The 144,179-nt window shown below is 41.5% G+C and overlaps 3 protein-coding genes and 1 pseudogene across 7 annotated transcripts in view; all 4 read left to right on the top strand.

Moving 5' to 3' along the window:
• LOC140189272 (leucine-rich repeat transmembrane protein FLRT1-like) overlaps positions 1-27,092 on the top strand; it is a 223,612-nt gene extending 196,520 nt beyond the window's left edge. For both annotated transcript variants that reach the window (XM_072245968.1, XM_072245967.1), the window contains exon 2: positions 23,736-27,092. In XM_072245968.1, coding sequence (XP_072102069.1) covers positions 23,789-25,708 — 1,920 coding nt within the window. In that variant the 5' untranslated portion in view covers positions 23,736-23,788 and the 3' untranslated portion in view covers positions 25,709-27,092. The remainder of the gene's footprint in view (positions 1-23,735) is intronic.
• A 43,326-nt stretch (positions 27,093-70,418) lies between these two features.
• On the top strand, positions 70,419-70,545 carry LOC140189363 (U1 spliceosomal RNA; annotated as a pseudogene).
• A 14,612-nt stretch (positions 70,546-85,157) lies between these two features.
• LOC140189275 (RILP-like protein 2) lies at positions 85,158-98,436 on the top strand. Of its 3 annotated transcripts, XM_072245973.1 has the most exons (5): positions 85,158-85,207; positions 85,357-86,652; positions 86,965-87,030; positions 89,370-89,507; positions 97,836-98,435. In XM_072245973.1, exon 2 carries the CDS (start codon positions 85,365-85,367, stop codon positions 85,941-85,943), a length of 579 nt encoding a protein of 192 aa, XP_072102074.1. In that variant the 5' UTR covers positions 85,158-85,207; positions 85,357-85,364; the 3' UTR covers positions 85,944-86,652; positions 86,965-87,030; positions 89,370-89,507; positions 97,836-98,435. The 3 variants fall into 3 exon arrangements, with proteins under 3 accessions (XP_072102074.1, XP_072102072.1, XP_072102075.1); XM_072245971.1 differs by having other exon boundaries at positions 85,357-87,030; positions 97,836-98,436; XM_072245974.1 differs by lacking the exon at positions 86,965-87,030 and having other exon boundaries at positions 97,836-98,434.
• Positions 96,190-143,288, top strand: stip1 (stress-induced phosphoprotein 1). 2 transcript variants are annotated; one of them, XM_072245969.1, is made up of 14 exons: positions 96,190-96,353; positions 111,579-111,788; positions 115,482-115,623; positions 123,004-123,145; positions 125,920-126,091; positions 126,192-126,318; positions 126,708-126,810; positions 131,809-131,929; positions 135,751-135,847; positions 137,849-137,973; positions 138,997-139,033; positions 141,233-141,336; positions 141,811-141,983; positions 142,854-143,288. In XM_072245969.1, the coding sequence occupies exons 1-14, from the start codon at positions 96,213-96,215 to the stop codon at positions 142,924-142,926; spliced, it is 1,767 nt and encodes a 588-aa protein (XP_072102070.1). In that variant the 5' UTR covers positions 96,190-96,212; the 3' UTR covers positions 142,927-143,288. The 2 variants fall into 2 exon arrangements, with proteins under 2 accessions (XP_072102070.1, XP_072102071.1); XM_072245970.1 differs by lacking the exon at positions 96,190-96,353 and adding an exon at positions 105,500-105,589.
• The last annotated feature ends 891 nt before the right edge of the window (positions 143,289-144,179 follow it).

The raw sequence follows: 144,179 nt of genomic DNA, 5'->3' as shown, positions 1-144,179 counted from the left end.
TAAGTGTGTGCCTCACTTAAAGTAAAAAAAAATGAAATACACACACATCTCCCGGCAACATGTTTTTATTTCAATTAGTTTTGTGTTTAGAGTTGGTCTTCATTACGTCAGTGCAGGAGGCCACTGCTAGATATGTCAGAGTGCAAGTGAATGAGCAGCAATAAATTCAGGGAGGCCCCTACGTTCTGAAGCAGAAACTCCTCAAAGCAGTCGCTCAATCTGGGTTTGGTTTCACCTATGTAAAAGGCTCAGGTTTTCTCTCTCCGTTGGAACATCTGTCCTGCTAGGCATAACCTACAGCCCTGCATTTTGCAGTGTTTCACACTCCTTTGATTGTATTCTTACTTTCTGACTGCCTCTGTGAATCCATCGACCAGACGATATCTGCAGGTTATTCCTATACCTCCCCTAGCCTCACCCTATCATAGATATTCCCTTTGACCACAAATGTTTGTTTTCCTTCCCATAGTGTGTCTTCCGTTTTATTTCAGGTTTGTGGCATCTGCACTTTTTAAAGATTTTCAGTCTGTGAAGACCTTACGCAAAATAAATAACAAGAAAAGCAAATTGTTTTGCATCAATAAGTTATAATATGCTTCTGCTGAATCAAAGGCTTTTATACAGTTGAGATATTGTGTGAAGTTCTCCCGACTGGCGGGATTTTCTTTCATGTGAACACTGCAGTAAGTAATACCCCATATTATTTCAATTGTTTTTAATGTTTTCTATGTAGTTGCTGTTCTTTGAAGCTTTTAGGACAAAAAAAATCTCTCATTACATTTCTCACCATAACACTTAACTGACCGTGGCACTGAATTCCCGTAATAGTTGCCGCGGGGGGTGGGGGTGGGATCATTAGCTGGGTGCTCAAATTAAATGTCACAGTCTACTAATAGAATTTACAGGGAAATGAACTTTGTCACATGTTAATTTTCTTTCGGATTACGTAAGGTGCCAGTCTTTTACTGCGCTGTATAATTTACATAATAGAATTGATGAGAATGTGTTAAACTGTGGCAAGCACTCCATGTCACAGCACTGGGAACTATTACTGAATCTTTACAAAATACATATTTTAATTCATTACAGAACCTGCTTTCAATTTTGCTCTTGATAAACATGTATATGTTGCGAGGTGTGATGGGCAGTCAAATATTTTTTGAAATGTGTTAACTTTGTAGCCAATACACGCGCAGCAAAATTCTCATAAAAGAAATGGGATAAATGACAAATGCATTAATGTGTTTTGGTGGTGTTTATTGAGAAACAAACAATAGCCACAAAAGCAAGGAAAGGTCTTTTTCTAAGAGTGTGATTGGCTCTCTTACATTAATTTGAATTGACAGGCAGTGCATCTGTTTACTGTTTTATTACTTTTCAAAATGAAGTCCAGATTAGGTATTTATGTGCTTGAGAAAGACTTAATCTGTAAGTTTCTGCATTATCATTATTACCAGCTGAACTAGACTGATACAAGTGGTAGACTGTGAGAAAGACAAATTCAAATTTAATTGCAGAGCAGTTTAACAGTTGTAATTGCATTGATTTTTTTCATATATACATAACCATATGTGATGTTTTTTGTGCAGAAGGTTCCTACAATGTTTTATTCAGATGTACAGTGAATCATTATTCACTGTCTATCAAAATATGGTTTGACATTTTGAAATTTATGTGACCAGATGTTTTAAAATTATGAGTTACTGTAAGATAGGAATTGAACAATAGGCATTGTCGGATGCCAGCATTAAAAAAAACTGAAAAATGACATATCCCTCATGACACGACTCCAACTCTTTTACTATTTCTACCCCAAAGTTCAAAGTAAAATTTATTATTGGAGTACATACATGTCACCACATACAACCCTGAGATTTTTTCCTGTAAGCAATACTTAGCAAATCTATAGAGTAGTAACTGTAAACAGTATCAATGAACAACAAACTGTGTAAATGCAAATATAAATAAATAGCAATAAATAACGAGAGCATGATCCAGGGCATTGATTGTGGGAACACCAGAAGTAGAGTGTAGTTATTCCTGATGGCTGAACCTGGTGGTGCGAGTCCTGAGGCTCTTGTACCTTCTACCTGATGGCAGCAGCAAGAAAAGAGCATAGCCTGGGTGGTGGGGATCTTTGATGATGGATGCTGCTTTTCTACAGTAATGTTTTACGTAGATGTGCTCAAAGGATGGGAGGGGTTGACCCGTGATGTTACTGAGCTGAATCCACTAACCTTTGTAGGATTTTCCACTCAAATATCTGTGCAATACAAATCACCAACTTCAATTTTAAAAATATACTTGTGGACATATAACACTGAGGCTTAGGGCACTTCGCTCACTCCCATGCACTGGGCACATCTACGTGAAATGCTGTCATAGGAAAGCGGCATCCATTATCAGAGATCCCCACCTCCCAGGTCATGCTGGCTTCTCGTTGCTGCCATTAGGGTTGAAGGTACAAGAGCCTCAGGTCTCACACCACCAGGTTCAAGGACAGTTACAACCCCTCAACCATCAGGCTTTTGAATGAAAGGGGATAACTACACTCACATGTTCTCGTTATTTATTGCTATTTATTTGCACGGTTTGCTGTCTTCTGCACTCTGGTTGATCTTTCATTGATCCTGTTATCATTACTATTCTGCAGATTTGCTGAGTGTGCCCACAGGAAGATGAATCTCATGATTGTATATGGTACTTAGATAATAAAATTTACTTTGAATTTTGAAGTGGACACTAGGGCAATATAGTGTCCTCGGCCACTCACAAGTAGAAAATTATCACTCTGAAAAGGTTGATCCTAAATCAGATGTGATGCAAGATGCATCAGAAAACTGTAAACTATTTAAACTTGCCGTGGATCTTTCCTTCCGATAAAATTTCCAGAAACTGTTTGATTCCAAAGTAACTTTAGAGGCACACTGTCATTGAGTCGCTTAACACAGTCATCAGTGAATCATTTCTTTTACTTTCCTAGTATTAAACTGATGTGAGTATTTAGCCCAATGATTTATAGGAATGAACATTTCACCAAAACATGAAACACTTACAAAAACATGGCCCCTCGAAATAGTTGCAGTGCTCACAAAGATTAAGATCAGATCATGCATTGGAAGAACCCGCCAACTGCACAGTCTTTAAATGAAAAAGAAAATAAGTGAGGTTTCAAGAAGTCTTAATTAAGCAGTGGTGGAAGAAAAGATTTTCTGCGGTTCTCAATCCAGCCATAAAATTTTTATTTATGTGACAGAAAATGCACCATTGAAATATAAAAGAAAGCCCTTTCATAGAGTGCCAGTGTGACTAAGTGAGAACATATGCGCTTTTGTTTGACCAAGTAGCGGACAGCCAGCCTAGTGGTGCCTACCACAACAAAAACCCGATACCTTTAAACAACTGTAATAACATCTTAGAGTGGCGGGGGTCCAGAGATGATGAGGCTCAATCATGCGTCACTTCTGAACTTGCACATTACTGGGTTCCTCGGGATTCCACCCCAACCCCCTTTCTCCTAATGCCTGCCACCTCTTTGCTTTCACAAAGGAATGCAAAGAAAGGCAGTAGCACACAGAATGGATAATAGAAACTACTTCTCTCTTTTCAAAGGTACTCAGCCGATAAAAGCCGCAATTAATTAAACTACACGTGGAGTTGCCAAGATCGGTAATAGTGTTGACTTTATTTTAAGTGGGACTTAAAACTGGTGTTTGAAATGTAAAACAATTCTAGGGGAATATTTACCAGCAGAGCTGGACTGACTGAGGGTACGTCCACACCACGCCGGATAGTTTTGAAAACGAAGCTTTTTCTCTTCGTTTTGACCTTCTGCCCACACTGAAACGGCGTTTTCACCCACTGAAAATGGAGATTTTCAGAAACGGTCTCCAGAGTGAATAAATCTGAAAACGCCGAATATCCGTTGTAGTGTGTATGGGGTAAATGGAGAGATTTTAAAACGCTGTCATGACAACACCACAACAACAATGCTTTTTCTGCTTCTGCTTGGTACTGCACAAGCACTGCTGTACGGCTGTTATAACACACAGTCAGTGTGAACGGCGTGAGAGTTAAATTGTAAAGTGAGCTTTTTTGACTATTTAAAAACGCTGTCATGACGTGCCAGAACAGATGGCCGCAACGCGACATTTCGTTGTTTTCTTGAACGCAATCCCCCACATAACCTAACAATTTCAGAACAGACGGCAACCAGACTGGAGCCAGAAGAGTTAGAAATGTACTCACCAAATACTTTGACCCATAGCTTACTGAATAAATAAGTGTACTCACTTTGCCCTGTTTTCTGTCCTTGCTTGTATGAAGGCGGTTTACCTATTTATGCAAGTACTTCTCTGACAATAGATGTGTAACAGCCTAATGTAACATTGTATGGAAATACAAGATAACACTGAAGCAGACATGTTTTATACATTTAACAAGGTGCTTTATTAATGCAACAGAGTTGGTCAGTTTTTCAATGCTCGTCGTCAGCCGGGTCATACTGTCCGTGAACTCCCTGTCAGTTGCCACCATACGCTCCAGTATTTGTTTTTTTTTAGTTTTAAGTCCTCCTGCGTGAGAGCCAAGAGCAATTCCTTTGCAGTTTTTCTACTCTGTAACTGGACAAACGCGCACTAAGTATACCGTTTCCTCTTCGCTTGTTTTCTGTGTGTCCTGCGCGTGCCCAGTAGAGGAAATTCACCCAAATATCCGTGTTAGTGTGGACAGAGATATTTTGAAAAACGCTCAGTGTGCACGCCTGTTGTTTTTACTCGAAACCGGCATTTTCAAAATCCGGCATAGTTTGGACGTACCCTAAGTGTATGTAAACTTCTGACTTCAACTGTATCCAGTTCCTATTCACCAAGATATTTGAAGTACTTTTTGCTTGTATAGAAATCTCAAACCTCCTACTACAATTGTATGTGCACAGGCTAAAGAGTTGCAATAAGAAGTTAATTACAAATTAAAGACTTTTGTGTTTTTAACTAACATTGATTTTCCACTGGTAAGACAGCTCCAGTCATTCACAGATATGGAGATAGTTTGATTGCTGAGAAAATGCAAAAGCGCTGCAGTTTTTCTATAATTAAACACCTCCTGGGTATAAATTGCACTGTGACATTTTTTACACTTCTGAATATTCCACTTCTCAAACTGGAATTCAGGGTACGTCCACACTACGCCGGATAATTTTGAAAACCCCGGTTTCGAGCATTGAAAAACTGACTAACTCTGTTGCATTAATAAAGCACCTTGTTAAATGTCTGCTTCAGTGTTTTCTTGTATTTCCACACAATGTTACATTAGGCTGTTACACATCTATTGTCAGAGAAGTTAGGTAAACCGCCTTCATACAAGCAAGGACAGAAAACAGGGCAAAGTGAGTATATTTATTTATTAGGTAAGCTATGGGTCAAAGTATTTGGTGAGTACATTTCTAACTCTTCTGGCTTCAGTCTCGTTGCTGTCTGTTCTGAAATTATTAGGTTATGTGGGGGATTGCGTTCAAGAAAACAACGAAATGTCACGCTGCGGCCATCTGTTCCAGCATTTCACGACAGTGTTTTTAAATAGTCAAAAAAGCTCACTTTACAATTTAACTCTCACGCCTTTCACACTGACTGTGTGTTATAACAGCCGTACAGCAGTGCTTGCGCAGTACCAAGCAAAAGCAGAAAGAGCATTGTTGTTGTGGTGTTGTCATGACAGCGTTTTAAAATCTCTCCGTTTATCCCGTACACACTGCAACGGATATTCGGCGTTTTCAGATTTATTCACTCTGGAGACCGTTTCTGAAAATCTCCATTTTCGGGGGGTGAAAACTCTGTTTCAGTGTGGACAGAAGGTCAAAACGAAGAGAAAAGGCTTCACTTTCAAAATTATCTGGCGTAGTGTGGACGTACCCTTAGGTTGAAGTCATTAAAACTCATTAACCACTCCACAGATTTCATATTAGCAAACTATAGTTTTGGCAAGACGTTGAGGACATCTACTTTGTGCATGACACCAGTAATTTTTCCAACAATTGTTTACAGACAGATTATTTCACTTTTAATTGACTATATCACAATTCCAGTGGGTCAGAAGTTTACAAACAAAATCAAAAGAAATCAGCCAGACCTCAGAAAAAAAAATTGTGGACCTCCACAAGTCTGGTTCATCCTTTGGAGCAATTTCCAAACACCTGAAGGTACCATGTTCATCTGTACAAACAATAGTACGCAAGTATAAACACCATGGGACCACGCAGCCATCATACCACTCAGGAAGGAGACGCATTCTATCTTCTAGAGATGAATGTACTTTGGTGCAAAAAGTGCAAATCAATCCCAGAACAACAGCAAAGAGTCTTGTGAAGATGCTGGATGAAACAGGTGGAAAAGTATCTATATCCACAGTAAAACGAGTCCTATATCGACATAACCTGAAAGGCTGCTCAGCAAGGAAGGAGCCACTGCTCCAACACCACCATAAAAATGCCAGACTACAGTTTGCAAGTGCACATGGGGACAAAGATCTTACTTTTTGGAGAAATGTCCTCTGGTCTGATGAAACAAAAACTGAACTGTTTGGCCATAATGACCATCGTTATGTTTGGAGGAAAAAGGGTGAGGCTTGCAAGCCAAAGAACACCATCCCAACCGTGAAGCATGGGGGTGGTAGCATCATGTTGTGGGGGTGCTTTGCTGCAGGAGGGACTGGTGCACTTCATAAAATAGATGGCATCATGACAAAGGAAAATTATGTGGGTATATTGAAGCAACTTCTCAAGACATCAGCCAGGAAGTTAAAGCGCGGTCACAAATAGGTCTTCCAAATGGACAATGACCCCAAGCATACCTCCAAAGTTCTGGCAACATTGCTTAAGGACAACAAAGTCAAGGTATTGGCGTGGCCATCACAAAGCCCTGACCTCAATCCGATAGAAAATTTGTGGGCAGAACTGAAAAAGCGTGTGCGAGCAAGGAGGCCTACAAACCTGACTCAGTTACACCAGTTCTGTCTGGAGGAATGGAACAAAATTCCAGAAACTTATTGTGAGAAGCTTGTGGAAGGCTACCCAAAATGTTTGATCCAAGTTAAACAATTTAAAGGCAATGCTACCAAATACTAACAAAGTGTATGTAAACTTCTAACCCACTGGGAATGTGATGAAAGAAATAAAAGCCGAAATAAATCATTTTCTCTACTATTATTCTGACATTTCACATTCTTAAAATAAAGTAGTGATCCTAACTGACCTAAGACAGGGAATGTTTTCTAGGATTAAATGTCAGGAATTGTGATAAACTATGAGTTTAAATGTATTTGGCTAAGGTGTATATAAACTTCTGACTTCAACTGTAGATACAACTAATTTCACTTGAATTATTTTATATTCGTGAATAACGTATTTGACATACTGTTAACTTTGATATTGTTGGCAGGAACACAACCAAAAGTGTTTTATTTTTAAATGAGGTGATATATCTGGCTTTAGGTCTAAAGTACTGGACTAAAGGTTACAAAATATAATACCGTGATTCAAATTTACAGTTTGGGTTGATATTCCATATTGGTGCTAGGAGATTGCTGCATTGTCAAATATATGGGCTGCCACGTTAACATAACAGTTAGAACATAGAACAGTACAGCACAGGAACAGGCCCTCCAGCCCACAATGTGCTCAACCAGCTTAAAAAGTAAATTTCAAAACCCTAAAAACTAATCCCTCCTACCTATACAATGTCCATATCCCTCCATCTTCCTCACATTCATGTGTCTACCTAAACGTCTCTTAAAACCCTCTCATGTACTTGCCTGTACCACCACATCACATTCTAGGCATCCACCACTCTCCAGTAAAAAAACTTGCAATGTTATTACAGCTTGGGGCATCGGTGCTCAGAGTTCAATTCCACCACTGTCTTTAAGGAGTCTGAGTGTTCTCCCCATGAACTGTGTGGGTTTCCTCCAGATACTCTGGTTTCCTCCCATGGTCTAAAGACGTTTGGGTTAGTAGGTTAATTAGTCATTGTAAGTTGTACTGCGATTAGCCTAGTGTTAAATAGGTTGCTGGGTGGCCTGGCTCATTGAGCCAGAGGGACCTGTTCGCACTGTATCTTTGAATAAATAGAGAGATAGGTATCAGTGTTCAAACTGAGACTCCATATGCTTCTTCTGATGGATGATCAGGAAACTCCATCGTGCAAGCCAGTACTTTTACATCAATTAACACAACTAGCACCATAAAATGTGTCCATTCATCAACTGCAAACTGTGACACCTTTGATCATAATATCCTTCTGTTCACTTACATAAAGGAGGCTGCAGTAGAAAAGGGCTATTTGCAAGAACGTTGCTTGAATTCTTCTAATCAAAATTGGTAAGAAATAGTTTCGCAAATCAACAAAAAGTGGCAGCCCCTCTCCTACACCTACTGTCTCTTTGCTGAATAGTTGCATTTTGTGTCCTCAATAAATATCAAGCCTTTTCATAAATGAATTACTTCTGTAGCCCCCCGGCCAGCTTCAGGGGCGCTCAGCTCGCTGTCATCTAGGGAAACAGCCCTCGGCCCTGCCAAACTGGGTAATTAGTTTGTGTGGATGCTGTGTGATATACCCCACCCCGCCCAAATAACAGACAACACACCAGATACGATTAAATGCTTTACAGTTTATAGATATTACTGGAACTATATAATTAATAGAGAATAAAATATAAAAGGAAAATAAAAGGCGCCACACTTATCAAAGTTCAATCTCTTCGTGCACAAACAGTTGGAGCTCAGAACCCTTCTTCTTCACCCTGCGGCCCCTCGAACCACCTCGACCTGCCGCCTGGGACCAACAACAGTGGTCAACCAGACACTCCACACGAGTCCGTCTCCGTTTCCTCTCCTCGCCGAACGCCCCACACGGGGTCCGACCCCATTAGCGGACTCACAGCACCTCATCCATCCTCTGTCTCTCTCTCCCACCTTCTCCCCCAAAAACCCGCGCATACAATATCTTCAGATACACCAAAAACGTAACAACTATCCCAATTGGTTCGTAACATCTTCTTATCACAGTCTAACCCAAAACAAGCTGCTAGCGCAAGAACTTTCTCAGCGTTTAACATAACAAAGAAGCCACCTACGCAGTAACATAAAAGACAAACCCCCTTACACTTCTTTCAATGCTTATTTGCAAAGGAGATAAAAATTAGCTGATCCTTTTAAGATGACCATATTGTGCTCAGGACAAATAAACAATATTTCTGTCTCGTACTCTGGGTGGGAGTACATATATATTTCAACTCCCTCAGGAGGCCAACATCCACATGCTCAGAGTTGGCCAGAAGTTCGTTATCCCAGACTCCTACCGGCACATGCATAGCAAGGTGATGCAGTCCAAAAGCCGGCCCATCTAGCCTTACAACCGTCTGCTACCACTTCACTCCAAAGCACCCAAATATTCACCAGTTGGACTGCAAACCATAGGAGGAACACTTGTGTCCAAGCAATAGGTTAGGCAGAGAAACTTGGAAGATAGGAACCAAAAGTCGATGATTATATCATCTCACTTTTGAATGAAATGGTGAGGTATGGTGAATTGCCCCTCATTATTTGTGCATTTGGCCATTAACAGAGAGAAAGCAATGTGGGAATTGTTTCACTACAGGGATATGCATTTAATCTGTGTTGTCACTCACGGATATTGGGCAACATATGGGAACCCACTGGTGTTCTTCCTTTCAGGCTGCTAGAGTGCACCTGGTGAGGGTATAGTGATATTGCTGTTCTGGAGATGCCTGTTACATAGTGTGTGTATGCAAACACACAGAAGAGAAAATTTATTTCCAGATGAGGATGTTGTGTGATTTGAAGTCTGCTCAGCCTTTTTCTGTAGTTCAGATTGATTGAGACAGTCCCTCTGTAACAGGAAGGCAGCTTTTTGTATTTCTGCCATCTAGTTGTAAAATGGATCTCAAAGGAAGCAAAGCAAAGCGATGGAAGGTGATCCAAACATAAATCAAAGAATTGAATTCTGGAAGTGAAGAGGGAGGGAGTGTTTTTGACATCGCGGTGGCATTTATTTGTTTATAAGCACGATAACAGGTCCTTCCAGCCCAACAAGCCTCCCACCCAATTACAGCCATGTGACCAATCAACCTACCAACCCATCTCTACATCTATGGAGTTTGAGAGGAAACCCACGCAGTCATGGGGAGAATGTACAGACAGCAGCAGTAGATTGAGAATGGTATCAAGAAGTCAATGGGCATCAAGGGGAAGGCATCCCGATGGTCAGAATCATACTTGGTTATAGTGGTTGATTATTCAAGGGTCAGTTATTCCTGACCCAAGATAAGCCTCCGAAAGACTCCATGGTAGTGTAGCCATTAGCACAACGCTATTATGATTCCAGGCGGAGTTTGGAGCTCAATTCCAACCTTGTCTGTAAAGAAGTTTACATGTCCTCCCCACGAACGCATGGGTTTCCTATCATATTTCCAAAGACATAGCAGTTATTGGCCATTGTAAATTGTCCTGTGATTAGGCTAGGGTTAAATAGGTGGGTTGCTGGCTCATTGGGCCAGAAGAGTCTGTTCCACTGTGTGGCTCTAAATAAAAATAAAAGATATGGATTAAGTTCCTCAAGTCTGTGTCCTGGATTCAGTCACCTGCAGCAGCTTCATTACAGAATGGACGATACATACTGGTTGAACTCCGATCTCCAGCGTTTCAAGCTGTAATAGTGTTGCACAAACCACTGCACTAGTTTAGACTGACATCACCCTCAGTTAGGTTTTACCAAACTTTGAGTTGCAGCCTCGCCATGAAACAGACTTCACAGTCAGAATCTGGCTTAATACCACGTTGTCTTGCAGCAGCAGCACAGTGCAATACATTAAAATATTATGAATTGCGATAAGATTATTAAAAATATAAATAAGTGGTGCAAAAGAGAGCAAAGAATAGTGACACACACAGGCATTTTGTGTGTGTTGCTTGAATTTCCAGCATTTGCAGATTTCCTTGTGTTTGCAAAGAATAGTGAGGTATTCACAGGTTGGTTCATCGTCCATTCGGAAATCTGATGGTGGAGGGGAAGAAGCTGTAACTAAAATGTTGAGTGTGTGTCTTCAGGCTCCTGAAACTCCTCTCTGATGGTGGTAATAAGTAAAGGAGATTATCCTGGGTGATGAGTGTCCTTCATGTTAAGATACCATTTTTCTGAAGAGAGCTGACTCACTTGCCTGTATTCCTCCTCAGCACATAGCTGGCAAAGTTTAAGTGCTCAATACATGAGCAAATCTCTGAGGATGAACACTCAAATTTCTCTGCTCCATCACAGAATTTTCACTGGATTTCTGCCATTGGAACCATTTCTTTTGTGATGGGGGCAGGGAGGAGGGTGTGGTACTTGGGAAGGAATTAAGCTCTGGAACCAAGTGTTACCAAGCAAAGAGAAGACGGTTTCTCCTTCTTGCATTACCAATCATTACAAACTGACAAGAGTTTAAATACATTTAGCATTTGTGGCAGACAAACCTAAAATAAGCCATATTGTTTCAAGAAACTTATCATTCAAAATGTTCACGCAGCATATTAAAGCCCTCCTGTCACGGTATCTCCTGAGATAGAAATGGTTGGCATCACTGTTCCCTCTAAGCTGCGTGGGTGCGCTGCTGTGCAGAACTACAATGCTCCCGTGCAGATAGTCTTTGTTGCCGCACAGCTGGAATTTTCTTTTATATAATGCTAATTTAAAGTGCTGCATAATTTTCAGGCTGTGTAAGAATTTTCTGCTCTGAGCAATGGTTGGTCCACGCAGCTGTAAAAAAATAAAGAGAAGGAGTGTTGGTTGGCATGAACTTTCAGCTATTTCTAATGGTGATCATATGGAGGTCTCATTATGCTTTTACATTCCTCATTTTACAAATGTGTATTTTAGTATCACATCTCTGTGTACACTTGCCTTTCAAAGTATACTCACTAAATACTATACTGTGAGAATCATAGCAAGTTCAAGGCCATAGAAGAACATGTTGACTTTTGATAAACAAAAAACAATTTTAACCCAAAATGAATCAAATACACACAAACCTGCCTTTCTTATTCCTGAGATTAGTTTCATTACTAATGTGGCATCCGCCTTTACCAGCAGTCACCTGTTAACATCCTTCAAGAGTTGGAGCATCCCTGCAAATCCAACTCACGCATGTATTGATCAACAACACAAAGAATTTAAATCATGCAGACTGTAACACAATTTGAGAACTGGAAAACTCCAAAATCTAGTCCCCAAGCAATATAACCATGGAGTGTCTGTCATAATCTAGACAGAAGCTGAAGAAAAGAAGCAGCAGTGAATATCTGTCTGCAGCTTAACCACATGACAGCTCTGGTTCAAATTTATGTGCTCTACAAAGCAATGTACAATGAAGCATATGATTTCATTGTTCTTGAATATATCATAGGGTGAAATTTGAAGAAGCAAGATATTTCAATAACAAATATTATGGACATTTTATAATTAAATTTTAAAATCTTGATAAACTGTATTAAGTGAAAATTAAACAATTATGAATGTCAGTTAAACATCAACATAAAGAATTAATCTTTCAGCTCCATGTTAAATAAATCTTCCAAGAGAAAGTTCAATTTTATTTGTTTTATGTTAGATACATAAGAAACATAACCGGACAGAGTTACAAAATCTTAGCAATTCAAACTCTGGATATGAGGATCAGAAATGCATGATAAATCTCAATAGGTAACCACAATTCAGTTTTTGTTCTCTACATACAAGTCAAGTCACTTTTTATTGTCATTTCGACCATAACTGCTGGCACAGTACACAGTAAAAACGAGACAACGTTTTTCAGGACCATGGTGCTACATGAACAATACAAAAACTACACTGAACTACGTAAAACAACACAAAACTACACTAGACCACAGACCTACCCAGGACTGCATAAAGTGCACAAAACCGTGCAGTGTGTCATACCCTGTGTCACGTCATCTCTTCCCATCCCACAACCAAGAAAGTACGTTAAGATCACATCCTAGGTATGAGGATCCCCTACTGAGGTCTCAGTTTATGACATCTCCAGATTCATGATTTTGTAGATGCTTTGTTTCACCTTTGCTCATTCCATCCAGTAGGGTGCTTAGAAGTCTAATGTTGCATATTAGCTTTTACAAAAGCAGCCAGGCAACATTTGGCAGGGTTTCATATGTGGGTGTCTTGTAGCTAGTTGTTATCTGGCAGTTGGCTATTTCAGAACAGTACCCTTGAAGGAGGAAATGCACCATTTTCTATTGTGCGATACATTGGTTATGCTTCAAGATCAAGGTCACCCAAACCTCAGTAGTCAAACTGTGGTATGCTGAAAGTACTTTTTTTTGTTCATTCCCAGAGGCCAGGCTCCCAGCTCATTCAGTTAAGCATATGAAGGGATAGACCTTTACTCAATAGCCGGAAAACTAAAATCTCTACCAAAGCACCTCTGCTGATAACCCCTATCCTCCGATGACAAAAGGTGAATGGGGAGACCCTGGAAATTATGGAGCAATTCCCACATCACCCGGAGGCACTCTTGGTGAAGGAAGGCATTAATAAAATTTACCAACTTGTAGATCTCAGCATAGCCTTTGGACAATCAAGGACCTCAGTCCTGACACAGAACACACTTTTATAGTGAGGAGCAGTGAGACTGACCTCCTATATGTTTATGAAGTCTACAGGATCACATTAAGGCGCTAGAAATTCATCACCAACATGGTCTCACAAAATCTTTCGACTCCACTGGAAGTGTATGAACATCGGCATGCTCTCCCAGGTTAATATCCCTGGAAATGAAGTCCTCATCATGCTCATTTCACACCACTGTATGGGCCCCATGTTTCAGATATCACTTGACACCAGCATCCAAAAATCAGACGCTCTGTCAAGGGAAGAAATTAATCAGATGGAAAGAGTAAAACAAAAATTTGTGCTCAAAATGCTAAGCCCACTGATTCTGGGAATCTCTGTTCAAAGTAAAGGAGCATTTGGGGTATTATTGAAGCACACTTAAATAGCAGAAACAGCACAACTACCTCATAAACTACCAATCTACCTGCCCCGATCTGTGGAAGATTCTGTGATTTCCCCCACACTGGCCTCAGTAGTCGTCTCAGAACACAGGAAAATGCAGGGGAAGCTACTGATCTTTGCTCCTGAGGGAATGCTAAGAGGATGACTATGATAGTAGGTACACAATGGTGAAGAGTAACGAGCTGGTCTGAAGGAAGCTTGGCACATTTGGTCTGCTCACATTGTTACTATACCTCATAAAGTCCTGGATACAAAAGCTGACAGCATCATTGAAAAGGCTGTTGTTTAACTGTGCTCAACTAATGCTGTTCAGAGGAGAAATTGAAATGCTAGACAATTAGAGACTATATTGACTGTAATATTTGGGCATTAAAATACTGTCTGTAATATCTAGGAATTAAAATATGACAAGCTCTAGCCCAAATGTGGGAAAATAATTGCCTTTTCTACTTACTTTCAAATTACAGGCTCTTAATGACAAACCAGTAACTTGAACATTTTGAACAAACATTAGGCATACATAAACTCTCAGATTAAAACACTCACTATTAAATTTATGATTTAATATAGTTGCGGAGGTTCAATGATATTCTTCTAAAGGAGTACTACCTACATTTGATGATATGGGTTTTCCAGTACTTGTTCAAGTTCCAAGTGAGAACACCAAACCTGCTTTTCCATCTTTCCCTATTTTTGTCCGACATAAGGAAGGATTAGAGGGGAGATGTGGAAAAGATTTTCATCCAGAGTTGGTTGGGGTCGTTATCTCCCTGTATAAATTACCAAACACGTTTTTCAAAATGTCTGGAATATGCAGAAGAGATATGACGGATTAAGTGCTGGAAAGTGGGATTGGGTAGGTTTTTTCTTAAACTGGCAAGAACAAATCAACTGAATACCTTTGTTCTGTGTCATAAACCTCAGAAAAAAATGCACTGCTACCAACTTAATTATTTTTTTATCAAACTGACATGGTGGCAGTTTCACATTTAACAACGGCACATATGAGGCCACGCAGCTGATGAGTTCAAAGCAATGGCAGAGACCGATACAGTTTGGTACCAACGGCGTAACCAGAGTCGCCAGTCAGTGTTGAACTCAATGTTGGACTGCCTCAGGGTCTCCAGCTCTGGATTTTTCCTCGAGGCTTACTCCTGAAGCCTTCCCATGAACAGGTATAGCCACAAGCCAGCAGAGATTTGAGACCAGAGTTTTCCTTCTCCTAGATGAGCTGCCAGCCATGGCTGACGAGCCCCATCTGCCTGATGCAGCTGGTTTTAAGGCACCAGTAACCTGTTTTTGCACCTTCTCCCGTTAGTAGAAGCTATGCCACACATGAAGGCCAGGAGCTGGACTTGGTTGTCAGAGGCTATTTGAGGCACATGCCATTGGGAGCATTTAATAGGTAGTGCGAGCTTGTCCCCATTACCACCCCTGGCTATGACAACCTCAAGGATCCAACGGCACATAATTCGATGCATAAAAATACTTTTTATAGTTTTGATCATGGACTGTTGGTTGAATAATCTGGGCTTTTTTTTGCAGGAAGATGATACTGAGGCAATAAACGAATGAGTAATGCTGACAGATCTTCACTCTAAAATGACTCTTAACTCTGCACACAATTATTCCCATTTTCTAGCACAGAACAGGTTAACCTACCTTTTAGTATCAAGGCGACTATTAAATGATGCTTCCTCAATTCAACAATAATTTGGCCAAACAAAATTGGAAGTATTTTGTCAATCTGAATAGTTAATTATAAACACAACAGATTCTGTTGATTCTGGACATCCAGGTTCTTCCAACATTTTGTGTGCCAGTCTGAACAGTTTCCTTCTTTAACCTATATTTGGTATTTATTTTTAATTAGTTAGTGATACAGCGCAGAACAGGTCCTTCTGGTCACATGGCCCAGAAACCCACAGTAGTGCAGCAGTTCGTGGGACACCTCGGAGCATCAAAGTTTGGAGTTCAATCCCGGCATCCTCTGTAACATATTTTCTGTACCTCCTCCCTGTGAAATGTATGGGTTTCCTCTGGGTGGGTGGGTTTCCTCCCAGTTCTAAGACACACCGGTTAGTTGGTTAACTGGTCATTGTAAATTGTCCCGTGATTAGGTTAGGGTTAAATCGCAGTTTGTTTATTTATTCATTTATTTATTTAGCCATACAGGGTGGAGCGGGCCTTTCTGGTCCTTCGAGCCATACTGTCCCAGCAACTCTCGACAACCCAGGTTGTCGGGATCGCCGGGCAGTGCAGATTGAAGATCTGGTAGGGCCTATTCCACGCTGTGTCTCTAAGTAAAAATAAATAAGTAACATTTAACACTGGTTTACTCATGGGACAATTTACAATGACCAATTAACCTACTAACCGGTACGTCTTTGGACTGTGGGAGGAAACTAGAGCACCCAGAAGAAACCCATGAAGTCATGGTGAGGACATACAAACTCCTTACAAATAGTGTCAGAATTGAACTCCAACCTCCATTGCCTGCACTCATCACGCTAACCGCTACACTACCATGGCTAATCATATTATTATCCCCCCTTATTCCTCTTCATCATTTCCTCCAACGTAACATAATCAAAATGTTAATAAAACCAATTGCTGAAACAACAACAATGCTGAGCCATTGGTTTGTCTACTGGATGAACATTCCAATTCATAAAAAAACATTTGAATATAATTTGGAAGCAGTAACACACACTGTCATGCAGCATCTATATTCTGCAAGGAATAGATGAATTTCTCCAAAACTATAAGACATGATAAAACCTCTCCAACTCAGTGTCCTTACTGTTTATTGGTATGCGAAGAACATTACCCTTCAACCATCAGGACCAGCATGGATAATATTACTCACCTCAACACTGAAGTGATTCCACAATCTGTTGGCTCACTTTCAAGAAGTCTACAAATCACGTTCACAATATTTATTATTTCTTACTTATTTACTTCCCGTATTTGCACAATTTTGCACATTGGTTGTTTGCCTGTCCCTGTTGTATACATGTTTTCATTGGTTCTATTGTGCTTCTTTGTACCTACTGTGAATGCCCACAAGAAAATGAATCTCAGGGTTGCAGATGATGACATAGAACATAGAAAATCTACAGCACATTACAGGCCCTTCAGCCCACATGTTGTAACATACTCTAGAAGCTGCGTAGAATTTCTCTACCTCTATTTTTCTAAGCTCCATGTACCTATCTAAGTATCTATTAACAGACCCTATTGTATCCAGCTCCAGCACTGCTGCTGGCAGTGCATTCCACGCACCCACCACTCTCTGTGTGAAAAACTTAGTTCTGACATCCCCCTGTACCTACTTCCAAGCACCTTACAACTATGCCCCCTCGTGTTAGCCATTTCAGCCCCGGGGAAAAGCCTCTGGCTATCCACACAATCAATGCCTCTCATCATCTTTAAAATCTTTATCAGGTCACCTCTCCTCCTCCGTCGCTTGAAGGAGAAAAGACCAAGTTCACTCAACTTATATGTATTTCGATAATATATTTAATTTGAATGTTGTTATACACTATATATATTATTATATACAGGTTTTAAGGTATTAATATACCTTTATATTAAAATACAGGCCAGAAAGTTTAAAAAAACAAAGTTTTATGTCCCGGTGTGAAAGAGAAACTCCAGAAAACCTGACTCAATAGAAGCAAAAAATAAACATACATAAACCTTTCAAACTTTCTTAAAGAGTTCCTTTACTGACATTGATACTCAATATCTTCAAAACAAGTGTTTAAAGCACCATTAGCACTTCATTGGTGCCTTTAAAAAGATAATGCATGGGAACAAAGATACTCAAAGTTTAAGGCCATGAAGCCAAAATAAATCTGAACCCTGTCAGACACGTTTACGGTAGAGGAGGAGAAGGATCAGAGAAAATTGCCACATAAATTTAAGCTATTGTAAAGGCCATATTTGTTTTAAAGTATTGTAATAAAATACATTCGTTACACTTCACTTTCTAAGTTACAATTCTCCATACTCCCATCCAAGGAACCATCCTTCTGAGGTTTAAAATGTGGTGGAACAAATATTACTTCTCATGGGAATAATTTAGGAGAGCAGAGAATCTTAACTTCACAGAACCAATTTAATGCCACTTCTTTGCACAAGGCTGTTTTGTCTCACAGCTGAGCCAAGAAGGCACACAGGATTCAAACTTGACCTCAACATTTGGGAATAATATTCAAATTCAAGATCAAGTTCAATTGTCATTCAACCATACATGAATACAGCCAAACATGATAGTGTTACTCTGGGGTCAAGGTGCAAAACACAGTACCTACAGTTACACACAGCACAAAGCACATGTAGCACACAAGGTGTCAATAAAATATAGTCACACAAAAGAAAAATAGTCCAAGGCAGGCCCTGAGTCCGCAAATGCTACAGCAGTCTGCAGTTGAATACAATACAGCTTGTTAAAGTTCAAAGTATATTTATTATCACAGTATGTATACATTACACAACCTTGAGATTTGTCTCTTTAAAGGCAGCCACAAAAAAAAACCCAAAACAACCCATTAAAAAAGACCGTCAAACACCCAGTGTGCAGAGGGGGAAAAAAAAACAAACCATGCAAACAATAAAAGCAAGCAAATAACATTCTGAATTGAAGTCCACGGAGACTCCGTCCACAGACTCTTAATTCAGAGCAGAATTCTGCCAAACAAGCGAATGATAAATGTTTTTAAATAGATTCTTCACATAATATCTTGAGTAAAAATTGCGATCAAATTCCAGATCCCCCAAGGGATCCTCAGCATTGATAACAGTTATATTTCTACAAAAAAATTAATTGTACATTTTCTTCATGGTATTAACCAAAGGTTAAAGGTCTAAACTGCCAAGCAAATGTCATCATAAATTCTCTTCCAGAATCACACACCTTACAATTTGTACAAGTTGTGTGAATTAAAATAAATGAAAGGCTGTTAGTATATAAAACTGAGGCCTAATCAAAGTGAAATTTTTTAATCGAAATACGTCACCATATACTATCTTGAGATTCATTTTCTTGCAGGCATTCACAGAGGAACACAGAAATGCCCAGTAGAATCAATGAAAAGCTACACACTAAGACTGACAAACAAGCAATGTGCAAATACAGAGAAACAAATAGTCAATCTATAAATAACGAGAACATGTATTGTAGTCCTTGAAAGTGAGTCTATAAGCTGTGGAATCAACTTAGTGTTGAGGTGAGTGAAATAACCCACGCTGGTTGTAGGGGATTAACTGTTCCTGAACCTGGTGGTGTGGTATCTTCTTCCTGACGGCAGCAGCAAGAGGACAGTATTGCCTGGATGGTAGAGGTCCTTGGTGATTGATGGTGGCAGAGTTCCGTGTAAATGTGCTCACTGGTGGGGAGAGCTCTGTCTGTAACAGTCTGGGCTACATCCACTACTTTTGATAGACTTTTCCATTCTTGGGCATTGGTGCTTCCATGAGGCAACCAGTCAGGATACTCCACTGTACATTTGTAGAAGTTTGTCAAAGTTTTAAATGACATGCCATCCCTAAAAAACAGTAGAAGCGCTGCCATGCAGACCTTGAAATGGCACACATGCTGGTCCTCGGACAGATCCTCTGAAGTCACTAAGCCAAGGAATTTAAAGTTACTGACCATCTCCACTTCTATCCCCGAATGGCTCATGGACCTCTCATTTCTTCCTCCTGTTGTCAATAATCAGCTTTTTGGTTTTGCTGATATTGAGTAAGATGTTGCTGTTGTGGCACCACTCCACCAGATTTCCAATCTCCCTCTCCAATCATAAAGGGAATTGATGTTACAAAGAAAGAGAAAGATTCCACGTATTAGTGCAGCAAGGAGAAATTGAATGCAAGATCGTTCATTGTTCAACACAGCAGGGAAGTAATCTATCAGGGCTTTTGCTGCAGCGACAGATAAGCATGATTGTGGCTGAGGAACAGGTATGATATAGTGGCACACCAACATAGAACAAGCTCAGGGATGAATAATAACAATAAACTCATTATTGTTGGGTGCAGTAAATTCTGAGACCTGGCAGATACCAAGTATTACTGCATGCTCAGGTGTATTGAAAACTACCTTTCAGTTGGATTGCATCCTACCACCCGCCACTCTCAGCAAATCTTGCTTCAAAGAAGATGTTTGACCATAACTCAGTGAGGCATCGATTTACAAAGAACAGTCCATAGGCACAGTAGGAAAACCTATGAGGATCCAGGTGAGGTAACACTTCATCTGCAGATCTGCTGGGGCCATCTATTATGTCTGGTGCTCCCAATGTGGCCTTCTCTACATTGGTGACACCCATTGTAAATTGGGGAACGCCTTGTAGAGCACCTCCCCTCCATCCGCCACAACGGGACTTCCTGGTGGCTAACAATTTTAATTCTGATTCCCATCCCCGTTCTGTCAGGTCAGTCCATGGTCTCCTCTTGTGCCAAGATGAGGCGACCCTCAGGGTGGAGGAGCAATACCTTATATTCTATCTGGGTAGCCTCCAACTCGATGGCATGAATATTGATTTCTCCTTCTGGTTAAAAGAAAATCCCCGCCCCCCCCCCCCACCTTTCCTTATTCCCCACACTGACCACTAACCTCTTTTCACCTGCCTATTACTTCTCCTGGGTCCCCTCCTCCTTCCCTTTCTCCTGAGATCCACTCTCCTCTCCTATCAGATTCCTTCCTCTCCAGCCCATTACCTATTCTACCCTCCTGGCTTCACCTATCACCTTCCAGCTAGCCTCCTTCCCCTTCCCACCTTCTTATTCTGGCATCTTCCCTCTTCTTTTTCTGTCCCAAAGAAGAGTCTCGGGCTGAAACATCAACTGAGTTCTGAGTTCTCTGGCATTTTGTGTGTGTTGCCCCTTTGGATTCCAATATATGCAGACTTTCTCATGTTTGTGATATGGGAATCCGTCAAGACCGTAGGACAAAATACCTCATTAATAGAACATTCAAACAAGCAATATAGAAGTACAACATTATCTTAGCTGGTATCATGGGTTAAAGGTGAAAAGTGAAAAATTTAAGGGGAATATGAGGGAAAACATCTTCATTCAGAGGGTGGTGAGATTGTAGAACGAGCTGCCAGCACAAGTAGCGCATGTGAGTTTGATTTCAATGTTTAAGAGAAGTTTGGATAGGTACATGGATGGTACCTATCCAATCTTCTCTTGTATGGAGGACTGTAGTCCCGATGCAGGTCGATGGGAGTAGGCAGTTTAAATGGTTTTGACCTGGACTAGATGGGCCAAAGGGCCTGTTTCTGTGCTGTACTTTTCTATGACTATAATAAGAAAGAAGATCGTTCTCTGGCAAATCCTTCTTGCACAGCCAGAGACTCAGCGTCACCTTATGCTGCCCATGAAGCAGTTGTGCTCGGGATGAGACATCATCTATCTACTTCTGGAATGTGCATCTGTCTGGAAAGAGATTCAGTGATTTCTTTGGAAGTTTGAAGCAGGCAGCTGTATAGCACAGAACTCTGTGCTCTTTGGATGTTTCTCAAGGGCACACTGACAGAACCATCAACTGCTGTCAAAGATGATCAGTTCTGTGAAAGATCGACATAAAACTTATTGGTTTTCCAATACAACGAGACGTCCACTATCGAATGCTGCAGACTGCCACATTCCATGGTCTATGATACATACTGGGGGGTGCACTGAAGAGTGGTGCAGCTGCCATGAACAGTTTTATGGAGCTGGAACCAATGTTTTAAAAAATCCTTAGATTGTTTCCACAGGGAATCAATGAAAAGGAAAACTGAACATAATGTAGATATAACAATATCTCTTGTGTGGCAGTGCTGAGAATCGTGAGAATGCATATACTATAAACACGAAAAACGCTGGAGGAACTCAGCAGCATCTATGGAAATGAATAAATTGTAGACGCCTCGGCCCTTGATCCTTCCTCAGGACTGGAAAGGAAGGGGGGAAGTTGCCTGAATAATAAATATACTTTATATATTTGAAATTTTTAATAAAATAATACTTTCAAATAAATAAACGGTGTTAATGAATTTTCCAGTGGAAATATAGACTTGTGTTCTAATTTTGAGGCATCATGAACTAAAACATAGGGGAATTTAAAAGCTCCCAAAACAAAGAGGATGATCAAGTTTACATAACTCTCAATCAATCGTTGTTAATTAAAACAGAGGACAATATGCATTTATGAATTCTGATATGGGATACCTGGATAATTTACACTTTTGGCATTTCATACAACTCCGTGAACCAAGTTACAAGCCTGTAACTAATTACAGGATTGTGATGAAATTTTATTAATAATTCTTCCACATTGTTCCTCCAAACTTCTCCCAAAATACAAGCAGACCAAAATTATTATATAGTTGTACACAACGAAGAAACAGTATCTTCCTTCTCACCCGGTAATAAGTGACAGAAACAGATGTTTGTAATTCACCCCACTTGTGACCTCGTCCATGAAAATCAATCAGGTCAAATCCACGCACAGACAGCTTTGAATTAGTGTCAAAAATACTCGTGAAACTACAGAAACAGTTCAAGCATGTTGTAAATGTTAATAGCACGACCAAAAACAATTCCATTTGGAATAAATATAATAATTTTTAACATCTAATCTGAAAATTAATATGTTTTGTGACCGAAACCTCCAATTTTCATGAATTTATATCTATCATTGTCAAAGTACAGGTGTGAACTGAGATGGGAATCTTTTGTAATTGACTAAGCAAGTGTTTAACTCCAAAGTGAACTCAATGTGAATACAACCTCATGAAAGGATCAGGCTCCCAGAAATAACACTTGCTGAGGAAAAACATGTGTTCTCGTTTCAGGAAAAAAAGCTTAACTTAGTAGAACAGCAAGAAGTACTCTTAATTAGAAATCCTTGATTTCGATCAAATCTTTTGTTTATATTTAACCTTAAGGAATTTTGTCATTACCTGGTAAAATTAGATCGCCACATTAATTTTCAGATGTAAATGCCAGGAATGTAAAGTTTTAATTTATGGCATTTTATACCACCGCGCAAATTTCTGGAGAGTAATAACTCTGTCTTGGCTTTGCATGATCACATACTGTTCACTTTAAGCCACTATCTGACAACAGATCAAAAGATTCGAGAAAATAATGTCTCTAATGGTGGGTAAATAAGCCCTTATACATCTTCAACAAGTTTATTGACAGAAGGAAAGCGCACTTTAGCAGGGAGCTTCACTAAAGACAGCTTCTACCCTGCTGTTAAAAGACAACTGAATCCCTAGTAGGGTTCTTGACCTTGCAGTCTACCTCATTATGATCTTGCACCTGATTGCCTACCTACACTGCACTGTATTCTGCATTCTGCTTTTGTTTTACTGAATGCACTGTGTAATGATCTGATATGTATGAAGAGTAATGCAAGACAAGTTTTTCACAGTATCTCAGTACGTGTGACACTAATAATCCACCTCCAATTACAACATTGTTCATTAGTGTAGACAGCCAATTCAGTGTACAAGGGATTTGCAACCATTAGTTATGAAAAATGAAATTACAAAACTGTCATCTTGTATGGGGAATTGTGCATGAAGAAGAAAGGGTGAGAAGAATTATTGTTCGTTAACTAACATGCATTTTCTAATTTCTCCTACCCTGCAGATTATAAGCGGACAGAAATATAAATTACCAACCTCTGAATATCGCTTCAAACAATGGATTTCAAAAATTGTTTGTTGTTCTGCGCTACCATACCAACACTACTGATGCCAAGTGTTTTATCAGCTTGTCCTTCGATGTGTCGGTGTGACAATGGATTCGTTTACTGCAATGATCGGGGATTGACATCCATTCCTGCCAAAATACCCGAAGACTCCACGACGCTTTTCCTGCAAAATAACCAGATTAACAATGCCGGGATCCCAAACAAACTGAAGTATCTATTGAACATAAAAGTGATTTATCTTTATGAAAATTCTTTAGACGAGTTTCCAATAAACCTTCCTAGATCACTCAGAGAGTTGCACCTTCAAGACAACAACATTAGGGCCATTACCCATGACGCATTGGCAAGGATTCCTCTCCTGGAAAAGTTACATTTGGATGACAACTCAGTGTCCACAGTTAGTATTGAGGAAGATGCTTTTGCTGACAGTAAGCACCTCAAACTGCTCTTTCTATCGAGGAATCACCTGAGCAGCATCCCGACTGGTCTTCCGAAAACACTGGAGGAATTGAGATTGGATGACAACCGGATTGCAACCATTCCACAATATGCTTTCAAAGGTTTAGTCAACTTGAGGCGTTTGGTATTGGATGGTAACCTTTTAGCTAATCAAAGAATTGCAGATGAAACTTTCAGCAGGCTGCAAAATCTGACCGAACTTTCACTGATCAGAAACTCCCTGAGTTTTCCACCAACAAATCTTCCCAGTTCAAATTTACAAAAGCTGTATCTTCAGGATAACCTCATTAGCTATGTTCCACCCAATGCTTTTTCTAAAATGAGGCAGATACAGAGACTAGACATATCGAACAACAACCTAACGAGTTTGCCCAAAGGAGTCTTCGACGACTTGGTCAACTTGAGTCAGCTGCTGTTACGCAACAACCCTTGGTACTGTGGCTGCAAGATGATGTGGCTGAGAGACTGGTTGCAAACAACAGCGTTTCATGTCAATGTGAGGGGGTTGATGTGCCAAGGTCCCGAAAAAGTTCGAGGAATGGCGGTCAAAGACATCAAAACAGAAATGAATGAATGTTTACGTGGTGGCAATCCAGCTCCAAAGACAACCCCAATCATACATACAGTAACTGCCACTCAAGGATTACATTTCACATATAAACCAAGGCAGCCAAACATGAAGTCACCAGATTTGACTGTAGACCATCCCTTGTCAGGAGGGTCAGGAACAAAACCAATAATCATCAATGTAATGCCTTTAACAGCTGACAGCATTCGCATAACATGGAGGGCAATGTTGCCAGTCACTTCCTTCAGGCTTAGTTGGCTGAGACTCGACCATAATCCGTCAGTTGGATCCATCACTGAAACCTTGGTACAAGGAGACCAAACTGAATATCTTCTCACAGCCCTTGAGCCCAAGTCGACTTACATCATCTGCATGGTTACAATGGAGGCCAGCAATTTCTACGTAAGAGACGAGACTCCGGTCTGTGCTAAAGCAGAGACTGCTGATCTGTATAGCCCGACCACAACATTAAACCGGGAGCAAGAAGAATCAGACCAAGTAGTCCTACCTCTGGCTGGTATTATTGGAGGCGCATCAGCTTTAGTATTCATTGTTGTTGTCCTTGCAGCATTCTGCTGTTACATCAACAACAACCGGAATGTTTTCTCACAGGATCAACCGTACAACAGAGGCTGTAGGAAAAAGGATGACTACGCAGAGGCAGGAACAAAAAAAGACAATTCCATTTTAGAAATCCGAGGGAGTGGGTTTCAGATGATACCACTCAACAACCAACAACGACCTAAGGAGGAGTATGTGATCCACACCATATTTCCATCCAATGGGACAAGTATTTACAAGAACAGTCATAGAACAGCACTTGGCAGTAACCGAGGTTACAGAGACGGTGGGATACCAGATGCTGAATACTCTTACACGTGATTGCAGAGATGCTTTACGGCATTTTTCATCTTCAATGCACTGCAAACAAAAGATATTTACAAAAAAAATCATAAAAACCATTAGGGACAAAACACAAAGTCCAGCAGAAAATGTCTGGCACAATATTTTGTACATTTGTCATATAATTTATATTTAATATGCTTAAAAGATTAAAAAAGCTGGATATTTAGAAAGAAAACACAGCTTCCTAATTGTATTCAAGCCATTCTTTCTTTTGCATTTTGGTTAGAAGTGGGATAAAGAATGAACAGCCTACTCTGGAATCATAAGGCATTTTAAAGACTCAGAAATGTTTTAGTATCAAACAAGTAAACAATGTAGAAATTCTTTTAGCAATGCGTTCTTTTCCCACCATGTTGAAGATTTACTGCATATGGTTCAGCAAAACATACGTGTATACATACATACACACATATATATATATATAGATATATATAAAAGTTCTGTTTCTCTGTGCAGGATTTAAATTTCCCCATACTTCCAGTGGTATCATCTGTTGATGTTTTGTTTCCCTCTGTTCTGCAATGGTGTTTTAAAAGAGAAAATTAGTTTTAAAATATTTAGTTCTTTATGGTGTTGCTTGTGGTGCTGTTTTAGGACATTATCATAATTGGGAAAAGAGACAGAATGTCATAGTTACTTTTGAAGACAGTTTTGCTAAAACATTTTAAAAAAAATCAAGTTAGATATTTGTGCACCTAGACCATGAATTATATGTCCTTAAATGAGAAGCCAAATGGTTATCTGACCTGTCATGACATTGATTCTCTCAACTTAATTCTAAGAACTATTGCAGGAAAAGCTGCAACTAAAACAAATTTAGACACAATAGAAAAATTTGCAATTTATTTGAATAATTTCCAAGCCTTAGTTTTGTTCTGTAGTTACATTTCCATAATACAAAGTGTAGAATAATTAACGTCACGGTGAATTCGGTTTTGACAAACTATCTGCGTTAAGTGAAATGCCCTGCCTTTTTTATAAAAGCTCCTTAATTTTGAGGAAAACAATATAATTTCTGAAGTGACTAGTAAAACTAAATGTTCAAAGGGTTAAAAACTTTCTTCATAAAATAAATTAGTCCGAATGCTGTGAAAAGAACACATTTAAACTGAAGCACACCCAAGGCTTGGTGTTAAATATGTTTCAGTGATAAAAGGTGATGCTTCTAATGGAAATATGTTTCAATATACCAGAGCTGCGCGTGTATTATCTACTGCTAACTTAAGCATTGGAGGCTCATCTTCCTCATTGTAATGTTGGATTTTTGTCCCTCTCTATGGTGATCATCCAGAAATGCATTTTTATGTACTGAGAATTCTTTCAGGAAATGTATACATCTTTACTGAAAGCACCTTCTGTTCCAAACAGTGTTAATTCTATTCCTCAAAGTTGCTGGTGAACGTAGCAGGCCAAGCAGCATCTGTAGGAGAAGAGGTGCAGTCAACGTTTCAGGCCGAGACCCTGACGAAGGGTCTCAGCCTGAAACGTCGACTGCACCTCTTCCTACAGATGCTGCCTGGCCTGCTGCGTTCACCAGCAACTTTGATGTGTGTTGCTTGAATTTCCAGCATCTGCAGAATTCCTGTTTGCGTTTAATTTTATTCCTGTTTACTAGTGACAAGATTTCCTGAACATTTGAGTTGATAGACTCAAACTTTTCTACCTAGCGGGTACAGTAATACCCTGGATTGATGATTAACAGAAATAATATGAAGATTATCTAAAAGTTTGCCAGTGAATAATTTTTAAACATGATTAGCAAGTCACAACTGACTTTTTAAAGAAATTCTCCTTAAACTGTAAAATGCTCCAATATTTTTATGACCTTAAATATTGTTATCAAGATCATATTTCCACACTAATGATGATGTGATATTGAATATTAAAAGATCTGGAGACAGTGGATGTGGAGAGGATGTTTCCTATAGTGCGGGAGTGTAGGACCAGAGGGCACAGCCTCAGAATACAAGGACGTCCCTTTAGAACAGAGATGAGGAGGAATTTGTTCATCCTGACGGCAGTGAATCTGTGCAATTTATTGACACAGATGGCTGTGGAGGCCAAGTCATTGGGTATTTTTAAACAGAGGTTGAGGGGTTCTTCATTAGTAAGGATGTTAAAGATTACAGGGAGAAGGCAGGAGAATGGGATTGAGAAAGGTGATGGAATGACAGAGCAGACTCATGGGCCAAATGGCCTAATTTTGCTCCTTATGGTCATTGTAGTTACAACATCTCACCTTTTGCAGTCATTTCACAGTTCTAATTTATATCTAAATAACCAGAAAATACTGATTTATTTTAAATTAGAGAATTTTAATGAGAATATTGATTACATTGTTTGATTGTATCTTTCCCCACTGCAACCTCCCACCAAACCCAACACTTTTAAATTACTTTCAGAAGTGGAATTTAAAAAAGATTGACAAAATATAATAGGAAGATTTTTACACTAGTAGGATATAGATTTTCATTCCAGATAGGCTGAACATTCTGCACTTTAACTACTTAAATATACACCTGATAGCTTCAGATCATCTTGACTGTCGCACCAGTCGGACAAGATGAAAGCAGAACTACTCAAATAACCTGCTTACCGCAGCAATGTTGGCATTTATGCTTTACGCCTCAGAAGAGTCAGAATTATAATAGATCCTCAAATTAAAATGTTTGTTAAAAATGCTTCACTTAAATCAAATGTTATACAAAGCATTTGTCTCAACCACTCAGAATGTAATTAAAATGCAGTGCACAGTCCATGCAGGCAGTAGAGTGCATAAAACAAAATATTGATTCTAATCCACTGCGCCATTATTCGGGAAAGATGTACATTTACAGCTTTAAAGTGAGAGCACACCTCATTGCAGAGCGATACATTTTCAAAATGAGAAAAACGAGCCACCAGCAATCTTTGCAGCATCATTCTAAAAAACAGGAAAACTGCCAATACTTCCACCAGACTGATTAACAAACTGTTCTGAGCAGACAACCGTGAATAATTATCCACTTCAATGTTACATGTAGGACTGAACATTCAGCATTCTCAACCTTGTCAATTCAGCAAAGCTGACCCTGGCGACAATATATACTCCGTGGCCACTTTATTATGTACCACCTGTACCTAATGAAGTGGCCACTGAGTGTATGTTCATGGTCTGCTGCTGTAACCCATCCGCTTCAAGGTTCAAGATGCTCTTCTGCACACCATTGTTGTAGCGTGTGGTTATTTGAGATACTGTCGCCTTCCTGCCAGCTTGAACCAGTCTGGCCATTCTCCTCAAACCTCTCTCATTAACAAGGCGTTTTCACCCTCAGAACTGCCACTCACTGGATGTCTTTTTGTTTTCCGCACCCTTCTCTATACTCTAGAGTATATGCTTAAGAATCCGAGGAGATCAGCAATTTCTGAGATACTCAAACCACTCCATCTGGCACCAAAAATCATTCCACATCAAAGCCACTTTAGTTACATTCTGATGTTTGGTCTGAACAACAACTGAACCTCACGACCATGTCTGCATGCTTTTACGCATTGTGTTTCTGCCACATGTTTGGCTGATTAGAGTAAGTGTACAGGTGTACCTAATAAAGTGGCCACTGAGTGTAAATACCAAACTACTGGCTAAGAAAAGGTGGTGTTAGTGCAAGTACTGTAGAAGAAACTATTATAATATGTCACCACTTTTGACTAATACTTTTACCTCATAACTTTTCAAGTTTAATGCCATCAAGAGAAATGGTCCGCCATCAGTTAAATATATTAAAAATACATTTTACATGCTCCAGCAAGTTACCAAGTTGGCCTTCTTAGAGAAAAGTAAATAATAAGGAACTTTTGTGATAGGTCTGTAAAATTTACTTAAAGGTATCTCTACCCTGGGATTGCAAACAAAGACCAAGAGAAGTAGCGAGCACACCATTGCTCAGTTACATAGGTAGAGGGGTCTCCCATCTGGAAAAAAAGTGAAAAAAGGTGAAGGGTTTTTTTAAATTATATTTCTTTGTTTGGGAGACCCTTGTTTGAGTCCATGTCTCAATGCAGTGCAAAACATGACTAATTTATACACGTGTTAAAATTTATTACTTTGTTTCTCCAATAGACACTTCAGTTCAAAAAGGTACAGATATTTATCTCCCAACGTGCTATGCAGCTAGGAAGGTGGTTGCTTAATTCTTTAGTTGGCCTCTCTAACCTTTCTTCCTACATCAAAACAATAATGTCTGCACTGTTAGATTATCCATTTAGTTACCATTCAGGGCAACATAAACAGCATCAGGAATTCAGCCAATGCCCGATTACATACACCAGCACAGCACCGTGGAACGTTAATCTCATGATTCAACACTTGTACAAGTTGAAGTAAGAAAAGTACTCCTTGACCCAAAATAATTAAAATTCAATTTTGCCCATGGCCTTAAATGAACTGTAGTAAAACAAGAAGTCATCACCCTAATGTCATACAAGTTAAAATGGTGTCCTCGAACAGAACTTCATTTGGAAGTCTATACAGGGCAGCACGACACTTTACAGTACAGGCAACCCAGGTTCAATTCCCACTACTGCCTGTAAGGAGCTTGTATGCTCTTGCACGTGGGTGCTCTGATTTTCTTCCACAGTCCAAAGACACATCACTTGGTAGATTAATTGGTCATTGTAAATTGTCCCAAATTACAATGACCAAGAGTTAAATTGGGGGGGTTGATGGGCGGCACAGCCCAAAGGACTAGAAGGGCCTATTCTGCACTGTATCTCCATAAATAGATAAGTAATTAATAAAACTGCAGAAGGGATTTATGTCCTATCAGAATCAACTTTTCAGGAGTAACACAGATTTTTCACATACTCAGATTTATGATTAACTGAAATCAGAATGACAAAACAAGCCCCTAAAATGTGTTTCATTCACTCATCCTTTCCTGATTATTAAGCCTTTCTTCCTAAATATCTCAGTCTCTCGAGTTCTGTATCCTCCTTTAAAATGTTCCCTAAGAGCTACTTGTTTGGCTAAACTATTTGTCACATGCTCTATCCTTGGTTGTTTGATAAGACATTGGGACATTTTACAATGTTAGTGCAGTTATTGTTGTTGAAATGCAAGTTATTGTGTTGAAAAAAAATCTCCGTCAACTCTCTGCCAGTGTTCTGCTACCGTACTGCTCTGCGCCAAAAAAACCCTTCCCCACTTCTCTCATTATTCCTTGAAAGGGTAGATAATACTGTGTTTTTCTTCAACAGGCAATCTTTTACTGTTTGATCACCATCATGGGCATTACATGTGTACTCTGAAATAGAAAAGCATTACCCATCAGAAAGCTAAATTATGGATGTTTTTCTATAACCTTCTAATCTCATCATCGAAAATGTAAAATCTCCCGTGTTCAGAGAATGCGCCATCTACCTACTCAGACATATCACCATCATTTTAGTTCAGTGCCTAACAACCTGCTAATTTGCTTTATATAAAATTCACTTCACATGAACCCAACCTTGAAGTGTCACAAAATCAATATTTAATTCATAAGTAACAATCTTTACAAATTCTAAATAATTACCTTTATTGTCTTTCTTCATTTCCAACAACATGAACAATTGTGTGCATGGTAAAACTATAATGGCAAAGATAATTATGATCAAAATATTCCTGCAAAAAATTATATTATATGACTCAGTTGGTATTCCCCATTGCACAAATTGTCCTTTTATAGCATTTGGCACTAGGATTTCACAGAAAAAAGATCTTTACTCTTTCCATACAGCAATTAACTTTGAAACAAAGTATTGAATTAATAATTGTCTTTTAAAATCCCTACCCATGCACTAAAAAGTACCAAGGAGAATCTGAAACACAAGAAACTCTGAAGATGCTGGAAATCCAAAGCAACACACACAAAATGCTGGAGGAACTCAGCAGGTCAGGCAGCATCAATGGAAAAGAGTGGACAGTCAGCGTTTCAGACCAAGACCCTTCATCACGACTGGAAAGAAAGGACAGAAATCAGAGTAGGAAGGTGGGGGGAGGGGAGGAAATACAAGGTGGTAGGTGATAGGTGAAACCGGGAGAGGGGGAGAAGTGAAGTAAAGAGCTGGGAAGTTGATTGATGAATGAGATAAAGAGCTGGAGAAAGGTGAATCTGATAGGAGAGGACGGAAGACCATAGAAGAAAGGAAAGGGGGAGGAGCACCAGAGGGATGTGATGGATAGGTGAGGAGATAAGGTGAGACAGGGAAATAGGACTGGGGAATGGTGAAGGAGAAAGGGGGGGGGGCAATTACTGGAATTTTGAGAAGTCAATGTTCATGCCATCAGGTTGGAGGCCACCCAGACAGAATCTGGGTTAGTCACCTTCCATTCTCACTACAGAAAGTCTTAATTACTTTGCAGACTATGTGGTCATTTCTGAGTTGTAGCTAAGACACCAAACTTTTATTTTAAGACTGATTATTTAATTTTTCCATGTATTTCTGTGACCAGTTATGTTGAACTAGGATTGCAACGCATGGTAATATAGTGACTGAGTAATTGGACTAATAATCCTGATATGTCCAAACCCCTGCCTTCTGTCCTATGGGCTATTTGAAAATTTGAGCCAAATTGAAAAAAAAGACTACACCAGAATTTTGAATCGGTTACCATTTTGGAAAACCCAAGGTGTTCACTAAAATCCCTTATGGAGGGTAACAGCTTTTAGGCTTTTAGTCAACTGCGCTGTCACCTCAGCATGGTTGAGTCTTAATTGCTCTCTGGCCTAGCAAAGGGAGAGGACAAATTGGGATGTGCGATAAATATTTACCTTGCCAGCAATGACCATGTTCTCAAAATTTAAACATTATGTATATATTTTTTTAAATTTTCACTTCGTGTCAACAAAGCAAATCTCAGAACACTGCTGATTTTCTATTCTTCTCCTTCCTATCTGGGTCTCACTCAATGTAAGGAAGCATGCCTTTGAGAAACAATGCTTTACTACATTTAATTTCTCGTTTTTAGCAGAATAATGGCTCCTGATAATTTGCTGCTTTTATATAAGCAACGTTATCACTGGAATGCCATTGAAAGGATCATTATAAATTAGCAAAAGTCTGTCTTGGCCAATCAAACTTGCTATTTTATCAGTACACTGTGCTACTTCAAATCAAAATTCTTTTCAGGTCCATGCCATGCATCATTCAGAATCAATTGCTCATGCAAGTGCTTTTTGCACAAATGTTTCCTTAACTCCAATAGAATTACCATTCTCTACTTCAGGCAAATTCCTGATGATGAAATTGCTTAAAACCTTAGAGCAAAAATTCCTACTTAGAGCATACATGGTTCAGGTGACGTCTTGCTTATGAAATGTCCTTTCTGTCACTGTCGCAAGATACGAGTTTGATGTTAGTAGCAGGAAAATCCAGTGAGAATATAAAATGGTGGTCACTGTTGGGAGACGCAGCCGACTGCAGAAACAGTTTGGCCTCAGATCACTTACCTACTTACCATTCTGATCAAAACACTGGCAAAGAAATGCCCCAAAATTATTCCTAAAATTAGTTAAGTGGGGGCTAGGCCACGAGTAATGAAAAAAACAAGGTGAATTATTGCCTGTATCCAGTACACTGGTCAAATCTACATACTCAGCTTAAAGATCAAAGAATGAATACATGGAAATACAGTTCAAAAGGACGTGGAGGTAAATACTGGAACTGCAGAAATATTGCCTTACTGAGAGGAGCTAACTCTCAGAAGGTGAATTAATATTCTTAGCTCTGGCATCTGCTGTACAGTGTGAATAATTATGTCCTAATCAAGACAATAAATCATAAGGAGCGGGTTAATTAGTTAAACTCAATCATAGTTATATAGAAAATGGTCACTCCTTTTTCATTCTCTGAATGTCGTATTGTTTAGGGTTGGCTTGCTGTGTTTTTGATGAGAATTGCTACAGGAGAAAAAAAGGATTTTCAGAAACAAAAAACCAAAGTGCATTGTGAAGCCCTTTGGCCTCTTTTTGTAGGTGCCTTGAAATTTCAATGTTAATGTGTGTTCAAGCTGAAACATGCTGACCTTTTACTTGTACATACAAATGTGAAAATTTCCTTGTTCTCTTCAAAATAAAATTTTTGAAAATACAGACGGTGTCTATCAGTGGTAACTTAGCTTTGTCAGTTATATTTTTTCCCCATATCACAATACCTTGTTTTGGCAGCAATATCGGAGCACTGCTGCCAAATTTTGTAGATAATCAGAGTAAAATGAGGTATCTTCCACTTACATTAAAAAGTTGTTAAATCAATGTAGGTTTGTGGTCGTGGTTTCTCTTGTTCTGCAAGAAATCTCTGCACATTATCACCCAACTCCCCAAAAAAGCCACATTCAGTTCCTGTCATTCATTCACTGACCCGTCTCCAACCTTACTTTCCTCTCCAACAACATTAAACTTTGAGTGCTTTCTAAATCTCACTCCTCCTACTTCATGTTTAAATTCCCCTGCTTTCTAACCTGTCTGTTCGGCTGGTGGTGAAGTGGCGTCCGCACCGGACTTCAGGGCGAGTGGTCCCGGGTTCGAATCCAGCCGGCTCCTTGCACACCTTCCATCTGTGCTGGGTTGAGCGTCAAGCTAGCAACTCTGCCTCATAAAACAGAAAAACGCTAAAGAAACAGCGGGGTTGCCACCTGATGTGCCAAACAAGGCACAGGGAGGAACTTTACCTTTTTACTACTTTCTAACCTGGGTACAGAATAAATTATTTTCTCTGTGAATATAGTGCACAATATCCTTATTCTGCAGATGTTGGAAGCCTTGAGCACCACATGCAAAATGCTGGAGGAACTCAAAGGGTCAAGCAGCATCTGTGTAGAGGAAATAAACAATCAATGTTTTGGGCTGAGATCCTTCTTCAGGACTGGAAAGGAAGGGGGCAGAAGCCAGGATAAGAAGGTGAGAGGACGGGAAGGAGTACAAACTGGTAGGTGATAGGTGAAACCAGTTCAAGTGGAAGGTGGGTGGGTAGGGGAGAGGGGAATGAAGTAAGAAGCTGGAAGGTGTAGGTGAAAGCAGTAAAGGGCTGAAGGAGGAGGCATCTGATCGGAGAGAAGGGAAGGAGGAGGGGCACCAGTGGGAAGCTATGGGCAGGTGAGAAGACATGGCATAAGTAGGAAACAAGAATGGGGATGGAAAAAGTGAAAAGGAGGAAGGGGGAAGAAATTACTGGAAGTTAGAGAAATCAATTTTCATGCCATCAAGTTGGAGGCTATCCAAATGGAATATGAGGTATTGCTCCTCCAACCTGAGATTGGCCTCATTATGGCACAAATCAGATTGGGAATGGGAATAGGAAATCAAGTTGAAATGGCTGGCCACCAGAATATCCCACCTTTTGTGGTGGATGGAGTAAAGGTGCTCGATGAAGCAGTTCCCCAATACAGAGGAGGCCACACCAGGAGCTCTGGATTCAGTGGATGACCCCGGCAGATTTGCAGGTGAAGTGTTGCCTCCCTTGCAGGGATAGGTGACTAGAGGGATATCAGTGGGGAGGGACGAGTAGACAAGGGAGTGAAGTAGACATCAATCCCTACGGAAAGCAGAGAGTAAGGATGATTGGGAAAATGTGCTATTGTTGAAAATATCCTTTTTTAAACCATCTGTAGCCTTTGACATATCTGGCAATGCTTCTCTCTGTTCTTTTCATATCGATCCAGCCGTAACCAGAAAGTGTACCATCTAAGACATCATGGGCCCAAGAGCCCGTTCCTGCGCTGTGCTGCTCCATGTTCTAAATTTTGCCCAGTCAACATCTACGCTCTGTCCCATTAATTTCATCCAAAAACACATCTTCATACTCCATATAATGTCAAGTTCTGCCTGACCTACACCTCTCCAAATACCTCCACTATTGCAATGGGTGGCACAGTGGTACAGCGGTTAGCGTAACACTTCACAGTACCAGCGACCTGGGTTCCATTTCCGCTGCTGCCTCTAAGGAATTTGTACATCCTCCGCATGCTCTGGTTTCCTCCCACAGTCCAGTTGGTAGGTTAAATGGTGATTGTAAATTGTCCCAGGATGAAGCTAGGATTAAAATCAGGGGATCGCGCAGCTCAAAGGGCTGAAAGGGCCTATTTTGCAAATAACACAAATACTAGAAACATGAAATAAAATAGAAAATGTTCAGCAGGTCAGGCAGCGTTAGTGGAAAGGAAACAGATTTCACCAACCGGAAAAATTAACTACTTTCTATAGCTGTCATTCACCTGTCACCCCAAAAGTTCTTGCTTTTCTATTTCAGTTCCCTCCATAAGCCTGCCACCATTCAGCCCCTCCAACCACACCTCTCTAGCCTTTAATGTCTCTCCAATTTCCAAGACATTAATTTTGTCCTGAGGTGCATGATCACTTCTCCTTCAGCTATCCGTGCCATAAACTTCCCAAGCCTCTTATGTTTCATAAAAATTTTATCTTTGATCAAGTTATCTCAATAACTTCTCCTATGGTTCTTAATATCTTTTTCCATGGTTTTTGTTTCAGATTTTGTCTATAAAAGTCTTGTTATGTTTTTCCATGTTAAAGTTGGCATAACAATTCAAGCTATGATTGCATTTTTGAAGGCACCAGAACCCCTGATGCTGTCTGATACAGTCACCGATCCCCCAGCATTTGCTCCTTGGTCAGTAGAATACGTTGTCTGTTGCTCCTTTTCAGTTCTTCATGCTTCCCCACTGGAAATGTCTGTCTCAACCAGGGAGAACATTCAGATGACCCAGACACCTGAGTCTCCAGCAAATGTCTGTGTCCAAGCAGTCACAAGAAACACAGTATAATTTTGATAAGTAATTGCTAATTTATTTGTTATTCTCACTTGTTCTGAGGACAGTGGTCTCAGCCCGCAACAATAGCTGCTAACTTCCCTCGATAGACATTGCCCAAACTGCTGAGTCCCTCCAACATGTTGTGTGCTCCGCTGGGTGAAAAGAATTGTTTGCATGCCAACCACACAGACTATTCCATACATTAATGCATTGAGGTCGTACAAAAGGAGAACAGTTAGTCCTGACGAAGGGTCTCAGCCCGAAACATCAACTGTACCTCTTCCTATCGATGCTGCCTGGCCTGCTGCATTCACCAATATTTTTTGTGTGTGTTGACAGAATATATTCTATCAGTTACAGACAACGTGCAGTACCAGTAGATAAATGCAAAGACCACAATGAGGTAGATTGAGAGATCAAGAGTTCATTCCTTCAACCTTTGAAAGGGGACTTCAAAGTTCAAAGTAAATTTGTCATCAGAGTATATATATGTCACCATATGCAACTCTGAGATTCATTTTCCTGCGGGCATACTCAGCAAATCTAGAGAATAGTAACTATAACAGGATCAATGAAAGATCAACCAGGGTGCAAAAGGCAACAAACTGTGCAAATGCAAATGTAAATAAACAGCAATAAATAACGAGAACATGAGATGAAGAGTCCTTAAAGTGAGATCATTGGTTGTGGGAGCTTCTCAATGGATGGGCAAGTGAGTGTAGTTATTCCCTTTTATTCAAGAGCCTGATGGTTGAGGGGCAGGAACTGTTCTTGAACCTGTTCTTCAACCTCTTCCTCAACTGTTTTGTACTTTACCCAACTCGACATGAGCGCGCATAGACACACACATAACAAGCCGGAGCCAATTCACTCACCAGAGGCACATATAAACCAATTTCATTGCTCCACGTATGGGTCAGGTGATAATCAGCTAACTCAGAACAGAAACAGGGATTTTACTGATTATCTTAATCAGTGGAACCTTTATCTACATAGTCACTGAAATAGCATTTTCTGGTGAAACTCCTGCTTTTCATTTTTCATCCACAATAAGCGCCAGAACCTGGATTAAAACCAAAGAATTGGACAGAGTTTCTAAGATCTACCAAGGAAATTAATCTCTGCCGCAGCTCAAACTAAGTCAATGCAGGGTACATTTCTAAGTGCAGTTGATAGCAAGAGAACCACACAATGCTCTTGGCTTGCAGTATGAAAGTGCATTAGAAGGCTTGGCAATATTTCAGAACTGAACAGATCAGTAAGTTAAATTATGACAGAGGGCTACATCCCTGTTAATCCCACAACTCCTAAGTAATATAACATAACCTTCAACTAAACTGCTTAAAATTCCTTCATAAATCTAAAATAATTATGTCATAGACAACTTTAAAAGACCATTTACAACTACACCATTCTTGGCCTATCCACTTAGCACAAAAATTATTAAAAGCACAGTAGAGCAAATACTGCAGTAGCTAAAAGAAGATTATCATTGTGATATGATTCTTTTTAATGCTAATGGCTTATTACTGGAGAAAGGTTGGTTGGGTGGGTTGGAGGGGAAACTATGTCTTTATGGAAAGAGAAGCAAGAGTGGTCAACACTCTCTGTTCTGACATGGAAGGTCATTCATGTCAGGTAATTTATCTTTGATGTTATATCTGCAGAATTAATTCAGGACTCATAAAATATTGTGTGCAGTTCTACTCATCATCGGAGAAAAACGTGATTGCACTGGAGAGGATGCACAGGATGTAGCCTGAGATAAAATGTTCCAGTTATGAGGAGAGACTAGACAAGCGAGACATTGTTCATCTTGAAGCAGAAATAGCCAAAGGGAGATTGAGAGAGGGAGACAAAATTCTTTGAGGCATAGACACAGGAGATAATAGGAAACTTTTCCCCATTCTGTTATCTACAATTAGGGGAATAGGGGGTTTGAGGTAAAGAATAACAAGATTAGAGGGTAAAAAGGAAGAAATATTTTTCACAACGAAGGAATGTACCACCGTCAACTAACTGCTTGAAATTCCTTCATAAATCTGAAATAATTATATCACAGACAATTTTAAAAGACGATTTACAACAACACAGTCTTGGCCTAGCCATTTAGCTGACAATGTGGTCCAGGCAGATGCTCTCCCAACATTTAAGCAACATCTGCGAAAAACACTTGAATTACCCAGGCATGGTAGGTTAAAGACCTAGTAGTGGTAAATGGGATTATTATAGATTGGTATTTGATGGTCAGCATGAACATGATGGGCTGAAGGGCCTTACTAAACAGGAATATGTCAATGTTGAGAGGACAACCAATATTGTTTTAATCAGGGGCTGTTTTTACTTAGAAATAAATTCCAAGATTTTTCCAAATTCTTTAACCTCTTTTTGTGGGAAGTATCCAACCTCCAATCAGTCCACAGCCACTATCGCGGATATCAGATTGGCTTTCCTGAAACTGTACCATCAGAAAGCAACAGTCCCGGATGGAGTTTCCAATCACGTCCTCAGATCCTGCATGGACCAGCTTGCAGGAGTATTCATAAACAACTTTAACCTCCCCCCTACTTCAGTCTGAGGCTCCCCAATTCTTTAAGACCACTATCACCACACTGCCAAAGAAAAACAAGGCAAGGTAAATTAATGACTACTGCTCAGCGGCTCTGACACCTGTCATCCTGAAGTGCTTTGAAAGGCTAGTCATGAGCACATCAACTCCAGCCTCCCAGGCAACCTCAAGCCACTGCAATTCACCAACTGCCAAAACTGGTAAATTAGTTTATTAGCGTCAGATTTATCGAGCAACAGTGAAAAACTTGTCTTGGATACCATCTATAGAGATGATAATCCCCACCCCCTCACGAGTACAGTGAAAAACTTGTCCATACCATTCATACAGACAATAGCCCCTTCCCCACCTGATCACGCAGTTTCTTCCTCCTCCTCCTCCACCTTCTTCATCTAGCCATCACCCACACACTTGTTACCATCCGCCCATTCCACCTCCATTTTAATTCTTGCTCCTCTTTCCTTTCCTATCAGATTCCATCATAGACAGCCCTTTATTGCCTCCACCTCCCACCTTCCAGCCTCTGTCACTATATGCACACTTCCTTCTGCCAACCTCCTTTTCTAACCTGGATCCACCAATTGCTAATCAGCTCTTGCCCACCCATTCCCCTTACCTCTTAACTCCCCTCTCCTCGTTCTGTCCAGATGAAGGATCTTGACCCAAATATCGACTTGTCTATTCCCCTTAACAAATGCTGCCTGACCTGCTCAGTCCTGCCACCAATTTTTGTCATATATTGCGAACCCAATCCTGTATGTAATTTTTCAGACCATCCCAGAGGCAAAGCTGACAATTTCTATACTAATATCAAAAAAAAGTAAGAGACTTTTTGTTCAATAGAACTAACGCTCAATATTAAAGAATCTCTCAAACCCAAGCCCTCTTCTGTGTTCCCATTTCAACAGTGGCCTTCCTGAAAGCCAGACATCTCTATAAATGAAAGACAGTGGCTGCTGAAACATGTGAAGCTCTGCCTCAGCTGATTCCCGGAATTTATTCAGCATTCAAAGACCCATGAGATCAATGAATACAACTTTCACTTCAAAAGAATCCTTAAATAAATGGAGCACTTCAATAGGCTTTTGCATAAATTCCTATCCTCTCACAGATTAGCAGTGGAAACCTAAATTAAACCCATTATTTTATCTCAAGCCTACATTACTGACAATGAGTGCTTAAGGAATACATGTCCACAGCTGGCTGTACACCTATAGGGCAAAGCTCCACAAATAACCTGAACAGGAAATAGGTATGTGCTTCTTGGTCTGTACACAATTTGACATTGCAGACACGCACAGCAGGATTTCTGGGGAAGAGCTAAATTTAAAGAAGTCTGCAAAACCTTTCGGTATGAAGTGACTTCTTACCTGTCGAAAAATTAAAAAGAAACAAGATAATATATAAATTGAATTATTCATCAACAACTACGCTCTGGAATTCATTTTATCTGAGAGGTAGCATTTTTATTGCACAAATTATGTAGCAACACCAGAGCCCCCAATAGTTTCCCTGGGATTTCTGACCTCCCTCTTCTGTGATTCCAATCATCCCCCACTAAAGACATTGGAAGTTCAACTGAGGTTCCACCATGTTTTCAAACATCATCAGTTTTGTGCAATACATACAAAGTACTGGAGGAACTAAGCAGGCGAGGCAGCATCTATGGAAAAGAGTAAACAGTAAGGGACCGAGACCTTTCATCAGGACTGAGAAAAAAAATAGATGAGAAGTCAGAGAAAGACAGTGGGGGGGGGGGGTGGAGAGGAAGAAGTACAAGGTGGTAGGTGATAGGTGAAACCTAGTGGGGGGGTGAAGTAATTAGCTGGGAAGTCGATTGGTGAAAGAGATAAAGGGCTGGAGAAGGGGGAATCTGATAGCAGAGGACAGAAGGCCATGGAAGAGAGAGAATGGGGAGGAGCACCAGTGGGAGGTAACGGGCAGGTAAGGAAATAAGGTGAAAGGGAAGAAAAGGGAATGGGGAATGGTGAAGTAGAATCTGAGTTGTGAGAGATAGAGGATTATAATTTTCAAGTCGTGTTTTTTAATGGAATAGTCATCAGTGCAGTGAAGGCCATGGAAGAGAGCGAACGGAGAGGAGCACCAGGGAGAGGTGATGGGCAGGTAAGTAGATAAGGTGAGGGGGGAAAATGGTAATGAAGAATGGTGAAGGAGAATTTTTGGGTTGTGAGAGATAGAGGATTATAATATACGAGTCGGTTTTTTAATGGAATAGTCGTCAGTGCAGTGATAGAGAGGAGCATTGCCTGGAGAGCTTACTGAAATCCAGACATGGTTGTAAAAGAGCCAGTGTCTGTTGATAATCCCATCATTCTCAGAATGTTATGTAAGTCTAACTGGAGTGAAAATATTCTAAGTGGCATGGTTAAATTGTTGCCTGCACAGAAACACAGTTAGGTATACCACTTTGATCTGGTGCTGAATTTATTCTGCAGAATGAGCACAGCAATTCTGCTATCTGGAAATTTTTTTTAAGATGTTGGTTATCGAGAGAGACTCCGAGGATAGTTATTTGTACAAAATTATGAAAATGAAACAAATCACATCCTTGGCTCCTTTACAATGGTGATCATGTTTCGGGAAGGTCGCTGTTTCAAAGGAAACAAAATTTCTGAGCGACCTTCTTTCCTAATACTGCATCAATTCTCCTCTTCTGGGAAGCCAACATGAATATTCCACTCTATCCCTCTCAACTCAAATCAAATGCTATTTGAAAGTAGACTGGCACATAAATAGAAGAACCTTCTTGGGTTCAAGTGTGAGCCATTTGGAAATACTGAAGAGGGAGATATAAAAATCCCACCACTGTCTGTAAGGAGTTTCTATATTCTCCCCACGGTTTCGTCTGGGTGCTCCAGTTTCCTCCCACATTCCAAAGATGAGCTTGTTTGTAGGGTTATTGGTCAAATAGATGTAATTGGGCCAGAAGGGCTATATCTCTACATAAAATAAAAATCATTGGGGAAGCTACTAGGATTGCAGTGATAATTCCAGAGATCTGGCAGCAAAGAAAAGTATCTGAAAGTGTGGAGGTAGCTCTAAAATCTGGGAATGGAAAAATATGGACTAAGTTGAGGATTTCAGCAAGATTGGGAAAAGAAGCTTTTAGGACTGTGATACCTGCCCAATCCATAACAATTCAATTAAAACTGCATTTATTTCCAACTCTTAACCTCTGGGTAACACTGTTCCTTCCACTCAGCATGTCTCTTCTATTTAAAAATTATACGCTACCTCACTACTTTTTTTTATGACTATGTATTGCATTGTACTGCTACTGCAAAGACAAAAACAATTCACGATATATGCCTGCTTCAGATTCTAATTCTACTCGTCCTTACTCATTTTGCAGTTTTTGAACATTTTTGAGCATATTGATATCATGCAAATGCCAAAGAGAAATACAGATACTGAAAAAAGATTTACCATTTCTGAATCGCTTTGATTAAAAATGGTTTCACTTCCCTGATAAAATCAGAATCACAGATGGCTCACAGGACAAGCGGAAGGAGATCCATTCGCCAATGGAGTCTTTTTCTGAGAGTGGAGAAGTCAAATAATAGAGGACATAGATCAAATTAGAGAGGCGGAAGGCTTAAAGAAGAATTTTTTTTTGCACAGAATGTTAAGTACCTGGAGTACAGTGCAAGAGGAGGTGGTGAAAACGGAAACAATGGTAATGGTTAAGAGGCACAGGAACATTCTGTACTTGGATTGGTGAGATACAGATGATATGCAGTTTAAACTGGCATTAAGGTTGACAAGGGCATCACAAGCTGAGAAATCTGTTCCAGTGATGTTCTCTTATAGATTTCTATGTTCCTTTTCGACAATGCCTTTTCAGCTTTCTTTTGAATACAATAATTCAATCTGCTTCCACTACAACTCTTGGCAGTGCATTCCAGCCTCTGTCTCTGTGCTGAAGAAATTTATCCACATGTCACTTCTATTTCTTCTTGCCAATCACCTCTATTCTCTCTCCCCATTTCTTGCCCCTTCCAATAACGGGAACATTTTCTTTCCATCTACTGTCTACGCCAGATTCACTTTGTCCCAAGCTGAAAACCCCCAACCTCTCTAGTCAGTCAGTGTTACAGATCCTCATACCTAGAATAATTTTCATTAGATCCCTAAAAAAAACCTTTAAATTTGGTTATAAGATGCTATAATAAAATAGAAAAAAAGTTAATAGCATATTTAACCCAACTAAATTTTCAAAAATACCAATTAATAATATCATAAGTAATTGAACCCTCCCCTATATATATAAAAAGAAGCCCCATTAGTAGGAGAAACTACCGATTAATTAATTAAGAAAGAAACAAAAAAAGACATCAAACCAGATATTAGGTTAAAGGAACAAGTCCCTTTATCTTCTTTTTCTCAGTCAAATGTCTGAGTAACCATTTAAACAGGAGACTGTGTCTTTCTGCAAATGGAGTAGCAGCAGTTTTGTGCTGCTCTTAGTTTTGTTTCTCTCTCCCTAGTTTAAACTTCGAATTTAAGATTTTTATTTGCTGATTCTTGAGGGGGAACAAAATGTCTATGTCTACGAGGAGTGGGAAGAACTTGTCTGAATCTAGTGACAAAGGTAATGGGAAAGGAAAGATGCAAAAGGAAAGATCTGATGAAATGCCACCATGGGCTGAAGATATGGTTCGAACACTGAATTCAATTAAAGATCAGAATGGGTCAATTAAAGATCAACTGCAAAAGAATAGTAATGAAATGAAGTCATTTCTGGGAAAACCTAGAATAATTTTTGTTGATCTGTTATGTACCTTGTTAAAGCCTTTTAGAGTCGTACAGCGCTACAGCACAGAAACAGGGCACTTGGCCCACCTAGTCAAATTCTTATTCGGTATTGTTCCATCAACTGGCACGTGGTCCATTACCCTTGTTACATGGCCACGGTTCCGTTTACTGTGGGTGTCACTTTAAAACGCCTGGATGAGGCAGGACTATGACATCAGTGTAACAAGCTGCAACAGACCGCTGGGATTTTCAGGGAAGAAGGAGGGAGAAAGAGAGAGCGTGGAAGCTTTGGACCGCAAGCTGCTGGCAGGAGTTTGCTACAACAATGGGTAAAGTCTGATACTTTCCCATGCCCAAAGAATTGGGTTGATCAACAGCACCTAGTGCACATTGGATGTGTGACTATCACTTCGTATGATCCATATGTGGATTTTGTTGGAGTATCCTGCGGCGACCACTTTTGTTAACCCTTACATGGTTTCAGGTATGTTATGTGGTAACCACCTGTGCTAAGGAATATTCCATTACTGTCACCTTGTGATATTTCTACGTGGATTTCGAGACAACTCGACGGATAAGATCTTCGGCAACTGTTACTTTGTTTTCCCAGCGTGGAACCTGTGGAATTCTTCGTGATCGCCTCCTCTCTACATTTTAATGTGGATTTACAAGTTTCTCCACTCACTTATTTTGTGGATTATTGGACCTTTCTAGTTTGCCATCTTAAGACTTAAAGAACTGTTCCTGAGCTTGACAGTTTGGGAGCCACACACATATAACACTGTTAACTTCTGTTCATTTTGTTTACTTTTCTATATTTTGAGTAGATACTAATAATTATAGTGTTTTAACATTAAAACCTGACTCAATTTGTGATCTACTGCTGCTGGAACGTAACACCTTCCATACCCTTCCCATCCACGTACTTACCCAAACTTGTCTTAAATGTTGAAAATGAATCCACATCCATCAGTTCCGCTGGCAGCTCGTTCCACACACTCACTGCCTTCTCGGTCCATTTTATTTTAAAATAAAATTGTGATAAAGAGTCTGCAACCTGAAATATTCACTGTTTCTCTTTCCAGCCTGTTCCTCTTACCTGACCTGTTATATGTTTCCAGCATTTCAGAATCAGAATTATTATCAGGTTTAATATCACTGGCACACATTGTGAAGTCTGTTAACTCAGCAGCAGCAGCACAAGGTAATACATGAAAAATATAGAATAAATAAATAAGGCAATATTAAATAGTTAAATTAAATTAGTAGTGCAAAAACAGAAGTAATATAAAAAAAGTGAGGGCTCATGGATTCAATGCCATTCAGAAATCAGATGGCACAGGGGAAGAAGCTGTTCCTGAATCATCGAGTGTGTGCCTTCAGGCTTCTGTACCTCCTTCCTGATGGTAGCGATGAGAAGTGGGTATGTCCTGGGTGATGGGGTTCTTAATGGTGGACGCCGCCTTTCTGAGGCACCGCTCCTTCAAGATGTCCTGGATACTCTGGAGGCTGATACCCATGATGGAGCTGACTAATTTTACAACTTTCTGTAGCTGCTTTTAATCCTGTGCAGTACCCCCCCCCACCCCCCGCCAACAACCTGTCAGAATGTTCTCCATGGTACATCTGTAGAAGTTTGAGGGTTTTAGCAAATCTTCTCAAACTCCTAATGAAACATATCAATGCAGCTACAAAGTAGGCAAGGCAGCGGATATGTTAGGACCAGGTTAGGTCCTCAGAGATCTTGACACCCAAGAACTTCAAATTGCTCACTCTCTCCACTTCTGATCCCTCTGTGAGGATTGGTTTGTGTTCATACCCTTTCTGAAGTCCACAATCAGCTCTTTGCTCTTACTGACGATGAATGCAACACCACTCAACTAGCTGGTATATCTCACTCCTGTATGCCTTCTCATCTCCTTCTGAGATTCTGCCCATGAATGGTTGCATCATCAGCAAATTTATAGATGGCATTTGAGCGATACCTAGCCACACAGTCATGGATATAGAAAGAGTAGAGCAGTGGGCTTCCCTAAGGTGCGCCAGTGTAAACCGTCAGCAAGAAGATGTTATTACCAATGTGCCCAGATTGTCGTCTTCTGGGTAGGAAGTTGAGGATCCAATTACAGAGGGAAGTACAGAGGCCCAAGTTCTGTAGCTTTTCGATGACGAATAAAGAAATAATAGTGTTAAACACTGAGCTATAGTCAATGAAAAGCATCCTGACACAGGTGGTTGTCCAGGGGATCTAAGGCCATGTGAAGAGCCATTGAGATTTTTGGTTTTTTTACGTGTGTTTTTACATCTTTATAAAAGTGTGGCACTCAGAATAGGGCAATACAGCAGTTGTGGTCAAATTAGTTCATGATAGACTTTCTCTTAAAATAAAAAATCAGTCAACATTTTTTTACATCCCAATTGAACTACATTAAGTATCAGATCAGCCATCTACGACTTAAACGACTCTCAGAGTTATTGAGCTTTTACTCTGGCCCTACAGCGGGCATTGTTGTCTGCATCAAACAATTTGACATACCTCCTAAAAACACAATTCAAGGCTTTAAACTGATCAATTTGCCTCTTGTAGTAAATATTTTACTCTTCCTTCGAGATTATTTTGAATCCCTTAAAATATCTCAGACACCCTCCCCGCAAAAAATTTGGTATTCCTTAGTATTGACATGAAAGGCATCACATTCACTTTCAGACTCAACTAAAAACAGGTATTTACTTATTATCCATTTATATTCAAACTGCTCAAAGTTAGCAATTCAGTGAAAGTTCAGCAAGTTCCAGGGAACAAAAATGTAAGAGACACTTGCTAAATAGATTGTAATTGTCAGAACAGCTACCTTGTCTTACCAGCGACTTCAATATAACTACAGATATGGGCCTGTTAAAGTCCGCTGCACACATTGTTAAAGAGTGGTGGGGGTCCAATAAATCCTGAATGAGACCGGAAGAGGGAACTTTGTTGTGATGTGCTGAAGCTGAACACACTCTCAGTTCATTGTGCAAAACTCGCTGTATCGTCTTTTTTAATTAAAAGAGCTTTAAATACAATGACTTCTGCACTTAGTCTTTCAACCTCTTTAACTGCCATCACATGGTTAACCAACTATACAGCATTAGCTCTGTCATGCCAATTGTCTTGCTTACAACCTTTTCCTCAAACTCAACCAGTTGAACCCAGCTCACAGGACTTTAGGTTCAAGGTTCCTTGAACTTTTAATCCTTCGCAGTTTGTCGTAAGCATAGTTTTTTTTTAAACCAGTTAGCTCAGCAACTGAAAGAGGAGGTCTATAAGACATGAATCTGCTTTTTTGATTACTTTGAAGGAGGTATTACTTTTCCTATAGACCGCTGTGACTGTAGTTACTAACATACCATCACATCTGTCTTTTTAACTGAAGTTCCTTTTCTTTATTTCTAATTTAGTTGACAAAGTGGGAACATCCCTAACAACGAAAGCTAAAAAGGAATTAATTGCTTTTCCCCTACTTTCAGTCACATGAAGCACTCACTCGCTTAACCTTCCCATTCGTGTAAATGAATTAGAGATTCTAGAGTCCATTCAAGGAAACCGCAAATCCAGATCTTTCGAATTAGACATTAACAATTAGATCAAGGGTTAAACTCTCTTGAAATCAGAGGCAGGAATGTTTGGTTAAGAAACCAAATGAAGCAAAACAAATCTGAGATTAAATTTCAAGTTACAATGTGAACTAAGAACACTCAGTGTTTCATCAGCATAAAATGTTTTGTGATCTTAGGAGTACCATGATAATTCATTCAGTTAAGTGAACTTTGAAGCTGATGATCAAACAAACATATTAAAAGGTAAATTATATGAGTAGTAAATCTGTGTTCCCCGTGACTAAATATAATCCACATTGTTAAACAAATATAAAAGTTATTTATTGATGTTGGCACTGTGGTAGTTATGCTCCCTAATGAACCAATTCTCAAGTACAATTACACCGCTGGGAAAATCAGATACTTCCTCTCAGATTTTGAAAAAGACAAGGATCCCAAGGAAGAGTGATTCTTATCTGTCAATCCACATCCATTTATTTTGCACTTTCTGGCTAAGCAGGGGAGGAATTAAACTCTCAATCATCAGAAACCTTTTGACTGATAAATAATATTTCTGTATCATTTTCCTCCCAGATCCAATATTTCTCTTTTCTTTACACATGTTGAGATAACAATATAACACTTGAAAATTCCTTTGGACCAGTATAATTCACTCAATTAGGAAGATCTTCAATTGTTCTGAAACATTACAGAAACAGTTGATTGTTTTCATATTGACTACTACATATAAATTTCAAGTTCTTGTTTGGAATATGGGTATCAGTGATAAAATTAGCCTCTTCTGGCCAACCCTAATTCCCTTTGACAAGGTAGCGGTAAGTTGCCTACTTGAATCCGATGAATATTGTCCTTCAGTACCATTGGCCAAGTTCCAGCCTCAGGACCCAGTACTGATGAAAGAACAATGACTTAACTCCAAGCTAAGATGGTCAAGGAGTCATACAGCACAAAAACAGACCCTCTGCCCCTCTATGCCCATGCCATCTAACTACCTGCACTAATTCTATTTACCTTGTTACGTACCCCGTAACTGGGTTGCCAAGCCAGCAGAAATGGACCACTAGTTGGAGTCTGGTTTACTAGAAACTAATGAAGTTTTATTAAAGAAGTAAGTAACACAGTACCCTAATCGTAAGGATATAAATGCAACAGGTTAGCAATGATAAAACACACATGTACACAGAACTAGAGTAGTAGGAATCAGCCAAGCTCTATCGTAGTCTAGGGGTAAAATGATCAGTCTTAAGTGACGCAGAGTTCAGTTCAGCTTAGTGCAGTTCGCAGTAATCGCTGTTGTGCCATTGGAGAGAGAGAGAGAGAGAGAGAGATATGCAAATTTGATTCAGGCAGACCTTTGATGTTCACAGGTGGTTTCAGGTGGACCCTTTTATGTCTTCTATCCCGCCGTGGTCACCGACTGTGACCCCTCCGTTCCGAATACGACCGTTCTTCCACGGTGAACCCGGCACCCAGGCAAGGGCGGACACAAACATCAGGTTCCCACCGATCGTACCTTTGCACCCTGTGCGTCTATGGTCGGTTCCCGCGAACCGGACCTCCAACCTCCCACCCACTTGTGGGGGCACACCGCTCTTCCAGGGTCTCTTTATCTCGTGGTGTCTCTCGTGCCTTAGCGAACCTGTTCTTTTTATCCCCCTGCTGGGGTATCGCCTGTCTATCAAACTTCAAACAGTTCAGGTTCAAAGCAACCGGTCTGTCAATATTCTGAATTGTGTTTCTTTTCCGTTATCTCTCTCTCCTCTCTCATTAACATTTTGAACATTTCTCCATTGTCTCCCTTATCTCTCTCATCAGCATCAATCGTCTGATAACTTGATTTGGCATCACAACCTGCATTATATTGGTAGCCTTCTTTGCCTTGGTGATTCAAGTTCTTGGCTGGATGCTTTCTAAATGTTGATAGACCATCTACTTTCACCACCTCTACAGGCAGTACACTTTAGATCCCAACCATCTTCTGTGTGGAAAAAGACCCCTTCAGATCCCTTCTAACCTTGAACCTCTGCCCCCATATTTCAGGTAACCCCCATTACAGGAAGAAGATTTTTACTACCTACCTTATCTATTTCTCTCATAACCAAATGTACACCCACCAGGTCACCCTTAACCTCCTCTGCTCCCGGACAAACAAACTCAACCTGCCTGGTCTTTTCATACAACAGGAATGTTACAATGCAGACATTATCCTGCTGGATCTCTTCTGCACTTTCTCCAACCCAATCACAAAATTGTACCCATATTCCAGGTGTGGCCTCAACTGTCCCAGTTCCCTTACTTAATGCCCTGATAGATGAAGTCTAGCCTGACAAATGCCTTCTTTGCCACCTTGTTCACCTGTGATGCCACTTTCAGGGACTTATATACTTGTGCTCCATTTCACCCTTATCTGGACTGACTGCCACTTGTTATTCCTTGGCCCTCTTACCTAGCCAATTAAGATCCCCTGGTAATTTTGATAACTTTCACTGTTCACCTATTCTAGTCATCTGCAAACTTACTAACCATGACTTGTACAATCTCATCCAAATAACTTATCTAAATGATGAACAGCTGTGGACCCAACATTGGACGTGGTATTGCCCAATCTCTTCTTGTAACTCTTGTAGAGACCTTGCAACATTCTCGTAAAACTTCTTCGCATTCTTTCCGGCTTAATGACCTCTTTCCTATAACAGAGGTGGGGTGTAGAGGTTTTGCTCTGCAGAACCTGCTCTTTACTTGGCATTACAGGGGGCATAAAGAAAAGAACCATCAGGACCATCACAGAGGCTGCTAAATGAGCCTCCAGATGGCTATGGACCAAGAGGTGTGACCAATGCTGCTGGAACACAAGCCAGAGCTTGATCAACCCTGGTTGGGTCGCCTGGGCGAGAGTTCCTAATGTTGAACGACGCGAAACACCTGGTGACCTCAGGTTATATCACTGATGATGGGTCCCAGCACATCCTCAGATGTATCTCAGCAGCATTTTGTATGCATCTCAGGCCTCCAGTCAAAAATGCTTCCTACCATCAAGCTAATTATGTACAGTAAGCATGGCTAGCTGTCCTTAGATCCCATGCAATCCCTTCAATTTGTAATCTTCACATTGAGGGTGGTGCATGTGGAACAAGATACTTGAGGAAGTGATGCATTAACAATATTTAAAAGACACTTGGACAGGGACATGGATAGAACAGGTTGAGAAGCATATTGGCTAAGTACAGGCATTTTGGGTATCTTGGTCAGCATGGAGGAGTTGGGCCGATGGGCCAGCTTTCATGCTGTATTACGACTACAATCAGCTGGAAGTATCAAGTTTACTCTTTAAATAGTGTTCAGGTCTTGATGGTTGGAGTAAAGCTTCTTCATAACAATAATTCCTGAGGATTCAGATTCTTAATGACTGGTAAAGCTAGTGACCTAATTTAATGCTGATCTTTGATTTAAAACCTAACTTCCTCTTCCACATATGGTCACTCCTCACTCCACCACAAAACGACTGTACCTTACAAAATTCCTCCAGTACCTGTAGCAATAAATGTGGGAGGCTAAACAAAAAGCACCGATATTAACATCTTAATCATTTTCTTTTGCCGATCCTTGCTTCCTCTTTTTTTCAGACTAGAACAGGGGTTCCCAACCTGGGACTCATGGACCCCTCAGTGAATGGTAGGGGTCCATGGCGGAAAAAAAAGCTCTCTGTGGGTGCCTGTGATCACAAGATCTGCAGATAAGGAACACTGAGCTGAACTGAATACAATGAGGTTTCTATTGGTCAGGGTCGACTGTTAGAGTGAGTTTTTGGATGGATGATTCATTTATACTTAAATGACTTTGGCCACCAGTCTTCTGTTCTTTGACAAAGTACTGTGGATTGAGCTCATAACAATGCATTTCCTAAAAGCTGTGAACCCAGTTCATTTGTAACAATGCTGTTCCTAAAAGCTGTGAATACCGAAATTCTAGCCCAGACGCTGCTGGTGCCCCTAAGATGGAAGTGTGAAGTTTACAGGTAGTTTCAAAGACAGCATTATCTATAATTTGTAAATATGAATTGTCCTCTATGTTAGCATGTAAAATACCAAATAAGTGTATTGTGGATTCAGTTCGGAACAATGGATTCCTGAATACCAGTCCAGACGCTGCTGGCGCCGGTGGGATGAGTGTTATCGGGAGGTGTGAGGTTTGTATGTAGCTTCAAAAGAAAGCCTTGTCTATACTTTGTAAATATGGAATTGTCCTTTGTGCGTGTAACAAATAAATATCGAGCCCCACGTTGGGCAGCAGACCTTTCCAGCGAAAGCATCTCCGTCCATATGATGCCTGCTGAACCTTATTTTGTCGAATAAAGAAGCTGCTTTGCATCGACCAGTAACTCTCTCTCCGGTGATTTCATCCTTGCACGCAACAGAAGACCGTGGACGTTGTGTCCTAGCTGTCTAGATATGCAAGCTAGGGCAGGACAATACGGAGAGCAAGCTGTTGCCTATATAGCAAACTCCCCATCTCCACACACCTGTTGAACCCAAAGGAATGGCAGAGACCGGTACAGTTCAGCATCAGCAGTATCACGTTGCAGGGATTGCCAGTCAGTGTTGAACTCAACATAAGACTGCCTCGGGGACTCCAGGTCTGAAATTTTTTCCTCAGGGTTTACTCCTGGAGCCTTCCCCATGAGTGGGTATAGCCACAAGGCACTGAAGGTTTGAGATCAGAGTTTTCCTTCTCCTAGATGAACTGCCAAACACAGTTGACGAGCCCCATCTGCCCGAAGTGACTGGTTTTAAGGCACCTGTAGCCCACCTTTGCTCTTTCTCCTGTCAGTAGAAATGGTTTAACCGGGCTTAGTAGCTAAGCCAACGTGAAGGCCAGGAGCTGGGCTTGGTTGTCAAAAGCCATTTGAGTCGCACGCCATTGGAAGCATTTAATAGGTAGTGGGAACTCCCGGCTATAACAACCTTAAGGAACAGAATTAGACTTCTATTTTTGTGTTTTATCGTTCGTGTTTTCCCTCCTTTTCTGTTGCCATTTGTGCCACTTGTTTTATGCATGTAGGAAAGGGGGGGGTTGATGTTTTTCTGTGCACGGGTTCTACGCCTTTCTTCGTTTCGTGGCTGTCTGTGGGGAAGACGAATCTCAGGGTTATATACAGCATACACACTTTGATAATAAATGTACTTTGAATCCTTTGAAGATCAGTTCCATCTCTTCAACTTTCTTACTCTTTCCATACTCACCTTATCTATAAGGTTGACATGATGTGACTCCAACCAAACCACTGACAAATCAGTTTTCTTTCCTGGACCCAAGGACAGCATATATTAATTACGAGGGGTGATTGATACGGCCATGGCCTGAGATAGAAGGAGTCAATTTTAGAAAACCTAGCACATTTATTTTTCAACATAGTCCCCTCCTTCATTTACACACTTAGTCCAGCGGTCGTGGAGCATACGGATCCCTTCTTTGTAGAAGTCGGCGCCTTGGACCTCCAGAAAGTGGTCCACAGCAGGGGTGATTGATAAGTTTGTGGCCTAAGGTAGAAGGAGATGAGTTATACAGCTCTCGCTACATGCACGAGCAGTTAACTCTTGGAGCAATTATGCAGAAAATTTGAAGTTAATAACTCATCTCCCTCTACCTTAGGCCACAAACTTATCGATCACCCCTCCTATATCCTCTCCTCAGAAGTTGCTACCTTTATTTTAACATCTGCAGCATTTTATTGCTTATCAAACCACACCCAGACTCCAATATCAATACAAGTTACTGCCCTAACTACTGGGTGCCTCAGTACCATAGTGGTTAGTACAACACTATTATGGCTCAGGGCATCCGAGTTCAGAGTTCAATTCTGATGTCCTCTGTAAGTTTATATATTCCTCCCATGAACTGCAACGACCACCATCTGTGAATGTGGTCACAACTCCTAAATCCAATTTTTTATGGGAGATATATTTGCAACTTTTGGCAGGAAATACCATTCCACCCAATTCCAATTTATTTTTGTCACTGTCCAACTGGACAATACTACTTATTTATTGTTTTACTTACTTAGCGAAACAGCACAGAACAGGCCCTTCCAGCTCAACAAGCCGCGTCACCTATATTTAACCCCTGCCTAATCACAGGACAATTTACAATGACAAATTAATTTACTAACCAGTAGGTCTTTAGACTGTGGGAGGAAACTGGAGCACCTGGAGGAAACCGTCCCAGTAATGGGGAGAACGTACAAATTCCTTACAGACAGCGTGAGCAGTAATAGTGCCACGCTAACCACTATGCTGCTGAGGCAACCCTTTTCTTTGATTACACTACAGCATTCATTGGATTTCATCTTCCCAATTCCATCCCACTGCCAACGGAGTTTAATTGGGCAATGTAATGGTAGGTTAATTGGCTGCTGTGAATTGTCCTCTGATTAGGCTCGGGTTAAATCAGGGGTTGCTGAGTGGTGCAGAAAAAGGACCAGAATAGATGGTGGATGGATGGATGGATGGATAATCAATCTTCAGAATGGTTAGCATATGGTTAGGAAGAGAAGATAGCAGCGCGCGCAGCTCTCCGATGAAGATGATATTGTATCCGTTAAATAGGGGCTGTGGACAATTCTGATTTGATGGAGACAGACGTGAAGGCACAGAGGAACATCTGGAGAAATTTCTGAAACGCCGGTTCACTGCCGCTGTTACTGGGCGATTGAGAATCTTCCGGAGGGAAGGCCCCAAAATCCCCGGCTTTGCCTGTTGCTGGCGACTGAGACTGAGGTCGAATCGTTCGGATAGAGGTGGTGCTCAGTACTCAGTGTCGGAGGGCTGATCGGAGGCTCGAAGTTTTCAGACGACTCAGAGTCGGACTGTGGTCGGGCATGGCAGGGAGAGTTTTCTTCCTTCTCCCGTCTGCATGAGATGTGGGACATTCGAGAGACTTTGAACTTTTTTTACTGTGCCATGGCCTGTTCTTCATCAAGTTATGGTATTGTTGCACTGTTGTAACTATATGTTATAATTATGTGGTTTTGTTAGTTTTTTCAGTCTTGGTCTGTCCTGTGTTTTGTGATATCACACTGGAGGAATATTGTATCATTTCTTAATGCATGCATTACTAAATGACAATAAAAGAGGACTGCGTGTCCTCATAATCTAATCTAATCTAATATGGTGTCAGGAATTCATTTTTAATTTCTTCATTTATTTTGAGAAAATAACTACTGCTGCCCCAAGACAGGTTCACGTATCAGTCTTAAAGTAACATTACAAGGACGGGATCTTCTGGAGATCCTCTGTTATGATTCAAACAAGCAATCCTTTTCCCTCAATGATCAAAAAAACTTTGCTGGCAATTTGTGGGTGTGAGGTGATGCATATTAAAATTAATATTTGTGCTTTGCTGTAAAAGTAGCACAGAGCAGTTAATTTACTCAAGCTTCAGAGACAAGCAAAAATGGTAAGTATTTGTTCCCTGTGGAACTGTTGACTAAAGCTAAATACATGTATACCAGAAACAGGGAGTTGCGGAGTTCTCAGTGAAATGGTAATGTAGCAGTCAATTGTTAATACCCTTTCTATCAGTGAGCTGGAGATCAGCTAACTAACAAACATTGCGCCTGGGTCATTTCTTTCCTGAATAGAGCAACTACTCACCTTAACTAGCTAAACATTTTAGAGTGCCTAACCCATACATCTGGAACACTACACTAATCCCAATCATATTTGCAGACACATTGCAGAAAATAGTCTCAGTGGTTCAGTAATAACACATGGGAACAGGTATATGCAAACAGTCCTCAAGCTAACTGGAAGATTTAGAAATATTCATCAATATGAAGTCTATGGCTGAAGGCAACTTAAAGGCAGTTGAGAGCAAGAGATTGAGAATCCAGGTAAGAATAATCACTTTTGAAATTGCACTACAGTATTTGTGTTCAAAAAAAATAAAATTAGAAAATTGTGAAGAAGATTACAGGTATTCAGATATCTTTACTTAGCTTTAAAAATTTGAATATAAAAGAACTGTATATAAAGATTATTTTACATAATTTGATCAGCAATGCAAAGCCTGAAAAGAGCCTGAAAACGCAAAGTGGGTAAAATATCAATCTTGTCATGGAAATTTTTTCAGGACCAAGCGGTAAGAACAAGTTTTGTGGGACTAACTAGAGAACTCAATTAAAAGGCTATCAAAGTAGGGCAAACTGATTGGCCTCATTCTGTGCAGTAAAATGTAATGATTCTATTGCTGCAGACTTCCAGAAATGCAGTATTATTATAAACCAATGATCTTCCAATTATTAGTTACATTCAAACTGTTCAACTATTTGTATTGATAAATATAATGTTGTTAAGGCTGTGCCATCATACACTTTGATCATTTTGTACTTGTAAGAGAATGTATCATTTTCAGAATGAGAATCAGATTTAATGTCACCAGCATACATTGTGAAATTTGTTAACAGTGGCAGCAGTGCAATAGTAAATATAGAAAATAAATTAATTACAGTAATAAATTAATTAATTATCATCATTTCCACAATCCTGAATGGGAAGTTGCAGAACCTGAGTCTCTGTACCTCCCTCTGCAATTGGATCTTCAACTTCCTAACTGGAAGACCACAATCTGTACGGATTGGTGATAACATATCCTCCTCGCTGATGATCAACACTGGTGAACCTCAGGGGTGTGTGCTCAGCCCACTCTACTCTCTACATACACATGACTGTGTGGCTAGGCATAGCTCAAATACCATCTATAAATTTGATGACGATACAACCATTGTTGGTAGGATCTCAGGTGGTGACGAGGGGCGTACAGGAGTGAGAGATGCCAACTAGTGGAGTGGTGCCACAGCAACAACCTGGCACTCAATGTCACTAAGACGAAAAAGCTGATTGTGGACTTCAGGAAGGGCAAGACGAAGGAACACATACCAATCCTCATAGAAGGATCAGAAGTGGAGAGAGTGAGCAGTTTCAAGTTCCTAGGTATCAAGATCTCTGAGGATCTAACCCGGTCCCAACATATCAATGTAGTTATAAAGAACCCAACATATCGATGTAGTTGTAAAGAAAGTTATAAAGATGCTACCATCAGGAAGAAGGTAAAGGCGCCTTAGGTCCCACACTACCAGGTTCAGGAATAGTTATTATCCTTCAACCATCAGGCTCCTGCAACAACGTGGATAACTTCACTCACCCCAGCACTGATGAATTCCACAACCTACAGACTTACTTTCAAATGAGACTCACTTTTGGGGTATTATTAATTAATTTAAATTATTATTATTATTATTATTACTACTATTATTATTGATTTGCACAGATTGTCTTCCTTCACACATTTGATGTTTGTCAGTCTTTGATATAGTTTTCCATTGATTCAATTGTATGTCTTTGTTCTATTGTGAATAATGGCTGCCAGAAAATGAGTTTCAAGGTGACATATAACATTCATTGCACAAGGGCCAAGGATGCTGCTGCCCACAATGAATATTTCTGTGCTGTTGCCTTCAGAGGCACTGATTTGGGTCACTGTGTTTATAAAAATGAAATCCTTTATTCCAAGTGATTTGTTTTCTGTAACCTGCTTTTAATTTCCCCAAATGATGAGCTATACTGGATGCCAAATGCTATGCAATCACCATGCTATACATTTTCAGAGATGATGATATATGGCAGACCTTACTATATTTTGTATTTCTAAAACCACTGCACAACATAGTGTTGTGAATAGGATAGTTCAAATTTGTGCAAGTCAACATTTTTCAGATCAACAGTGCCAGCTGCTGGAATTTGGCAGTATTGCCTCAATCTGGAAAACAGTTTGAAACATTTCTGGAATTAATGCACATGGTAAAAATAACTGAAGACAAACACAAAGACAAAAAAAGAATCAGGACAACATTCTAAATTTAAAAAATGATTGCCATAGTAATAAGAACAGAAAACAATAAAGTTGTTCACAAGTTTATTTTTTAAACTTCAAATAGAAAAGGCTAGAAAATTCAAGCTGCATCTTTGGAATGAGAAACAACAACTGTTTATAGTCATAGAGTCATAGAAAATCACAGCACAGAAACAAGCCCTTCTACCCATCTAGTCCATGCTGAAACATTTAAAATGCCTACTCCCATCAACCTGCACGGGGACCACAGCCATCCATGTACCTGTCCAAACTTCTCTTAAATGTTGAAATTGAGCTCGTATTCACCACTTGCACTGGCAGCTCGTTCCACACGCTCATCACCCTCTGAGTGAAGAAGTTTCCCCCATGTTCCCTTAAACTTTTCAGCTTTCACCCTTAACCTGTGATTGGTTGTAGTCCTGCCCAACCTCAGTGGAAAAAGCCTGGTTCCATTTACCCTATCTATACACCTCATAATTTTGTATCCCTCTATCAAATTTCCTCTCAATCTTCTATGTTCCAAGAAATAAAGTCCTAACCCATTCAATCTTTCCTTATAACTCAAGTCCACCAGACCCAGCAAAATTCTTGTAAATTTTCTCTGTACTCTTTCAACCTTATTTACATCTTTCCTGTAATGAGGAAAGGGCACACAATACTCCAAATTAGGCCTCCCCGATGTCTTCAACAACTTCAACATAACATCCCATCTTCTGTACCCAATACTTTAATTTATGAAGGTCAATATGCCCTTTCTTTATGACCCTGTCTGCCTGTGACTTCACTTTCAATGAATTATGGACCTGTATTCCCACATCCCTTTGTTCTACCGCACTCTTCAGTGCCCGACCGCTCTCTGTGGAACACCTAGCATGGTTGGTCCTACTGAAGTGCAATACCTCCCACATGTCTGCATTAAATTCCATCTGCCATTTTTCAGTGCTGATGAAGGGTCTCAGCCCAAAACGTTGACTGTTTACTCTTTTCCATTGATGCTGCCTGGCCTGCTGAGTTCCTCCAGCATGTTGTGTGCGGTGCTTTGGATTTCCAGCATCTGCAGATTTCCTCCTGTTTGTGTCATTTCCATTTTTTCAGCTGGTCTAGTTCCCACTGCAAACTGTGATAGCCTTCCTCGCTGTCCACTACACCTGCGATCTTAGGCAGTGAGGAAGGCTACCACGGTTGAAGACCCTTTGCCAGAACAAGGAAAGAGAGGAAATGAGTATTTTTTCCGTAATTGGAGGTTACGTGGGACCAGATAAACAAGTATCATGAGGACAAATTGTTAAAAATAGAGAGCACATGATGGAGAAGTAAAAAGCATTTAAATTTTTTTTAAATTACTGAAACAAATTAATGACAAATGAAAATGAGAAAACAGCATCAACTTGAGGTTAAAAAGATCAATGAGTAAAAAAATCTGAAAAATATTACAAAAAGAATACATTCCATCCCTTGAGTCTGCTTGTGCCATTCAATTTGCTCGTCTGTACTTCAAATCCCGTCATATTTCTTCAGATAATAATAATTTATTTATCAGTCTTGAATGAAGCAATTGCCACACCATTCATATATTTTTGAGGAGTGTTCCAATTTGCTACTTTCTGAATGGGAAAGGATTCCCCACTTGAATAGTTTAGCTGCACAGGTATTAGCATAAAGGGCATGCTGGACAAACTAACTTGCAAAACAAAAGCGAGCAGAGCAGCGGATACCCCTGCTGAAATCTGGAGGAAAACACACAGAGGATGCAGAGGGGGATCACAAAGTCAAGGAAAGAGGACCAGGTCGAGACAACAGAGACTTATGGAGAATAGGAGTTCGGTGGGTAATACCGTTCCGGCTGACTGGAAGTGCACTGAGAGCGGTAAGCGTAAAGCAGTTGGGTGCTTACTGTTCTGGTTAACAACAGATGGTGCAATCCGGGTCATATTACGATCGAGGAATGTGTTTGTAGACCAGATATTGAACTTTTTGCTGTTGGACTTCGGCCACATTCCACCGTGTCGTTCCTGCCTGTGGCCATCGAACGTGCAGCTCCTCCCGTGGAGGGTCAGACACCCTGAGCCAATAGACTGGTCCTGGACTTATTTTCCATCTGGCAGAGTTTGCATTTTGTTGTTTGATTGTTTGTCGTTTTTGTATTGCTATATTTACGCTCTATTCTTGGCTGGTGCGGCTGTAACCAAACCAAATTTCCGTCGGGATTAATAAAGTATATCTATCTATCTAACAAAAGGGTTGCAGGGAAATAGAATTGAAAGCTCAAATGTTGAAACTCTGTCATAAAATTAATAATCTGGGGGGGTGGGGGGCAAAGAAATCTCTTAATCTGTTGCAATCTGTCCTATTTTGCTATTCAAAGTTAGGTACATCAAAATATCTCTGAGGATTTATCCTGGGCTCAACATATCGATATAGTTGTAAAGAAGGCATGACAGCGGCTATATTTCAAGAGTTTGAGAAGATTTGGTATGTCACCAAAGGCACTCACAAATTTCTACAGATGTACTGTGGAGACTTGCAGCATGGGCAACTGCTGGTCTTCCATACAACCTTGTCCAGGCCTGCGCCCTGGACAGTGAAGACTTTCCAGGCGCAGATCCATGGTCTCGCAAGACTGTGGAGAGCACTCGAACTGGTTGCATCACCATCTGGTATGGGGGGGGGAGAGTGAGTCACTGCACAGGATTGAAAGAAGCTGGAGAAGGTTGTGAACTTAGTTTGCTCCATCATGGCAGTAGGCTCCGTAGTATCCTGGACATCTCCAAGTTGCCTCAAAAAGGCAATGTTCATCATTAAGAACCCCCTATCACCCATGTCATGCCTTGTTCTCATTGCTACCATGAGGAAGTAAGTATAGAGAAGCCTGAAGGCACACACTCAATTATTCAGGAACAGTTTTTTCCCCTCTGCCATCCAATTTCTGAAAGGACATTGAACCCATGAACACTACCTCATTAATTCACCATTTTTACTATTTTGTGTTGCAATTTCCTGCTGCCACGAAAACAACAATTTTCATGGCATGCTGGTGATTTTAAATCTGTTTCTGAATTATGCACACAAGAGATTCTGCAGATGCTGGAAGTCCAGAGAAGCACGTACAAAATGCTGGAGGAACTCAGCTCATCAGGCAGTATCTATGCAGAGGAATAAAGAGTAAACGTTTTGGGCCGAGACCCTTCATTAGGACCTTCATTGCTGTCCATTGATGCTGCCTAACCTGCTGATTTACTCTGGCATTGTGTATGTTACTCAAAATTATGTAACGACTTTTCATCATAAAATTTCAGAAGCCTCATTTTAAATCAGTGTTCTCATCATTCCCTGGGTATTATGAATTCTAAGGGATGAGAGTTATGAGTTAAAATACTCAGAAAAGAATCGATGCTTTTCTATAAAATAAACTGGAGCAAAATTCAAGAAATGATTACCATGGGTGTTACTTTGACAGATTTCCCAGCGAGCAGTTTTCCCAATCATCCTTTTGATCTCATGGCTTAGAGAAAAAAAAAGCTACCTTATCCTTGCAATTAAGATAGTTTGTATTTGCAATAAGAAGGGATCTTAAAAATACTGACTGAGCCAGTATTTTCTGTGAAATCCCTGACATGCAATAATGGAACAATGAAATAAAAGATCTTGCAAAGGGATTTGGGTTGTGTGATAAAAGTTACAAATGGCAGCAAAATTAATCCATAAATCATCACTGCTAATAATATCCCCTTTTTTGTGTGAGTATCAATCGCTTTTAATATATTATTTCTGTTCAAGGTAGCAGAATCCCACAGAAATACTTTAATATTATTTATCAGTTTTAATCCTACCCAAAAGAAATATTGAAAATGATTGATTCCATTTCTAAAAAACAAAAAGGTCATTGTTTCTTGTGGAATCTCATATTAGGTGGAATAAAATGCTTTCCTTTTCACTTATGCAGCTTTTGTAGCTAAGTTTTCCATTTCAACTCTACACAACCTGTCCATTTCCCTTTATCCCCGGTTCCTATTCAAAGTGCAAAGTACCTTTACTATCAAAGTATGTTAATGTAACACCCTGGGAAAAGTTTCACTGCTAATGTAATAGTTTATTTTTTCTGTAGCAGCAGTGTTTGGGTTATGGCTGGCGATAACAGGGGCTTCGGAATGTGCGCCATCCAATGAAGACAGTGTTTTTTCTTGTTGTGTGCCTGAGGCCAAGATACCTGAAAGGAGATCTCGTGGACACCAGAAAGGAGTGGACTTGGAGTGGGGATCGGGTGTCAACAAAGCCCGGGGAAATCGATGGAGGACCAACGGAAGGGAAACCATGAGCTCCAACTTGTGCACATTAGACTGTTTCATTAAAATGGGCCCTTTTCTTTTGTTTTACTTTACTAGTCAAATTAGCCCTTAGTCAAATTAAGAATTATAAAGCTAAATCATTTAATTGCATATAGTGCACTGTCTGTTATATCGTGGTACTGATTTGTAACAGGTAACACATTGTGCAGCATCCACCCAAACAGGAGGTTTCACACCTCAATCTCATACGTTTGATGGGGCCAGAAATTGCCTTCCCTGGACTTACACAGTCAACAGAACCTGAGGGTTACATATACACTATACGGCACTGAGATTCAACTCCTTACGGCCAGTCAAAAAACAAAAAAACCCAAACGAACCCACAAAAAAAAGGTCAAACACTCAATGTGCAGAGAAAAAGACAAATCATGCAAACAATAAGTGCAAACATAATAGCATTCTGAACTGAAATCCACAGAGAGCCTGTCCACAGACCCTTAGTTCTGTGCCGAACCAAGTAAATGATGCGGAGCAGTGAGCTGAAATGGCCCAAACCTCACCTCAAGCCCTGACACACTGACCTTTTTAATCTGACATGGATTCTAAATTGTCATCCAAACACTGGGACCAGTCGCTTCGATCAGCTCTGGGGCCTGGATCCCGCCACCTTGATTTGGCCTGTACCCAACCTTTCCAATTCGGCCCAGCACTCAAGTCGATCAAGTCTTGGGTCCTTCTCGCTCTCGGCAACGGCCCCATTGCCTCACCTCAGTTCTGACAAATCGAATTACCTCCAAGTCCAAAAGGAAGTTACAGACCTTTACTTGTGATGATCATTTAACAGAAAAGGTGATTAACAAAGTACTTAGTTGTTTTCCTTGTTTTGTTAGTCACCAGCCAGAAGTCGCTGAGATTCCCCAGCACCATTTTAAAGCAGACTAAACTTCACTAATCCTATTTCAATATATCTGAGAAGAGAAATGTATATACCATTAACCAAATATCTGTTGTCAACATAGCTTGCTCAGATCTATAATTATGCAAAAAGCAATTGAACACCTGGAATTTTTTCAGTTGATTGGAGATAGCAAGCATGGATTTTAAAGGTAAGTTCATCCCCCACAAATCTGACTGAATTTTTTGTGATGTTATTTCTATGAATTGTCTATAGCAGGGGTTCCCAACCTATTCTATGCCATGGACCAATGCCATTAAGCAAGGGGTCTGTGGACACCAGGCTGGGAGCCCCTGGTCTAAAGGAATTTGATAAAGCATCTCACGAGAGATGATTCCCTAAAGCTGAACATCATGAGACTGATGGTCTGTTACTCACCTGATCAGGAAGCAGGTACACAAATTGGCAGGCTATGATGAGGTGGGCTGCTAAAAGCTACACTCAGAGGCCATTTTATTAGGTACCTCCTGCATCTAAAAAAAGTGGCCAAGGAATGCATGCTCATGGCCTTCTGCTGCTATAGCCCATCCACTTCAGGGTTCGGAAAGTTGCACATTCAGAGATGCTCTTCTGCACGTCACTGTTGTAACACATTGTTATGTGATTTAAGGTCAACCTTCTGTCAGCTTGAACCAGTCTGGCCACTGTCCTTTGACCTCTCTCATTAACATGGCTTTTTCGCCCATAAAAGTGCCGTTCACTGGATTTTTTTTTTTGGTTGTTTTGTTTTGTTTTTAGTATCATTCTCTGTAAATTCTAGAAAATGTTATGCGTGAAAATCCCGGGAGATCGGCAGTTTCTGAGATACTCAAATCACCCCTTCTGACACCAACAATCACTCCATGGTCAAAGGTCACTTAGATCACATTTCTTCCCCACTTTGATGTTTGGTCTGAACAACAACTGGACCTTTTGACCCCTGCCTGCATGCTTTGATGCATTGAGTTGCTGCCACATGATTGGCTGATTAGATATTTGCATTAATGAGCAGGTGTACAGTTGTACCTAATAAAGTGGCCACCGTTTGTACATTGGGGCTATAAATCCAACAGGAAGTTCATGCTCTTCTGCCTCAATGATTCCACTTGGGAAAGGACACCGTAATCAGAATTCAGAAGTAGAATCAATGCATGAATTCTCCCCGTGGAAATCAGAGGCACTCTCAATGATACCTATTTTAACTTAATCAGCAGAGCAAGATAATTTTCCTGTGTGCTGTTGAGTTGGCTAATTTTGGATAACAAAGTGTGCGATTCATTTCCATTAAAAATGTCAAAAAGATGCTTGTGGCTCTGTGATATACCTTAGAAACACAAATGCTTGAAAATAAACATTCAGTTCCTGTCAGATAGTCTAAGCACCTGATTTTACTTATGGAGAATGGCTCATTGAGTAAGGTACCACAGAGCTGGTATCTTCGGAGCAATAAACCAATACGAGTCAGTGGCTTCACGAAAAGCGGATTGCAGGTGGAATGAAGTAAACAAACTGAACAGTGAATATATTTATCAGTTCACTGGGCACTTTGATAATCAAAAGCAATACAATTAATCCCTGAAGTAAATTTTTCAGGAAGTAATTTTTAAGAAGTACTTTAACCCTAATGTAAAAGTTTCAAAATATTAACTGAACTTATGTAAATAAATAAATGGAAAAATATTCCTTTGTTCTCAGACCTAGTTTTTGATGTTTTCTTTGATGCTTTCAAAGTACAATTTATTCTTCAGAACATAAAACAACAATTCCTGCTGCTGCCGGTAAGGAGTTAGTACGTTCTCCCTGTAGCCATGTGGGTTACCACCAGGGTGCTCCGATTTCCTCCCACAGCCCAAAGACTTACCAGTTGGAGGGTTAATTGGTCATTGTAAATTGTTCTGCAATTAGGTTAGGGTAAATCTGGAGTTGCTGGGCGACGTGGCTCGAAGGGCCGGAAGGGGTTACTCCGCGCCATGTCTCAATAAATAAATACCTTCCTCCAATCACCCTAAAATTATGCCCTCTCACTATTGCCATTTCGGACCTTAAAAATAGGCACGCTATCGAACATCTTAACATCTTATTCAAATCTATCGTGTCACTTCTCATCCTCTTTCACTCCAAAGAGAAAAACCCTAGCTCACTCAACCTTTCCTCATGCTCTCTAGTCCAGGCAACATCTTGGTAAATCTCCTCCGCACCCTCTCTAAAGTTTTCACATCCCTTCTGTAATGAGGCGATCAGAACTGAATACAATACTCCAAATAGTGTCAGACCAGAGCTACAACAATACTCTGCGGCTCGTGAACTCAGTCTCCCAACCAATGAAGGCCAACAAACCATACGCCTTCTTAACCACCCTATTAATTTGCGAGGCAATTCTGAGGAATCACTTGATATGGATCCCTCTGTTCCTCCACTTTGCAAAGAATCCTGCTATTAACCTTGTACTCTGCCTTCAAGTTCGATCTTCAAAGTGAATCACTTCACTTTTTTATGGATTGAACTTCATCTGCCACTTCTCAGACCAGTTTGGTATCCTATCAATGTCCCATTTGTAATACACAACCACCTTCTACACTATCCACAGCACCACCAACCTTCATGTCATCTGCAAACCTACTAACGCACCATTCTACTTTTTCATCTAAGTCATCTGTGAAAGTTACAAAGAGAAAGGGTCCCAGAACAGATCCCTGCAGAACACCACGAGTCTCAGATCTTCTCTAGGCAGTAAACGCTCCATAAATCTACCCGCAGGCAGAACTCAAAAGGAACAGCAGAAAAGTGGAAACAACTGACATACCTGATTTATCTTTCACTGTTCAATATTCAGATTATGTCAGTAACTGCTTTCTATGAGTTTTTTTCCTAGCGTATATATATATGCATGTATGTAATATTTAATAATGAACATTAGATTAGATTAGATTATAAGGACACACAGTCCTCTTTTATTGTCATTTAGTAATGCATGCATTAAGAAATGATACAATATTCCTCCAGTGTGATATCACAGAAACACAGAACAAACCAAGACTGAAAAACTGACAAAAACCACATAATTATAACATATAGTTACAACAGTGCAAACAATACTGTAACTTGATGAAGAACAGGCTGTGAGCACGGTAAAAAAGTTCAAAGTCTCTTGAAAGTCCCACATCTCACGCAGACGGGAGAAGGAAGAAAACTCTCCTTGCCATACCCAACCACAGTCCGACTCTGAGTCGTCTGAAAACTTCGAGCTCCAACCAGCCCTCCGACACTGAGCACCGAGCACCGAGCACCATCTCTGCCGAGCGCTTCAACCTCAGCCCCAGTCGCCAGCAGCAGGCAAAGCCGAGGATTTTGGGGCCTACCCTCCGGAGATTCTCGATCGCACAGTAGCAGCAGCAGTGAACCAGGCATTTCAGAAGTTACTCCAGATGTTCCTCCGTGCTCTCACGGCTGTCTCCATCAAATCAGAATTGTGCTCGGCCCCTATTTATCAAATATGATATCATTTCACCGGGGAGGCTACGCGCACTACGTCGCGCCACCATCTTCTCCTCCCTCATGTCAAATGAATGGATATTAACATTAAGATTCAAAGATTCAAAGCACACTATTATCAAAGAATGTATAAATTATACACCTATAAATTTGTCTGCATATAGGCAGTCACCAAGCAAGAAACTTGAATAACCCAATTAAAAAAAAAGACCAAAAACCACCACACAGAGAAAGAGAAAAAAAACACATTGTACCAACAGCATCCCAAGCCAGACTGAGTCCAGATCCGCTTCCAGAGCAGTCAGTGTAGGCTCAAGCCAAGCTTCGGTCCACAGTTTTCACACCAGCAGGGCAGGGAACGCACAGCAGCCAGCTCAGTACACAGCCCTGGCTCCGCAGAGTAAGGGATGAAATCAGCCCGACCCTTGCCTCTGTACTCAACACTTGGGCTTTCGGTCTAACTGGGCAGGCATTTAAATTGACCAAGCACCAAGTAGTGTCACATTCTAGGACCTGGATCCCGGAGCCCCGATACACCTGTTCGCCCTGCCTGAAGCCATTCTCGATCTCACCAAATTGGCTCGGCGCTTAGAGTGATCCAACCTCACACCCGGGTTAGGTGGACGGGCATCGAAACACTTCCACATCAACTCCTCTCTAAGTCACTCACTCCATCTCCGACAATAATATGAATCCCATCTGTGAACTCACTGCTCAAACATGTTGCACCTGACAATGCCTCAGCATGGTTCAACCCCCAAACCAACCTCACCTCCGCCTGCCTCCTCACTGTCTGTGCCGATAGTTCACCACAATTTGCTTCATATAAGATATTACAAGAAATGCTTTTGGTCGATTTCTTGCCTTATGACTTACCAGTAAGCTGTCGCACCCCTTAGGTGGTGCCATCTTAAACCGGAAAGAGCCTGATGTTTGAGGAGTTGTAATGGTACTTGAGCCTGGTAGTGCGAGTCCTGAGGCTCTTGTACCTTCTACCTGATGGCAACAGAGTGAAGAGAACACGGCCTGGGTGGTGAGGATCTTTGATGATGGATGCTGCTTTTCCACAGCAGCGTTTCATGTAGATGTGTTCAATGGTTGGGAGGGCTTTACCCGTGACAGACAGTGCCGAACCCTCAACCTTCTGTAGGATTTTCCACTCAAAGACATCGGTGTTCCCATACCAGGCCAGTCCACCACACATCTATAGAAGTGTGCCCCAAACCCTAATCTTCAGTGTTACATGACCATGGTTTCGTTTACTGTGGGTGTCACTTTAAAATGCCTGGATGAGGCAGGACTATGACGTCAGTATAACAAGCTGCATCAGACCGCTGGGACTTTCAGAGAGGAGGGAAAAGAGAGAGGGAGAGTTAAGGCTCCATATTGCTACAGTAATGGGTGAAGTTTTATACTTTCCCATGCCCAAAGGACTGGGTGAGTGAGTGGCACACAGTGCACATTGGATGTGTGACTGTCACTTTGTATGATCTATATGTGGATTTTGTTGGAGTATCCTGTGGCAACCACTTTTGTTAACCCTTACCTGGATTCGGGTGTGCGACATGGTAACCACTTGTGCGAAGGGATATTCCGTGGCTGTCACCTTTGGGGATATTTCTACGTGGATTTCGGGATGACTCGATGGATAAGATCTTCGGCGACTGTTACTTTGTTTTCCCAGCGTGGAACCTGCGGAATTCTTCGTAATCGACTCCTTTCTATATTTTAATATGGATTTACAAGTTTCTCCCCTCACTTATTTCTACGTGGATTACTGGACCTTTCTAGTTTGCCATCTTAAGACTTTAAGACCTATTCCTAAGCTGAACAGTTTGGGAGCCACACACACATAACACTGTTAACTTCTGTTTATTTCGTTTAATTGTCTATATTTTTGAGTAGATACTAATAAATACTTAAACCCTGGCTCAGTTTGTGATCTATTGCTGCTGGTGCATAACATCAGTCAAAATAGAATCAACAAACATCAATAATTAGGTTGATGGCTGTCTTCATTTTGTATAACTTCACTACTTTTCCACGGAAGGAATGGTATTTTTGTATATCCTACTATGAATAAAACTAACCAGCAGCCCACTTCCCACAAAGTAACCAGCATTTTTACTTCCAGTAAGAACAGCCAATGTCTCAAAATAATCTTTACATGAACCCTCTCAGTTTTACTAAATGTTACGCACCCATTCTGCAGCTTCACTAATTTTATTTTTTGACAGTATTGCATCATGAGTACGATCTTCAAACTACTGCATTTAAACACATCAAGTTGCTAACAGTATCCAACAAGTCAACAACAAATCACTCAAAATGCATTCCTTCCCATTCACTAAAGACACATGAAATTAAGCTACTGGCCAGAGCATCTTCAATTTCTTAAGTACTGTATATTCACCACTCTTAGCTAAAAATAAGGACTGTTACATTTCCCATTATATAGTTATATATTCAACATGTAAATTCGTTTTAATGATATTAAGTTATTAATATTTTAGAGACAATCTAGAGACAACCTTGCATGCCTCAATGACCCAGGGAACTGGAGTAAGGGCTTTATGCTTTGGCTCTTGGTAGGGTCACCCATGCCAAACAGGGTCAAAGGATAAAGACCAGACTAAGAGTGCTCCACTGATCCTCCAGGTTCATGAGGGTTCAGCTCAGGGCTAACAACCCTGATTGGACAAACGATACTGTTACAGAAACAGCAATATGTATGCAACGGTATTCTTGAATCTCCACCCCGTTTAACATGACTGACAGTAATGAAAACTGAGAGGAAGCTACTGACACGATGAAGCGTCTTCACCGCTGTCCTATGCCAGCAGGCATAATGGGCAGACAAATAAATATTGACAAAGTGACCTCAATGTATTTGTACTCCCACTCCAGTCCCTTTATGGATTTGTCCTTGATCAAGTAACTTAGAACAGCAATTTCAAAGGCCCAATTTCCAAAACAATAGCTTGCGTGCTTGATGATGAACAGTCCATCCCATTACAAGTAACAGGACGGTGGGCCTCAACAATTTTGCTCATTGTGTGAGATGTAAAATTTCAAGCCAAAGAAATTTTAAGTATGAGTTCTTAGCTGCAGATTGTAACTATAACTAATTCATGCTTCTATTTCAAGAGAAATCGTAATTGGAAGGATAGAGAGTTTGTTTCTCATCCATTTTAGAACTAATATGGATGGGTTGAACAACAATTAGACTGCTTGAAAAAAGACAACTAAACCCTTATCAGCATTACAATCCCTATACCTTAAAATTTTGGTTACAATGCATTTGAGTAAGGAATGGATGTCCTTAATACAAATGGATTTTCGGTCAGTGTAAGACAGATTTGCTCAAAGTTGTTTATGATGCTGGCAACTACAATTAAAACCAGTTTAGAAAAGGGATGTGATTGTAATTCTTTAAACAGAGTAGGGATTGAATGTAGTCCTTTCAGATGGATTCTTTGAAATGGGTGGGTGTGGTAGGAAAAAAAATCAATACGTTTAAGTACTCTCTCTGAAATATAAACTGTCCAGATGCCTGTCATCATCCTCTGAAATAAAGTGCTCAGCTTGCAATTACAAAGTTGCTAAAGTGCTTTAAAAGCCAGTTGATGAGTGTCTGGAAGGACTTGCACAGAATTAATGATTTTTTTTCATGTTCATCCCGTGTTGATCCTCATCTTATACACTTCAATTAAATCAACTCTCCGTTTTCCAACGAGAACAACAATAGTTTCTCCACAAAAATATCTTTGTTCCATTCTAGAAATATCAGCCAAAGTCATAGAAACATACAGCATGGAAACTGTTTCTTTGATGCAGCAAAGCTACTTCAAGTAACTAAAGTACATTAATCTTATTTCATTCTCCCATCAACTCCTGCCAGATTAAGCTCACCCTTACACTTGGGGCAATTTGAAATGGCCTGATAACACACACATTTTTTCTCTAACACTATGGCAGTTGTGCACGCCTGACCATGGACCAACCTGCATTCACGATTGCATCAATTTCCAGCTTTGTGAGATCCTCCTGTAAGAGTGAAACCTTTTCATTCAGAATGTCATCCTTCTTGTAGTGTGTTGCTGGCTGCTTCAACTCTTCCGCTGCAAAAACATAACAAAAATAGAAAGAAAACGTGAATCACGAATATCAGAATTTTCAACCATTTTTCAAAAGGAAGGCATAGCTGACAGAAACATCTAGAAAATAGCCATTGCCTCGCTTTTCACAGAACATAGAACAATGACCATCATGTACTAGATGTGCCACCATGATGCCAGTCTAAACTAATCCCATCTGACAGCACGTATCCATGCCTGTCCATGTGTCCTGGCAGGGGAGGGACCATGATCAGAAATGTAGTTCTCCCAGGATGAGGATATCCCATTGCACTTCGGGTGTGCAGATGCCCGCGATGTCCCCAAGTGTGGGAAACTCGACTGCAAAATCATGGGGGACCACATTCACACTCTATTCAGGCTCTTGAATAAAAGGGGATAACTACACCCAACTTCACTTGTCCCATCATTGATATGTTCCCACAACCAATAACTCTTTATCTCATTATCTCATGTTCTCGTTATTTATTTATATTAGCATTTGCAGTTTGTTCTGTTTTCTTCCTTTCGTTGACCTGTTATAGCTACTTTTCTACAGATTTGCTGAGTATTCCTACAAGAAAATGAATCTCAGGATTATATATGGTGACATATATGTACTTTGACAATAAAATTTAATTTGAACTTTGAACTTCAAAATGCCTCTTAAATGTCGCTATTGTTTCCGCTTCTACCGCCTCCTCTGGTGTTCCAGATACCTACCATTCTTGGTATAGAAATCTTTGCCTCCTGAATCTTTAAACTTTCTTCCTCACACCTTTTTTATGCCATGGACTCCTATCATTAATTGAATGGTTTGTGGACCCCAGGTTGGGAACCCCTACCTTAAACCTATGCCTTCAAATTTGACATTTTCACCCTGGGGAAAAGACTCTGACTAACTACATATCAATACCTCCCATAACTTTCTATATGTCTATCAGTTCTCTCCTCATCCTCCAGTTCCCTAGAGAAGATAATCCAAATTAATCCAACCTCTCCTTATAGTTAATACACTCCAATCCAGGAGACACTCTGGTGAATCTCTCTAGCACCCTCTCCAAAGCCTTCACATCCTTCCTATAATCCAAATGTGGCGGAACCAAAGTTTCATATTTCTGCAACAAGACTTTTCACCTTTTATACTCAGTGTTACAAACAATGAAGGCAAATTCCGATTCCCATTCCCTTTCCGACATGTTGGCCCATGGCCTTCTCTTGTACCATGATGAGACCATCCTCAGGGCAGAAGAGCACCACCTTATATTCCATCTGGGTAGCCTCCAACTTGATGGCAAGAATATCCATTTCTCTTCCAGTTAAAAAAAATCCCTCCCCCTGCCCCTTCCCTCTTCTTCCAACACTCCAGTTGTTTACCTCTTCTCACCACCAATCACCTCCCACTGGGTACTCCTCCCCTTCCCTTTCTCATATGGTCCGCTCTCCTCCTATCAGATTCCTTCATCTCCAGCCCTTCATCTTTCCCATCCACCTGACTTTACCTATCATCTTCAAGCTATCCACCTTCTCCTCCCCCCATCTTTTTATTCTGGCATCTTCCCCCTTCCTTTCCAGTCCTGAAGAAAGGTCTCAGCCCGAAACGTCAACTGTTTACTCATTTCCATGGATGCTGCCTGACCTGCTGAGTTCCTCCAGCATTTTGTGTGTGTCGCTTTGGATTTCCAGCATCTCAAAGGTTCATTTACGATCAAAAGTATACAATTCTGAAATTCTTCTTCTCTGGGTAGCCATGAAACCAAGAAAAGAAAGGAAGCACAATCATCACCCCCAAATCCACCCCCCCGCACAAAAAACCGGACAAAAACGGAACGGGCACATCAACACCCAAATCCCCACATGCACAAAAAACATGAGAAAGATCAGGCGAAAGACACAGAATACAAAAATACTATAAGAAAAAGTGTACAGTCCAAAACCACATCCAAAATGTAGAAAACCTAGGCAGCAATCTCTGGACACAGCAACAGGCTCTCCCCTCTCTGGGTAGCCCAGCAGAGTGATCCTCAGTAATCAAAAAGCCAGCACTCACCCTCCACACTTGCCTCGATGCTTCAAACTCCCTCATCGCTTTAATCATGGCACAATGGAAGTATTAGTCAGCAAAACAGAGTTAAACATTGGCTTGCGCCCCATCCCACAGCCTGCCCACCATGAGATTTGTGCATACTGCCTCTGTCTCCCAGAATCCTCTCAGAAGCACTGGAGTGCTGAAGCACCCAAGCATCTCCAAACTTCCACATCTGGCTCAATGTCTCAATCTCCATCGTCACTTTACTAAGCGAGCAATGAAAGCTTTAATCGGCAAAATGGAGTCAAACATCAGCTCAAGCCCTGAGCTGTCCCACTGCCTCTGCTTCCTGGAATCTTCTTGGAGACTGCAGAGTGCTGGAACACCCAAACAATCTCCAAACTGCAAATCACAGTCTCCAACAGTTCCAGAGTCACATGCAAGACGAAAACGAACACAAAAGACAATATCAACTTATTCTACTGTCCATATATAAAATCTCCACTCCTTCTGAACAATCTAGTTTTAATTTCTGAAGGAGTATTTTCGTTAAAAGTTTCTGAACTGTGAAACCTCTTGATTATGAGACAATAATATAAACCACATCTGAGTGGCTCTCCTAATAGCTTCTGCTAAACCTTCCACAAGCAGTTTGGTTTCATGATCTATCCAGCAGGTGTCGATCAAAGGAGCGTTGTATGCAGGCACCGTCTTGTCCGGAAGATCTGCAGAATTTCTTATACTTATGAAGTCAAGTGTGTTGTATTCCTTTTTTACCACCATGCACACTCATTTTGGAGCTTCTGGGGAATCCCAAGATTCCTCCCCCTCCCTGCCCCCCCCCCCCATAGTCCAATGGTCCAGCCTTTTACTAACAGCTTCTCTCTTGTATTTGATTCCCAAATGTATCACCTCACTCTTCTGGATTAATCTCCATCTGACATTTCTCTACCTATACTTCCAACTGATCTATGTCCCGCTGTATTCTTTAACAAAGTGAAAATTGATCTGGCTTATTGAAAATAAAGTATAAATTTTGTATTTATTTGTCTGGTTCCTTCTCACTGCCCCTTTCATCACTGCCATTTAGGACAACAATGAAGGTCTTCCACCTCTGGCAGTGTTCAGGGCTTCCTTCATCATCTCATTAGCTTACTCTCCGTTTTCACTACTGTCAGTCACGCAAGTCCCAGGTGGAGACTCAGGAATACTATCGCACGTACTGTTGTAGAAGGCTTCTTCATTGCTGTTTCCATAACAGTTTCATTTTACCAGTCAGGGTTGTTATCCCTGAACTGAAACCGCACCCCAACCCACCCCCACCAAACCGCTGTTAGTCTGGCCTCTACCCTTTGACCTGTTTTGCATGGGTGAGCCTACCAAAAGCCAAACCATAAAGCCCTGGCTCCAGCCAACACAGCTCTCTGGTTCACTGAGACAATGACAAGGTTGTGGTCTTCTTGGAGGTCTTCAGGTTCTTAATACCTCCCAAAATATTTTAAAGTCAGCAAAGTACTGCTAAAATAGAAGACTGCAGAGAGACATTGATGAGATGCAGAAGTGGGCTGAGAAGTGGCAGATGGAGTTCAACCTGGAGAAGTGTGAGGTGGTACACTCTAGAAGGACAAACTCCAAGGCAGAGTACAAAGTAAATGGAAGGATACTTGGAAGTGTGGAGAAGCAGCGGGATCTAGGGGTACATGTCCACAGATCCCTGAAAGTTGCCTCACAGGTAGATAGGGTAGTTAAGAAAGCTTATGAAGTGTTAGCTTTCATAAGTCGAGGGATAGAGTTTAAGAGTCACGGGGTAATGATGCAGCTCTATAAAACTCTGGTTAGGCCACACTTGGAGTACTGTGTCCAGTTCTGGTTGCCTCACTATAGGAAGGATGTGGAAGCATTGGAAAGGGTACAGAGGAGATTTACCAGGATGCTGCCTGGTTTAGAGAGTATGCATTATGATCAGAGATTAAGGGAGCTAGGGCTTTACTCTCTGGACAGAAGGAGGATGAGAGGAGACATGATAGAGGTATACAAGATAATAAGAGGAATAGATGGAGTGGACAGCCAGCGCCTCTTCCCTAGGGCACCACTGCTCAATACAAGAAGACATGGCTTTAAGATAAAGGGTGGGAAGTTCAAGGGGGATATTAGAGGAAGGTTTTTTACTCAGAGAGTGGTTGGTGCGTGGAATGCACTGCCTGAGTCACTGGTGGAAGCAGATACACTAGTGAAATTTAAGAGACTACTAGACAGGTATATGGAGGAATTTAAGGTGGGGGGTTATATGGGAGGCAGGGTTTAAGGGTTGGCACAACATTGTGTGCCAAAGGGCCTGTACTGTGCTGTACTATTCTATGTTCTATGTTCTAAATTCAATAACCTAATTCCATCCTGCAAGGACCGTAACAGTGAAAACCCAAAGAACATGGGATGAACTGAATCACACGTCTCACAACATGTATTAGAGCATAAGTGTCCAAAATAGTGACAGATATGAAATAAGCCATCCACCATGGTGTTTTGTCATCTCCATAGGCATGAGGATCCAGGAATCAGGTGCAGGCAAATGAAGGTGGATGCTTGGTGGTTGATATGGACATGGTGGCCCAGAAGGCCTGTTTCTATGCTGTACAACTCTATATCACTCTGCATTTACAAAGTGTACAAATGCTCACAAGTACCAGAGCACCTTCTAGATAGATAGATAGATAGATAGACATACTTCATTGATCCCGAGGGAAATTGGGTTTCGTTACAGTTGCACCAACCAATAGAGTATAAACATGGGTGTTCTCTAAACACCCATGGTGTCTAACTAGAGAAGTTATTCTTTGAAATAGAAACGCTTCAAAAATAAAAATCTATGATCCATATTTCATATATTGTAGTATGGCCAAGATTATCTTTGCAGTGCCAACACTGTATTTAATCTATCAGGTTTAAGCTTGGGTGACTAAATAACTCACATGCAAGTAAGTTATTAGTGAGTTTACAAGGCAATCTGGAGTAAAATTTTTAAATATATTTGACATCTAGCCAAAGCACCCTCATAACTGCAAGTATATATGTCGGGTCTCAAAATCAATTTAAAATTAATTTTATCTTGGCAATAAACTGGACTGCATAATTTATACTTCCCAGGAATGTAATAAATGGAATCTGCGAGTTGCAGCGCAGTGCATGACAACATCAACTTATCCTGCCACCCATATATAAAATCTACGCTCCTTCTGAACAATCTAGTTTTAATTTCTGAAGGAGTGTTTTTGTTAAAATTTCTTGAACTGTGAAATCTCTTGATTATGGGACAGTAATATAAACCACATCTGAATGATTCTCCTAATAGTTTCTGTTAAACCTTCCATAAGCAATTTGATCAAATTAATGCCTTTACATGCATTTATGTAACGCTTACCAAACTCTGGAAGCCAATTGATCATTGCCAAATGATTCAAATGAATCTTTAAGCCATAAAACTTGTGTTCATTTTGTGTTTGATTAAATGGTTTAATAAAATTCTAAATGACTTTATGGTATTTATGTAAAATTTCTTTCTTTAGTGCCTAGTGCAATAAAAGTTCACTTGAGTGGTTATACAAATATTAGAATGGGTGCCTATTCAGAATTTATTCCTCAGGAATTCTGAAAGTGAGATGGAGATTCTTTTACATTGACATAATTAGACTGTAGTCTAATTCATGCAAATTTATGATAGTATTTACTTTCAATGCTGGTCACTTCCCTCTGTGCAAAGGTGTTAGGTGGGAGTTCAGTGAAGATATCTGTAGAAGCCACGTATCTATTTTCTGTCTGTATTGTATTTTATGTTGAGTGTTTTATTATAGGTAGTTAGTCACGTGGATTGGGGCATAGTACGAGCAAAGAGTTTAGTTACAAATTTGTGCTTTGCCTTTACCTCAGTCAAGTTTGGGTAGAGCTAGGGAATGGGCCGGTGGTGATATCCCCGCGCCTTGTGGTGCATTGCGCAGTAACTTGGGGTTTCTTTAACATTTGTTTCTGTTTTTTTAAAGAGGCCGAGTTGCTAGCTTGAAGCTCAACCCAGCATGGATGGAAAACGTACAAGAAGCCAGCCAGATTTGAACCCAGACCATCCATCTCAAAGTTTGGTGCTGATGCCACTACACTACCAGCCAGCATATATATTTTTGTTGACTATTTAAATATGCCTGCACACTCTTAAATACATTTAAGAATACTTGGCTGAAGTACATTTAAATACACTAAAACTGCTTATTTTGTCATATTGCTAGTTTTATCATTTTATAATTAGTTTTTATCATTTCAAGATTGTTCGTCTTGCTGGCTGCTTAATAAAAGATTGTAACAGAAGATCAAGAGCAGCACAAATTTGACTGGGCATCAGTGAAAGTCATGGCACAAACAAACATGCGGCATGCAAGAGAATTCCTAGCAGGGTGGTTTATCACAAACAATTTTGTAAGCAGACATGTAACCTTGATTCTATCTATGAGCCAATGCGGGCAAAATTCTAGACCACAATGCACAGAGTTCACCACGCAACCAATCAGTGATGAGATCTCCCCCCATATCACAACTGAGTTTCCGTAATCAGGGTCAATCAGCTAATTGATGTGTACTGTGTATCAAGGCCAAGCATTCAGAGGACACACCACCAATTAACAGCGTACCGATGACGTCTCCTCGTATGGTGATGGAACATTTGCAAATGAATTGCCAAGATCAGAGGAAAAACTCAACCCAACCATCAACACCCGAGCTACAAATTTCTGAATTATTTCCATACTTTCAAGTTTGTCATTATGGAGAGCACACGTGCTGCCTAGTCTCTGAGCAGTTTTGGTTTGTTTTCAAGTAACTGCTGCAATATCCTCAATACAAAGGTATAATTTCATACACACAATTCCCAAAATAAGTAATGGGAGTGATAAATAGATAACTCACAATGTTGAGGATAAGAAACAGTAAAAATCAAAATCAATGAAAACATTACTTGTTATAGTGACACGATACTGGGCAAATTTTTCTCCTTAACGCTATTAAGATTGCTTTGAAACCGCACTGCAGTGAACATCGGGGTTCCAGAAATGTAATGAAGTAAAATGTTGCATTCCCTCGTATACCTAGCTAAACAAGGCGACTATAAAATGATCCATAAATTCACCAATGACACAGCTATTGTTGGCAAAAATCTCAGATGGTAACAAGGAGACAAGATAGTTCACCTCAGCGTCAGCAAAATCAAGAGGTTGGTTGTGGACTTCAGGAAGGGGAAGTCAGGAGGACACACACACCAGTCCTCATCAAGGGCTCAGCAGTGGAAAGGGTGAGCAAATTCAAGTTCCTGAGTGTCAACATCTCTGAAGATGCAAATACAAAGAAGGCACACCAGCGGCAAAATCTCCTTAGGAGCTTGAGGAGGTTTGGTACATCACCGAAGACACTCATAAATTTCTACAGATGTACTGTGGAGAGCACTCTAACTGGCTGCTTCACCATCTGGTATGGGGGCAACGATGCACAGGATCGTAATAAGCTGCAGAGCTTTGAAAGTTCAGCCAGTGGTATCACTGACATTAGCCTCCCCAGCATCCAGGACAATGCCCCAAAAAGGCAGCATCCATCATTAAGAAGACCCGAGCACCATTCAGATGAAACAGGTTTTACTTTATCCATACATAGCTATCCATTACAAGCACACACAAAATGCTGGGGAACTCAGCAGGTCAGGCAGCATCTGTAGAGGAGAATAAAGGCACAAGCTTTAGAATGCATTAGCAGTATAATTTGTGTTCTACAAAATAAGCCAACAATAGCCTTCATATTTAAAATGCAGAAAATAAAGCTTGGCGTTTTAATGTACTTGACAGTATAATTTTCTTTGAAAGGGTTATTTAGCTCATTTGTCCTGCAGATTCAATAATAAATATCTTTTTCTTCTTCTTCAGCTCATCATCCCTTCTGGTGCATAGGCTACGAACAGCAGCTTACCAGCATCCTCTGTCCTAGATCTTTCAAAGCATCGAAGATCCTTCCTCTCCAGGCATGAAGTCTTTGGAGCTTCCGTTGGCATTTCGGTTCCACTGTTTTTTTTTACGGGATGGGATTGCTAGCCCCGTGCCCAACCCTCCTCCTTTCATAGCCAGGCTTGGGACCATCCATAGCAGAGTTAATAATACACATGTTCAAAGGATTTTACCAAAGTATGATCAACACCTGCTACTGACAGCAACTGAGAGAAGGTGGTTGAAAGAAGGATAATTTTTCTGGCCAGAAATTATCAAGTGGAGTGGGCTGTCACCTGCCAATATACTGTGAAGAAAGATTACATTTTGAGTTCCAAGTCATACCCAAGACAATTCAGCAGCTTATAAAAATATATGAAATAAAAGCATCATTAGACCTTATGGTTCAACCTACACTTACATAATTAATATTGATTAAAAATGGACAACATTCCCGTACTTCCTTGTGGCAGCTCACTAATCGCAAGTCAATCTTTAAACCATACAAGTATAATTTATTCCCAATGCCATGAACTCATACTTTGCATTGACTTTTTATGTGGCATATTTTTGAATGTCTTTTGGAAAACCAAATACTCTAACATCAACTGGTTTCCACCCGCAAAAATTTTCTCCTAATTTATCTTTTTAAAATCAGACCACATTAATACTGTAACAACAGGAATTCTGCAGATGCTGGAAATTCAAGCAACACACATCAAAGTTGCTGGTGAACGCAGCAGGAAAGGCAGCATCTCTAGGAAGAGGTACAGTCGACGTTTCAGGCCGAGACCCTTCATCAGGACTAGATGAAGGGTCTCGGCCTGAAACGTCGATTGTACCTCTTCCTAGAGATGCTGCCTGGCCTGCTGCATTCAACAGCAACTTTGATGTGTGTTGCCACATTGATACTGCTTGACTGCATAATGGTAATAACCTTCTCAAAAGTGAACTCCAGCCTTTTTCCAATCACTGATATCAACCTAACTAGTCTAAAGTTTCCTCTTTCAGATCATAACTAGTGCGCCTACTGTTTCTGCAGTTATTCATTTTAGTATGCTGGGATGCAGCTAATTGGGTTTGTGGAATTTGCCAGCTTTTCATCGCCATCATTTTGCATTGTACTTATTCTCCAACAACGATGGTTTTAAGTTCATTCTTCACTTTCACTCTGATTTTGTTCTATAACTGAGATGCTTTTAGTACCTTTCGTCAAACTACTGGTTCAAAACCATTCCTTAAGTTCCATCATTAATTTCCCAAACATCCAGTTACACTTTTTATACTTCAGAAGTTCCTACTGTTTCTGTAGTTCTTGTCACACTTTCATGGTTTATTTCCTCCTTTAAATTATCCTTTGCAAGTTACTAGAATTTTATCAACCACTGATCCTGCCAACATAGTATATTTTCTTTCAATTTGATACCAACCTTTCTCTCACACACTCTTTCTCTCACTCTCCTTTTTCTCCCTCTGTCCCTCTGAATATACCTCTTGCCCATCCTCTGGGTCCCCCCCCCTTTGTCTTTCTTCCCGGACCTCCTGTCCCATGATCCTCTCGTATCCCCTTTTGCCTATCACCTGTCCAGCTCTTGGCTCCATCCCTCCCCCTCCTGTCTTCTCCTATCATTTTGGATCTCCCCCTCCCCCTCCAACTTTCAAATCCCTTACTCACTCTTCCTTCAGTTAGTCCTGATGAAGGGTCTTGGCCTGAAACGTCGACTGCACCTCTTCCTACAGATGCTGCCTGGCCTGCTGCGTTCACCAGCAACTTTGATGTGTGTTGCTTGAATTTCCAGCATCTGCAGAATTCCTGTTGCCAACCTTAATTCACCTGGTTAACCGTGGTGAATCTTCCAACTTATAAAGTCTTTATCAATGTAACGCATCTTTGTTAAGAATTACAAAACATCTCCTTTAATGCCTGCCACTTTTGCCTCAATACCTCCTTGTGCAATTGGATCCTCGATTTCTTCACTTGCAAATTCCAGTCAGTTCAGATTGGTAACAACATCTTCTCCACAATCTCCATCAGCACAGCTACATCATAGACCCCAAGTGGCTAAGCGCAGCTCCAATGCCATATTCAAGTTTGCTGACATTGTCAGCCGAATCAAAGGTGGTGATGAATCCGTATACAGGAGGGAGTTTGAAAATCTGCTTGAGTGGTGCCATAACAACCTCTTACTCGATGTCGTCAAGACCAAGAAACTGATTATTGACTTCAAAAGGAGTCCTCATCGAGAATCAGAGGTGCAGCAGGCCAGCAACTTTAAATTCCTTGGTGTTACCACTTCAGAGGACCTATCCTGGTCATAAGTGCAATTATGAAGAACATAGAACATATAAACCTACAGCACATTACAGGCCCTTCAGCCCACAATGCTGTGCCGACCATGTAACCTACTGTAGAAACTGTCTAGAATTTCCCTACTGCATCGTCCTCTATTTTTCTAAGCTCCATGTACCTGCCTAAGTCTCCACCACCATCGCTGGCAGTGCATTCCATGCACCCACCGGTCTCTGAGTGAAAAACTTACCTCTGACATCCCCCCTGTACCTACTTCCAAGCATCATAAAACGATGTCTCCTCGTGTTAGCCATTTCAACCCTGGGAAAAGGCCTCCGGCTCTCCACACGATTAATGCCTCTCATCATTTTATACATCTTTATCAGGTCACCTCTCATCCTCCGCTGCTTCAAGGAGCAAAAGCCAAGCTCACTCAACCTATTCTCATAAGGCGCACTCTCCAATCCAGGCAACATCCTTGTAAATCTCCTCTGCACTCTCTCTACAGTATCTAAGTCCTTCCTGTAGTGAGGTGACCAGTACTGAGCACAGTACTCCAAGTGGGGTACTAAGGTCTTATGTAGCTGTAACATTACCCCATGGCTCTTGAACTCAATCCCACGGTTGATGCGAAGGCCAACACACCATACGACTTCTCAACAACATTGTCAACCTGTTAACAACACAACAAGAAAGCACGGCAGCGCTTCTGCTTCCTTATAAGTTCACAAAAAGATTTGGCGTAACGTCTAAACCTTTCCAGAAGTTTGAAAATGTCAGTGGGCAGAAATGAGTGTAGTCACTATTACAAAAGAGAAATTACGTGGGAAGCTGAAAAGTCTGAAGGTGGGTAAGTCATCTGGAACAGTTGGACTACATCCAAAGTTCTGAAAGAGGTAGTTAAAGAGATTGTGAAGGCATTTCCAGTGATCTTTTAAATCACTAGAGTCAGGATCATTTGCAAAGCACTGGAAAATCGCAACTGTCACTCGGGGACAAAAAGAAAGGAAGGCGATAGATAGAAAATTATAGTTCGATTAGCCTGATTTCAGTGGGAAGATTTTAGAGACTATTATAGAGGATGCGGTTTCATGTTACTTGAAAGCAAATGATAAAATAGGCCAGAGTCAGCATGGCTTCGTTGACTAATCTGTTGGGAATTCTTTGAGGAAGCAGCAAGCAGGATGGACAAAGGAGAGCCAGAGGATGTTGCTTGCTGAGCTTTTCAGAAGACCTTTGACAAGGTGCCGCACATAAGCCTGCTGAACTAGATACCAACATGGATTGAAGATTAGCTGGCTGGCAGAGAGGAGAGAGTGGGAATATGGGAGTCTTTGGGTGTGCTACTTTTCATATTATATGCTAATGAGCTGGATGACAGAGTGATAGACTTGTGGTCACATTTGTGGATGACAGGACATAGTGGTGAAGAAGCAGGATTTTGATAGGACAGTAGTCAGCAGTAAGAAAGGCAAATGCAATGTTAGCATTCATCTTGAGAGGGCTAGAATATAGAAGCAAGGATGTAATGCTGAGGGTTTAAAAGGCTTTGGTCAGACCACATCACAAGTCCAAAGGAGGTTGACAAGAATGATCCTGGGGATGAATGGGTTAATGCATGAGGAGTGATTGCTCTGGATTTATTCTCGCTGGAGTTCAGAAGGATCATGGGTGATCTCACTGAAACCTGCCAAATAGTGAAAGGCTTGGATAGAGTGAACATGGAGAGGATATTTCCTACAGTGGGAGAGTTTAGGTCCAGAGACAAAGACATCCCTTTGAAACAAAGGTAAGGAAGAATTTCGTCAGCTAGAGGGTGGTGAATCTGTGGAATTTATTGCCACAGACATCTATGGAGGCTGATTTATTGGATGTATTTAAAGCAGAGGCTGATAGATTGTTAATTACGAAGGGTGTCAAAGGTAACCGAGCGAAGGCAGGAGAATGGAGTTAAGAGGAATAATAAATCAGCAGAGCTAAGTGGTGCATAATTATAATGATAATGAAAGCAAATGGATGCTTTAGAAAGCTTATTGGTTACACTTGGAAAATGAAGCCATTGTTAATTAATTCAGACAACTACAGAAATTGTTATGTTAAGGATGTGTGGAAATGGTTTGACAATGCCTTTGGTAATGGGGGGCTACTAGATTGGGAAGGAAAGAAGACAGATGTGTGGAAATGGTTTGAAAATGCCTTTGGTAATGGAGGCCCGCTAGACTGGGGAGGAGGGAAGATAGAGTCAAAGAGCAATGTGGCACAGACAAATACCTTTTTAAAAGTCATAAAGGAGGAAAAGATTAAATACGAAGGGAAGCTAGCCAATAATATTAAAGATACCAGAAGATAAATGAAGTGTAAAATAGAGGCAAGTGTAGATATCGGACCATTGGAAAATCAAGCTGTAGAGGAAGTAATTGGGACAAAGAAATGGCAGACGAACTGAATGAGTATTTTGCATCAGTCTTCGCTGTGGAAGACTAGCAGTATTGTGAAGTTTGAATGTGTCTGTGGGCAGAAATGAATGAAGTTGCCATTACGAGGGAAAAGGCACTTGGGAAACTGAAAGGTCTTAATGTAACCAGTCACCTGGACCAGATAGTCTTCATCCCAGGGTTCTGAAAGAGGTGGCTGAAGAGATTGTGAAAGCATTAGTAATGATCTTCTAAGAAACAATGAATTCTGACGTGGCTCCAGAGGACTGAAAAAAAATTCAAATGTCACTCCACTCTACAAAAAGGGAGGGAGGCAGAAGAAAGGAAATTATGGACGGGTTAGCCTGACTGCAGTGGTTGGGAGATGTTGCAGTTGATTGTTAAGGATGCGGTTTTCAGGTAATTGAAGGCATATGATAAAATAGGATGTTATCAGCATGGTTTCCTCAAGGGAAAATCTTGCCTGACAAATCCATTGGAATTATTTGAAAAAATAACGAACAGGACAAAGGAGAATCAGTGGATATTGTGTACTTGGATTTTCAGAAGGCCTTTGACAGGGTGCCTCAAATGAGACTGTTTATCAAAAGAAGAGCCCATGGTATTACAGGAAAGATTCTAACATGAATAGAGCATTGGCTGATTGGCACGGGTAAAGAGTGGGAATAAAGGAAGCATTTTCTGGTTGGCTACCGGTGACTAGTGGTGTTTCACAGGGGTCTGTTGGGACCAATTCTATTTACATTATATGTAAATGATTTCAATGATGGAAATAAAAACAACAGGAATTCTGCAGATGCTGGAAATTCAAGCAACACACATCAAAGTTGCTGGTGAACGCAGCAGGCCAAGCAGCATCTGTAGGAAGAGGTGCAGTCGACGTTTCAGGACGAAGAGACGAAGGGTCTCGGCCTGAAACGTCGACTGCACCTCTTCCTACAGATGCTGCTTGGCCTGCTGCGTTCACCAGCAACCTTGATGTGTGTTGCTTCAATGATGGAAATGATGGCTTTGTTGCAGAGTTTGCTGATGATATGAAGGTAGATGTAGGGGCGGCTCATGTGAGGGAGCAGAGAGGCTACAGAAGAACGAACAGATTAAGAGAATGGACAAAGAAGTGGCAGATGGAATACAGTATCAGGAAGTGTACGGTCATGAACTTTGGTAGAAGAAATGGAAATATATACTATATTCTAAATGGAGAGAAAATTCAAAACATCTGAGATCCAAAGGAACTTGGGAGTCCTCATGCAGGATTCCCCAAAGGTTCACTTGCAGGTTGAGTCGGTGATGAGGAAGGCAAATGCCATGTTAGCATTTATTTCAAGAGGACTAGAATATAGAAGCAAGGATGTAATGTGGAGGCTTTATAAGGCACTGTCAAGGCTTCAGTTGGAATACTGTGAGCAGTTTTGGGTCCCTTATCTAAATAAGGATGTGCTGACATTGCAGAGAGTTCATAGGAGGTACATGAGAATGGTCCCGGGATTGAAAAATTTATCATATAAGGAGCATTTGAAGGCCGTGGGCCTGTACTCACTGGAATTCAGAAGAATGGGGGGAGGGGGATCACATCGAAACCTACCAAATGTTGAAAGGCCTCGATAGAGTGGATGTGGAGGAGATGTTTCCTCTGGTGGGAGAGTCTAAGACCAGAGGATACACCCTCGGAATATAAGGACATCCAGTTAGAACGGAAATGAGGAGGCATTTCTTTAGCCAGAGTGCTGAATCTGTGGAATTCTTTTCAAAAGGCACCTGTGGGGGGTATATCACTGGGTGTATCTAAGGCAGAGGTTGATAGATTATTGATTAATTAGGGTATGAAGGGATACAAGAAGACAAGAGATTGTGTATATATACACACACACACACACCCACACACACACACACACACACATATATATATATTTCTGATTCTGATCCTGAGACATGGGAAGAAAGAGCATACATTGATCCTCATCTGGAAATACAAGAGACTGCAGATACTGGAAGTTGTACGAAAGTAAAAGACAAACTGTTGGAAGAACTCAGTGGGTTAGACTACAGCATCCAGTGAGGGGGGAAATGAATCGTCACAGCCTAAACCGTTCCACCAGCAATTGTTTTTTTCCTCTGCTCAGCAACCAGTTTACCAAACGCCTTTGATTGCTTCAGAAGAATGCCAATCAAGTAATCCCAACTACAGTATTTCCTGTCACGTGAAAAGTACTCGCACTGAAGGGAAGTGATAAAAACTGAAGTCGATGCTGGTAAGGCGTGTATTGAAAATGCGAATTCGGTTTGTTTTTGCAGTTATTGTTTGAATTCCGAGTGTAAAACTTTACTTAAAGCGTGCCGTTCGCAAAACAGCCATACTTCTTCACCTTGGATGGTCAACTGATCTTATTTTCATTTTCAGTGTACGGAATGGAGGAATTGAACCCCGAATCAGCATTTGACAAAGACCCATTCGAGCTGACGGCTGAAAATGTCTACGATATTTCATACATCATTGGGCGCGATTTAATCCAATTTAGCAGTTCAGGAAGCTGTGACAGAGTCGCCGAGTTGCAGTATAAAATCATCAGAGTCCTAGAAATGCTGGAGTGTCTAGTGAACAGAAACAGCCTAACCATGGAAACATTAAAGCTTGAGCGAGACAATCTCAGAACCGAGACGGAAAGACTTAGCGGGGAGCTTCAACTGGCTGTTCAAAGCAGTTCAAAGCAAGATATTGGGCCGAACAAACTTGCGGTGGACGCCAATGATCCAGATCGCCCACGATTCACATTACAGGAATTGCGGGATGTGCTGCAGGAACGGAATAAACTGAAAGCTCAGCTGCACGTTGCACAAGAGGAACTTGAGTGTTACAAAAATGGATTGATCGGTGCAAAAAAACCACAAATTGCAAAAATAAACGAGGCAGGCCCGAGCGGTGGCAGTGAACAAACCATGGTTAAAAAGCTCTTTAAGCTTAGAAAAAAATCCATAAACTCCATGTAGTTCGGAAGATTTGACGAGCATTTGAAGTGAATTGTTTAACAGAATGACAGTACTTTGAAACAACTGTGCGTATAGTGTTACGAAAGAAGAATTTTCAGAGTTTACTATTTTTACAATAGATTTAGTAAGCCTGTAAAATAACATCTACATTTTAAAAAATGATTAAAATGCATTCTTTTCGCTCAGAAAGAAATCCATAAACTCCACGTAAACTCGTTGTTCCTAAGTATTTGACGAGCATTTAAAGAGAATTGTTTAAAATGAATGTCAGTACTTTGAAACTATATAGTGTTACAAAAAATTTTCAGAGTTTACTTTTTTTATACAATTGATTTTGAAGCCTGCAAAATAATAAACGTTTTTTTTCAAAAACTGGAACAGAAATAAAAGGAAAACAAAAAGAAATTGCAAAAAGATTTAATTTCAAAATAACTATTTTGTTTTAAAATTCCAATAAACCACAGTAATTCCAGAAAATATTGCAATAAATGACAAAAGTTATCAACACAACAATATTTCATTCAGCCCAACCAATCTTTTAGGTGTTCGTCAACAAGAATTTTAGAAGAAAGATCTACCATGTAACTACATTTATTGAGTGGGCTTTAAATGAATAGATCTTCCAGCTTGTTTTTGTCAATGAAGCAATTGTGATTATGGTTTTACTATGCACACCAATTTGAGACTACTTCCTCCCTGCAATTCTGAGGTAAACGTAAAGCATATATTCATTGATCAAAGAATGTTTTCATATGAAGTAGATCATATTTCATGTATCAAGATTTTAATATCTAATATGAAGTAGAGTTATCCTGTAGCTGGTGTGAAACCAGAAAAGTGTGCAGCTGCTTCCTGACATTGGGCATACCCCACTTACTTTTATCTCCTGTGACATTAAAACAGCCTGTTGCCATAAAATTCAGAAAATTAGTAATCCATCCAAACTATATAAAATTAATAGTCTACGGCAGTGAATGTGGGTCAAGAACTGGTACTTATTTTCCACTGCAATATATTTCAGAACATTCCTCCTGTCGAGAAATAAAATCTACACAAAGTACTTTAGTAACTACATGGATAGTATGATGTAAGTATGTGATCATTTGACTATTGGTCAGTTGATTTATTTCTTTGTTAAACCATTGAATGTTGACAGTTAATGAAAATCCAAAGGAGAAAGTGCAGATGCTAGAAATCTGAAATAACAGACAATATTAGAAATATTTAGCGAGTCAGAATCATCATGGTAAGAGGGGAAAAAATGGAGGTTAAAGTTTCAAACCAAAATCCCTTCATCAGAGCTGGGAAAAGAGATATAAAGAAAAACTAATTTTAATACAGAAGTGACTGGGGAAGAAATGGCTAGGATATAGGAGACATCTATGAGGGGGTGAAACCAGGTCAAATGGGTAAATTTGGGTGGCAATAATGCTTCTTTGTCTTTATTGTGTGTTGTCAATAGTCTGGTTATGGGACATGCTCAGCAAGTCAGACAATGCCCAAGCAGAGGCTCCCAACCTCTTTTTTTAATGACATGTACCCCTACCATTAACTGAGGGATCTGTGGACATTGGGTTGGGAACTCCTGCTCTAGAGAGAGGATCACCTAAACCATTCTTTTATACATTCTTTGATAACAAATGTACTTTGAATCCCTGAAAACCCCAGTTACAGAAATGACCGGTTCTGATAGACAAAGTTGTCAAATTAATATTGTGCCCAACAGGCCAAAGTGTTTTTATATCTTAAGGTTATCCAGCCTTCAAGAATACTCTTGATAATGACTGTTATAACATGGACTTTTGAGAGAACAGATTATTCAGTTGTCAGAACTGCACAAGGTATCTCTGAGGTAGCAATGACATGCCTGCTAAGAAGATGAATATCTCTGATGCAGAAGATGGACTTGGGAATGCCAAGTTGATGAAATTAGTTTTACTCTGCTTGTCCTGATTTGGTGCAACTTTTTTTTTGGAGAGAAAGCAGACTGCACTGAAAGGCTTGGGTTCTTCAGCATAACTTCCATTCTTTCTTTACTTCTTTTGATAATAATCCTGTTATTGTAAACATGTCCAATCCTGTGCTCACCAAACATTCACAAACAGAAAGTTTCAGGTGAGCTTCTTGACCAAGAACTTGACTAATTGATACCCCCGCTGCCCTTCCACCTCTTACTCATACTTCTGTACTGAGATGACTTCTGGTTCTAATGAAAAATAAGTGACACGAAAACTAACAGTGGTCATCATTTCTATCCTAACCTGTTCCTGCTGAGCATACCACCATTTTCTGATTTATTTCCCCAGGCAAAATTATAGGCACATGGTTTCCCTGTTTTCTTCATGCCTTTGCACTTCACACTACAGAGATTTAGTTAAAAGCTAAAAATTAACCATGGTATTAGGATTTTCTATTCAAATGGGATTTCAAGATGAAAGAAAAGATATGGATTACTGTTTACAGTCCAAAAGTTTTAAATTACCATCAAGTTCATTTCCCTTTTCATATCAAAGATTATTACTTACTTGCAGAAAAGTCCTTCCATGTTGGAATTTCATTCAGGATGACAAATCTTTCCATTTTGTAGTAACATCTTCTCTCTGTCTGATCAATTTCCTCCAAGTGCTCTTTATTAGAGAGAGAAAAAACGTTTTGTTAATTTTTCTAGCCTTGTTTTTCCCTCTGTAGGGTTTCCTTCTTCCACTTTAAATCATTCCACACATCAGGCCCCCGACAATAAAAATCCAGCTAGTCAATATTAATATTTACTAGCACTTTATCTGCAGTCAGATGTTCTCAATGTGACTTACGGTTCATGCACCTGTGAATAGTAATGACAATGAGAGGATTCACCAAAATAAGAGCAATGTTTTAGCAAACGCGAGAAAATCTGCGATGCTGGAAATCCAGGCAACACGCACAAAATGCTGAAGGAGCTCAGCAGGCCAGGCAGCATCTATGGAAAAGAGTACACTGTTGATATTTCGGGCCGAAACCCTTCATCAGGACTCCAGCAATAACTTCTCTGGATAGATGAGAGTACTGAAATTTCCATCCCGTTTTAGCTAACAGAAACCGTGTCAAATTTTAACGCACGTCTTCATTCCCACTTCACTTTTTACACTTCTCAAATGACTCATTTTGAACCTCAGTTTTGTTTTATAATACATTCTTAGGGTGCAGGCTTTGCTAGAAGGAACAGCATATGATGATGCATCTCAGTTTTCCTAAGAAGGTAATGATACTACTGAGCAGCTGACTAGATAACCTCTCTAGTCAGTTGAGAGTCAACTGAAACTTCTACCCAATTGCTTTTAGTTAAATCAATGCAGAAGGATCAAACAAATGTAAATGTGATTGTGTACTGTGACCAAAATATCTACTTTAAAATTATTTAATGTTTTCATTAAATATGTTTACTTCTAGATTTCTGTGACTCTCAAAAACCTGGATGGATTTGACAGCTCTGCCCAGAATGATTGACTGCCACTGCCTGTGAGGAGTTTGCACGTTCTCCTTGTCACCGTGTGGGTTTCCTCCCACAGTCCAAAGGCCGACCAGTTGGTAGGTTAATTGGTCATTGTAAATCGTCCTGTGATTAGGTTAGAATTTAAATCGGGGTGATTGCTCGGTGGCATGGGTCTAAGGGCCTATTGTGTGCTCTGTCTCAACTTCTTTAAAAAAAATTAAAATCTGAGTACCTTTATTGTAACTCCCCCTCCCCCTCCCACTTTCAAATCTCTTACTAGCTTTTCCTTCAGTTAGTCCTGACGAAGGGTCTCGGCCCGAAACGTCGACTGTACTTCTTCCTAGGGATGCTGCCTGGCCTGCTGCGTTCACCAGCAACTTTGATGTGTGTTGCTTCATTGTACTTACATGCTTTGATGAATTAGTACTAGACAACAACTAGAATATTTTTCTTTAAAATCTTTGGACTTTCTATTCAGTAATATTCCAATAATTTCAAAATGCATGCAAGATAAACTGTGATACGAATCATTGGTGTCCAGCAGGTTATTCAGATTCCCATTTACTTCAAAAGATGTGTTGGGAAACACTAGGAAAGGTGTTAGATACTAGACGATGGTACTGTTGGAGCAATACACACAGTGCGCTGGTGGAGCTCAGCAGGTCAGGCAGCATCTATGGATGGGAATGTTCTAGGATCTGATGAAGGGTCTCGGCACAAAACGTCGACTGCTTATTCCCATCCATAGATGCTGCCCGACATGCTGAGCTCCTCCAGCACACTGTGTATACTGCTGTAGATTTCCAGCATCTGCAGTATCTATTGTGTCTATTGTAGCGTTGGAATTGTTTTTAAATGCATATTAATGCCAAAAGCTCAAAATTTCTCTGAAGTTCTTGTTACTGCACGGCAGGATGGGCATGAAAACACTAGAAAGGACCAAAAGGGGTGTGATTATGTTTGTAGAATTTCCATGAGGAGAAATTGACTAGACTGAAATTTATTTCCTTTGAAAATGAGGAAGCCAAGAGGTTTATTTGAATGTATAAATGGAATAGGAACTCCTACCAATAGTTGTGTGCAGTTCTAGTCACCATGCTATAGGAGGAACGTAGTGCAATAGAGGTGTTGTAGAGGTGATTTACCAGGAGCATTTCAGTTAAAGATAAGAGATTAGATTTATTTGTCACATATACATTGAAACACTTGAGAGATTCTTCAGATAAGACTGGTGATGGCATCCAGTAGTCTCGCGAGACCATGGATCTGCACCTGGAAGGTTTCCAGGGCGCAGGCCTGGCCAAGGTTGTATGGAAGACCGGCAGTTGCCCATGCAGTAAGTCTCCCCTCTCCACGCCACCGATGTTGTCCAAGGGAAGGGTAAGGGCCGATACAACTTGACACCGGTGTCGCCGCAAGAGTTGCCAGAACGAGGTTGAAGGCAACATCGGACTGCCTTAGGGACTCCAGCTCCAGATTTGTCCTCAGGGTTTACTCCCGAAGCCTTTCCCATGAGTGGGTATGGCCGCAAGGCAGCGGAGGTTTGAAATCAGAGTTTTCCCTGTCTTAGATGGGCAGCCTTCCCAGGCTGACAAGCTCCATCTACCCGAAGCACTAGTTTTAAGGCACCAGGACCCGCCTTCGCCCCTTCTCCTATCAGTAGAAATAGTTCCGCCGGGCTTGGAGACTAAGGCACACGAGAAGGCCAGGGGTTGGACTTGGTTGTCAGAAGCTATTTGAGTCACATGCCGTGAGGAGCACTTCTAGGTAGTGGGAGCTTGTCCCCACTACCACTCCTCGGCTTGACAACCTTAGGAACCGATAGACACATGGATGATAAAAAGATAGAGGGCTATGTGGGAGGGAGGAGTCAGATTGATCTTCAAGTTAGATGGTCAGCACAACATTGTGGGCCCAAGGACCTGTACTTGCTGTCATATTCTCTGAAAAAAAATGTGTATTTTTGCCTTAACGACTAATACAGTGCTAGGATTGTGTTGGGGACAGCCACAAGGTGATGACAACAATGATGCAAGTGTCGCCACGCTTCTGGTGCCAACATAGCATGCCGACAACTCCCTACCCAAACCCCAATCGTATAACTTGGAATGTGGAATTTGCACCTGCAGGGGAAACCTACACGGTCACGGGGAGAATGTACAAACTCCGTACATACAGCAGCGGAAATTGACCCCAATCAGTCGTTACTGATACTGTAAAGCAGTTGTGCTACAGTGTCACTCCTGTAATAAGAGACTGGATAAGCTGTTTGTTTTCCCTGGAGCAAAGGAAACTGGGGGGGGGGGGCGTTATCTGAAAGATGTTTATAAAATGAGGGTGATATAGGACAGTAAAAATTGTTTCCCTGTGGTGGATATGCCTCAAGACAAAAAGGCTTAAGGTGAGCGACCATAAGACGTAGGAGCAGAATTAAACCACTCAGTCCATTGAGTCTGCTCTGCCATTTCATCATAGCTGATTTATTATCCCTCTCAATCCCATTCTCCCACAAGACTGAAAGAGATGCAAAGTTTAAAAGAGATCTTGTGTTTCTTTTTTCAAAGGCTGTTTGGAGTCTGGCTTGCACTGCCTCAAAACAGATGCACTCTAAACATTCAAAAAGCATCCAGATAAGAACTCGAATTGCTATTATATAGATTATGGACCACAGGATGAATGGAATTAGTGTAGAGTGGCACAATGAGCAGCACGGTCTTTGTGGGCCAATGCACCTGTTTCTGTGACACTCCATGAAAGGTGAGAGTGCCAGGCAAGAAGCACATGAAGCACAAGTTACCATAGACTGAAAGTAAGTGGTGCAAAGCACCAATACAAGTGCAGTGTATCAAGTAGCTCCATTCTACACTCCACGACTGAACCCTTTGGCACTCCTGTGTATCTTATTTGAATGGTTCTCCAGGTTAAAGGGACAATGTACAAAGAAACAATTGCCCTAAGGAATTTGCAATGCTGGATTAACTATTTTTAGTATATTTGGCACAGTTCATTGTAGCAAATTTGAATAAATTTCTAATTTTTACTTGAACATCTAAAAACAAAAAAGTACAATGGAAAAGATTTCCAAAGAGGTGAATTTAAAGGCATCCATTAGTCTTATGAGACCATGGATCAAGCCTTTGGCTATCCACATGATTAATGCCCCTCATCATCTTGTGCACCTCTAATCCTCCGTCACTCCAAGGAGAAAAGGCCAAATTCACTCAACCTATTCTCATAAGGCGTGCTTTCCAATCCAGATAATATCCTTGTAAATCTCCTCTACACTCTCTATAGTATCCACATCCTTCCTGTAGTGAGGCGACCAGAACTGAACACAGTGGGGTCTAACTAAGATCTTACATAGCTTTAATATTACCTCACGGCTCTTGAACTCAATCCCACGGTCGATGAAGGCCATCACACCATAAGCCTTCTTAACAACACTATCAACCTGCACAGCAGCTTAGAGTGTCCTATGGACACAAATCCCAAGATCTCTGATCCTACACTCTGTCAAGAGACTTACCGTTAATAGTATATTCTGTCTACCAAAATGAACCACTTCACACTTAACTGGGTTGAACTCCATCTACCACTCCTCAGCCCAGTTCTACATCCTATCGATGTCCTGCTGTAACCTCTGACAACCCTCCAGACTATCTGCATCGGGAAACTTACTAACCCATCCTTCTTCCTTATCCAGGTCATTTATATAAAAAAAATCACAAAAATCAGGATTCTGATTCTAATTTGCTACACTGGTTATGTCATTTGAATGCCCCTCTACCAAGTTCCCAAGTTGTTGTGGGAGGTGTTCAAAATATAAAGGAAAGGTATGTGCACCCAGAGTTTCTCCGGTTAGTGGACGATTTCCCTCCACGCCTCTCTGACGTAGTGGGGAACAGCGTACAGGGTAAGTTACAGCAGTGGTTTGCCATTGCCTTCTGCTGGGTGAGTTTCCAAAGAGATCACCAGCCCATAACCCAGCACGGACAGAAAGCATGCAGGGGAGCCGGCTGGATTCGAACTCAGGACCTTTCATCCCGAAGTCCGGCGCTGATGCCACTACGCCACCAGCCGGGTCACGTTCAAAATATAGATAGAGAAAAAGATTCAAGCATGTCCTCAGAACTTCCATGCCTCCTGCGAACCTTTGGACCACAATTGTTCAAAGTGAAGCTGGATTCAGGATTGTATTAAGAATCTCGAGGCTATACATCAGGAGCACAGAGGAAGTGTGTGTAAGCAGTGCCCCATCTCACAAGCTACCTAGCTTCATCTGTGGAAGGGTCTGCAGTTCCCACACTGGCCTCATCAACCACCTCCAAATTCCCAAAACCAGACTGGAAGCAAATTATCCACTATCCCAAGTGACTGCCGAAGAAGAGGTGAAAAAAAGAACATGGTTACAGCAGAGATAGACAGAGTCTTGCTAAAACTCTGACTGAAATTTAAGTTGTCGTTAGATCAGCCATTATCTTCTCAAATGTCAGGACCCTACTAGGTTTGTTTTTACATCTTTCTACATGTAGAAAGCAGAATTGATCACCAAGAACTGCATCAAGAAACTTGGAACTTGGTCCACTTAACTGTCTAAGTTAAGAAGAAACAACTTTTCCTGATGTGTGTTGTGAACATTGAATTCAGAATTTGCAACTCAGTACTGCGCGGAACATGTGAAGGAAACCTTACGGCTACGTGAAAGAAGCTAGACATGGATATGAATGAGGAGGAAACATTTTGCTTTAGAGAAACTGGATGCAACTCCAGTGAAATGTCAATGCCAGTATGAACCAATTAATCAAATAGCCTGCTTTTGTACCAAGGCTATTAATCACAATCACTACAATTTGCCTTTCGCCACTATAGGTCTATAGCAAACGCGATTTCAATGGCTCTCCATGTGTTCTTAGATCACTTGGACAATACAAATACCTATGTCAGGATGCTGTTCATTGACAGTAGCTCAGCGTTTAACACCATCATTCTTACAGTCCTGATCGAGAAGCTACAGAACCTGTGCCTCTGTACCTCCCTCTGCAACTGGGCCCTCAACTTGCTAACTGTGCGGATTGGAAATAACATCATCACGTCGCTGACAATCAACACTGGTGCACCACAGGTGTGTATACTTAGCCCGCTGCTCTACTCTCTCTACACCCATGACTGTGTGCCTAGACTTAGCTCAAATGCAACCTGTATATTTGCTGATGATTCAACCATTGTTGGCAGAATCTCAGATGATGACAAAAAATGTACAGGAGCGAAATACACCAGCTAATTGAGTGGTGTCATAACAACCTTGCCCTCAACGTTAGCAAGACCAAAGAACTGATAGTGGACTTCAGAAAAGGGAAGACGAGAGAGCACAAGCCAATCCTCATACAGGGATCAGAATTGGAGAGTGTCAGCAATTTAAAGTTCCTGGGTGTCACTATCTCTGAGGACCTAACCTGGTTAGGACATATTGATGCAAGACAGCGGCTATATTTCTAATGGATATTTAAGAGATTTGGTTTGTCACCTAAGACACTCAAATTTTTACGTATGTACTACAGAGAGCATTCTGACTGGTTGTATCACTTTTTTTGGGGGGGGGGCACTGCGGAAGATCGAAGTAAGTTGCAGAAACTTGTAAAAATTAGTTCAGCTCCATCATGGGCACTAGCCTCCGTAGTATCGAAGATGTCTTCAAGGATTGATGCCTCAGAGAGGTGGCATCCATCATTAAGGACCCCATCACTCAGCTTAAGCCTTGTTCTCATTGTTACTGTCAGGAAGGAGGTACAGAAGCCTGAAGGCACACACTCAACAATTCGAGAACCGCTTCTTCCCCTCTGCCATCCAATTTCTAAATGGACATCAAACCCATGAACACTATCTCATCGCTTTTTTTTTATTACTTCTGTTTTTGCCTACTTATTTTAACTCAACAACTCAATACATATACTTCTGTAATTCAGGGTTTTTTTTTCCTGCAGCAAAGTTAACAAATTTCATAACATATGCCAGTAATATTAAACCTGATTCTAAGGAAGATGGTCAACGCTGCATGCATTATTTATATAAAGAATTTATTGGACATATTTACCTTGACAGTCCTCAATATCACAAGCATTATTTAAATTGGTCAGTGCACTTTATAGCAAAGAAAATAATAAAGCAAAAACTTTTATTGAGCGCATTTTAGACAACCTGTTCGAAAGGTCACCTTAGAACAGGGGTTCCCAACCTTTCTTTATGCATGGACCCCGCTATTTAACCGAGGTTGGGAGCCCCCTGCCTCAGACTATAGAGTTATGATTGTTTATATTCCCTCTGAGGTAAATGCACCGTACATATTGCAACGAACATGAGAAAATGTTTAACTCTTTGAAATGTTTCTGCTCCGTGGGTAATATTAAATATCAGAGTAGCACACAGGGGGAAAAAAAAGGCTGGTGGAACTCAGGAGGTCAGGAGACAGCATCTGACGAGGGGAATAACGAGTCGACGTTTCGAGATTTCCAATATCGGTAGAAACTCCCGTGTTTATGTGAAATATGAAGTGATTTATCCTCGGTGTTTGCGTGCAGCGGGGAGCAAGGTCTGGCGTTTTTCTACGTGGAACAGATCGCGGGGCGAAGCACAGAACTTACTTTTGGCCACTTTCCAGTCGGTGGTGGGCAGAGTTGGGTTAAACTCCCTGGAGGCCATTCTGCCGACAGAGGAGGTGAAGAGGGGGGAGCTCGGAGGCCGGCGGCGCAGGCGCAGACACGGGCCCGGGCGGCCGCCGGACAGCGGCGAGCGCGCGGGCGGCCATGGGCGGGAGGCGGCCGCCCGCTGCTGCTGCCGCCACCAACTCGCCGACCAGCTCCTCCTCAGGAGGAGGGCCAGCCGTCTCCCGATCGGAAGCGCCATGGAGACCGGTGCCGAAATCACTCTACCGCCCTCGACGGAAGGTAGCGCTTACTAACAAAGTCAGTGGCCGAAAATGGTCTTAGTCAATATTGAACCACCCTCGGGGTTACTTCCGGTGACGTACTCCTTGGTGCAAGGGGCTCTGGTAGTTGTAGTTTAATGTATCAATTTTAAATCAATTTATTTATTTCCCCACTTGAAGCACAAGTATCAACATAATAATACCCACAAAATGCTGGAGGGACTCAGCAGGCCAGTCTGCATCTGTGGAAAAGAGTAAACAGTCGATGTTTCAGGCCCGGACCCTTCGTCAGGACTTTGATTTCCAGAATCTGCTGATTTACTCTCATCTGTGATCAGACAAATGTTTGTATTACATTTCAGTTATACTACAAATCCTGAAGAAGGGTCTCGCCTGAAACGTTGACTTTCTATTCATTTCCATAGATGCTGCCTGACCTACTGAGTTCCTCCAGTATTTACACTTCCTCCCTTACCACCTTTCAGGGCCCCAGACAGTCCTTCCAGGTGAGGCGACACTTCACCTGTGAGTTGGCTGGGGTGATATACTGCGTCCGGTGCTCCCGATGTGGCCTTCTATATATTGGCGAGACCCAACGCAGACTGAGAGATCGTTTCGCTGAACACCAGAGAAAGCAGGGTCTCCCAGTGGCCACACATTTTAATTCCACGTCCCATTCCCATTCTGACATGACTATCCACGGCCTCCTCTACTGTAAAGATGAAGCCACACTCAGGTTGGAGGAATAACACCTTATATTCCGTCTGGGTAGCCTCCAACCTGATGGCATGAACATTGACTTCTCTAACTTCTGCTAATGCCCCACCTCTCTCTCGTACCCCATCCGTTATTTATTTATATACACACATTCCTTTTCTCTCTCTCCTTTTTCTCCCTCTGTCCCTCTGACTATACCCCTTGCCCATCCTCTGGGTTCCCTCCCCCTTTTCTTTCTCCCTGGGCCTCCTGTCCCATGATCCTCTCATATCCCTTTTGCCCTGTCCAGTTCTTGGCTCCATCCCTCCCCCTCCTGTCTTCTCCTATCATTTCGGATCTCCCCCTCCCCCTCCCACTTTAAAATCTCTTACTAGCTCTTCCTTCAGTTAGTCCTGACGAAGGGTCTCGGCCCGAAATGCCGACTGTACCTCTTCCTAGAGATGCTGCCTGGCCTGCTGCGCCTACCAGCAACTTTGATGTGTGTTCCTCCAGCATTTTGTGTGTTTGCTGTGGTTTTCCAGCTTCTGTAGACTTTCTCGTGTTTATACTACAAAGATGTGTTTTTTTTTAAGAATAAAAGAACAATTATGAGTGGACAATGTCGAGGAAGAAAATCTTTCCACCTGCAGGTAAATGAAAAGAGTAAACCATGAACAGAAACTTATAAAAAGGTTGCAAATCTGAAATAAATACAAACCAATGAATTGCTGGAAATACACACCAGGACTTATAGTGTCTGTGGTGAAAGAAACAGAGTTAACTTTTCTACTGATCTACCCCTCAGCCATCAGGTTCCGGAACCAGAGAGGTAACTTCACTCAACTTCAACTTCCCATTATTCAGGACATTTACAAAGAGAGGTTGTAAAAAGGATCATTGGGGACATGAGTCAACCACAAACTGTCCCAGCTGCTACTATCCGGGAAACGGTTCCGCAGCATAAAAGCCAGGACCAACAGGCTCCGGGACAGCTTCTTCCACCAGACCATCAGTCTGATTAATTCATGCTGGCACAACTGTATTTCTAGGTTATATTGACTGTCCTGTTGTACATACTATTTATTATAAATTGCACATTGCACATTTAGACGGAGACGTAACGTAAAGATTTTTACTCCTCATGTATGTGAAGGATATAAGTAATAAAGTCAATTCAATTCACCCCATCTGTTCCCACAACCTATATACCTACAGTACATGAGTCAATTAGATTTATCAATTCTTGATATTTATTGCATCTTTATTATTATTTCTTTTTTTCTTTCTGTTTGTCTTTTGAACACTGGTTGTTGGTCCGTCTCGTTTTTCATTGATTCTAACATGTTCCTTGTATTTACTTGTGAATGCCTGCAAGAAAATGGGTCTCAGGGTTGTGTATGGTTACGTATATGTACTTTGATAATAAATTTACTTTGGACTCCAAAGTTAACTTCATATCATGCTCCACAAATGCAGCCTGGCCTGCTGAATACTTACGTAAGACCATAAGACATGAGGGCAGAAGGTGGCCACTCAACCCATTGAATCTGCTCTATCACAGCTGATTTACTGTCCTTCTCAAATCCATTCTCCTGCCTTCTCCCCGTAGCCTTTGACGCTCTTGCCAATCAAGAACCTATCAATCTCCTCTTTGAATATACCCAAAAACCTGGCCTTCACAGTCTCTGTGGCAATGAATTCCATAGATTCACCATCCTCTGGCTAAAGAAACTCTTTCTGATCTCTGTTCTAAATGGACGTCCTTGTATTCTTAGACTGTGCCATCTGGTTCTGGACACCTCTCCATGTCCACTCGACCTAGGCCTTTCAATATTTGATAGGTTCAATTTAATGTCAGAGAAATGTATACGATATGCATCCTGAAATGCTTTTTCTTCACAAACATCCACAAAAACAGAGGAGTGCTCCAAAGAATGAATAACAGTTAAATGTTAGAACCCCGAAGCCCCCCCCAGCTCCCCCCTCCCACGCATAAGCGGCAGCAAAGCAATGACTCCCCCTCCCCCACCAGTAAAAAAAGCATCTGCACCCTCCACCAAGCAGTCAAGCGGGATGCGAGCATCAATAAAGACACAGACTTGCAGTATCCCAAAGACTACTCATTCACCCAGTATTTGACATACCACAGGCTCTCTCTCTCTCCCTAATAAGGGAAAAAGGGGTGTCCCTGTTTCACAGCGAGAGGGGAGACATAACAAACAACTTGCCGATTTATGGTGTTAAAAGTCCATGGCGTCGCTTGTTCCAAGCTCTGTGCCCAAAGAACTCGGGTCTCTGGGCCTACAGTCAGCAGCCAGCTCGCCGCTTTCGATCCTCCGTGTACTCCCACGACACATCAGGCGGCAGCACCGACCTCGAATCCACCCGTCTCCAGAGCCAAGAAAATCCGGCACCCTGACGGCACACTAGTCTACCAGGCCGCGGCCTTGGCATATCGAAAAGCGGCCAGTCGTGAGGCCCTGTGAGTGGGACCCATTCCCACAAGGAACCGAAGTCAGCATGTAACTCCAGGTCAGGGTCTTCAAAGTAACCCTGAAAAGGAAAGAAAAAATATTAAGGATTGAAATAGACCTGTTTCCGAAGATGCAAGCAAAGGTTAAGTTTCAATAAGATACCCTCCCCATTCTTCTAAGCAAAAGGGATACAAGGCTGGAGAAGGGAGAGGATCATGGGACATCTTATATTCGGTCTGGGTAGCCTCCAACCTGATGGCAGGAGCATTGACTTCTCTAACTTCCATTAATGCACCTCCTCCCATTCTTACCCCATCCCTTATTTATTTATTTGTTTGTTTGTTTGTTTTCCTTTTTTTTCTCTCTCTCTGTCCCTCTCATAATAACTCCTTGCCTGCTCTCCATCTTCCTCTGGTGCTCCCCTCCCCCTTTCTTTCTCCCTAGGCCTCCCGTCCTATGATCCTCTCCCTTTTGCCAATCAACTTTCCAGCTCTTAGCTCCATCCCTCCCCCTCCTGTCTTCTATCATTTCAGATCTCACCCACCCCCTCCCACTTTCAAATCTCTTACTATCTCTCAGTTAGTCCTGATGAAGGGTCTCGGCCGGAAATGTTGACTGTACTACTTCCTAGAGATGCTGCCTGGCCTGCTGCGTTCCACCAGCATTTTGTGTGCGTTGCACGAATTTCCAGCATCTGCAGATTTCCTCGTGTTTCAGGTATTAAGGCCAAGCTCTTGGAGCTTACTGATTATTTTTGAGGGGATCATGGGATTGAGTGTTGGGTGTACTCAATAAAGAGAATGCCTTTTTGCTGTCCAGGTAGTCCAGGATTGGGTGAAGAGCCAATAAGATGGCATCTGTTGTGGACCTGTTGTGACAGTAGGCAAATTGGAGCGGATCCAAGTCACCTCTCAGGCAGGAGCTGATACGTTCCATCACGAGCCTCCAAAACATTTCATCACTGTGGATGCAGGTGCAACAGGGTGACAGTCATTGAGGCAGGTCACCACACTCTTCCTGGGCACCAATATAATTGAAGCCTGCTTAAAGCCGTATAGGACCCTGGTCAGGCCCCACTTGGAATACTGTGCTCGATTCCGGTCGCCTCACTATAGGAAGGACGTGGAAACCATACAGAAAGGGTGTAGAGGAGACTTACAAGGATGTTGCCTGGATTGGGGAGCATGCCGTATGAGAAATAAAGTAAAAAGTAGTGAGGTAGTTTTTGTGTGTTCAATGTCCATTCAGAAATTGGATGGCAGAGGGGAAGAAGCTGTCCCAGAATCGTTGAGTGTGTGCCTTCAGGCTCCTGTACCTCCTCCCTGATGATAGCAATGAGAAGAGGGTATGTCCTGGGTGATGGGGGTGCTCCTTGTGCCCACAATGGAGCCGACTGAGTTTACAACTCTCTGCAGCTTATTTCGATCCCCTGCAGTAACCACCCCCCCCCCCCATATCAGACAGTGATACAGGCGGTTAGAATGCTCTCCACAGTACATCTGTAGAAATTTGCGAGTATCTCTGGTGGTGTATCAAATATCCATGATACGGTGTCGACGAAACTCGTCAAGGTAACAATTGTGTTTAAAAGAAAATATTACGCAAATAAATTGAAAAAATAACCTTGGAAGCAGAGACATCCACATGCGTGGATAAAATGCGGGTTTATGTGAAAATGATTAAACTTAACAAATCCTGAGGGTTATAACGTGCCTGGTTGCAAAATGAGTTACTGTTCTTCAGCCTATTTCAGGCATCATCGGTGTCCTGAGCAACATTTATTCCTCAACCAATAAAACATCGTGCTCGACCGTATATTTTAATATTGGCCAATATGTTTGATTTGCTAGAATATTCTGCAGTGATTACTGCAAGTTTTCATTGCGGCATTAATCTGGAAATAAATAACAAGACAGAGTACTGAGCTATTTGGGAACTAATTACATATTGATTTTACAAGCAACTTTATATTTTCTCAGTTTTACACAACATTGAAATAGATAATGTTGAAGTTTCTGTTGATAATCTATTGGCCCGATATCTTGCTTTTTAAAAACTGAGTAAGTGAGGCCTCCATCGGTCAGGGTCGGCCGTGGATGTTGCGATGGAGCTGTCTAGATACGCAAGCCTGGGCAGTACGGTGTGGAGAGCAAGCTGTTGCCCACACAGCTGATGAACCCAAAGGAACGGCAGAGACCAGATACAGTTTGGCAGCAGCGACATTGTGGAAGTTGGCAGTCAGCGTTGAACTCAATGTAGGACTCCAGCTCTGGACTTTTCCCGAAGCCTTCTCCATGAGTGGGTACAGCCGCAAGGCAGCAGACGTTTGAGATCAGAGTCTTCCTTCTCTTAGATAAGCTGCCGTCCGGGGCTGACGAGCCCCGTCTGCCCGAAGCGACCGGTTTTAAGATGCCGGTAACCCGCCTTTGCCCCTTCTCCTGTCAGTAGAAACAGTTCCACCAGGCTTAGTAGCTAAGCCACACGTGAAGGCCAGGAGCTGGGCTTGGTTGTCAGTGGCTATTTGAGACGCACGGCTTTGGGAGCATTTAATAGGTAGTGGGAGCTTTTCCCCATTACCACCCCCAGCTATAACAACCTCAAGGAACTGGTTCTTAAAACTGGGTGACAAATTTTGTGCGCTAACGTTCCTGAAAAGTTTTTGGAATAATTAGATTAGATTATGAGGACACTCAGTCCTCGTTTATTGCCATTTAGTAGAATAATTGTCAGTATGGACATTTGCAACAATGTCACCTGACCAGCTGAGCCCAATCAGCCTTTTGTGCGTTGCTCCAGACTTCCAGCATCTGCAGTCTCTTGTGTCGTGCTAATTCTGGTGTTGCAAATGGCCATTGTGGCAGCTCCAGAAGGTTCTTTCTTTAAAACGACTAAAAATCAAACAGCCTGTTGGATAGTCGATGGATCTGAAAGGTGGATATGAATACAAGTAGATACATTTTCTCCCCATTATTAATTAAACCAACTTTTTACATAGCAACACACTCAAAATGCTGGAGGAACTCAGCAGGCCAGGCCGAAACATCAACTGTTTGCTCTTTTCCATAAAAGCTGCCTGGCCTGCTGAGTTCCCCCAGCGTTTTGTGTGTGTTGTTTGGATTTACAGCAACTGCAGATTTTCTCTTGTTTACAACCTTTACATAAATGTATTTATGTATTTATTGAGACAGAGCACGGAATAGGCCCATCTGGCCTTTCGAGCCACTCTGCAATCCCCCGGTTAAAAGGCATCCGTTAGTCTTGCAAGACCATGGACCTGCGCCTGGAAAGTCTTCACTCTCCAGGGCGCAGGCCTGGGTAAGGTTGTATGGAAGACCGGCAGCTGCCCATGCTGCAAGTCTCCCCTCTCCATGACACCAATGTTGTCCAAGGGAAGGGCATTAGGACCCATACAGCTTGGCACCAGTGTCGTCGCAGAGCAATGTGTGGTTAAGTGCCTTGCTCAAGGACACAACACGTTACCTCGGCTGGGGCTCGAACTCACGACCTTCAGATCGCTAGTCGAACGCCTTAACCACTTGGCCACGTGCCCACACCTCCCTGGTTTAACCCAAGCCTAATCATGGGGCAATTACTAACCAGTACATCTTTGGACTGAATTGAATTGACTTTATTACTTATATCCATCACATACATGATGAGTAAAAATCTTTACGCTAAATGTGCAATTTATAGCAATTTGTAATAAATAGTATGTACAACAGAACAGTCACTATAACATAGAAATACAATTGTATCAGCATGAATTAGTCAGTCTGATGGCCTGGTGGAAGAAGCTGTTGGTCCTGGCTTTTATGCTGCAGTACCATTTCCCAGATGGTAGCAGCTGGAACAGTTTGTGGTTGGGGTGACTCGGGTCCCCAATGATCCTTCGGGCCCTTTTTACACACTTGTCTTTGTAGATGTCCTGAATCGTGGGAAGTTCACATCTACAGATGTGCTGGGCTGTCCGCACCACTCTCTGCCGAGTCCTGCGGTTAAGGGAAGTACAGTTCCCATACCAGGCAGTGATGCAGCCAGTCAGGATGCTCTCAATTGTGCCCCTGTAGAAAGTTCTTAGGATTTGGGGGCCCATACCAAACTTCCTCAACCGTCTGAGGTGAAAGAGGCACTGTTGTGCTTTTTTCACTAGACAGCCGGTATATACAGACCACATGAGATCCTTGGGGATGTGTATGCCGAGGAACTTAACCCTCTCAACCCCAGATCCATCGATGTCTACAGGGGTTAGCCTGCCTCCATTACTCCTGTAGTCCACAACCAGCTCCTTTGTTTTTGCAACATTGAGGGAGAGGCTGTTTTCTTGACACCACTGTGTCAGGGTGATGACTCCTTCTCTGTAGGCTGCCTCATTATTACTTGAGATTAGGCCAATCAATGTTGTTGTCGTGGCTATCCCTTGAGGTCGAGGATGATGGTCTTCGTTCTGTTGATCTACTTATGGGCTCTCAAGTGGCTTATGAGTCCAATCTTGGCTTTGAAAGTTCTTCTGCATTCAGGGCAGGTAGTTCCAGATGGCAGGTCGGGCTTTGGTTGTTGCTGCCTCTCTTTCCATTTTCATCTCCTTTCTTCTAATTCTGCACATCCGTTGGCTTCGAAAGTTGCTGTTCCTTCTCGGATGATGGCTTGCCAGAGTTTCCTGTCCTTGGCATTGGTTTCCCAATTGTTGATGTCGATGTTACACTTCTTCGTGTTGGCTTTTAAGACGTCTTTGAATCTCTTCTGTTGTCCGCCAACCAATGTAGTGATTAGTCAGTGAATTTAATTAGCAGATTGGAGCGGTGGGTGGCGACACAGTCATGTGTTGAGAGAGTAAAGGAGGGGCTTAGTTCACAGCCCTGAGGTGCACCTGTGTCGAGGGGCAGAGGTGAGGGAGCCCACTCGCACTGCGGGAGGAAACCAGAGCACCCGGAGGACACTCACACGGTCATGGGGAGGATGTGGGAAATCACAAGCGGATGTCAAATCCCTCAAGCAATGCTGGAGTCACTCAGCAGGTCTGGTAGCATTTATGGAGGGGAGTAAACAGTAGACGTTTCGGATCGAGGACCTTCATCAAAACTGGAGGAGGAGGGGGTCGAAACCAGAATAAGGGAGAAGGAGGTGTAGCACGGGACTGTCATATGTTGAAAGATTGGAGCGACTGGGGTTGTATACACTGGAATTTAGAAGGATGAGAGGGAATCTGATTGAAACATATAAGATTATTAAGGGATTGGACACGCTAGAGGCAGGAAACATGTTCCCGATGTTGGGGGAGTCCGGAACTAGGGGCCACAGTTTAAGAATAAGGGGTAGGCCATTTAGAACGGAGTTGAGGAAAAACTTTTTCACACAGAGGGTTGTGGTTCTATGGAACGCTCTGCCTCAGAAGACAGTGGAGGCCAATTCTCTGGATTCTTTCAAGAAAGAGTTAGATAGAGCGCTTAAGGATAGTGGAGTGAAGGGATATGGGGAGAAGGCAGGAAAAGGGTACTGATTGTGATGATCAGCCATGATCACAGTGAATGGCGGTGCTGGCTCGATGGGCTGAATGGCCTACTCCTGCACCTATTGTCTATTGTCCAAGTTGTCAAATTCCCGCTGCTTCCTTTTACTGATGATACACCTACCCAATCATAAATCTACAGATTGCTATCCAATCACATACGTCCCCTTGACGGGTCGAGTCGATCTCACTGGCCCCATGTCAATCATGACACCAGGAAGCGGATAGATGCCGGTGATTGGTACAATCGGATGCATCGTCATCGAAAGAAGACGGAAATGTACCGTTTCCAGCATTTTCTGCTTTCCCTGCTTCGCTTCATTGGACGCTGCGGTTTGATTGGCGGCGCTGGTAGCCAGTGGGCGGCCCCGGGGGGCGGGATCCCTCCCGCAAGACTGCCCCCTACTCCCGTCAGCCGCGATTGACGGCCGAGTGGGGCAATCAGAAGGCCGGGCGTCGAAAGCCCACGCCAATGAGTGGGCAGAGGCGGGATTTCCGAGGCGAGTTCTAGTAAGTTCGAGAAGGTGCATGGTTAGTCGGTGAGGCGCTCAGACTGTGCTGGAGATGGATCTAGCGAAGGTGAGTTGGCCAGAATTAAAGGTTTTGGTCCAAAACCTACCCGAGCAGCAGTTAAATTTGGAGGGGATACGGAATGCATTGAGAGCCATTCGGCGCGATGTATGCTGTAACGAGGCGAAAGTGGGGGTGTGTGTGTTGAAGAAAGCCACGTTAAGGATCAACTATTAAAAAAAAAGCAGACCGTAGCTTCTGTCAAGATGAGCAGATGCCCTGTAAAGTGCATTGTTAAAAAAAATTGTTAGGCAAAGATGTAACTTGCATATATGTTGCTGTTTGAAGTGCATGGGGTTTTAAAGTTCCCCTGACTTGTAATATTTTTTTCTCTCTGTAGGCTCATAACACTTTACTTGTTTAAAAACTGAACACCTCTGCCTTCAGGCACGCCTGATGCCCTCCTGTGAGGAGATCTGAGGCTTCATTCATTCGCATGGTCGTGTCTCAATGGTCTGGGCAGCTACTATAGTTTAAAAACTGGTACAGACCTCGTGGCGTTAACCTTAATTCCCCTCCTGCCCCTTTCAGGCTCAGCTGCTGTCTTTGAGTGATTGCGGACTTGGGGGGGGTCTTTTGAATCAGGTGTGTGTTCTGAAAAGGATGGAGTGGTTGTTTGTGCACAGAGTGGGGCTGACTTGAGGTAACCTTTTTTTAAAAACTGCTGACATTGACTTGGAGGCTTGTATAATCTCTGTGCTATACTCTATATTGACTGTGAGCACGAGAAGATGGATGAAATCCTTCCTTTAGTGCAAGCCCCAACAAATGATGGTCTATTTATAGTCGACTGTCTCTCTGCTGTTGGCATGGAGGGGAAGAAAAATCGAGAGAGTATTTTTGGTTCGTGGTGCTTTACTTCATCTCCAACTACCACCCCGCTCCCAAACACAGCTTCCCCAGCTCTAATGTTCCAAGTACAGATACTTTTGACAGTCTTTGACCAACAGGAGTTCATTAGATTGAGGTGCCTCCTTTACTGCCCTGTTGCAGTTCGGGATATTTTGGCGTTCAGTTCCAGCGGCGCCTGTAAGGAGCTTGTACGATCTCCCTGCGTGGGTTTCCTCCCACAGTCCAAAGACATACCGGTTAGTAGGCTAATCAGTTGTAAGTTGCCCTGTGATTAGGCTAGGGTTAAATCAGTGAGTTGCTCAATGGTATGGCTTGCTGGGCCGAAGGCCCCTTTCTGAGCTATGTACCCTAAATAAATACAGTTGAAATGGGTTAATTGTCCTAATTAAACAGCTGTCCTAATTAGCTGAAGTTTCATGGAAATAGTTAAAAAGGTATGTTTTTTTTTAAAAAGACGTCAAACTATCATTTAGGTGAGGAACAAATTGTGCATTTAAATGAAATACAGGACAGATTAGACTGCTACCAATACCACTACAGTACTATAAAACCATATTAGTTCCTAATGGCTTTTGAAGGAGTAATTTGGTGTATGTTGTTTTGCTCTTTTGATTGACTGTAAATTAGCAAATTCAGCTCGGACGCCTAGTGTAGATAATGTTCATACAATGCTCTCAACTATTTCATCCTCCAAATCTTTATTTTCATTGTGACATTCAAGACGATTGTTGATACCTTCAAAACCTTCATGGTTCCTAATTTGTTGAAGTAGTAAAACCTTTTAATTTTCACTCCTGGAGGAACTGCTGGGAACGGGCAGTGAGTGAAACAGCTCTGAATTGTCTTGCTGCAAGTTTCTCACCCGCTATCAGTGACAAAAGTCGCTGCGTTTTGAACACAAGCACACACAACTGGCAGTATTTATTTTAAACTGTTCACTCTGAGCATGGTTTAGTGTTTGACAGCACACATCTGATGTTAGAAACTGTTCTGACTAACTTGGGGCAAAAGTCCTCTGTCCCAGTTAGGCAGCATAGTGTCCCAAGTAAATGAGTATCCTGGATTAGCCTTTGTTCTTGAAGAGTTGTCCCAAATAAGAGACTGTCCTGATTACTGATGGCCCAATAAACTGGAATCCACTGTGTCTATATGATAGAAATATCACTCTTGTTTTCTGGGGAATTGCCTCACCTTCCCTGAGCGAAGATGTAAGAAAATTCCTCAGCTTCCTAAAATTCAAAATCTCCTTTATTTTATTTTCAGAAAAGCAAACATTACAAACAAAAATGGGTCGTTTGGTTTATTTTAAGATCATAGGAGGAGAATTAGGCTATTCGATCCATCGAGTCTGCACCACCATTCCATCATGGCTGATTTATTATCCCTCTCAACCCCATTCTCCTGCCTTCTCCCCGTGACTTCTGTTGCCCTGACAAATCAAGAACCAGTCAGCCTCCACATCAAATATACCCAATGACTTGATCTCTGCAGTCATCTGTGGCATTGAATTGCACAGATTCATCGCCCTCTGGCTAAAGAAATTCCTCATCATTCTGCTCGAAAGGAATGTTCTTCTGCCCTAAGGCTTTGCCCTCTCATCCTAGACTCTCTCACTATAGGAAACATCCTCTCTAGGCCTTTCGATATCCGATAGGTTTCAATGAGATTCTCCCCCCCCCCCCCCCCCCCCCCCCCAGTTCTTCTAAACTCTAGTGAGACTGCGTAAGTTAAAGCTGGTGTCCGCAGGTCCTACATGTTTGGTCTGACAGGAGGCAGCTACGAGAATGCAAGTGAGCCTGGAACACATCAATAACAATGCACGGCAGGTTAATTCAGGTACTATGACCCCCTATTCCAGGGCCCAGCCAGGTTTACCTGCCATGTGCACCCATCAGATTAAAATGTTCTAATGCTAATTTATTACCTTCTTCACTCAATGGTGTTAAATCAGACTTCAGACGAGCCCAGCTCTTCCCACCAGTGAAAACCTCTTGCTGTTTCTTTCACCAAATAACTGGAGATCATTTTTACTCGTTATATACACTTATATGCTGTATTGTTCCATGACTCCCTTTCTGATAGGAAATCTACGTGGATTTGGGGGGGGGGGCGGTAGGGAGGGTTGTAGTCTAGGTGTGGGTCAATGCGACTAGGCCGAATAACATTTTGGCATGGACTAGATGGGCTGAAGGGTCTGCTTCTATTCCTTAACCTCTATCTCCCTCATTTTGGCCTGTGTCTTATTGTCTGTCTGCACTGCACTTGCTCTGGAATTGCAACACTTTATTCTGTACTTTGTACTCTTTACAAATGTTGTCATAAATGGATCTGTATGAACAATGCACAAGACACATTTGTCAGTGTATCTTGGTGCAAGAACAATAATAAACCAGTTTACCATTTTAAATTTTATCTGTTCCGTTGTTAATCTAGATCCTGTTCTGGCCTTTGACAACCATCATCACTGTATACTAAACCACCAATTTTCATGTCATTCAACAACGTGCAAAGTTGCCACCTATATTCTCATACAAATCATTAACGTATGACAGATAGCAAGAGATTCAGTACCAGTCCCTGAAGGCTAGTTATCTTTTTCCATATCTATTTTAAAATTGAATGAATTGTTCCCAAAGTTCTCTCTCCTAACTCTCTAGTTATTGTTCTGCCTTATTTCCCAGGTGGAGGTTGTGTTGTCCCCTCTCTAGTAGGGCTGGCTGCACATTGTTTGGGAAAATTTTCCATCTTGTGAACTAAGTTAATGAAGTTTACCTTCTAGAACACACAGACTTCAAATTTAATTTGATCACAAGTGAATTTTCTTTTTCCCTCACTATGCCTCCAAATCCTTGGACTGTTTAACATTGGAAAGAACAGGTAAACTTTGAAAGTGTCATGGTGATCCCAAATGATTACAGCATCACAACTGGGAGCAGCTTTCACCAAACTGTGTACTTTATTTTTACACTTTTACCTTATAATTGAGAGTGCTGTCTCACCAGTGGCTAGTCTTCCTGCAAAAAAAAGTGCACAATTAACGTTTTCAGAAGACTTAAATTGTTCATCTTTAAGTGACTTGTGTTTATCTAGTTAGTTTCTCAGTCATTCTTAATGATAGTTGCTCGTGTATTGTCAGTTAATGTTGGTTGTTTTGGGGGTGCGGGGGGAGAGACAGGGTAGAGCTGAGTGTCTGATAGGAACCAAAAGTGAGTGAGCTACCCCAGAATGGACTCAAAAAGCCCGTTCGCCGGAGGTGCTACCCCTCCCTGGACACCCCAAACGTGCATGTTTGCATGCCGCAGCAGCCGCATCCCATACGCTGACAGGCTGAACCAGGTGAGGGTAGCCAGTGAGCCTTGCATCCTGATGGGGTAGATACACAAAGTCAGACTAGTCAGATGAGATCTACAGTGAGATCCAACACCCAGTAAGGTGGTTCTGCAGCACTCAGTGGAGAACAAAGGATATGATGAGGCACAGGAGAAGTCACGGTCATCCACTGCAACCAAGAAAGACCCCAGTTGTGATGACTGCTCGTACCACTGGACCCAGTCAAGAGGGTGGAACTGTCACAGTGCAGTGGCTGTTCCACTTTAAAACTCTCCCGCACAGGTATCCTGTCATTAGATACAACGGGCAACCAACAGATGGGGTAGACAGTGAATGTATTTTCCTGAATAGGAAACTATATAACTATAACCCACAGGTTTAAAGCATGGATTCCCAACTTTTTTATGCTATAGACCTCGACCATTAACCCCAGGTTGGGAACCCCTGGTTTAAAGTGAAGGGCAATATTTGAGTACGGTCTGAGAAGCAAGTTTTTCCTCAGAGATTGGGTTGATGAGATGCGCTCACACATCTGCCACTAAAGCGCAAAGGAATTTAAATTGTGCACACAAGGTTGTCACCCTCTACCTTGCTGGCATTTTAAATATATTTCACAATTGTATACAACCACACTTCCTTTTCAGGTTTCTGATGCAGACTGTGTTGACAATGTGGAGTTTGCAATGATTTGTTTGCAGATTTTAGAACTAGTTTATTTTTGAAGAAATTATTTACTACGTCAAATTCCAAAGAAGCAAAGGGCACGAAGTGCAAAAGAACTGCGAGTTCGTTTGAAATGGAATGGCTTAATGAAAAAGTAGAAACTGATAAACCGAAAGCTCATGAGGTCAGGAGCATGCAGCTGCAAGAATTATTTATGTACAATACAGAAACTGGTGTTACCCATGTGTATTGTCACAATGCAAAAGTTGCTGGAGAATTTGCAAGTGGGAAGAAGTGGAGTGATATTTGGACACTTGAATTTTTAAAACGTCATTTAGCAAGTAAATCACATATGGACAGTGTGCAAAAGCTCCAGTGAGAAAATCCTTCGTTACCCGCGACAGGGCTGCTGCATATGTTTTCTGAGAGTGCAGATGAAAGAGCAAAAATGATCAAACCCAGAGGAGATCAAAGTTCTTATAGACAGTGTTTTTCTAGCTGTTAGCATGAATACTCAGTGCATAAAATTCAGTTCGCACATGTCACTGGGCAAAAAAATTGCACCGCACAAGGTTTTCGCACACTCTGGTCATTACAAATTGGAATGAACATCAGGTACAAAGTCTAGGTGTCCAATAGAGCTTTTATTTTAATTAAAAGCCTATTTGGATAGGTACATGGACAGAGAAAGCTTGGTGGGAGATGGGCCAAACACAAATAAATGGATTAATTTAGGTAGACCTTGATCAGCATGGACAACTTGGATTGAAGTAACTGAATAACTGGGCTACATTATGTCTTCATTAAAAGGTAAAGTGTCTTATAGCCTGATTCTAATAAGCTTATGAATGTGATGGTAGTTTCAGTAATTACAACAGGCATCAGATTTCTGAACAGTCTGTGAGCCGTGAGCATTAGCTCATTGAACATCTTTCACACTGATTTTATTTTTGCACTGCACTGCTGTTGTAGAACAACAACTTTCACAAAGATAAACCTGATTCTGAACATTGCACAAAGTGAGATTAAAATAATAGGTGTGTAGATTTGGGTTCCAAGCTAAAGGATTGGACAATATTTTTAGTTTATTTATGGCAAATTGTACAAAAGCATTAAAGAAGGATTTTATTCTAAAACTTTTTTTCTGTCTCAGGTGAATGAACTCAAGGAGAAGGGTAATCAAGCCCTGAGTGCTGGGAAGATAGATGATGCCATCATATGCTACAGTGAAGCCATTAAGCTGGACCCCAAGAATCATGTACTCTACAGCAATAGGTCGGCTGCTTATGCGAAAAAAGGAGATTATCAGAAGGCCTATGAGGATGGCTGCAAAACTGTTGAAATTAAACCAGATTGGGGCAAGGTAAGCTACCTTGAGAGGAGGGAAAAGACTGCTGTTTTCTCTGTTGGCATTGAGGTTTCCATACGTTTTCATTTATTACTGAGCCTGTTCAAAATGCTGAAAGGTAAGATCACTGAGTTGTGTACCTCAAGCTGTGCTCCCTCAGTTGGTGACATAACGATGTTTTTGTCTGTGTGTGCTCTCATCTCCAAATTAGCTTGTGATTTTAAGTAGGTCTGCTAGCTTTTGGGAAGAAGATTTGGTCTTTACTCAAAATAGTTGTAGCAATTACTTGAATAAGTCATTGAACTTGTCATTTATTTCTTGGGTTTCCTTTTTGACATTTAGTAAATGTGATATGTAGACAAAGGGAGATTGCAATATAGATTTGCCAGAATGCCACCTAGGCTCAAGGTTAAATTGAGCAATTGTACAAAATTGAGTTGTATTCTGGAATCTAGAATGCTTAAGGAGCAACCTTATTTTTCGAAGAATTAATTGGATTCATGGGAATCCAGGACTGATGGGTATAATTTATTTATTGAGATACAGCGTGGTATATACCTTTCTGGACCTTTGAGCCAGGCTGCCCAGCAGTCTCCCTATTGAACCCTAGCCTAAGCTCGGGACAATTAAAATTAACCTGCATCTTTAGACTGTGGGAGGAAACTGGATCACCCAGAAGAAACCCATGTGGTCACGGGGGAAAACGTACAAACTGCTTACAGGCAGTGATGGGAACTGAACCCTGGTCACCTGTGCTGTAAAGCATTATGCTAATCATGATGCTACCATCCCACCCCACAGTATATATGTAATCTACCCATTGTAACCTGCATTTTCTGGTGATATTTTTATTTTGTTGATAGTAAAAAATTTGGAACAGATGACAACTGATGCAGAGTGAATTTGCATCTGACTTGATAGATTTCTGTTTAGCAAATATTTTAAGAGAAAACAGCATTGTGTATGTGGTATCAGGGCACATATCACTTGAGATGTCATTGAGTCATAAAGCAGCTTAATTTCTGTTTGGTTTTTCACTCGCACCAGAACTGCTGTGTTTCATTGTTGGCCCCTGACATGGGTCTTGGACTCCATGCCTTGTAATACTAACAGCTAACCAGCAACATAGTTAGATAAGCTTGAAGACACAAGATTGCAGATGCTCAGTCTGGAGCGACAACTGAGATGCTGGGGGAGCTAAGTGTGGAGACAATTGGACAGTTAGTGTCTTGGGTTGAGGCCCTTCATCTGGTCTGAAGGGGAGATGGACATTAGCTTTACTACTGTTCCCATCAGCCCAGCCTACCTCCCTTATCCCTTATTTCTTTTCATGCTCCACCCTCCTTTGCAATTAGATTTCATCAACTCCCATCCTGTTATTCCTCTTTTCCTCCTTCTCCCCCCTCCCCAACCACATGCTAACTCCTTCTCCTCCACCTTTTTATACCGGTTATCTCCCAAATCTTTAAATCCAGATGAAGTGTCTTGACCTAAAACATTGTCCATTTCTCTCTAGAGAAGTTGCCTGACATTGAGTTCCTCCAGCATACTGTTGATTTGTACAGTTTTACTGGAAGCGCTTTGCTCCAAGATAGCGTGCCTATTTAGAAACATGGAAAATAGGTGCAGGAGTAGGCCATTCAGCCCTTCGAGCCTGCACCGCCGTTCAGCATGATCATGGCTGATCATCCAACTCAGAACCCTGTACCTGTCTTCTCTCCATACCCCCGATCCCTTTATCCACAAGGGCCATATCTAACTCTGTCTTAAATATAGCCAATGAATAGGCTTCAACTTTTTTTTGAGTGTAAGTCTGAATTCCTGAAGAAATGAAGATTGCTATCATTGGTGAACATTTGTGATGTCGCAAAACTAACTATCTGCGTGTTTTATTAATTTTAAAAGATTCTTGTACTTTGGGGTAAATGCAAGCAGGCATTTTCCACTGAGGTTGGGTAAGATTAGAGCTAGAGGTCATGGGTTAAGGCTGAAAAGTGAAATATTTGAGGAGAATCTAAAGGGGAATGATTGTGGAATGAACTGCCAGTGGAGTATTGGAAGTAGTTCAACTGCAAGATTTAAGAGGTTTGGAGAAGTACATGGATGGGAGGGCTATAGAGGGTTACATTCTCGGTCAGGGATTCACATCCTTTTTGCCATGGACCCCTACCATTAACTGAGAGATCCTTCGACCCTGCGTTGGGAACCCCTGGTCTAGTGCAGATAAATAGTTTTGCTACCATTGCATATATACACCAATGATAGCAGTCCTCATTTCAGGAATTTAGACTGATACTCAGTGGAACAGGTTGTCTTTTTTTGGGTCTAGATAGGATAACAGTTGACAAAGGAGATGGCCTGTTTCTATGCTGTAGTGTTCTATGACTCTGACTCTAAACAATAATTTCTCCCTGTCTGGGACCAATATCACCTGTGAATGAACAATTCAATATAATTCTATTGAAGCTACTGGTTAACCAAAACAAGATTATCTCCAAAACAGTGCATAAGGGATGTATTCTTGCTCAATTCTTGGTTGGTGCGGCTGTAACAAAACCCAATTTCCCTCGGGATCAATAAAGTATATCTATCTATCTATCTATTTTTTAAAAAAACTGTTCACTTAGCTCTGACTTTCAATCTTTTCCTCTTGGTTTTTTGAAATCTTACATAAACGTAGTACAGTTGGCCATCCTTATCCGCGAGGGATTGGATACCAAAAAACATGGATGCTCGAGTCCCTTATTCAACCTGTCTAAATGTGGTGGACCTTAGGACCCTGCGGAGCTCCAGACCTTATTTAACCTGTCTCAGTGTGGTGGACATTAGGACCCGGCGGCGGAGCTCTGAATCCGCAGTGTTTCTGTTCGCGGAACTAATCACGATCGCGATTTAAAATAAAGTGGAAACAATAAAGCAATCGGAAAGAGGTGAAACGTCATTGGAAAAGCGTTAGGCTACAGTCGGTCAATGATCGGAACAATTTTAAAGGATATAATGAGAAAGGTTAAAGCTACAATTATTACTAAGCAACGCAGTGGTTTAATTATTGGGTTTTGGGTTTTTGATCCTCTACATCAACCCGGCACGGATGGAGAGTGTGCTCAGGAGCGATCTGTCACTGGATCGAACTAGGGAATTTCCGTTCCTGAGCCCGGTGCTGAAGCATACGTTTCTTAAGTGTTTTGTATGCATAGAAAGGTAATTATATACTATATACTAAGACAAACGTTTGACTAACTGACGCTAAATAATACCAGATGTACCTGTTCCGACTGACTTAGTAAGAGAACTTACGGTTTTTTTCGATCCCGATCCACGATAACCTACGCACATTCTCCCATATACTTTAAATCATCTCTAGATTACTTATAATACCTAATACAATGTAAATGCTATGTAAATAGTTGTTATACTGTATTGTTTAGGGAATAATGACAAGAAAAAAAAGTCTGTACATGTTCGAATGACAAGTGCTGGAAGAGCACTTCCGGGTTTTCTCGATTCGCGGTTGGTTGAATTTGCGCCTGCAGAACTCGTGGATAAGGAGGGCCGACTGTATATCAGAATCCAGTTGTAACTAGCTCTGAATTAGATTGGTGTGGAATAGTTGACAGATAAATGTTTGCAAAGTTCTATTGTTCCTTCAAACTTTCACAGTAACTTGTGTTCAGATCACAAAACTATATTTTCATTTGTTCTACTTAGGGTTACTCGAGGAAGGCTGCAGCCTTGGAGTTCCTCAATCGCTTTGAGGAGGCAAGGAAAACATATGAGGAAGGTCTAAAGCATGAACCAGGAAACCAACAGCTAAAGGATGGAATGCAAAATGTGGATGCCAGGCTAGCAGGTAAGGCACCAAGCAGATCAAATTTGCAATGTCTCATTGACTCCTTCCAGCTGAAGAGAGTGTTAGAGAGAAAAGCTGTCAGGAAAAGCTTAACCTTGGACAGGGGCCTACAGTATAGGAAAGTATTTTCATTGGGGAGATGAACTATGATGCTGTAAAGCAGATCTTGGGAGTATAAATTTGGTCCTGAGGTACTTGGAAATGTACAATGGAAAAGCTGAAATTGCTTGGGGAACACTTGCATGGGGTTTGTCCCATGATGCGGAGAATGGATGGTAGGGGACAGAACCATGGTCGACAGGAGATGTGGAACATCTAGTCAAGAAGAAGGAGGAAGCGTCCTTAAGGTTTAGGAATTGAGGATCAGACAGAACTCTTGGGAGTTATAAGGTAGCCAGAAAGGAGCTTATGAGAGCTAGAAGAAGACATGAAGGCTTAGCAGAAAGATGAAGGAAAATCATAGGATGTCCTACACATTTGTGAAGAACTGGAGAATGATGAGCTAGAGTAGGACCAACCAGTGTTAAAAAAGAGACGTGTTTGAATTTGAAGGAGGGAGGAGAGGTCCTACACAAATATTCACCAGGGAGGGATCTTGACGATTGAGGTCACTGTAGAAGAGGAACATGTTGATGTTGAGAAAGGGGATGTGCTGGAACTTTTGGGGGGAAAGAATTAGGATGCATAAGAATTTGGGGCTGGGTGGGATATACCTCGGGTTACTATGTGAAGCAAGAGAAGAGATCACTGTGCCTTTAGTAATCATCTCTGTGTCCTCTTTGGCCAGAGAAGTAGTATCAGAAGGTGGCAAATGTTACTTCTTTTTTCAAGAAAAGTTATACGGGTAATCCTTGGAATTATTGACCAGTAAGTCTTATCCCAGTTGTGGGCAAACTATTGAAGAGGATCCTTAGAAACAGAATTTATAAGCACTTGCAGAAGCATAGTCTGATTAGAGATGGTCAACGTATCGTTGTGAGGGGTAGGTATTGCTTCATGAGTCTGATTGACTTTGAGGAAGTGACAAAACAAATTGAAGGTAGCGCAGTGGATGTAGTAAAGAGTTCGACAGGCGGGTGTTCTGTGCAGGGTGTCAGATGTGGGAAGTTCGGGAGACTCCCAGTCTACTGGACACATTTGCGGCAGGTGTGTCAAGCTGCAGCTCCTTAGGGATTGTGTTAGGGAACTGGAGCTACAGCTCGATGACCTTCATCTGGTCAGGGAAAGTGAGGAGGTGATAGACAGGAGCTATAGGCAAGTAGTCACATCGGGTCCTCGGGAGACAGATAAGTGGGTAACAGTCAGGAGAGAGTAGAACAAGAGTGCCCCTGTGGCTGTCCCCCTTAACAATAGGTACTCCTGTTTGAGTACTGTTTGGGGGGGGGGGGGGCAGGAAGGCCTACCTGGGGGAAGCAACAGTGGCCATGCCTCTGGCACAGAGTCTGGCCCTGTGGCTCAGAAGGGTAGGGAAAGGTAGAAGGGAGCAGTAATAGGGGGTCAAACGGGCGATTCTGTGGACACAGGAAAGAAACACAGATGGTAGTTTGCCTCCCAGGTGCCAGGGTCTGGGATGTTTCTGATCACGTCCACAATATCCTGAAGTGGGAAGGTGAACAGCCAGAGGTCGTGGTACATATTAGTACCAACAACATAGGTAGGAAGAGGGAGGTCCTGAAAACAGACTACAGGGAGTTAGGAAGGAAGTTGAGAAGCAAGACCACAAAGGCAATAATCTCAGGATTACTGCCGGTGCCACACGACATTGAGTATAGGAACAGAGGATAAATGTGTGGCTGAGGGATTGGAGCAAGAGCAGGGATTCAGATTTCTGGATCATTGGGACCTCTTTTGGGGCATACGATCTTGTACAAAAAGGACGGGTTGCACTTGAATCCAAGGGGGGACCAATATCCTGGCAGGGAGGTTTGCTAAGGCTATTGGGGAGAGTTTATATTAGAATTGTTAAGGGGTGGAAGCTGAACTGAAGAGACAGAGGAAGGTGCAGTTGGCTCACAAGTAGAGAAAGTGAGGAGACAGTGTGAGAGGGAGGATAGGCAGGTGATAGAGAAGGGATACGCTCAGACCGATGGTTTGAGATGTGTCTATTTCAATGGAAGAAGCATCATGAACAAAGCGGATGAGCTTAGGGTGTTGATCAGTACTTGGAGCTATGATGCTATGGCCATTACAGTGACTTTGGTGGCTCGGGCAGGAATGGTTACTTCAAGTGCCAGGCTTTAGATGTTTCAGAAAGGACAGGAACAGAGGCAAAAGAGGTGGGGGTGTGGCAGTGTTGATCAGAGATAGTGTCACAGCTGCAGAAAAGGGGGAAGTCATGGAAGGATTGTCTACTGAGTCTCTGTGGTTGGAAGTTAGGAACAGAAAGGGATCAATAACTCTACAGGGTGGTGTTTTTTTTTAAATAGACCACCCAGTAGTAACAGGGACATCGAGGAGCAGATGGGGAGACAGATTCTGTAAAGGTGTAATAATAACAGGGTTGTTGCGGTGGGAGATTAATTTCCCAAATATTGATTGGCATCTCCCCAGAGCAAGGGATTTAGATGGGGTAGTGTTTGTTAGGTAAGTTCAGGAAGGTTTTCTGACACAATATGTAGATAAACATACAAGAGGAGAGGCTGTACTTGATCTGGTATTGGAAAATGAACCTGGTCAGGTGTCAGATCTCTTGGTGGGAGAGCATTTTGGAGATAGTGATCACAATTCTATCTACCATAGCATTGGCAAGGAATAGGAACAGACAAGTTAGGAAAGCGTTTAGTTGGAGTAAGGGGAAAGATGAAGCTATCAGACAGTAACTTGGAAGCATAAATTGGGAACAGATGTTCTCAGGGAAATGTACGGCAGAAATGTGACAAATGTTCAGGGGATATTTGAATGGCGTTCTGCACAGGTACGTTCCAGTGAGACTGGGAGGGAATGGTAGGGTACAAAAACCATGGTGTACAAAGGCTGTTGAAAATCCAGTCGAAAAGAAAAGCTTACGAAAGGTTAAAAAAAAACTAGGTAATGATAGAGATCCAGAAGATTATAAGGCTAGCAGGAAGGAGCTTAAGAATGAATTTAGGAGAGCCAAAGGGGCCATGAGAAGGCCTTGACGAGCAGGATTAAAGAAAACCCCCAAGACATTCTACAAGTATGTGAAGAGCAGGAGGATAAGACATGAGAGAATAGGACCAATCAAGTGTGACAGTGGAAAAGTGTGTATGGAACCAGAGGAGATAGCAGAGGTACTTAATACTTTTCTTCAGTATTCACTGCGGAGAAGGATCTTGGCGATTGTAGGGATGATGTACAGCAGATTGAAAAGTTTCGGTATATAGACATTAACAAAGAGGATGCGCTGGAGCCTTTGGAAAGCATCAAGCTGGTTAAGTCTCCAGGACCAGACGAGATGTATCCCAGGCTACTGTGGGAGGAGAGGGAGGAGATTGCTGAGCCTCTGGAAATGATCTTTGATCATCAATGGGGACGGGAGAGTTTCCGGAGGAGTGGAGGGTTGCAGATGTTGTTCCCTTACTCAAGAAAGGGAGTAGAGATAGCCCAGGAAATTATAGACCAGTGAATCTTAATTCAGTGGTTGTTAAGTTGATGGAAAAGATCTTGAGAGGCAGTACTTATGAACATTTGGAGAGGAAAAATGTGATTTGGAATAGTCAACATGGCCTTGTCAAAGGCAGGTCGTGCCTTAGGAGCCTGATTGGATTTTTTGAGGTTGTGACTAAACACATTGATGGGGGTAGAGCCGTAGATATAGTGTATATAGATTTCAGCAAAGCACTTGATAAGGTACCCCATGCAAGGTTTATTAAGAAAGTAAGGAGACATGGGATCCATGGGGACCTTGCTTGTGGATCCAGAATTGGCTTGCCCATAGAAGGCAAGGAGTGGTGTAGACAGGTCACATTCTGCATGGAGGTTGGTGACCAGTGGTGTGCCTCAGGGATTTGTTCTGGGACCCCATCTCCTCGTGATTTTTATAAATGACCTGGATGAGGAAGTGGAGGGATGGGTTAGTAAATTTGCTGATGACACAAAGGTTGGGGGTGTTGTGGATAGTGTGGAGGGCTGTCAGAGGTTACAGCAGGACATTGATAGGATGCAAAACTGAGCTGAGAAGTGGCAGGTGGATTTCAACCCAGGTAAGTGTGAGGTGGTTCAAATATGAGAGCAGAATATAGTATTAATGGTAAGACTCTTGGCAGTGTGGAGGATCGGGGGATCTTGGGGTCAGAGTCCAAGCGGACACTCAAAGCTGCTGTGCAGGTTGACTATAGTTTCCTCACTACAGGAAGGTGTGGAAACTATAGGGAGGGTGCAGAGGAGATTTACAAGGATGTTGCCTGGATTGGGGAGCATGCCTTATGAGAATAGGTTGAGTGAACTCGGCCTTTTCTCCTTGGAGTGGCAGAGGATGAGAGGCGACCTGATAGAGGTGTTTAAGATAATAAGAGACATTGATTGTGTGGATAGTCTGAGCCTTTTTCCCAGGGCTGAAATGAGTAGCACGAGAGGGCACAGTTTTAAGGTGCTTGGGAGTAGGTACAGAGGAGATGTCAGGGGTAAGTTTTTTAATGCAGAGAGTGCTGAGTGCATGGAATGGGCTGCCGGAGCCGGATACAATAGGGTCTTTTCAGAGACTCTTGGATAAGGTACCTGGAGCTTGGAAAAATAGAGGGCTATGGGTAACCCTTGGTAATTTCTAAAGTGCATATTTGGCACAGCATTGTGGGCCGAAGGGCCTGTATTGTGCTGTAGGTTTTCTATGTTTCTGTGTTCCATGATAGGCTCATTCAGAAAGTCAGGCATGGGATCTGGGAAAACTTGGTTGTGTGGATTCAGAATTGGCTTGTCCCAGAATGTGGAAGCAGTAATAGAGAAGGAGCAGAGCCATCTTGGGGTCTGCATCCATAGATCCTTCAAAATTGCCTTACAAGCTGATAGGGTGGTTTAAAATACTTGTGTGTTGCCTCTATTAGTTAGGGGATTGAGTTCAAGCTGTGAGGTAGTGTTATTGCTCTACAAAACCCTGGGTAGACCACACTTGGAGTATTGTATTCAGTTCTGGGCACCTCATGATAGGAAGAATGTGGAAGCTTTACAGAGGTTGTAGAGGAGATTTCAAGGTTAAAATTTTATTGTCTGAGTACATACATGTCACCACATACAACCCTGAGATTTTTTTTCCCTGTGGGCAAACTTAGCAAATTTGTAGAACAGTAACTGTAAACAGGATCAGTGAACAGGAGGGGAGGGGAAGGGAACAACAAACTGTGAAAATGCAAATATAAATGAACAGCAAGAAATAACAGGTCTGAAATAACATGAAATGAGAGTATGAAATAACAAGATAAAGATTCTGGTGTTCCCACAACAGATGAGACCATCTGTTGTGGGAACACCAGAAATGGAATGAGTACAGTTATCCGCTTTCGTTCGGGAGCCTGATGGTTGAGGGGTAGTAACTGTTCTTGAACCTGATGGTGCGAGTCCTGAGGCTTTTGTACCTTCTACCTGATGACAGCAGTGAGAAAAGAGCATGGCTTGTGTGGTGAGGATCTTTAATAATGGATGCTGCTTTCCTTGGCAACATTTCGTGCAGATGTGCTCAATGGTTGGGAGGACTTTACCAGTAATGTACTGAACCAAATCCACTATCTTTTGGAGGATTTTCCAATCAAAAGGCATTGGTGTTTCCATACCAGGCTGTGATGCAGCCAGTCAGCACACTTTCCACCACATATCTATAGAAGTTTGCCAAGGTTTTCAACGTGCCAAATCTCCAGACTCCTGAGGAAGGGGAAGGTGCTGTTGTGCTTTCTTTGCAATTGTATTTGTATGATGATTCCAGGGCAGGTCCTCTGAGATAGTGACAATCCAAGTAGTTAAAGATACCGACCCCTTTCCAACTATGACCCTCTTATTACTAGCTCATGGACCTCTGCTTTCCTTCTTCTGAAGTCTACAATCAGTTCCTTGGTCTTATTGACATTGAGTGAGAGGTTGTTATTACACCACTTCAGCCAATTTTCAGTCTTCTCCCACCTCTCCCCACCCCCAATGCTGATTCATCACCACCTTTGATACGGCCCACAGCAGTGGTGTCATCCATAAACTTAGCCATGTAGTCATTGGTGTATAGCGAGTAGAGCAGGGGACTAAGCGCACATCCCTGCGGTGCTCCTGTGCTGATGGAGATTGTGAAGGGGATGTTGTTGCCAATTCAAGCTGACTGGGATCTGCAAGTGAGCAAATCCAGGATCCATTTGCACAAGGGGGTATTGAGGCCCAGGTCTTAGAGTTTGCTGATTAATTTTGAAAGGATCATGGTATTAATCAGTTTTATCAGGATGTTGTCTGGATTTTAGAATGTCTAATAAGGAAAAGTTGAGTGAGCTGGGGCTTTTCTGTTTGGAGCAAAGGAGGATGAGAGCTAACTTGATTGAGTGTATAAGATGAGCAGCATAGAGTGGACAGCTGAGACTTTTTCCCAGGCCGGCAATGGCTAGCACGAGAGGACATAACTTTAAGGTGATTGCAGGAAAGTATAGGAGGAACATCGTGGGTAGGTTTTTTTCAACCACCCGGTGGGTACATGGAATACACTACTAGAGGCAAGTACATTAGGGATTTTTAAGAGCTGCTTGGATAAGCACATGGGTGAAATTAAAAATAATGGACAGCTATGTGGGAGAAAAGTGTTAGATTGATCTTGGAGTAGGTTAAAAGTCTGAAGGGCCTGTACTGTTTGTTCTAAAAATGGAGCTGATATGAGAGACAAATGCAGGGTGTGGAATGATCAAAATGCATATTCTGTTCCTGAAGTTTCATTCTTGAAGCTGATACTATTTAGAAAGGTGGTGCAAACAATCTTAACTTTATTATGAGGGAATTCCTCAAGTTCAATTGTACTGCTCCTAAGTGTCTTGAAACAAACAATGGATCTTGCTTCGCTCTGGACTTGAAACCAATTGAGGGCAAAGAAGCTAGAGCAGTTTATTATGCATTTTTCCCCTATATACTTAATAGGGTAGATATATCTTCAAAGCTTGGGAAGCAAAGGGTAATAAGCAGCAAATTTTCATCCCATCACCAACAATGGAATTAAAGTTGAGCTACTCATGCCCTTTTGGCAAATAGTAGAGGCGATAAAGTGCATTCTTGTATTGTTATTTATAACCTATTCCTGTCTCTTGTTAGCACTAATGGATGAATCATAGTTTATTCAATATTTGACAAGCCTCTTATGGTGATTTGCGTAATTAACTTTACTGAGTGATTTATATTTTCGATTTAAAAATACCTGCAGGAAAATAATTCTTCTGGATGCTGCAGTAATCCTTTTTGTCTGATTTTCAGAAAAGAAATTCATGAACCCATTTGCTTCTCCAAACCTGTACCAGAAACTGGAGAGTGACCCCAGGACGAGGGCATTACTCAGTGACCCTAGTTACAAAGAATTGATTGAACAGTTGAAAAATAAACCAGCTGACTTAGCCACGTAAGTATGATTTCCCAGTCAAGATGTCCCATTATCATGTGTGGAGGGTTCTTCATGGATAATTAACCTTCATTTGGGGTGACTTGTTAATGCCCTTTACTCCCTTGTTACTCTGGTCAGCTGAATACACAAGTATAGCTCCTGTTCCGAATGCATAACAATGAAAGAAATATTTAAAATATAGTGAGTACCATCTGCTGGATGTTGAAGGGAAACAAATTTGAGCAATTATATACCCAATTAATAACTTTCTTTTACTAACTCTGCAGAAGTTGCTGAATTTCAGTAGGGCGATTCTAAGCGTTTACTGTGGCCTTGGTCGTCCTGTTTAAACAGCAATCTTTTGACAAGCTGTTAACCTGGGGTCAGGGAGGCAGCAGCAGACATATTGTCCACACTCGCATAAGTAGGTGAGGATCATTATTAAGAACGAATTCTTTAATCTTGGAGCCATTTTTAAAGACTTGGCTAAGCAATTATGATTTTAGACCTGGATCATTCCCTGTTTCAAATTTCACAACATATGCTGGTGATATTAAATCTGATTCTCTGCCTGCCCATTAGGGAAATTTAATCCCGAATTCAAATGTTGTGCTTTTTTTTTGTGGAGGTGTGGGTAGGCATAAAGTTAATAGTGCAAGAGTGCAGATGGAGTTTAATACTGACAAGTGTGAGGTATTGCACGTTGGAAGGACCAACCAACGTAGAACATACAGGGTTAATGGTAAAGCACTGAGGAGTGCAGTGGAACAGAGGGATCTGGGAATACAGATAGAAAATTCCCTAAAAGTGTCGTCACAGGTAGATAGGGTCGTAAAGAGAGCTTTTGGTACATTGGCCTTTATTAATCGTAGTATTGAGTTTAAGAGCTGGAATGTTATGATGAGGTTGTATAAGGCATTGGTGAGGCTGAATCTGGAGTATTGTGTTCAGTTTTGGTCACCAAATTACAGGAAGGATATAAATAAGGTTGAAAGAGTGCAGAGAAGGTTTACAAGGATGTTGCCGGGACTTGAGAAACTCAGTTACAGAGAAAGGTTGAATAGGTTAGGACTTTATTCCCTGGAGTGTAGAAGAATGAGGGGAGATTTGATAGAGGTATATAAAATTATGATGGGTATAGATAGAGTGAATGCAAGCAGGCTTTTTCCACTGAGGCAAGGGGAGAAAAAAACCAGAGGACATGGGTTAAGGGTGAGGGGGGAAAAGTTTAAAGGGAACATTAGTGGGGGCTTCTTCACACAGAGAGTGGTGGGAGTATGGAATGAGCTGCCAGACGAGGTGGTAAATGCGGGTTCTTTTTTAACACTTAAGAATAAATTGGACAAATACATGGATGGGAGGTGTATGGAGGGATATGGTCCGTGTGCAGGTCAGTGGGACTAGGCAGAAAATGGTTCGGCACAGCCAAGAAGGGCCAAAGAGCCTGTTTCTGTGCTGTAGTTTCTATGGTTCTATGGTTTCATTCTTTTCTCTCCATTTATGCCTTTGGGAAATTGCTGTTGTATTAACTAAAATGTGAAAGTAAGACTAATAGAAAAGTGCAGCACAGAAATGAGCTCTTCAGCCCATCTAGTCTGTGCCAAACCATTTAAACAGCCGACTCCCATCGATCTGCACCGGGACCGTAGGCCTCTATACTCCTACCAGCCATGCATTTATCCAAACTTCTCTTAAATGTTGAAATTGAGCTCGTATGCACCAATGTGCTGGCAGCTCACTAGACACTTTCACCACATTGAGTGAAGTTGTTTCCACTCGTGTTCCCTTTCAACTTTTACATTTTAATCTTTCTGGAGATCTATTCAAGAGCTTCTGGATATGATTCTCCTTTGTGTAACTTATGCAATTTTCCACAGTGTTTGGGTATGAGATTAACCCATTCCCTTCCTTATTATTTTTCAGGTATTGTAGTATAATTTTAAACTTCCTGATCTGGCAATGACTTTTGTTGGCTGTGCGAGGTCTCCTCTCTTCTCTCTCCCTTCTCCACCCCCCCCCCCCCCGCACTCCCCACTCCCAGTCATTAAAACCAGGTTTATTAAACATTGTACAGTGGTATATTTGTGAAATTTGTTTTATGGCAGCAGTACAGTGCAATACTTAAATTACTAAAAGTTGCAAAATAATGAGGGTAGTGTTCATGGTTCATGAACAATCTAATGGCAGAGGGGAAGAAGCTGTTCCTAAAATGTTGTGGGTCTTCTGGCTCCTGAAGCAGTGTCCAGATCATTCAAAAATATTTCCACCTACATTTCTGTTAAGCTAATTTCCATAACTATCCAAGTCAGTATTTTGGAGATATGCCATTTTGAGAGAAACATTTTTAACTGCCCCCTCATTTAAAATTTTCCATTAGTGTAAACAACTTGCTGCTCTGTCATGCTCCCTTTAGCACCTACTTTTCAACAAAATAATCGACCCTTGGATATTCCAAACCATTCACTTTCTCTCTCCCCTTGTTTAATCCCCTCTGACCCCTGTTCAACCTGGCTTTGATCTCAGATGGTATATTGTCAAATATGAAAGGTAAAATGTGGTTTTTATGAAATTTGCAGCAACATGCCCTCAACCAAAATGGTCAAAGCTGTAATCCACATCCAGTGCACCTGTTTAGACACGTTAGAACCTCCAAGCAAATGTCTTGAGTGAGTTAGAAGATGCTCAACTCAAATCCCTTGAAATATAGGCAGATTCGGCAGGGTGTGGTTCTTCCAAATATGAATTACACATTTTGTGAAACGTGTATAGAAAGCAACTATTTGTTTTCTTAGGAAACTACAAGATCCCAGAGTTATGACAACTCTAAGTGTTTTGCTGGGAATTGATTTGCAAGGCACAGAGGATGACGAAGAGGATCCTACTCCGGCTCCACCTCCGCCTCAGCCCAAAAAAGCAACTAAACCAGAACCTATGGAAGAGGACCTTCCAGAAAATAAAAAGAAGGTACCACTTCATCTAAAATGTCTGTCAGGTCATCTTGAAATTCAAAACCGTGGCTCCTTTCTGGCCAATGTGAAATAAGCATTTTAAAATTGATCTGCAGGCATTGAAAGAGAAAGAGCTGGGTAATGAAGCCTACAAAAAGAAGGACTTTACAACAGCATTAAAGCACTACGATCAGGCAGCAGAACACGATCCTACCAGTATGACCTATCTAACCAACAAAGCAGGTGAGTTGGCTACTGAATTAGATTTGTTGTTTTTTTTTGTGTGGACAAAAATAAATTTGAAACAGTGCATAGGACTCTAGAGCAGTGCCTTTTTTTGTCATCCTTATTCTGTACTTAAACATTGAAATGCCAAGAAATGTCAGAATGGGGGATTGCTGTATGCCAGAGGTTTTAAAAGCGAGTTGGAAATATACCAGTACCAAATGAGTCTATTGTAAGTTCAACTGAACCATGAGCAAAGTAGGCCATCAGGCCCGTCAAGCTGGCCCTTCCATTATTATAATCATGGCCAATCTCTGCTTGCCTTGACTCACCTGAGCCGGTTCTCCAATACTGTCAAGTCCATGACCTTTCACCTTAATGCATCTTGATGTATTTTGTTTACGCAGCTGTGTACTTTGAGCAGAGTGAATTTGACAAATGCCGTGAAACCTGCGAAAAAGCTATTGAGATAGGAAGAGAAAACCGTGAAGACTACCGCCAAATTGCAAAGTAAGTGCCTGTTTTGCTGTCAAAATCATGCCTGTGTATTAAAGTTTACTGCTAACAAGAATATTATAAAGAGATACACTCAGTGATCGCTTTATTAGGTACACTTGCTTATTAATGCAAATATCTAATCAGCCAATCATGTGGCAGCAACTCAGTGCATAAAAGCATACAGACGTGGTCAAGAGGTTCGGTTGTTCAGACCAAATATCAGAGCGAGGAAGAAATGTGATCCAAGTGATTTTTGATTGTGGAATGATGCTTGGTGCCAGACAAGGTGGTTTTGAGTAGCTCAGAAATTGTTGATCTCAAGGGTATATTTAATGTCAGAAATGTACACAATATACATCCTGAAATGTTTTTTCTTTGCAACCATACACGAAAACAGAGGAGTGCCCCAAAGAATGAACAGCAGTTAAATGTTAGAACCCCAAGGTCCACCCCAGCTCCCCCCCCCACACGTAAGCAGCAGCAAGCAACAATCCCCTCTCCCCCCACCAGCAAAAAAAAGCATCAGCACCCGCCACCGAGCACTCAAACGTGAACAAGGCAACAGTAAAGACCACAGACTTGCAGTACTCCAAAGACTACATCGTTCACCCGGCATTGACATACCACAGGCTCTCTCTCCCTAATAAGGGAAAAAGCGGTGTCTCCGTTTCACAGCGAGAGGGGAAACATAACAAACAACTCACTGGTTTACAATGTTAAGTCCGTTGTGTCACTTTTTCTGAACTTTGTGCCCAAAGGTCTTCGGGTCTCTGGGCACACAGCCTTAGATCTTCCATCTCCCTTGACACACTGGTCTTTTGCTCCGACAGCGACCCCCAATTCCACCCCCCCACCCCCCCGCCATCTCCAGAGCCATGAAAACTCAGTCCTCTGAAGGCAAGTGGAGCTCTTAGGCCATGCCCTTGGCATGCCGAACAACGGGAAAAAATAGAGATACTAAAGATGGAAATAGAGCTGTTTCTGAAGATGTAAGCAAAGGAGTTGCCATTAGGTGCCATTAACCCTCCTGGGGTTTTCACACACAATTGTCTAGAGTTTACAGAGAAGGGTGTGGAGAAACAAACAAAAAATATCCAGTGAGCTGTATCTTTGTGGGAAAAATCTCCTTTTAATGACAGGGATCAGAGGAGGAGGGCTAGATTGATTCAAGCTGACAGGAAGGTGACAGCGACTCAAATAACCACAGGTTACAACAGTGGTGTGCAGAAGAGCGTCTCTGAATACATAAAACATCAAACGAAGTGGATGGGCGACATCAAGTTTTGGGCTTTTATAGGGAAGCATCTTGAGCATTTTCTCTGAATTAAGGGTGACTTGTATCCTTGCTGGAGAAGGCTAATAGAAATCATTGTGGGAACTGCCAATACCTTTACGGAGAGGGCAGGTTGTAGCTGAGAGTGTGTTTGAGTAGTTTGAGGTGGATCTTGCTGGTTATGTAGAGCATCTGAGACATGGGCTCTGTTATTAACAGTATCCCTAATATTCCTTCTTGGACCGAAGAGGAATTGGGAGAATGTTTATTCAAAGAGGCTTTTAGTGCTTCCTTTGCAGCTGGCAACAATCTCTTCCCATAACAGAATAAGAGTTTCAGAAGACTGGGTCGAGAAAACACTGTCTAGTGTTACTGATTGAACATAAAATTCTAGGGATGTGTTTTGGTTTATTCTTCGAGTGGGGGGAGGAAAGGGGGCTATAAACTGCAAGAGGCAGTAGTCAAGGGTTCTTGTCCCTGAGCCTTTATGTGTGTATGTGAGTAAAAAAAAGCATACTTAATACAATCAACAATTCTGGTGTCTTATGATCTAGTCCATTTTTTTGTTAAGTATAGCAACAAACTTGTTAAGTTTTAAAATTGTGCGTTGAGATACTTGCAAATATGTTTCTTTCCCCACTTTAGTAAAATGAATTATCGTTGAATGTCATCCTCTTAGGTAGTTTTTCTTCTGTTGTTTGATTTTTCTTGAAGAAAGCCCCAAGGTAGTTGAGAGGGTAATGAACAATCATAAGGCCAAAGGAGGAGATAAACTTAGTTAAAAGAGGTAGGTTTTGACAGTTCTAGAGGAGGGAGGTGACAGAATTGAAAGCATTTGTTCAACTTGCAGCTGAAGAGGTGACTGCCAGTAGTGAAGCTGTGGGATGTGTAAGAAATGCGTCAATTCAGAAAATGAGATTCAAAGAAATGAAAAGATTACGGTTATATAATATAAACATGATAATATGGTGGATTCCTGTTAATTGGGCCAACTCGTAAAGACCAAAAACGAATCAAGAAATTAGCCAGCATTCCCTTCATTTATTTGGAACACTGTGCCTCTTAGTTGGAACAGGAGACTGTTGCCAAACTAGTGTTGCAATCAGTTGTGTGCACTTGTGTAGCCATTAGACACTAAACCATGCTTAGAGCAAACAATTTTTAAACAGCGTCACTTGTGTGTTTGTGTTTTTAAGGGAAAAAAACTGATTTTTGTCACTTCCTTCAGTTAGTCCTGACGAAGGGTCTCGGCCTGAAACGTCGACTGTACCTCTTCCTAGAGATGCTGCCTGGCCTGCTGCATTCACCAGCAACTTTGATGTGTGTTGCTTGATTTATGTCACTGCTAGTTAGTGAGGAAATGAGCAGTGAGACAATTCAGAACTGTTTTGCTTACCGTGCTTTTCAAACATTCAGCCTTCGAAATGCCAGAAACGGCTGGGAGTGAAAATGAAATGATTTCACTACCTCAAGTTGGGAATTATGAAGAATTTAAAGGCATCAACAATTAACTTGAATGTTACAATAAAAATCATTGAAAGTTCTTGTGCAGCGAACGGTGGGTCAATGAGGAGTGTGGTGGTAGGACAAAGTCATCTGGAAATACAGGTCCATGATTCATTGAAACTGGTGTCAAAGGTAGGTAGGATTGTAAAGGAAGCTGTTGGTACATGGGCCTTCATAAATCAAAGTATTGAGTACAAGGATTCAGCAAGCCAGGCAGCATCTATGGAAAAGAGTACAGTTGATGCTTCAAGGGTCTTGGCCTGAAATGTCGACTGTACTCTTTTTATTTCCATTGATGTTGCCTAACCTGCTGAGTTCCTCGAGCATTTTGTGTGTGTTACTTGGATTTCCAGCATCTGCAGATTTTCTCTTGTTTATTGAGTACAGGAGATGGATGTTATGTTGAAGTTGTATAAGGTGAGGCTTAATTTGGAGTATTGTGTAAAGTTTTGGTCACCTACCTACTGGAAAGATGTAAATAAGGTTGAAAGAATACAGCGAAAATTTACAAGGATGTTGCTAGGTCTGGAGGACCTGAGTTGTAAAGAAAAATTTGAATAGGTTAGGACTGTATCCTTAGAACATAAAGGATTGAGAGGAGATTTGATAGAGGTATACAAAATTAAGGGGCATAGATAGGGTAAATGCAGGCAGGTTTTTTCCACTGAGGTTGGGTGGGACTATGACTGGAGGTCAGGTTTAAGGGTAAAATTTCACTCAGGTTCTTGAGAGTATAGAATGAGCTGCCAGCACAAGTGGTGCGTATAATTCAATTTCAATGTTTAAGCAAAGTTTGGATGGGTACGTGGATGGTAGGGATATGGAAGGCTATGGTCCTGGTGCAGGTCGATGAGAGTAGCAGTTGAAGTGGCTTTGGCATGAGCTAGATAGGCTGACAGATCTGTTTCTGTGCTGTCTGACCCTCTGAAAGCATTGTGTGAAGGCAGTCTGTTACCTACACTAGATGTCTGCACTCACTTTGTTCATTTGCAGCGTAAGCTCTACACAGCAGTGTATACTAGATGAATTCCTTCTGTTGCCAACTATTAGAAACTAGTTTTATGGTACTGTAGTAATATTGGTAGTATTTTAATTTGTTCTGTACCTCATTTGAATGTATAATTAGTTTCTCAGCTAAACGGTAGTTTGTCTTTTTTATACTTTTTTAACCATTTCTATGAAACTTCAGCTAATTACGGCAGCTGTTAAATTGGGCCAAAACATATCAGTCCCATTGTGTTCCAATTAACTAGAATCGTGTGTGTGTGTGTGTGTGTGTGTGTTATACTTATATACTGTTATGCCCCTTGGTCCACAGGAACGTTGTTTCAATTGACAGTATATATGTATATGGTTGAATGACAATAAATTTGAAGTTGAATGTTGGATAGGTTGTGGGTAGTAGGATTTTCCATATTGAAGCTTCAGTAAAGTATACCTAATGTCATTATCTCTTGTCCAGATTAGGAATTGGTAACGCTTCTGTTTCAGTCCTTTGTCTGATGTCATGCTGCACCAGACAATTCACAACCTCTATGGCTCTTGGTTTTGAGCCTTCCACATCATAGTCCCAGCCATTTTTTTTTAAGTTTGCCATCTCTAAACTAGCTTGGTCTGCATTTTTCTAATGGTTTATGCAACATCCCAATCTGCAGTGTTTCAAATTTCCGCTGGTTTGCTACTAACCAATAATGAAGTAGTATTGTTTTGAGGATCAGCAGAACTGGAGTATACCGTTGGTCTGTCGACACATCGAGCAGCCATTTGACAATTCCTAATAAAGGCCTGTACCATGCTAGCCGGGTTGCACCTGAGTGCTGTGCTCTCATTTCAACCTGCTGGCCAACGCCCTTCACATTGCCTCTATAATGACTTGTACAGCAACTGTTTGTGTTGCAGAAACATCAAGTTCCTGGCATAGCCACATCCAGCTGTTTTATTGTAAAAGAACTGAGGTAGACAGTACTTCGACTAAGTCAACTCTGCAGGCTACAAATGTATTTAACGAAATGAAAGAAAAATAATGTCATGTCTTTAAAATCAGTGAGAAGTGTTCCACAATCCTTGTAGAAATCAGTGAATTTGTATATGCTTATTTGTTATTTATGACTCTTGAGGCTTGAACAAGCAAATGAGGGGTGGAAGGGGAAGTGATTAAATACAAACAATATAACTAAGTATTTTGATTTCAGTGTGAACAATTTAAATATTAAGCTCCTGCACCTTTTCAGGGCATATGCGCGAATTGGCAACTCCTACTTTAAGCAAGAGAAGTATAAAGAAGCTGTTCAGTTCTACAACAAATCCCTCGCCGAGCACAGAACCCCCGAGGTCCTAAAGAAGTGTCAGCAAGTAAGCTTGTTTCTTCGTTTCTTAATACTTTTAATACATTTGGGTGACCTTAAAAGTGTCTACTGCATCTGTACACAACTGTGCAGCAAGCTAAACAACTTCTCAAAAATCAGCTGAGACAGAAGCTTCCTTCAGGGTTTTTGATGATCTCTTTACTGTGAAGTTGCAGAGAGTTAAGTGAAATGTGTATTAAATTCAATACAGAATCGTTGTGCGCCTGAATACACTAATATGGTTGATTATTCTCACAACCGGTGTTAAGTAAGGTGAAAAACATGCGCAACACCCCATAACTACGCAGTGTAAACAAGAGTAAACTCGTGATGCAATGATAAACATAATACAGTGGATTCCTGTTCATTGGACCATCAGTTAATTGCGAGCCTCTTATTTGGAACAACTCTTTTCAAAAAAAAAAACAAAAACTCCTTGGCAAGAGCGACGAGTCAGCATACAGAGAGGAGGTGCAGCAGCTAACGGACTGGTGCAGAGCCAACAACCCCTCTCTGAACGTGAACAAAACAAAAGAGATGGTTGTTGACTTCAGGAGAGCACAGAGCAACCGCTCTCCGGTGAACATTGATGGCTCCTTCGTTGAGATCATTAAGAGCACCAAATTTCTTGGTGTTCACCTGGCAGAGAATCTCACCTGGTCTCTCAACACCAGCTCCATAGCCAAGAAAGCACAGCAGCGTCTCTACTTTCTGTGAAGGCTGAGAAAAGTCCATCTCCCACCCCCCCATCCTCACCACATTCTACAGAGGATATATTGAGAGCATCCTGAGCAGCTGCATCTTTGCCTGGTTCGGGAATTGCACTGTCTCGGATCGCAAGACCCTGCAGCGGATAGTGAGGTCGGCTGAGAAGATCATCAGGGTCCCTCTTCCCGCCATTACAGACATTTACACTACATGCTGCACCCATAAAGCCAACAGCATTGTGAAGGACCCCATGTACCCCTCATACAAACTATTCTCCCTCCTGCAATCTGGCAAAAGGTACTGAAGCATTCGGGCTCTCATGACCAGACTGTGCAACGGTTTCTTCCCCCAAGCCATCAGACTCTTTAATACCCAGAGACTAGACTAACATCTACATCATTTATTATTGTAATTTGTCCTCTACTGTACCTATTGTCTTGTTATTTATTGTACTGCCCTGCACCGTTTTGTGCACTTTATGTAGTCCTGTGTACGTCTGTAGTCTAGTGTAGCCTTGTGTTGTCTCACTTAGTCTAGTGTAGTTTTGTGTTGTTTCAATCCTCGCCAGGATTGGTTGTCCCCCGAGGCTCCTCAGGTTAGTTCAGTCATTCCACACAGACATGAAGGGCGTCGTTCAGTTCGACGGCTCTTCTTCGGAGGCCTTCAGCATCCACAGCGGTGTGAAGCAGGGCTGTGTGTTTGCCCCCACCCTGTTTGGCATCTTCTTCACAGTCATGCTGATGTTGCCTTTGGAACATCAACTGATGGTGTCTACCTCCACACCAGATCGGACAGGAGGCTGTTCAGTCTGTCCCGGCTGAGGGCAAAAACCGAGGTTCGTGAAGTACTCATCAGGGACATGTTGTTTACAGACGATGTGGCACTGGCAACACACTCTGAAGAGCAACTGCAACGCCTCATGGACAGCTTCTCTAGAGCCTGCCAGGACTTCAGCTTGACCATCAGCCTGAAGAAAATCAACATGTTGGGCCAAGGCGTTGAGCACCCCCCTGCCATTACCATCAACAACTACAAGCTGGAGATGGTTCACAAGTTTACATACCTTGGCTCCACCATCACGGACAGTCTCTCTCCCTACACCCCGAGATCAACAGACGGATCGGATGAGCAGCCTCAACATTCGCCAGGCTGACAAAGAGAGTCTGGGAGAACAGAAAGCTGACGACGCACACCAAAGTTGCAGTCTACAGGGCCTGTGTCCTCAGCGCACTGCTTTACAGCAGCGAGACCTGGAGCCTCTACTACAGACAAGAGCGGCGTCTCAACGCCTTCCACCTTCGCAGCCTGAGACGCATCCTGGACATCACGTGTGACTGACCGAGTCACCAACAATGAGGTCCTGGCCCGCGCCCAGATACCCAGCCTCTTCACCCTGCTCCAACAATGCCGTCTCCACTGGCTGGGCCACGTACACCGCATGTCAGATGGGAGGATCCCGAAAGACCTGCTGTACGGGGAACTGGCCTCCGGCAAGAGAGCACAAGGGCGGCCCCATCTTCGTTTCAAAGACGTTTGCAAGACAGACGTGAAGTCACTGAAAATGAACGTCGAGAGGTGGGAGGACATCGCAAGCGATCGCTCTCACCGGAGGCTGGAAATACGCAGAGGTCTAAAAGGAGGAGAAGAGAAGCTGAGGCTTGCTGCTGAAGAAAAGCGCACTCGTCGGAAAAACAGCACCAAGACAACACTGGAGGACAACGCCTTCAAGGGCAGTCGCTGCAGCCGAGACTGTCACTCCCGTGTGGGCCTCTACAGCCACAACAGACGCTGCTCTACCAACAGAGACTGAAGCAAGACTTTCCAGGCGCAGATCCATGGTCTCGCAAGACTAACGGATGCCACCATCACCACCATGTAGCACCATGGTCCTGCAGGAACGTTGTTTCGTTTTTACTGTGTACTGTATGGTCGAAATGCCAATAAAAAGTGACGCGACGTGACGACTCGAAAGTAGCCAGGATTCCCTTCATTTACTTGGGACACTATGCCAGTTAATTGGAACAGGGCACTTGCCGAACAATTTCTAATGAGCATCAGATGTGTGCACTGTGTGGCCATTAGACAGTACACTATACTTGGAGATGCCAGAGTAGAGAGTGAAAATTAAACGACTTCACTACGAGTTAGAAACTATGAAGAATTTGATGGTATCAAATACTTTATAGTTTCTTCTTGAAGGTAACGTCTTGAATATTACAATGAAAATAAAGATCTGGAGGATGCAGTCATTGATAGCATTGTATGAAGGCAGTCAATTACTTACACTAGGTGTCTTGTTCATTTACATTCAAAAGAACGTGACCCGGATTAATTGCGCTGATAACTATTAGGAACTAATACATAGTTTTATAGTGCTCCACTAGTATTGGAAGTGTTCTAATAATTAGTTCTATACTTCATAACCTATCTGGATGGCTAGGATGCAACATCCATGGTTGCCCCTGACTGATGGAGGCCTCACCTCATAAATACATAATTTCTTACTCAGTTTGTCTTTTATTTTTATACTTTTTTAACTTTCCATAAAACTTACGCTAAACGGGGCAGCCGCTTAATTGGACCTAATTATACTTGTCCCTATGTGTCCCAACTAACTGGAATCCACTGTACTTCCTTCAAAATACAGGTACTGAATGTTTACCAATGTTATCAAAAACTTGTGTGTCACCGATTATTGCTGTTTCAAGGGCAAATAAAGAGTGGATGGAGATGTCTCTTTCCACCATGTGCTTCAAAACAAAATTTAAAAACTAACCCGTGCAGGAAATGGTATATATATTTTAAAAAACAGCTTGTATACAGGAAATTCATTCAAAATGGACTACGCCACTAGAGGCCAGAACAAAAGGTTATGCTGGAATTCATAGTCAAGCGATGGTTTTGGTGCCTCGTGGTCCAGTTCATGAATATTGTTACTGCCCCATCTCTCACTTTTTAACTTGGAAGATAGGTTATGCTAACTGATTTTGGGGTAGACCATTGCTTCCAGTGCACTATTGCCCTTGGAATGCTTCCTGTCTTTCATGAGTATTACGAGAAAAGACCTAGCACTTTTTAACCTATGCTGCCTACCTTCTAAAATAATCACCTGTTTTCCAGGCTGAGAAGATCCTGAAAGATGCAGAGAGGGCAGCATACATTAATCCAGAACTTGCCCTGGAAGAGAAAAACAAAGGCAATGATTTCTTCCAGAAAGGTAACAAACATCAAATTAATATTTAGGTCCTGATGTTGTTAAAATGCAGATGGAAAAGTATGGCCCACGGCGGTAAATGATATTCACATTTTGTTTTGTAAGTTTAACTGCAGTAGCCATGTAGTAAGAATTGCTAACACCAGAGGGCACTATAGTACAGAACCCTGAAGCTTGTTAGCAGAATCAAAAAACATTGGAAAAAGTGTATTTAAATAAGTGCTTTCTCATCAATTAATTCGATAATTATTTGAATAACAGCTTTCCAATTGGTTAATTCTTATCTATAAAGATGAATGGAATTTTCCTCATCTCCAAGAGGTTCCAGTTTCCAGAATTACACCTCTATTGATTATATAAAGTATATTAAACTTGCAAAAGTTTTTTAAAGTGTTTATTATCAGAGTACATATACTTCGTCTCCTCATAGGCAGCATGAAACACCGAATTCTAAGAGAACCTGAGGACTGCCAAACACCCAATGTGCAGAGAAAACAACCTGTTTCCTCCGCCTACCAACACTCTTATTAAGTATCAATCTTCGCTTTAGAATTTGAAAGCTGTGTGGTTTGTTTGAATAAACTGGGAAACAGACTGACCTACTAAAATACAAAAGCAAACAGAAACAGAAATAAAAGCAGAGCTCAGCAGGCCAGGTGGTACCCGGTGAAGAGCGAAATGATTAAACTTTCAAAGAATTCTCATCAGAACTGGAGAGATGGGGGTTGGAGAGAACAATAAGTCTACAAAGATGAATATCCAGATGGTGGTGATGAAGCCTTGTTAATCATTACTGATCTGTCTGAAGGATCTGTAAAGAGAGGGAGAGAGTACAAGGACTGATGGAGAGGGGGAAACCGGGAAACTGAAAGCCAGAGAATGCTACACACAAAATGCTGGAGGAACTCAGCAGGTCAGGCAGCATCAATGGCAGTGAATAAACAGTGGACGTTTCGGACTGAGACGAGAAGATTAAGGTGGTGCTGCTTTGTTTCTCTATAGTACTGAGATGAGGAAGAATCTGTTCATCTTTATAGTTAAGACTTAACCAATTATTAAGCTATTGTTTTCCAATTGCCTGCTGACTGCTGGAAATGCATGAGACGGGTAGTATCTGTGGAGAGAGGAATACCAGAGTTAAACATTACACAGGGTAACACACAAAATGCTGGAGGAACTCCAGCAGGCCAGGCAGCATCTAGGGAAATGAGTAAACAGTTGATGTTTTGGACTGAGACCCTTCATCAGGACTAACATTACAGGTTACTAAAACATTAGAGATCGACTTGTATCAAAAAATTGGCCAGTTCTAGGACTAGAACGATTCCTTGTCTGAAGTGATGGATTTTGTGATAATTGGCTAATATTCATGGATTCAAAGATAGTATCCTTTATAACTACACTTGCTCAATTAGGACAAACAATTTGGTCTCATTATTTTCAATAATGCTAGCATAAATAGAGGAGTCATTGGATAACCTCACACTAATTAACACTCCTGACCATTCTTGTTGCCATCTGGAGCAGACTCTACACTAGATTAACTGCCCCGGCCACTCTCATTGCCTTCTGGAACAGACCATGGCAGAATCGGGAACAAATAATTATTCCAGGGGTTCCCAACTTTTCTGCCTTGGAGTCTTTCATTCACCAAGGAGGCTGTGGATCCGAGGCTGGGAACCCCTGAATTAATCTATGTAAAGAACTGGAGGCCCAGTAGTTTGGGTTCTTCTATTTACACATAATTTTGAAATTGAATAAATGCAGTAATGGGAAAGGGATTTGCATGTTTACATATTTAAGGTTGTTGTTCAGTCTCGATAGAGAAAACTGCTTGATTTTGGTGCTTTTTCGGATGCTCCTTTGAAGTCCTGCTCTTCTCGATGCATGTGAATAATGCCCGAACAAAACTATTATCAGACCTAGTTTTTCTTTAGACCTGAGGGATAATGCACATTTGTTTCTGTGAATATAGTATGTAATCTGTAACCAATCCTCTCGCAGGTGATTACCCACAGGCAATGAAGCATTACTCAGAAGCTATTAAACGTAATCCGGCTGATGCAAAACTCTACAGTAACCGAGCTGCCTGCTATACCAAGCTCTTAGAATTCCAGCTAGCTTTGAAGGTAATAATAATTATTAAGGAATACTTGTTTTTTCCAGCAGTCAAAGTTTAAAGTAAATTTATTATCAAAGTACATGTATGTTTGGTGCATACTATGTTGGTCATTGACACAAAAACATTTCACTGTTTGGATGCACAGTTGACAAGTTAACCTAATCTGATCTTGAAGTTCAAGGTGAAGTTTATTATCAAAGTGCATAAATGTCACCACATACAACCCTGAGATTCATTTTCCTGCAGGCATATTCAGCAAATCTATAGAATAGTAACTGTAAACAGGATCAGTGACAGATCAACCAGAGTGCAGAAGACGACAAACTGTGCAGATGCAAATATAAATAAGTGGCAATAAATAACAAGAACATGAAATAACAAAGATAAAGTATCCTCAAAGTGAGATCATGTTCACTAAAATGCAGCACTGTAATGCAGATAGGGAACTTCTAATACGTGGTTTATCTTTGCCATTCAATGTCAGTTTGCCACCTTTCAAGTTATTATGTTGCAAGTGACTGATGGAGGAAAGGAAACAAGGTGATCCTTTATTGGGGGGAACTGCATTCTTCACTGCAGGAAATTCACATCCAACTAAGTCGTGATTGCTATTTGTACAGTTGTGGCCAGCGGGATGGTGGTGTGAATGGATTTTCTATCTTAATGGAACTGCCTCAAGTCTTATCGAAGAATGGACATTCGTGGGTCGATAAAGGAGATAAAGCTTTGAGATCTGTGTACAATTAGATTGAGAATCTGAAGTAGACATTTCAGTGTTGTAACCTTTTAATCAATGAATATCATTTAGTCATGGGCCATTCCCTTGTGGTTGTGTGGTTGTAGCTGCTCTTGTGCCACATATTATAACGAAACACAGATACTGCTCGCACTAAAGAAGATCCTATTTTCATGTGTCATTGTAATTCTAAACACTTTTTATTTTAAAAATGCACTTGTGAAATTTTAAGCATTTTCATTGTCTAATTAATATCTACAAATACATTCATATACTTTTAATTTCTCCTGGCAGGATTGTGAGGACTGTATCCGCCTCGATCCTACGTTCCGTAAGTAGCAGTTTTTACTGTAGGATCTAACAGTGGCCAAACCTAAACAATTGCCGTTGCCAGTGACCCTATGGATTTGTTATACTTGCGTGATGTATCGTCAGCTGTAATGATTTCTCCAAAAGTCAAGGATGTGCATTTGATCCTTTATTAGTAATTAGCAAACGTACAATTTTGAAGCGATGAAATTTAAGCATATCCAAGCACAAGCTAAGCAGAATTGAGTGGTCAGCAAAAGATACATCAGTCAATCCCCAGCTACTACATACTGTGACAAACGAAGCACGAATATGTGACTTACTCCCTTTGCTTTTACTACGCCCCCCCCCATGCGTGTGACTAGTTACCATAATAGGCGTGGAACAGAGAACAGATGCATGGCTCCTACAGCATCATTGCCCTGTTCTTTTAATTTTTTTTTTGTGGGTAGTCAAGTGGGCTGGTGGTTGTTAGATCTGTTTGCTTCAGAAGATATAGGAGCAGAAGTAGGCCATTCAGCCTGTTGAGTCTGTTCCGCCATTCACTTGTGGCCTGATCCACTTCATCCAGTCATCCCCACTCCCCTGCCTTCTCCCCATACCCTTTGATGCCCTGGCTAATCAAAAACCTATTTATCTCTGCCTTAAATACACCCAATGACTTGGCCTCCACAGCCACTCGGAGCAACAAATTCCACAGATATACCACCTTCTGACTAAAGTAATTTCTCCTCATCTCAGTTCTAAAAGGAGATTCTTCAATCCTGAATTCGTGCCCTCTTGTCTTAAAATCCCCTATGATGGGAAATAACTTTTCCATATCTAATCTGTTCGGGTTTTTTAACATTCGGAACGTTTCTATGAGATTCCCCCTCATTCTCCTGAACTCCAGGGAATACAGCCCAAGAGCTGCCAGACGTTCCTCATAGGGTAACCCTTTCATTCCTGGGATCATTCTTGTAACTCTTCGCTGAACCCTCTCCAATGTCAATATATCTTTTCTAAAATAAAGAGCCCAAAACTGCATGCAATACTCCAAGTGTGGTCTCACGAGTGCCTTCCAGAGCCTCAACATCACATCCTGGCTCTTATATTCTATACTTCTGGAAATGAATGCCAACATTGCATTCACCTTCTTCACAACCGACTCAACCTGGAGGTTAACCTTTAGGGTATCTTGCCCAAGGACTCCCAAGTCCCTTTGCATCTCTGCATTTTGAATTCTGTCCCCATCTAAATAATAGTCTGCCCGTTTATTTCTTCCACTAAAGTGCATGACCATACACTTTCCAACATTGCATTTCATTTGCCAGTTCTTTGCCCATTCCCCTAAACTATCTAAGTCTCTCTACAGGCTCTCTGTTTCCTCAACAGTACCCATTCCTCCACCTATCTTTCTATCATTGGCAAATTTAGCCACAAATCCATTAATACCGTAGTCTAAATCATTGACATACACTGTAAGAAGCAGCAGTCCCTCCCAACACCGGCCCCTGTGGAACTCACTGGTAACTGACAGCCAGCCAGAATAGGATCCCTTTATTCCCACTCTCTGATTTCTGCCAACCAGCCATGCTTGTAACTTCCCTGTAATTCCATGGGCTCTTATCTTGCTAAGCAGCCTCATGTACGGCACCTTGTCAAAGGCCTTCTGAAAATCCAAGTACACCACGTCCTTTGTCTACCCTGTAATTTCCTCAAAGAATTGCAATAGATTTGTCAGGCAGGGTTTTCCTTTCAGGAAACCATGCTGGCTTTGGCCTATCTTGTGCCTCCAGATAATCCGTAATCTCATCCCTAACAATCGATTCCAACAACTTCCGAACCACTGATGTCAGGCCAACAGGTCTATAGTTTCCTTTCTGCTGCCCCCCACCCTTCTTAAATAGCGGAGTAACATTTGCAGTTTTCCAGTCATCCGGTACAATACAGCTTAACTCAGTAGGTGGTGAGAGTGTGGAATGAGCTGCCAGCAGAGTGGTGGTGAGGGTTCTTTCTCACCATTTGAAAAGTGCATGGACAGTAGGGGGTATTGAAGGCTGTGGTCCAGGTGCGGGTCGATGGGACTAGGCAGAATAACAGTTTGGAACAGACTAGATGGGCAGAAGAGCCTCTTTCTGTGCTGTAGTGCTTTGTGACTCTCTGAAAGGAAGACTGCTTTTGATGGTGATAAATTATTACAACTAAAGGTTTTAATTTTGTTCAATCTTATTCATTGTAGTCAAAGGCTACACACGAAAAGGGGCGGCCCTGGAGGCCTTGAAAGATTTCTCCAAAGCCATGGATGTTTACCAGAAAGCGCTTGAACTAGACCCCAACTCCAAGGTAAGAATGAAGTACTTGCATTTCGGCCCTTCTGACTTTGTTCATGTAGTGAGTGTCCTCTGCAGTTCTGTGGCGCAAAACCATCTTTGATAATTGGGGGAAAAACTCTAAAATAAAGAGCCTAAAATAAAATAATTGGGGGCTATACTTCTGGGAATGAGGAAGTGTTAATTGCTTATGCTAGTGAACTAGTTCAAGTGAGTTTCGGACAATGCAGGTGCTGCAGTACTTGGGCACGCTAAAAATTGCAGTCTTATGTAGAGTGTACCATTAGTAATATGAGTGGAGATTAGTGTCGAGTAGGGACTCCTGACCTTTTTTATGCCATGAACCAATACCATTAAGTGAGGGGTCTGTGGACCCCATGTTGGGAACCCCTGGTGTAGTGTGTGTATTTGTTCCATTGTTGAAGGTGTACAATGTGTCGTGAGCTCACTGTTGACAACCTGACTGTTTTGTTTCCAACTTCCTTAGGAAGCCTCTGAAGGCTACCAGCGTTGCCTTATGATGCAGTATAACCGGAACGATACTCCAGAGGACGTAAAGCGCCGGGCAATGGGTGACCCAGAGGTGCAGCAGATCATGAGTGACCCTGCCATGAGACTGATCTTGGAGCAAATGCAGAAAGACCCACAGGCACTAAGCGAGTGAGTTTGTGCAGTAATGTACTCTGTTCATTGCCCTGAATGAGTTTAACACGCCTGTCTTAATGCTGAATTGTAATGACTATTGTGAGACCAAGACCAAGGAGCTAACTGGAGAGGGAAACACCAGAGGTCACTGAGCCAGTCCTCATCAGATGGAGAGGGTCAGTAACTTTAAATTCTTGTGTGTCACTGTCCTGGACCCATCGTGTCAATGTAATTGCAAAGAAAGCACAACAGAGCCTCTACTTCCTTGGAAGGCTGCGGAGATTTGACACGACATCAAAAACCTTGACAAACTTCTACAGATGTGTGGTGGAAAGTATGTTGACTTGCTGCACCATGGCCTGATACAGAAACATCATTGCCTTTGAATGGAAAATTCTACAAAAGGTAGTGGATTTGGTCCAGTCCATCACGGGTAAAGCCCTCCCGACTATTGAACACATCTACATGAAACACTGTCGTAGGAAAGCAGCATCCATCATCAAAGATCCTCGCCACCCAGGCCGTGCTCTTTTCTCAGGACTTTCACCACCAGATTCAAGAACAGTTACTACCCGTCGACCATCAGGCTCTTGAACAAAAGAGGATAACAATGCTCATTCTATTGAGATTTTCCCACAACCAATGGTCTCACTTTAAGAATTCTCTATCTTACTTCATTCTCTCATTATTTATTGCTACTTATTTATAGTTCTATTTCAACAGTTTGTTGTCCTCTGTGCTCTTGATCTTTCAGAAAATGAATGAGTTGTATGTAGTGACATGTATGTACTCTAATAATAAATTTTACTTTGAACTTTGACCTTCAATATAGATGTCTGCTGCCACACAGCATTAACATTCTCTCCTTCTCCCCTCCCCACACAGCCATTTGAAGAATCCTGTTATAGCCCAGAAGATTCAAAAACTTATTGATGTTGGCCTAATTGCAATCCGGTGATGATCATCTGGATTCATCAGAGACACAAGGATAGTCCTTCAGGAACATGCCCCCCTGGGATTTGGGAGGTTTGTGGTGGGTTGGGGAAGACCAGGATTTAAAAAACTTAAAACAGCCAAATTAAATTGTACAGCATCTCATCTTGTAACATCTAATTATTTAGTGAGATATATTTAGTGTAATCTTGATACGAAAAAGGCCTGTGCACTTGTTCTTTTAATTTTTTCATGTGTTGGGTGGCTGTGAAATGTGCACCTCTGCTGCTCTTGTCATCTGCAAAAACTGCAGAGATGTTGGTGTTCAGAGGTCTTGCAGTTTCTTGATTACACAAGAGTTGCAATAAAGTATTGTATCCAACCACACAGCTGGTCTATTTTTATTCATTTCTGTTGCTGTTAACTGCGCAATTCACGAACCACGATCTCTTGTAACCAGACCTTTTTAAAATACTTTTCTAACCCCCTTCATCACTGGTTAAGATAGGGCAGCATTCTGCTGTGCCTGGAACTTTGTAAAAGTTTCCACAAGCCTTCTCTCAATGAAGGCAAATATGGTGATGCGAGCACAACTTTTTGGCCATTTGAGGGAAAAAGTATAGATCAAGGCCGAAAACTTGGCCTAAAGTTCATGGTCTTCTGAGCAGCAACTTTTTACACCACTTCAGAAATTTGTTTTGGACACCTAGAGTAGTACCACTAACACTTAACTCCAAACTAAGATATTCTAAATCCATTATTGGATTAAGCAAATTGACAACATTGCGTCTTCCCAGGGTAATGTCCTAGATATTGAACCTTTAATTACCATGTTACTCAGGTGGCCAATACTACACTCCATATGGGAATGCTGAGCTCTGAACACAGTGTCAGGCACTTGAATTGCCAAAGCTACAACAATATGGACTAAGTTGCTGGTAAATGGGATTAGATGGGTATGAGATGGCTGGCATGGTCATGCTTTAAGGGTCTGTTTGTGTGGTATGGCTGCAACTTCTAACATTTCTATGGTTTTTCTTTCTTCTTGCCTACTTCAAATGCCTTTGGGGAAATAAAATATCTTGAGTTTTAGTATCATTGGCTCATGTTCCCAGTCCCACCATTTTGGGCATGGCTTGAAGGTAGGAAAAGCCATTTAAAACTAAGTTTTGAGCAACACTGAAGTTTTCGAAATGAGATTTGTTTAGAGATACGGGACGGTAATGGGTCTTTCTGGCCCAGTGCTGCCCAATTACACCCACGTGACCCATTAGCCTA

This window comes from Mobula birostris, chromosome 28 (genome assembly GCF_030028105.1).
Source record: "Mobula birostris isolate sMobBir1 chromosome 28, sMobBir1.hap1, whole genome shotgun sequence".
In the NCBI taxonomy this organism is placed as follows: domain Eukaryota; kingdom Metazoa; phylum Chordata; class Chondrichthyes; order Myliobatiformes; family Myliobatidae; genus Mobula; species Mobula birostris.
This window is presented reverse-complemented; position numbering and strand designations above follow the sequence as displayed.

Excerpts from the sequence above, each read along its gene's own strand:
- LOC140189275 (XM_072245971.1), top strand. The coding sequence starts at position 85,365 with ATGGAGGAATTGAACCCCGAATCAGCATTTGACAAAGACCCATTCGAG.
- stip1 (XM_072245969.1), top strand. The coding sequence starts at position 96,213 with ATGGGCGGGAGGCGGCCGCCCGCTGCTGCTGCCGCCACCAACTCGCCG. Across the intron at positions 123,146-125,919 it reads AAACCAGCTGACTTAGCCAC|GAAACTACAAGATCCCAGAG; the intron begins GTAAGTATGATT and ends TTGTTTTCTTAG. Across the intron at positions 137,974-138,996 it reads AATTCCAGCTAGCTTTGAAG|GATTGTGAGGACTGTATCCG; the intron begins GTAATAATAATT and ends TTCTCCTGGCAG.